Below are 144179 nucleotides of genomic sequence, written 5' to 3'. Positions count from 1 at the left end.
TTTGTAAGGTTCACTCCAATTGGGCAAGAATTTTCCTCTTGGATCATGAACAGGAGCCCGCTGCTCTCTAAGGACCAAATCTCCTTCCTTAATGTTTCGAGTGCGTACACCCTTATTGAGTGCCCTGGCCATTCTTTGTTGGTATTTCTTGAGATTGTCCATAGCTTTCATCCTTTTCTCATCCAGGAGATTGACCTCTTCATATCTGGCCTTTACCCATTCTCCTTCTGGTAATTGACTATCGAGTAAAACTCGAAGGGAAGGGACTTGAATTTCTATGGGTAATACTGCCTCTATTACGTACACCAGAGAGTATGGAGTTGCTCTGGTAGAGGTTCGGACAGATGTCCGACATGCCCACAAGGCCAGCGGAAGCTTCTGTGCCCAGTCATTGTGTGTATCTGTCATCTTTTGCAGTATGACCTTCATATTTTTTTTGGCTGCTTCTACTGCCCCATTAGTTTGTGGACGGTAAGTAGTAGACTTATACTTCTTAATGCCAAATTGGCTACAGAGTTCCTCCACTTTTCCTCTGAAATACAAGCCTTGATCTGAAATCAATTACTGAGGTACACCGTATCTACAGATGATGTTTTATTTTATGAACTTTGCCATCTTAGTGGAAGTCAAGACCACATAAGATTGAGCCTCCACCCATTTTGTGAAGTAGTCGATGGAAACTAGCACGAATTGATGGCCATTCGAAGCTTTTGGAGTTATTTTACCAACTACATCAATTCCCCAAGTAGAAAACGGCTAAGGGGCATTCAACGAGTGCAACTCTGTTGGAGGAATATGAATAATATTGGTAAATATCTGGCATTTATGGCATCTTTTCACAAAGGCAGCACACTCAGCCTCAATTGTTGCCCAATAATATCCCATCCTGAGGATCTTCTTGGCAAGCATCTTCGTATTCATGTGTGGCCCACATATTCCTTGATGGATTTCTTCCATAATAATTTGAGCTTGTACCTCATCTACACATAACAGCTGGATGCCATCATAAGTCCTCTTATACAACAAGCTTCCATGGAGGATGAATTGAGTAGTATGTTTTCGCAAATGCCTCTTTTCTCTTTTTGAAAAATGTTTAGGGTACCTTCTTTCCCTGATGTAATCCACCATCGGGGCGTACCAAGGCTTCCATCCTCGGTGAGCGTATTAACTAGCTCTCCATATGCTGGGCTGGTCCTTCTTTCTATTAAAAAAGGCCGGATCCTGTCCTATGCATCACATTCCACCATAGACACCAGAGTGGCCAAGGCATCAGCAAACTAGTTGCTATCTCTGGGCAGATATTCAAAGGAGACTTCTTTGAAGCATCGGGTCAATTGCTCCAAATAAACTTGGTAGGGCTTCAGCTTTTCATCCTTAGTCTTCCACTTTCCTTGTGTTTGACAAATCACAACGGAGGAGTCTCTGTAAACTTTAATCTTGTCCACCCCTACAGACAAAGCCATTTCCAACCCAATAGCACAAGCTTCATACTCTGCTATGTTATTGGTGCAACTGAATTCTAGCCAGAATGACATCGACAAGTAAAAATCCTCTGGGGTTATTAGTAATACCCCAGCGCCAAACCCCTTTTGATTTGCGGCTCCATCGAAATACAGCTACCACCCTTCATTTGGTTCTGCTTCTATGGAGTGTAAATCTTCATCTGGGAAAGAGTCATCTGTTGGTGGGGGATCAACTCCTGCAAGGAACGCTACCAAATGGTCAGAGATTGCTCGCCCTTTCACAGATTTTTGATTGACATAAGCTATGTCGAATTCTGATAATAGCAACAACCACCTGGCCATCTTCCCAGTCAATGACGGTTTCTCAAAAAGGTATTTGATTGTATCCATTCGTGAGATCAATTTGCCTGGATGTGAGACCATGTAATGTCTCAGACACTTAGTTACCCATACCAGGGACGTGCAGGTCTTCTCCACAGGAGTATATCGAGTTTCATACTCTAACAATTTCCTGCTCACGTAATATATTGCGTGCTCTTCTCCATCCGCCTTTCCAACTTAGGCCATCATTGATCCAATTGCCGTCTCTCCTACTGACAAATATAAGAGCAAAGGTTCACCAAACATTGGAGGGATGAGTATAGAAGGAGAAAGTAGATACTCCTTGATTTTCATAAAGGCATCTTGGCATTTTCCATTCCACTCTTTTGGCTCTTTCTTCCTTAGAAGTTTGAAGATAGGTTCACAAGTGGACGTTAGCCGAGATATGAACCTGCTGATGTATTGAATGTGGCCTAAGAAACCTTGTACCTCTTTTTCTGTATGGGGTGGTGGCATTTCTGTGATGGCCTTTATCTTGTTGGGGTCCACTTCTATCCCTCTTTCGCTGACAAGGAACCCCGAGAGTTTTCCTGCTTTAGCCCCAAATACACACTTATAAGGCTTCAGCCTTAGCTTGTATTCTTTGATTTTTTCAAAGAACTTTCTGATAGTTGTAAAATGGCCCTGTCGGTCAATAGATTTGACTATCATATCATCGACATACACCTTTACTTCTTTGTGTATCATGTCATGTAGGATAGCCGTGGCCGCTCTTTGATATGTTGCCCCAGCGTTCTTCAACCTAAAAGGTATCACTTTGTAACAAAATGTTCCCCATGGTGTGGTGAAGGCAGTCTTCTCTTGTCCTTCGGGCACATACTGATTTGGTTATATCCCAAGAAACCATCCATGAAGGATAGTAGAGCATGGCCTACAGTATTGTCCACCAAAATGTCAATGTGGGGTAACGGAAAATCGTCCGTAGGGCTGACCCTATTTAGGTCACGAAAATCCACACACATTCTGACCTTCCCATCTTTCTTAGGGACTGGAACAATATTGGATAACCATTGAGGGTACTGGGTTACTTGGAGAAATCCTGCATTCTACTGCTTGATGACCTCTTCTCTGATCTTCTCACTCCATTTCGGCCGCATCCTCCTTAACTTCTGCTTGACTGGGTGGGCATCCGGATATGTTGGCAATTTAAGTTGCACAATCTTTGGATCGATGCCGGGCATATCCTTGTAGGACCAGGTGAAGACTTCCTCAAATTCCTTGAGGAGAGAGACCATTTGGGATGTTTCATCATTATTAAGAGAGGAACCAATTTTGATCATTCGAGGGCATTGGTCGATCCCTATATTTATGAGATGGGTGTCCTCTCGGACGGGTTGGGCTCTTCTTTGCTCCAATTGTTCTAACAGGTTATGATGTTCTAGGACATTATCATCATCAGAAGATAGGAAGAAGAAGAAGACGAAACATACTTAGAATCAGCAATTTCATTCATGATAAGGGGAAGAGTACAAACAGACCCGACAGACTGGGCATTTCCACTTTCTTTAAGGGACTCAGATACAGGCTCAGGGACAGACTTAGACAGGACTATGCTAGAGTTGGTTATAACTTCAGACTCATTAACATGGAATTATTCCATCATTCTTGCCCACTTTGCTATTGATCCTTGGAGAGGTTGTATGAGAAGATGTGGTGTTGGTCCTTCTTCTTCCTCGATGATTACTGCAACTTTGAACAGTTCTCCGATCCCTTGATCTCCTATGACTTCCTTCTTACTTACTTGATCCAATTCTATAGCCACCCAATCTACTACATTTCTGAAGAATATTTCAAGCCCCGGTAGATGTTTGCCTTGCTCTTGATTGAACCATGGCTCCTGATTTCCACAGTAAGGAAAGTCTTCTCCCTCTTGCACAAAGTACCCATTCAGAGTCTTGAAGTACGGAGTACTATTTGCTGCATTGTTTCTTCGTCCTGAGGCTTTCTTCTTCAAGTCCCTTGGATTAAACCCTAAACCATGATGGTTGGTATTGGATTGTATTTTCGGGAATGTTGGTATTCCTGGTTGGTTCTTTCCCAACCCCAGTCCTGGGAAGTATTTCATCTTCCTCATGATCTTTATGGAGGCCCTGCTCCACATCACCGGGAATTTCCCTAGACCCAAATCTTCTTCATTTGTAGAGGTAGTGCGAATGTGGCCAATTTCAAATCCTCCCAGCTGTACTTCCTGTGAGAGTGAACCACCCACTTCTATGTTGGCCAGAGTATGCACCATTTATGGATCTCCGAAGATGGTAATCACTTTTTGGTCATGCAGGAACTTCAGCTTTTGATGGAGACTTGATGCTATGGCTCCTATTAAATGCAGCCATGGCCTCCCGAGCAACATATTCAAGGATGCTTAAATGTCGATGACTTAGAAGTCTATGGTGAAACAGGCTGGCCCGATTTTAACACTGGTGGTAAGAATCCCGATTACCTCCCTCCTGGAATTGTCGTATGCTCTGATGGTTTGACTGGATGACTTCATTTTGTCCAGAGATAAACCCATGCATCTTGCAGCTTTGAGAGGCATTACATTGAGGGCAAACCCATTGTCTATCGGAACCTGGGGAACCTGATTCTTGTTACATTCCACAGTAATGTAGAGTACCCTATTGTGATTCTTTCCCCCCTGGGGGTAAGCCCTCTTCGGAGAAGAAGAGTGATTGAATGGCATAAGTGACCCCCACTATGTGAGATAATTCTTCAGGTCCCATTTTTATGGGCACTTGTACTTTGGTGAGAGCTTTCAAAACAGCTTCTCGGTGGGTCGATGATGCCATTAACAATCCCCAAATTGAGATATTGGCTTGGGCCTTCTTCAATTGGTCCAATACTCAATTTTCTGGCTCAACAACTGCCGTTGACTGGCTAGATTGATATTTTTCCACTGTCAAATCCTTATTCTTGAAGTTTCTACCACTCCTGGTTTCCGTGACTTCTGACTCCCTTCCTTTGATGACCAACTGAATTGGACAAAGGTTGTCATCCTCTTCGTCACTATCAGTGATGATAAATGGACCCTTGGGACAAGTTTGGATTTCAGCTCCTTCATCGGACAAGGCCACAATAGACTTCTGAGCTTGATCTAGGATTTCTGCCAGAGTTTCTTGCTTCTTAGCAACTTGTTGGACCGTGTGAGAATTTTCTGGTATCAATTGGCTAATGGCCTAAAAGGCTTCCAGTGCTGCTTGGTACATCTTTTTTGCTTCTACCAATGACTTGTAGAAGTTGCGATCCTTCCCTTCCTCTTGAGAACTTGAACTTTCGTAATTCTCTCTAGGGCTTGAAATGACTGGGTGAATGTTCCCTGTTGGATCATTAACTGCTCCCTCTGCATTGACATGACATATATGGAACTCGTCATGTGCTCTCGCCCATGCACGGTATTCTCTGTTACCTTGATCTAGGGATGAAGGAGGAGTCCCACACAGGTCTTGTGCCAAAGCCAAAGTTAGCTTTACAGAATTCTCCAAGTGGCGAATTGTTTGAGGGAGTGACCACTGTTCTTTGACGGGTTCCAGTTGTTGAAGCTCTTCTTGGTACTTATCATCTATAACCACCATTCTCATAAGCATTTCATAGATTTTATCCACATCCCGATGGATTTTTTTCACCTAAAATGAAAAGGCCCATGGTGCTGGCCCACAGATGTTCTCATACTTTTCCAGACGCGTCCTTGGTTGCCAAGGGTCTTCTTCCTCTGTTTCCTCTTCTTGTTCTGATTCTTCGTCTTTCGACCCTTCTGATACAACTTCTTGCTCACTCTCATCTTCTTCAGAGGATTGTCCTCGCTCTAAATCTTCCTCCCCTTCATCATCGATGTCCATAGGAAAGATACCTCTGGTGGGGTCATTATGAAATTCTCCGAGACTAATGTCATTAATCCATGCATCCCATGTTTCACTTCTTCAGGGCGGATCCGGATAAGGGAATGAATCTAAATCTAGGGCAAGATCTTCAGGAGGGGTTCCAAACAGATCCCGAGCCAAGGCATTGGCTAACCAAGTCATGTTTTGTAACTCATGGAGAGTCTGAGCGAGCACATCACTCTCATTTGGCATCTCTAACTTCTCGCAATGTGCTGCAAAGTTGTTACATACTAGATTTGGAAACAAAGAAGTGGCCTTGCAAAGGATCTCTTGAGTATTGTTGGAAACATCCAGTATATCTGCCACCTGGTAGAACATGCTCATGCTCCATCGCTCAAAATCTTCCCTAGACATCGTCCAATCACTTCTTGGGAGTTCTGGTGAGGATATCTCCTCATCATCCCTACTTTTATCCTTATCTGACGATATGGGTTAGATAAGATTGGTTGGATTGCTGTTATCATCGCTCTCGATGTTGTTTACCCAATCCATCACATCATCCATCGTCGGACTCTGCTCGACATACTCCATTCATTCTTCATAGACTTCTCGATTGTCCACTTCATCTGAGCTGTCATCAGTGTCTCCCCCTATATGGATAAGAGAGACTTCTTCTAATAGAACCTGACTAATAGCTAGTGATGAGACTATTTTGAGGAGCTGGGGTGTGACTCTGGTGATTTCATCCCCTTCTATTTCTTCTTCTTCCGGGACCAGGTGACATACTTTGGATGGCGAGAAGCCATATTTGCACATGGTGTCATTGACTCGAGACCATCTAATCCAAACTCCAAGAAATCCAACTTTCAGAGCCGATTGATGGATGCTATGCCCCTGCCACAATCACATGGTTGTCTACCTGTTCAGACATTCCCATCACAGTTAATTCTAGCGCAGTAGACGCAGACCTGCATCTTCTTTGCCCGTACTTGTCGTGACTGCTCATCTTTCCCTAAATACCATGGAATGGGCTGGATCAAGGTAGTAGGGTCTTGGACTGGTGTTTCCCCTTGCAACATGTTTACCGACCCTGTAGATGACTCCGGAGAATAAGTTCCCTTCACAAGTGGTTGTGAGGCTTTCCATGCGGGTATCAGGTATTCCACCTAATTGGCACCTTCTGACTTTGGATGATAGAAAGGGGAATTGGGTCGATCCACTTCCTGAGACATTTCTTGTTGAGTCTATCGTCTCTTTTCCTCTTTAAGTCTCTTGGTCAATATTGCTATATAGACATGCGCCTTCATGAGCTTTCTCTTCCCGATTGGATAAATCAAATCAGTATGATCTATATGCTTGGCATCTTCTTGAAGCATGTTTACCCCATGGTTGGGTAGAGGATTTGTGGTGACATTTGGCAGCTGCTTCTTCTGAAGTTCAATTTTTCCTTCATCAATCAAATCTTGGATTGCATGCTTAGGGAATATGCACCTATCAGTGTGGTGACCTTGTTGGTCGTGATAATGGTAGTACTGATTGGGCTTATACCATGCAGGGGGATTGCTCAAATCCATAAGCCTAGGGGGAACTAAATTGATCATTCCCTACTTCTTGAGCTTGGTGAATAACAACGAGTGTGTCATTCCTCCAAAGTCAAAAGTCCTTCTAGGTGGTTCAGGTTCAGTTTGGATCACAAGAAGGGTGGATCCTGTGGTTACCACTTAGACTTCTGCCACTTGATTGTTTGTCCCTGCCACATTTTCTCCCTTTGCTCTTGGGCTTTTCCTTGTCGAGTAGTTTCCTGAGGCATCACGGGTCATACTCTGGTTCTGCCTTTCTTTGAAGATCTTCTCTTCAATCTTTTTCCCAATTGTCATAAGGGCATCAAACGTCTTGATATGCTAGTAATATATCTTCTCACGGTACTCCCCATACAGGTTTTCTAACAATATCTCAACCTATTCCTCTTCAGTGGGGCGGTTCCACATCTTCGCAGCCTTCTTTCTGAATCTCATGATGTAGTTTGAAAATTCTTCACTTGGTTCTTGCCTCAAGGTCTCCAACTCTCTTCGAGTAATATCCATCTCGGTATTGTACGAATACGGCTTCGTGAATGCTTTAACCACAGAGGCCCATGATTGGGTTTGAGTGTGATCAAGCTGTGTTAACCACCTTAAAGCAAATCCAACCAAAGAATACAGGAATGCCTACCCCATTTGGTTCTCAGAGAGTCCCCATGATCTGGCAATGGTAGCGAAAATCTTGAGATAAGCTCTAGGATCTCCTGACCCATTGAACTTGTCCAACTTCCACTTGAAATCTTCAGGAATTTTTCCTTCGGGAAAGAACACTAAGTCTTCTTCATCTTTCTCCTTGACTTTGCCTTTGACAACTACTTCCAGTTCGGCTACCTTTTCTCTCATCTTCTTCTCTCTTTCTGTTTCAGGAGGGTCTGTAGGACGACTATCATCCCCTTCCTCCACCAGTATGGTGATTGGAGTCTTGGGGGCTGCAGAGTTGGTTTTTCGGACCTCCTGCTCTATTGGCTTGGATATGGATCCGCCCTTAGAGAGTTCGTTGACTGACTGCACTAGTTGTTCCATGAGTTGTCGCATTTCAGCCATATCCGCCTGTAGCTTATCCACTTGATGTTCGACGTGACTTTCAGACAAGTGGTCCTCCGTGGGATCCATGCTGCTTACAAGTGATATCTCAACCGATGAACTAGAGGAATGAGAAGAGAATGGAGACCATGGGGAGAATGATGGACTGGCTCGAGTCAACCTTCCATTGCATCAAATCCAGATGGGCGAGGACGGAATTGTGCTTCTACGAAAAAGAGAAGAAGATCTGGTTCAGATCCTAAGAAGGAACAAACCTTATTCAACAAATTTTTTTATTATTATTATTATTTTTTTTTTTCATCATTATTATTTTCTTTTTTTTGTTTTGTATTTTATCATATTTTTTTTCTTTTGTTATTATCATTTTCTTATTAACAACATTTCCCTTTTTTTTTTTTTTTTTGGTTGTTTTGTCTGGCTCAAGCAATCGAAGCTATCATCAGAACTTCAGTTGGACCTTTCTGAATGCAGGCTTTGAATTCGGTCATTGCCAAAGCATTTTTTTTTTGGAAACACAAAATAAACAAACAAAAGAAAGCCTCTAGTTATTGGGTTACTAATGATTATGCCTGGAGTCAACATGAGACGCCCTTATTTCGAGGGACATGTAAGGTTCCATCATATGGAAGCAAACTTCCATTGTTCTTCGAGGGACCATCGCGGGACTATGGAATTCCTTACTTTGGGTGGCATCTCGTTTGAAGCCAGATTAATCATCAGGTGACCCTAGACTCGGTCTTCTGTACAGCTACCAAGGGTTAGTTTGTGGCGTACCCTAATTATATATGGTCTATTTTCCTACATGATGCATGCAATGGGTGGGCTCTTAATAAGACAGATTAAGGCCACCCTTGACAAAACCGATATACCTATCGCTCGTGGTCGTGAATTGTCGGTACGTGGCTCTTTTGAGATACCTGGAGAGTAGGTCACACAATTTTAGAGTAATCAAACTAGTGCCTTTTTTGAGTGGCGAAAGCACCCCACAACACACTAGTGATTACCCTCGCTGGTGATTCTAAACTCGTATAGTAAATATCAAGGGCTGTAGCTTCACCGCGAATTACCCATGACTACTCATGGGGTCCAACGAACTAACTACGGGGGTACTGGGATTCCAATGCAAAAAAAATGTACAGGAAGCGACTATCATCCGATCTTAGAGTACTTAGTATGACGTGCCTCACCTCCCCGGGGGTAAAGGCACGACAGGGAGTACCCTTGCCTTCTGATTTCACTTCGAGCACTATGCATGATGCGATTAGTACACACAAGAGTTAACCACACTATAATACCCTGATTTTGGACTAAAGGTAATTTGGTCTTTTTACCTAATGCAGGATTAGGGCAAGCCAAAGTGTAGGAACTTGGACTAGCGGGAGGTGCACACATGCATGCATGGTAAGTAGTGTGCCCTAGTGTAACACCCTCATTTTGAGTTTATTCCTTGCCTAAGTGTAGAATTAGGGTTTTATTTATAACATATATATTTTGATTTGGAAAATAATTCATAGTTAGTAACCTAACCTAGTGCTTAGACATTTAATTCTATTTGGTAGAGGTCTAAGGTTTTATTCTTTAGAGGAGCAGTTAAATATTTTATTTTTTATAATTTTATAGGGCTTAGAATGGGCTTCCACGATTCTAAGTTGGAAACTCAAACTTGGAAAAAGACAGTCTTCATAAAATAAAATCCCAATAAAAAAAAAATTTTAGCTAAAATAAAATTACCTATTCTAAAGTTTTAATTTAAAAATCTTAAGTCAAGATTCCTTTTAAAATATTTTCATTGGAGGACAAGTAAATAGATGTAGTTAGAGACAAAATTGGATTCTTCCCACCTTCTTTTGTGTTAGGATTAAATCTTCATAACTAAATCCCAATCCTTATTCCTTTTATCATAAATTTGAGAGAGAGAGAAAGAGAGAGAGAGAGAAGAAGAAGAAGAAGAAGCAAGGAGAAGAAAGAGATTTGGACTGTGCAAAACCATCAAATTGATGTCTAATTTTAACCTTTTTTTAAGCCAAATTGGAAAAATATTATTTCATAATAAAACGTACCCTCATCTCTTATCTTTGCAACTTAACTTGAATCAGCCCAAACGGAATTCTGAGCAGAGAGATATCACTGATTTACTAAAGGTAGGTCATTCTGTCAAAAATCTGTGTTTCCCAAATCCGAGTTTATGCAATATATTGATGTTAATTTCATCATTACCTTAATCATAGGACTCCATTAAAGTGGTTCTAAATTAGGAAGATATATATCAATATTATTGAAGCATTGATTTGAGGTCACTTATAGAAACCCTAATTACTTCACACAAGGTGAGTAGATCTTCAACCATTATACTTGATATTTTTCATACATATAAAATTTATTTTGAAACATTATTTTTAAATCTGGAATTTAGTTTTAGACTGAGATTTATCATGCCAAAAACATATTTCATTCATGCTGTTACTCCATTAAATTGTTCACACATGATTGCTTGCAAGGAATGGTGATTCCCTTATGATTTAATTCACATATGTGTGTGTAGAATTTTGAATAATGTCATGTTTATAGAATAATGAATCCAATGCTTATTTGTTGATAGTATGATGAAGGTCAATGAATGATTCTTCATGATTATAACTTAATGCATGATGTTTTTGGATGATGCATAAAAATCTAATTTTGTCTAGGGTTTACTTTTAATTTTCATTGATATTATTGTTGGATTAGTGATTGCAAAGATTTTGCCCAATCTTCCCTATTATTGTTCTTCACTTTATGTATTGATATATTGATGAAAGTTACTATTTTCACACGTTATTTTATTCTTTTCAATAGCATGTGTTAGGGTGGAATTGGGGAGTTGCTAACCCTAAGTTCCGAACTTCGATGTATAGCTTTAAATTATAAGCAAACCCTTGATTGTTATTTTGTTGTTTACTTTACCGACATTGGTGAATATGTTGGGGTAAGGATAAGTTGACGAGTTTTTGAGCTACGGTCTTACCTTTATTGGAGCTATATGGACTACTAGAAAGAGGGGTGATGATCAAAAACTCTCCAGCACGGCATTGCTGGTAAACCTTCGGGGGCTTTGACTCGGTCTGGGGCAAGTTTGGTCACTAGTTTCTCCATTAGTCTCTTGATGTTGAGAGGGGACAGTGGTGTTGTAACTGATCATAGCTGGAGTCATACACCGCTATCATGAGGGCCTTGATCAGTGTATGGTAACTAGTTCACACTAGTCCATTAGGGAGTGATGTGTTTGTTATTTTACATTCTTTCGATATATCTTTCATTGATTGTTGTCATATATACTTTTTATTGTAATAGTGGTGATACGCAAATATGGTTATGATCATTTTGTTTTATTTTTTTATTTTATTTATATATACATATTATTGTATGTCTTTATATTTTGTATTACTTGTGCATGTTTTCACACCTGTATATTTGTTGTGGATTTATTTGCTAAGCTTTCTGAAGTTTACCCTCACCACTTTTCAGATGAACAACTTTATGAATTCGAACCTGGATGTGAGGATGTATTAGAGGAGGAGGTCTAAGAGGACGAAGCATTTGGAGTAGAAGATGACAACTACTATTAAAACTTTATACTTTCTTTCAATTTTAGAAGAACTTATAATTTATTTGAGTTTAATTAATTTTGAAGATTGTAACCTTTATTTCAGAATTTTAAGTTTAATTTGGAAGTTGTAATAATTTAGTTTGTCTACCATACTTTATTTGAAGTCTTAATCTATACATTTTAGACATGTGTTTGTGTTTTGATTCTACTCCGGTTCATATCTCATTGACATAAATGATCTTGTGGACCGTCAATGTCCCTAAACCACTAGGGTGGTTTTGGGGGAGTTACAGAGTGATATCAGAGCCAAGTTTCGATCCTGGGACCTATAGGTTATGGGCCCACCACACACATATATTATTGGTATTTTATTTATTTTTATTACTTTTATATTATTTTTTTTTCGTTTTACACAAAAGGACTTGGAGAGAATATTTTATCTTTTATCGGTAGCATCTATTTTAGAAAGTTTGACCTCAAGTGGATGTTAGTCCACTTATGGTCTCCAGTGAAGTCGCCACTGTAAGTACTGTGGTCCTTGCTTCTTTGATGAGGGTTCCTCATCCTTAGTGGGGTACAGGCATATTAATGCTGGGTAATATTATCAAATGTTTAAGAATAATATCAGAGGTCTGGGATCATGCATAATATACTAAAATAATGTGAAGTCGCCACCTAGGGTTAGGGCCTAGGGCCCATTAGGTGTAGCCCTATCTGTTGAGAATAGTATCGGGCTACGTGACTCCATATGGTCCAACCAGAGGTCCAGGTAAGGGGTCAGGTTACGAGTGTGGGAAGGTGTTAGGCACCTACCTCACCCGATCAAAACCGGCCTCTCTGTAATAGATGCTATAAAACAACGAACATTCTCTCCTAATAATACATTCCATATTAACATGCAAGAATAAATCATGATAAAGAAAGAAAAATCATTTATTATGTACACTAAAACGAACTACTTTAATTGTCTACATTATGCCAAAAAATAATGAGAAAGAAAGAGACAAATAACTGTTGAGAAATACAAGAAAAGAGTAAAAATGCACCAAGATATGCAATATATGATGTCCCACGGCTCAGGTGGAGACGGACAATCGGCTTGCCTCTCTCTTGTTGGACAAAGTAAGGACTAAATGAGATAGGTTTTGCTACTCAGACTTCGGGCAGAGTAACAGCTATATAAAAGACTCTCGTCACCTATATGCAGACAGAGTAATGGCTGCAAAAGGGGTTTTTATGTTATCCGTACACTGATGGGATAACAAATCAAAGAGCAGAATCGCTCTAAACTTGGGAGAGGGTAATCAAAGGATCTACCCACCCCGAGGATACCTCACTCACTCACACACCCACTAGGGAGAGAAGGGTGAAAGAAAGGTAAAAAGAAGGAGAGGAAGGGGAAGAATCCACCCAGAGAGGACCCCTAACCAAAAAAACAGCCTTGTGGAGGGTCCCTCCACCCCAAAAATTCATTCTTTTGGAGGGAGGGGGACCCTCCTATTTATAGGGGAAAATCTGCCCTTCACGACGCCGTGCAGAAGTCCACGGCGCCGTAGGTGACGTCAGCAAGTTGATGTCACACCCCCTCGCGGCACCGTGGAAAAAGTACAGCGGTGTCGTGGTGGGCCTCCATGGTGCTGTGGAGATGTCCACGGCACCGTGGGAGTGCAGTGCCACTTTTCTTAATTTTGGACCATTTTGGACCGCCGTGGTGGGGGAGGGTGAGCAGTACCTCCTTCAGTGTTCAGTAAAGGGTCTTATGAGTCATTTTATGGATGTTAGGGTGACAAGAGTCCTTCTTGAGAGAGATACCGATGTCTGTCTGTGTCCTATTATCATCATCGTCGGGGGGTGACAAAATTCAGTGTCTACAGCACCGTATGAAGCCTTGTATGGAAAGAAATGCAGATCGCCAATTTTTTGGAGTGATGTTGATGAAAGACAATAGTAGGGACTTGAATTGCTAAAACAAACTTCAGAGAAAGTACAACTGATTCATAAGAGAATAAAGACTGCCCACAACCGGTAGAAAAGCTATGCAGATGTGAGAAGGAGGCCTTTAGAATTTGAGGAAGGGGATAAGGTGTTTCTAAAAGTTGCACCAATGAAGGGAGTTATGAGGTTTGGCAAGAAGCGAAAATTGAGCCCTAGATATGTGGGAACATTTGAGGTACTAGAAAGGATTGGGACAGTAGCTTACAAAGTTGCTTTACCACCAGAATAGGCCAAGATCCACAATGTATTTCACGTGTCCATGTTGAAGAGATATATAGTCGACCCATCTCATATCTTACATTATGAGCCTTTACAATTGAAGAAAAACCTTACTTACAAGAAGAACCTGTGCTAATCCTGGATAGAAAAGAAAAAGTGTTACGAAACTGATCTGTGACACTAGTTAAAGTCCAATGGAAGAATCATTCAACCCAGGAAGCATCATGGGAACTAGAAGCCGATTTGCGAGATCGATATCCTCAATTATTTGAATCTTGAGGTACGTACAATTTCGAGGACGAAATTTTTTGTAAGGGGGAAGGATGTAATACCCCATTTTTCTACGCATTTATGTTATTTTAATTTCAGTTTGCAGCTTGCTATGTTATGGTGTTATATATTTATTTGGGCCTACAATTATAGATTCAATTAGTAGCATAGTGGTCATTAGTTAATTCCTATTGGTCATAGGTCCCAGGTTCAAATCACCTTATAAACAATAAGGAGACTTTGTTTTTTGTTTTGTTGCAAGGCTAGGTCCTTTGAGGGTTTAATGGGAAAGTTACGAAGGGAAAAGAAGAATTTAAGTGAGGGTTTAATGGGAAAGTCAATTTTACCCGGCATTCGGAAGGTGAGGGAGATGGTAGGTGAGAACGAAAGATGGATAATTGGAAATGGTATGAAAATAAATTTCTGGTTTGATCGGTGGGTGGATGGTCAGCGTCTATATGATGCCATAGCTCCATATGTAACAAATCCGCGCTCTCTGAAGGACAAGGTTGCGGATTATATTGAAGAGGGGGAGTGGAGATTACCGGTTCTCAGATCGACGGAACTACATGGGGTGGGCAATCAGATCAGGCAGATAATGTTGCCAACCACGGAGCATGATGACAAAAGGATTTGGGCTTTGATAGAGTCTGGTGTGTTCTCGGTCAAATCAGCATGGGAGGGTTTGCGATCCCATGAGCCCCAACAGGGATGGTCAAAGCTGGTGAGGCAAAAAGGCCTAACGACAAGGGCTTCAGTTTTTGGCTGGAGATTGATGCACCAAAGCCTACCAACGGATGAAAAAGTAACAAAGCGTGCAGTGCAAGGGGTGTCACAGTGTGATCTTTGTTATAGGAGCATGGAGTCAAGCCACCATATTTTTATTGAATGTGACTTTGTTGTAGGGGTTTGGGCTGCAATTCTCTCTATGTTTAAGTTGAGATGGGCTGGTTTCCCATCCATTGAAGAGCTGTTTTCATGGTGGAGGAGGAAAAAGGCATGTGGTACTCTCAAAAATATGGCCAGCCTTGGTCATACTAGTGCCATATCACATTTGGTTGGAACGAAATAGGAGGAGGTTCGAGAACTTGAAACGCAGTCAAGCTGCAGTGGTAAAAGGCATTTTGGGTTGATTTAATTAATGCTTCAGCCTTGGAACTAGTGCAAATTTCATCTGTGGTGGATCTGGTGCTATCAAGGAAACTTTCTCTCAAGGTCAGTCGGCAGCCTAGGATTCAGATTATGGAAATGGTTTGGAAACCCCCTGATCAGGGATGGTACAAACTCAATATAGATTGGTGTTCCCTTGGGAACCCAGGACGATCAAGGGTTAGGGAAATTCTAAGAGAATACAATGGGAGGGCTAGGTGCTGTTTTGCTAATTACTTGGGTGTTGGATCAAACTTCAAGGCAGAGCTTGAGGGACTCTTCTATGGAATACAGCTTGCGATGAGGCTGCAGGTGGATTACCTGTGGATTGAAAGTGACTCGGCTGCGTTGGTAAGTTGTGTGGAGAATTATGTAATTCCTTGGACCTTTCTGCAGAGATGGCGGTTTTTCAGTGAATACGTAGCAAGGATTGATTGGAGGATTAGCCATTGCTTCAGAGAAGTTAATGTGGTAGCAGATATGTTAGCAAAGCGGGCTGCTGCAACTAGGTCATCAAATAGCTGGGATGAGGCACCAAGCTTCATTGGTAATGCGATGAGGTGGGATGCAACATTAAGGCCGATATATAGGTTCTCTAGGTGAATGGGGGTGTTTTTTGTAATTGATTTGGTGGTCTTTTTCCCTGCTGATGGCCATGCCCAAGGTGGGGAAAGAAGTCCAGGAAGGTGGTTGAGTTCTCTATTTGTATATTATCTTCTCAATAGTTAATACAACATCTGCTGACCTTTAGCAAAAATATGGGAAAGTTACAAAGGAAAGAAGAAGATAATGGAGGGGCATAATGGAGATTTCAAGATTTGAAATAAGTTAATGAGGAGATAAGATAGGAAAGAAGAAGATAATGGAGGGGCATAAGGAATATTTCAAGTGAGATAAAATAAAAAAAAAAGAGAGTCATTCTAGGAAAGAGAGAAGAGAAAGAAAAGAGAGGGAAGGGAAATCGTGGAAGGGGGAGTTGAGTCCTTTTGGGGTTTGGATTTTTTTTAAAGAAGAAAGGAGTGCAAACCATGGCTGTTAGAATGTTCTTGAAAGGGTTTCTACCTTTGGGGAAAAGAGGAAACTTGGGGGTTTGAGTGTTCAAATTCGAGGGTTTTGTGAGAAGATTTCCAAGGTTGAGTTAAAGATTGGAGTTTGGAGTAGGATGGAGTGAAGGGCCAAATCTAGGATCAAGACTTGGTATTCTTCAACAAGGTGGGTTTCTTATTCTTGAATTCTGATTTTTAGTTTCTTGAGAGAAAATTTCTTAAATGGAGATGGAAGAATTAGGCTTTGATGCTTGACGATACAGTATGAATTTTATATGGGTTGAGGTATACATTATTCATGTTATATTTATGTTTTTCTAATTTAAATCATGGTAGAAAAGCTTGGAAAATTTGGATACAAGAGGTGATGAGAGAGAAAGTAACTGATTTTTTTGTTTCTGAAATTTCTGGGTTGAACAGAACAGTAGCCCAAGATTGTTCATATTGTTTACCATAGTTAGGGATTGATTCATGATCTTAAATAATTATTAGGATTATATCTATGTGTTAATATGATCAGCTGAAAATTTTATTAAGAATTAAGTTCATTTGATATGTTTATAAATTTGTGCACACAGACAAGTCACTATTAGGGTAGTTTTCTATACCCGAGAATAAGAGATGTGTCAGAGGGACTTATACTTTGAATTTTGATCTGATATTTGGAATGAATGAACTTTAATGAGTCTTATAAATTCTTGAAAAAGATTGAAGTCATTTGAATTCGGGAGAATGGATTTATGATTTTTGTAAGTTGATGACTTCAATTCTGTCTTAGTCAGAATGGTGTTTTTGAAACGTTTGGAACTCTATGTTAGGAGAGGTTTCAAGATGTTGGTCTTATTATGAAATAAATACATGGATGTTAGCTTTCAGTATCCACTGGCTTTGAATATTAGGCAAAGTAAGTATTTGCTTGGTATTTTTATATCACTTAAGGTAAAACAGTAACATAACAGAATTTTACAATTGATGTTTTTCAACTAGAACCTATCTTGGATTGAAGAGATTTTGAGCTTGTTTGAGGATCCAAGATAAGAACCCTAAGTTTTGAGGTCTTCTTTGAAGAAAAATGACATTCGGAAGGCCAACTTTAATTGGACGATTGGAACGCGAAAGTGTTAGTAAGGAAGCATTGTTAATCAATGGTTAATATTGTAGAATGAATACATATATGTTTATGCAATGTTGATGGTGATATTTAGTAAATATTTCTTGATATGACTATGTTAGGTTTCTATATGCTTGAATGCTGAATGATCTTATGGTTATTAATGGAAATGTAAATGGTACATGATTCTATGAATGATGATTGAAAATGATTAATAAAGAATGAAAATGAAAAGAAAGTTAAGTGTCGATGGGCACAGCCAACATACGACCGGTGCTCATGAAGTACCTATGAAGAAGGGTGTTGAGGCCATCACTGAACCCATTCCAGTGGTTTGTAACTGGAGCAATTTCGATGGTATGACTGAACCCATTCTAATGGTTTGTAATTAGAGCTACTTCGGTAGTACGACGGAGATATGCTGGATGGAGATTTAAGACTGAAATGAAATGAAAAATGATAAAATGAATGAAATGTTACCAATAAAATGAATAAAATGTTACCGATAGATAAACGATAAAAAGATTTATGGAAATTGACTGATTGAATGATTATTATTCAAATGATGTCATGCTTATGAATAGAAAATAAAATTTTATTTGCATGTTATATAGTGACCATGACTGGCAATGTCATTTCTTACTGGGCGTTAGCTCATTCCTCGAATTATTTTTTTACAGATGAGATAGGCAGGATTAAGGGCAAGGGCATTGCTTGAGCAAGATGAAGACTAATGATCTGAGAATCATTTTTGGAGTCTATTACTTTGAAATAGATAGAACTCTTTTGACTTAAATAATATGAAATTTAAATTTATTTTGAAGGTTAGAGCCATCAGTACCATGTTTTAAAGTTTAAAAATAGTTGTCTTCCGCTTATTGTTGTTTTACTTTTATGCACCTTGATTATATTGAATGCATGATCAAATTTTTTCCTGTGCGGTCTCGACTGGACTCTGGTGTCATGGGCCCCACCTGGTCCTTTGATCGGGGTCATTACATTACTTTCACAGTACCACAACAACCCACTGATCACAGAATTATTCTAGAATCAAACACTAAGCCTGTCAATATTAAATCTTATCGGTATCCACATTATCAGAAAAATGAAATTGAAAAGTTAGTCATTTAAATGCTAACTCAGGGTATCATACAGCCTAGCACCAGTCCTTATAGTTCTCTTGTTCTGTTAGTTAAATAAAGGATGGTAGTTGGGGGTTCTGCATTGATTATATGTGGTTAAATGCAGTAACTATTAAAGATCAGTTTCCCATCCAATCAATAGATGAACTATTGGATGAGTTGTATGGAGCTCAAGTATTCTCCAAGTTGGATTTGAGAGCTGGATATCATCAGGTGAGAATGCACAAGAAAAATGTGCATAAGATAGCTTTGTGAACTCACCATGGCCATTTTGAGTTCCTTGTAATGCCTTTTGTCTTGACAAATACCCCTGCCACGTTTCAAACCACCATGAATCTAACACTACAAGCTTTTCTCAAAAAATTTATCGTCGTTTTTTTTATGACATTTTGATTTATAACAAGAGCTTCAAGGAACATGTACTACATTTGACAGAAGTTCTAGCATGTTTACAAACATACTATTTATATGCTAAATTCAACAAGTGTCATTTTGCTGTATCAAGTGTGGACTATTTGGGCCATGTTATTTCCATAAAGAGAGTTGAGCTTGATCAGTCATAGGTGGCTGCTATGCTTACTTGGCCTGACCCTACAATTCAAAAGCAAGTGAGGGGGTTCCTAGGCCTCACTAGCTATTATAGAAGATTCATTAAAGGGTATGCTCTGATTACTTCTCTGTTGACTGATCTATTAAAGAAAGAGGAAGGATTTCAGTGGAGTGAGAATGCTAAGCAGGCTTTTGAGTGTCTTAAAACAACTATGACTCAAGCTCCAGCGTTGGCTTTGCCGGATTTCTCTCAACCTTTTGTATTAGAGACTGATGCTTCAGGGTGTGGTATAGGAGCAATTTGACTACAATAAGGCCACCATATTGCTTTCTTTAGTAAGAAGATGTGTCCCAGAATGCAAGCAGCCTCTGCTTACATTAGGGAATTGTATGCCATCACGGCTACTGTGGCGAAATGAAGACAATATTTGCTAGGCTCTACTTTTGTTATTTCTACCGATCATAAGAGTCTCAAGGCTCTAATGACTCAGATCCTCCAAACCCCAGAGCAACATCATTACTTGACCAAGTTATTGGGATTTAAATATGAAATAGTGTACAAACCGGGAAGGGAAAATGGATCAAAAGATAGCCTATCCAGACTTCATTTGACAGACATGCACCAATCCAGTTTTATGGCTTTGTCCCTCCCTCGGTTTGAGCTCCTTGATCAGTTGAAGGAAGTGCATTCCATCGATCCTTTTATCATAGAAATGAGGGCTCCTGTGGAGACTAATCCTCAAGCACATATTTTATGGCACTCCAGGAATGGACTTCTTTATTACAAGGGGAAGTTGTTTTTGGGGAGTCAATCACAACTCAAGCCTAGGTCACTCACAAAATTTCATGCTTCTCCAGTGGGGAGCCTTGCTGGCATTCTTAGAACCTTTCTAAGATTGAGTGCCAATTTTACTTTGGAAGCACATGAAAGCAGAGGTTCAACAGTTTGTCAGCTAGTGTGCAGTATGTCAGCAAGTTAAGGCGAGGAACACAGCTCCTTATGGTCTCTTACAACCATTACCAATTCCAGAGCTCATTTGGGAAGATTTGAGTATGGGTTTTATCACACACTTGCCTTCTTCTCACGGTTTCATAGTAATTTTAGTGGTTGTTGATAGATTGTCCAAGGCTTAACATGTTGGAGGTTTGCCTACTCAATGTACTACAGCCAAGGTTGCATCCCTTTTCCTCAACATGGTTTGCAAACACCGCAGATTTCCCAGGCCTATTGTCAGTGATAGAGATATGGTGTTTCTTAGTAAATTCTGGAAGGAACTTTTCTGGTTACATAAAACTGCACTCAAAATTAGTTCTTCATCTCACCCTCAGACAGATGGCCAGACTGAGGTGATCAATAGAAGTTTAGAACAGTATTTGAGGGCATTTACTTTTGATAATCCTCATTCTTGGTATAAAGTTTTTGGCATTGGCTGAGTTCCATTATAATACTGTAGCACATTCCTCCATTGGGATGTCTCCTTATCAAGCTGTATTTTGTAGAGTTCCCCCTTCAATTCTGGTTTATACTCGAGGCAGCACTAATTTGGAGATCCTTGATCTGGATTTGGGCACCTAGTCTGACATATTACAACAGTTGCAACAACACTTATCTAGCAGTCAAGCTTCTACGAAGAGGATGGCTGATAAGCACAGAGAAGATTTGAGTTTTGCAAAAGGGGATTTGGTGTTGGTCAGATTGCAGCCTTATTGACAAACTGTTAGATTAAATCAATCCGAATAGGGACAAAATCCCAAAAGCCAGGATCTCCATAGGGCATTCAAGAACACAACCAAATAAATAATAGAAACAGGGATAGAACCACTAACCTTATTTCGCATCCATAGTGATGATGATAGCAGCGGAAAACAAAGAACAAGATCTAGGTGCTTCCCCTCTATTCCCAAAGTAACTGGCCTAATGAGAATGCCGAATGCTCAAGGACGATGAATACTGAATATCTCCCTTTTTGAATGCACTCCTCAAGAACAATTGAGAACTAATAATTGTGATGGGTAGAGAGGGAACCTAGCTCTTTTATATAGTAATTCCTAAAAGGTCTCTCTCATCATAGTCCCAATAGGAATCTATCTGGCCCACACTAAGCCAGTCCACATTAGACTTCTAATACAACTTAATGACCTCCCTAATTAAACCAAAACTCTAATTAGCCTGGTTTTAGATATTTAATATTAATCCATTTAATATTAGAATATTAATCCTAATGGAATTAAAATTCTAACATTCTCCCACTTGGACTTATATTAAATTCCTTATTTTTAAAGAGATTTAAAAATAGTTTTGACCAAAACAAATCATAGGCTAACAACATTTTAGGAAAACTTTATGTGCACTATTTAAAAACAAATTTGTCTAGATGTCATATTAGAAAATCAATCCTATCCCATAAAGTTTTAGACACCGAATCATGGCGGTAACTGCATCTATGATCAAGCGACACAGAGCCTTCCATGGTCACGAGAGCCCTAAACTCTACTAGCATGGATGCAATGTGGCAGTGTGACAATGAGATAATACTCACGTAGTGATTCCTTATGTATTATCCATTTATCAGTCTAAAATTTCTCTTCTTTAAGTGGCACAGGCTCACTAGAGAAATAAATTTTGTGATTCTAACGAATCTGTATGTCTCATCAGAAATAACTCGAGTTACACTTTATGTGTTACAAGACATACCTTTAGGCTAACAACTTAATGCCCCAGCCTTGCTTAAGGTTAACACATTCCTTAAGACTTTAAAATCAAAAATATATTCATCATGTCAATTAATAAAACACTCATGTGTTTAAAAGAAACTGCATGCAATGACACCTGATATATATATAAATCAAAGTTTACCATAAGGTAAAAATACAGATGAAAAGAAACTTTAAATTACAATGAAGCAAAATAAAACAAACTCCCACTAACTAATCACATCCCATGATGCAACTAAGCCCATGCTCATAACATGTCTCTCAAAAACACAAGGGTGAAGACCTTTGGTTAGGGGATCTGCAACCATGTCATCTGTACTAATATGCTCCACTGCAATATCACCTTCCTTTACTCTCTCCTTTAAGGTCAAATACTTGACCTCCATGTGTTTAGACCCTCTAAGTCCTTTATTGTTGTTTATAACTAATACAGCAGAACTGTTATCACAGTATATCTGGATGGGTCTATCCACTAAATCTACAATAGTCAACACCTTTATGAGATTTCTGAGCCAAATAGCCTGAGTAGCAGCCCCATAGCATACTACAAACTTTGTCTGCATAGTCGAAGTGGTCACCAATGTCTGGTTTTTACTCTTCCATGATACTACCCCTCCTGCCATCAAGAAAACATAACCTGATGTGGATTTCCTATCATCCTCATAGCCAGCAAAATCAGAGTTTATATACCCCACTAGCTTGAGTTCAGGAACGTGTCTGTAAGTCAGCATATAATCTCTTATCCCCTTCAAGTACCTCAATACTTTCTTGGCAGCAACCCAGTGGCTAAGACTAGGATCTGACTGATACCTGCCAAGAAATCCCATCACAAAAGCAATATCCGGTCTGGTATAGACCTGAGCATACATGACACTACCAAGTGCGTTAGCATAAGGCACCTTCTTCATTTCATCCCTCTCAGCTTCATTTTTTGGGCACTGTGTCGAACTCAGTTTGTCACCCTTGAGAACAGGAACATTCTTAGGTTTGCAATCCAGTATACTGAACCTCTCCAGAACACAATCAACATAAGCCCTCTGAGAAAGACTTAATAAACGGCGAGAACGATCCCTATGGATCTCAATCCCAAGAAGAAAAGAGGCTTCACCAAGGTCTTTCATGGCAAATTCCCTAGATAAAAGTTGCTTAGTATTATGCAACATCCCTAGGTCACTGCTTGCAAGCAGGATGTCATCCACATACAGAATGAGAAAATAGAATTTGCTCCCACTGACCTTGTAATATATACAATGATCCACTTTGTTTTTCACAAAACCAAATGAAGTCACAACACTGTCGAACTTCAGATACCACTACCTAGAAGCTTGTTTGAGATCGTAGATAGACTTCTTGAGTCTACACACAAGATGATCTGAATCATCCATTGCAAAACCTTCAGGCTAAACCATATAGACTTTCTCATCAAGATTGCCATTGAGAAAGGCGATTTTAACATCCATCTGATGCAGCTCCATATCAAAATGAGCTACCAATGCCATGATCACCCTGAAAGAATCCTTTGAAGAGACTGGAGAAAAAGTCCCATTATAGTCTACTCCCTCTCTCTGAGTGAATCCCTTGACTACCAGTCTGGCTTTAAACCTTTCAACTTTTCCCTTGGAATCCCTTTTAGTTTTATACACCCATTTGCAACCAATGGGCTTACAACCTTTAGGTAAAACAACAAGCTCCCAAACATCATTATGTTTCATCGATTGTATTTCATCTCTCATTGCATCTAACCACAAATTTGACTGAGAACTAGAAACAGCGCCTGAATAAGTAACCGGATCAACCACACAACCAATGTCATAGTCATGTTCTCCTAAATAGATCTCATAGATAGATGATATAGCTGACTTTCTCTCCCTGGTGGATTTCCGTAATGTTGTCACTACTGCCTCAACCTAAATCTGAGGAATCTCAGCTGGAACTGCATCAATGATAGGATCCTCAACAGCATCCTGAATAAGAGAAATCTCATCAGGTGCTACATGAATGTTGGGGACGGTATCAATATCAGGTTCCTAAACTCCAGCAGGTGTAACCAATGGCATAGTATGCCCCACATCCGTCTAAATAAGTAGAAGATTAGGTACTGATGTACCAACCATATGACTATCTTAAACAGTCTGAGAACAGTCATTCTTTTCGGCCACATCAAATTCCAGAAACTTCGCTGTCTGTGACTCCACAATCCTAGTATCTCCGCAGGGATTATAAAATTTATATCTCTTTGAATGATCTGGGTAGCTGACAAAGTAGCAACGAGCAGTCTTAGGATCCAACTTATTTAAAGTCGGATTATACAACCTTACTTCTGCAGGGCACCCCCAAACTCTAAGATGGTTTAAACTGGGTTTACGGCCTGTCCACAACTCAAAAGGTGTAAGAGGAGCGACTTTAGTAGGTACACGGTTAAGGATATAAAGAGCAGTTTTTAAGGCTTCACCCCATAAGAACTTAGGTAAATTTGTCCTAGTAACCATACTCCTCACCATGTCCATAAGGGTACGGTTACGCCTTTCGACGACCCCATTTTGTTCAGGACTTCCTGGCATAGTAAACTGACTAACTATTCTAGAATCCTCAAGGTATTAGGTAAACGAGCCCTTAAGCTGTCCAGCATCGCCATGTCTGCGATAATACTCACCCCCACGATCAGATCTAACAATTTTAATAACTTTCCCTAACTATTTCTCAACTTCAGTCCTAAAAATCTTGAACTTGTCAAGAGATTCAGACTTTTCTTTAATTAAGTACAGGTATCCATATCGGGAATAGTCATCTGTAAAAGTGATGAAATAAAAATTTTTACACAATGTGGCTGAATTGGGACCACTGATGTCAGTGTGAATGACCTCTAACAGGTCAGAACTACGGACTGCAGTTTTTTTCTTTATTTTGGTCATCTTTCCCTTATAATAGTCTACACAAGTTTCTAGATCACTTTCGAGAGTAGGTAGGATGTCAGACTTTATCAGCCTTTCCACTCTTACCTTAGAAATATGACCTAGCCTCTTATGCCACAATGTGAAAGACCATTCTTTAGGTAAGGGTCTTTTAGAAACAATGCTTTTAACATTACAGGAGACGTAGATATCAGTGGGAGACAAACACAATCTGTACAATCCATTGGACATAAAGCAGGAACCAACTTTAGTTGAATTAAATAATAAATTAACCATAGTATTCTTTATTTCAAAATAGAAACCATTAATGTCCAAAACTGAAATCGAAATTAAATTTCGCCTAAAGGACGGTACATAAAAAGTGTTCTTTAAAGTCAATTTAAAACTAGAATCTAATAATAAAATGACATCTCCCACGAACTCTACGTCAGAATGTCCATTTCCTACGACCAGCCTTGATTCATCCTTGTTTGGCCTCCTTCGGTTTATGAACCCCTGTATGGTAAAAGCAACATGGTTAGTTGCACCGCTATCTAGCCACCAAGAACTGAATGGGGCTTCTGATAGATTGGATTCACAAGCAAAAGCCAAAGAATCATTACCTGATGGTTGCTTGGGCTTGAGTAACCAAGCCCTGTATTTGTCGCAGTCCTTCTTCATGTGACCCTTCTTCTTGCAAAAGAAACAGTGATCACTCTCTTTCTTCAAAGAGTCTTTCTTGGGTCCCAAATTGTTAGTCTGATCGGACTGTTTATTGACAGACTTATGAGTATGGTTTTTAGACTTTTTACTCTTACGGGCTTTGGAAGTAAACAGGGCAGCAAGCTTTTTCTCTTTCTTCAGTTTCTCCTCCTCAGACACAACCCTAGAAATTAGGTCATTAATGCTCCAGACTCCATCTTGAGAAATGTAGTTGGTTTTTATGATGCCAAATTCAAAAGGTAGGGTATTTAAGGCTTGATGGACAATTAGGGCATCTGGAAGAGAAATGTCTAAGGCCTTGAGTTTAGTTTGATAATCAACCATCCTAATAATGTAATCCCTAACACCCCCAGAACCATTATATTCCATATTAAATAACCCTTACAGAAGTGTCACAATCTCAGCATTCGATGAAACTTTGTATCTCTTGGAGATTGCATCTAGCAATTTCCTGGTAGAACATTTCTCCAGCAGACCACTTTTTAGGTGTTCTGGTATCGACCTCTTTATGGACAGTATACTGAGTCGATTACTCTTTTGCCATGCAGCATGCACAGACTTTTCATCCTCAGTACTATCAGCAGTTAGATCCATTGGTGTATCCATAACAAGGGAAGTGTGCACATCTGCCATTTTCATAGCAAACATAATGTCCTCTTTCTACTTCTTAAAGTTTGACCCAGTGAGGAGCTCAATAGTAACCATGTTATTATTGATAGAGAAGGTGACTGAAAATTTAAACAATGAACAGTACAATAATTAAAATGATGCAAGTACAGCTTGAAAACTTTATAAGCTAATGAGAATTTTACACACATCATTGTGAAAACACCTTTAGGCTGAATTCTCAACATACAATTGTAAAAATCCCTACATACCAGTGGCCATGAGAATACAGCTCAACTTTCAAAATCCACCACCTTTGGGTGTACAGAATTCTAGGGTCAGCCTATTCATATGCATACTGTATATGTACCCCTTCAAGTACCAATACATGATCACCACCTTTGGGTGTATGACCACACATCAGAGTTGAAGGACATCCCACAACTGTATGAGACCGGTGTTTCACAAATCTAATAAGGAAGGTCGCTTTGGCGGCTACATCCTGTCGAACCCATGAAACCGTCTTTCGGGATTTTCCAAAATTACTTACATCCTTAAACAATATGTTATTTTATAATTTATGACAAGAGACTTTAAATGTCTTAAAACTAACACAAAAAAATACTAATAATTCTGTTCATTAAGGTAGGTATTCCAGCAAGTCAGAAATTGGTTCGGTTCCCAATAGAACGAACCAATAAATTACATCAAAGAGCATACATCAAAAAACACCAAAAATATTTAAAATATGTATATCTGATCAAAACAGAGGGCACCACTGTATAGAGCACAGAAAAGCAGAGCCAACGCAAAAAAGGGACCCCAAACGGAGTCTTGTAGCCCCCAAAAAGCTCCGTCAAAGTTCAAGCCCAAATCCGATTGACTGTATTGGTCAAAACGGTCCAAAAAGTCAAACCAAATCAATTCGATTCAACCCCGGTTCAATCAAACTGGTTCAGGCCCGATCCAATCGGGTTCGGGTCAAGTTTGTTCGGGTCACAATTCGGGTCAATAGGTAGGGTCTTCGGGTCGAAAATCGGGTCAACCCGACCAGACGATGCACGTTAGCAATTCTATGTATCTGGCAGGGGTGCACGATAGCAAAACCCCAGATTCCTTTTTTTTTTAAAACCTGAACGGTGAGTGAGATCATCCACCGCTGTCGACGGTGCATGAGGGTGCATCCGGCTACGACCAGCAGCGATCCACCTGCCAAAATTCCTGAAATTTTGTGCTCTACGCACCCATGTGGTCAGATTCTGTTTTTGCCGGATAAAAAAATCGACAGTGTACCATGTCCGTACGGGTTTTTTGAAAATTTTAAAAAACCCCAAAAACCTTGATTCAAATCGAAAAATTTTCAATTCTCTTAGCATGTTCTATTATTTTGAATCCATATAGGTTCAAGAACGGATCTATGGAGGCTCTGATACCACATGTTAGATTAAATCAATCCGAATAGGGACAAAATCCCAAAAGCCAGGATCTCCATAGGCCGTTCAAGAGCACAACCAAATAAATAATAGAAACAGGGATAGAACCACTAACCTTGTTTCGCATCCATAGTGACGATGAATACTAAGTATCTCCCTTTCTGAATGCACTCCTCAAGAATAATTGAGAACTAATAATTGTGATGGGTAGAGGGGGGACCTAGTTCTCTTTATATAGTAATTCCTAAAGGGTCTCTCTCATCATAGTCCCAGTAGGAATCTATCTGGCCCACACTAAGCCAGTCCACATTAGACTTCTAATACAACTTAATGACCTCCCTAATTAGACCAAAACTCTAATTAGCCTGATTTTAGATATTTAATATTAATCCATATAATATTAGAATATTAATCCTAATGGAATTAAAATTCTAACACAAACCACTCTAGCCAATCGCCTATCCAACAAACTCAGTCCTAAGTTTTTTGGACCATTTAAAGTTCTGCAGAAGATAGGTGTAGTGGCTTCCAAACTCAACTTACATCCTTATTCTAAGATCCATCCAGTTTGTCACATATCCGTCCTCAAGCCAATCAACCTCTGGCCATTATTGGCAAGCGAGTACTTCCACACGCCGCTGGGGATGCAAAACAATGGCTGATTCAGTGGCAGCACTTACCACTTGAAGAGGCTTCCTGGGAAGATGCAATTGAACTTCAGTCCTTATATCTCCACCTACACCTTGAGGACAAGGTGTTTTCTGATGGGGTAAGCATTGATACATGCATAGCTAACGAGCTTGCTGATCAAGGCCAACAACTACATAATTCTTATGAGACACATGTGCAGCAGGAAGACTCTGGAAGTAGACCGATAAGACAGAAGAATAAGCCTAGCTGGCTAAGAGGGTTCAAGCTATAAAGATGTTGGAACAAGACTTTAAGGTCTATAAATAAACCTTGTAACCTCTTGGGAAAACAGAGTATTTTGATTCTAATCCATTTTCTTCATTCTTAGGAATTCTTGTCTCAGTAATTTTTTAGTTTTACTTCATTGTAATAGCAATAGTTGTATCTGTAACCTTACTTCGTTGGTGAACATTCGTGTTGGTTTTGCTTTGGAGTGAAGCTTCAAGAGTTGAAGAACAACAATCTCCATCATTATTGAAGTGTGGAAAAACTATTATCTGAAGGAGGAACTTCACTTGCAGTTCTAAAGTAACCTATATTTCCCATTTAGATTTTGTTATGGGAAGAATTCTCAAACTTGAATTTAAAGATCAATACCCGATCTGATTCCGCTGCGCATTTGGGTAACCCAGTTTTTTCCCAATACTATATTTAAAGAAAAACGGACCAGTGGTTTAATTGAGCTACAAGTTCGAAGAATAGTATCTTCTCTATTAAAAGACTAGAGAACTACGGCCTTTATATCAAGAATAAAATGGTTTAATTGGATCGATTTGTATCCCTTCCATGCGCTAGACCAATACGATGGCTAATTGATTTTACTTGGTACAGAAAGAGGAATCGATCATGTCCAAGAAATGTCCAATCTTCTTATAAATATAATATATTATTTTATTAAAAGCTTAACAAGCCACTTACATGTTAGGGAAAAAAGAGTAGGGGAAATTTAAAGAAAACTCAAAACACGAGCGAAATATAAAAACCATAACGATAAAACTGCCACACCATATCAGAAATAGAAGTAAAAAGGATGGACGGCCTTCAATCAATGGCTTAGTAGAATCCTTTGTGGTGGTATGATCTGTTACCGTTCCTCGTTAGTGCTTTGCTCCTGGTTTGCCACCTTTGGCCTAGAAAACCGATAAAACCACATCAATCAGATCAAAATATAAACCAATGTAGTGAACGGACACTTTATGTTGAAAAAGCATGTGAACATATTTTAGGTAATAACAACGAAGTACCTTCTTCTTTGGCTCCCGAGGCTTCTGCTCGGCTTTCTTGGGGGCCTGCTTGGAGGCCGGGGGTTTGGGTTCACCACTCTGCTCACCAGATTTAGAAGGCTCTTTCTTGGTCTGCCCAAACAGTTGAGAACCTACAGGTTTCTCAGCCTTAATTGATGCCATTTTCTCAAAACTTACTCTTGTCTTCTACAAAGAAGAAACCAAAAATGAGAAGAGGGTGTTAAGTTGGCCTCAAAATGTTGTGTTTCTACCGCCTGCCAGCTTGTATTTATATAGCTAGCGTTGCAACTGTGACATGGAATTAGAATCACAAGTTATGCTGAACAAAGGTGACAGTTGAGGGAATAAGAATAAACAAAATGGACAGCACTTGATAGGTATAGCATAGGATGCTTACTTAGCAAATTAGCAGTCCTTCCAGACAATTATTGAAACGTATCCTGAAGCATATGATGATCGTTAACAGATCTTTTTTTAAATAAATCTTTCCAGGGGTGTTTTTTTTTATTTTTTATCACAATTGGGAGATCTTAATGTGTCCAAGTGGAGATTTGGAGAGAGAGAGAGAGAGAGAGAGAGAGATGCATAGATGTTAGGTACTTGATTAATACGCCAAAAGCTCCAGAGCTGATGGAACCCGTTAAATCAAGCCCTTTAACCTCATATCTCATACTAGGCTGGTCCAATCTAGCGCCCATACACTAGAGTGTGCCCTATTAGACACATAACATTAGATGTGTATCTAAATATTCTTAGGGAAAGAGAATGCTACCTGGGCACGCGCGGTACGCTGCCCCTACACTGAGACACAGGGGCGCGCAAAATGACCGTTGAGTCCTCAAATATTTGGCCTTTCCATGGTGCACAACAGTCATTTCACGCATCTCTGTGTTTGGTGCAGGAACAGCACACCACACACGCCCAGGTAGCATTCTTTCTCCCATATTCTTCTTATCATGTAATGGATTGTGATTTATTTTAGTCAAGTAAAAGATGCATCTACCATGTAATGGATTGTGATTTAATTCTTATTATGTACGTCCTCCTACTCAAAAATCCAAATGATGCCAGTCAGTTTTGAGGAAATGGAAATGGGAAGTGTTTTGTTGCATCCCGTCTCATATTATTTCTTTGAAATCTCTGCTTGAACGTCTTCAAGGACAACCTCTAGCTGAATATTGTCAAGAGGCAGTCGATCATATCTCCAGTCAGCTTCAGGAGGAGTTGGTTAAAGAGGAGATCTTATGGTCCAAAGTTGATTGGATCCTATGGAGAGACAAGAACTCTGTTTTCTTCCATGTCTCCACTGTTTACTTTTCTCAAGCACAAAACTTCTACCGGAGAGAGTGTTGGATTTATTGCATTTGATGTATGTGTCTATCAAATCAATTTAATTGATTAAATTAATTAATTACTTTTCTTATATTATGTGCTTGTTGTAATTGTTATACTTTGTGCAACAGCCCAAAAGTATTGCTTATTGTTCACAACTACGGACAGACTTGGGCACTCTGTTCTAGGGTTATCATACTGTATGTTTCTTAATAGCGATTGAATGAAAATATAAATACATGTGTTGAACATTGATCCACTTGATAATCCTTATGGTTTCACCGTTGTTTATTTTTGGCAAGAGGATCTTCTGGTAGTTACTTTTTCCTATACCTGAGAGGCACTTACGGTTACGTTTATATTTTGTGTGCTTGTAGTGAGCCAATGGTTGATATCTACCAACAGGACTGACTACACACCGTTCGCTGAGTGTACATGGTATGAATGGTGATTATGACGCTCAACAAGGTTACCATTGTCAACAGGACTGACTACACACCGGGCGTTGAGCGGGCATGGTATGAAAGTGATTGGGATGACGCTCAACAAGGTTACCATTGTTCGTTTAAGGGAGAACATCTGAGTTATGAGTTGACGGAGTGTGATTGGTTGAAACCCTGAGCCTAGGTAATTATTTTGTAAAGAATTTGTAAAATTGATTTTATTTTATATTTTATTAAATTATATATATTTGAAAAGTGTTTTCAAATAGTTTTTTATCCAATAATTGGTCATGACACTCCTTTATTTTATTGCAGTGGATCCGTTTGGATGGCGGTGATTTTTATGCCATGGTTGCAAGTCCACTGTGGATGTTAGTTATGGTGGGGAGAAAGTATAATAAAAATATCTACAACAAGGGGGCTTTTAGGTTACGCTTTTTATAGAGATGTCCTTTTGTAAAATTAAGAATAACTTAAGAGGCGTACTTTAGGATCATACCACTTGTCGCGAACTTGTCCATTAGATTGTAATCTCCTAAGTAGGCTTTTTCTATTTAAGAGAAGCTTGCTACAAACCCTAAATTGCACTAGGATTACAATTGTTGTTTTCACAATATTATCTTAGAAAAGAGAAAGAGAGAACTTGAGAGACAAAAGAAAGTCTTTTTCTTCCTCAAGCTAGGGTTTCTACCATTTGAGTTGGTGTAATCAAACTGCGGCCGTGACCTTGTGTTGCATTCTTTTGGAGGAACGTTTCGTTTGTGCGTTCTAGGTAACCTATCAAACCAAACCTGGAATAAATTCGTTGCTACCACATGCATTCATCAAGATCCTATTACCGCTAAATTTTTGTTATGTATCTGGTATCATACTACTTCGCCGCCACCGCTTTTAATTGCTATCAAAGCGGCACTCTTCGATGAATACATGGTTTGGGTATTGTGTATGCCATTAGATTTTGTTAGGGTTTTTTTGTTTTCTCTTTTCTTCTCGTTGCTCTTTTCATTCTCACTTTTTATTTTTTGGAAATAGACATGAAAAATCCAAAATGTCACACCACAATCCCGGTATAAGGGAAAGAGTGCCCTCACAGGCAGAGACCATAAGGTCTTATCTTAAAAGCATCACATTGTATGTAAAGATGAAATAACAAGAACGATATCACATCAAGTAAAAAGTCTTAGAGTATAAACCAAAAGTATTCTCTCCTAAAATCCATTTCTCTCCCCTGATGACAACTGCAGAGTAAACACACCTCTCTCATACTCACAACATATTACATGATTCTGCAAAACTTCTTGCTTAAAACATATAATAACCAAAACCTATAAGTCTATGAAAATAACAAAAATAAAGTCCTCCTTAGTCCGCTCCTCGTCAAGCGAACTCTCCATCTTCTACTTCTGAAAACTCTATAAAAAAAGGTTCCACAAGGGGTGAGCTACAACAGCCCAATGAGTAAGAAATACTAGATTACAATATCGAACCCACATTTCCAAATGGTGTGTACTCAATTCTGCCTCATCGTCCTCTTCTCTTCGTTTTTCCATAACTACACGCGTAGGCGGCATGGCCTTAATGTTGAATCTCCACTTCCCCCCCCCCCTCTAAGTGAGATCAACCCTCTATATCCTCACTCCTCCTACCTCCACTAAGTGAGATACTTCGTAAACCATCACATTTTCATTCACTTTCCCTCTTACTCCTCCTTACTCCGCTAAGTGAGGTATCCCCAATCCATATCCCACACAATAGTAACATACGCACAAATCATGATATGCAATGATGCATTATGCAACATGAATCACTCCACATTATTTAATTATATTCATATTTACACCACAACACAATCATACGTCAATACAAAAACATATCACAAAACAAGGAAAGAAAGCTTTAAAGTAGTTCCCACTCACAGTCACGTAGTAGAATGTCAATTGTTCACTCTTGAACACCTGGGTTATCGAACCGTATGTCATCCTGCCACAAAAATTCACCAAACACATGTCAAAACATTGGTGGGAATCTTTGATTCTAATATCATTGGCTTCTCCCAGCCAAAACACACAAAATAAGTGAAACAAGGCCTAACCGGACTCGCCGGGATGCTTTCCGAATAACTGATTGGACTAGTCATATTACTATCTGGTTGTCTCGGTAATCAAAAATAAAAATAGATTTGCATTCTAGAGGCTATTGGAGACCTTCGGATGTTTATCCGAATCACTGTATAACTCAGCCGGCTCGCGTTTGTGTTTTTCCAGAATGTGAGATTCTTCACAGAATTTGGGGATTTTTGGGGTGTTTCACCCCCAAATTTCCTAAGCTCAAAAATCCTAACCTTCTATGCATCAAAACTCATTAAAATTTATCATTAAAACATTGAATCTAACTAGGGATTACTCATTCTCACTTGAATAAAAGGAAATCATTCAATAGAACTCATATTTAGCAATTCTTTGGGAAACTCAAGTCCAAAATCAAATCTCTTAAAGGTACTGTTACTCATAGGTTCAATACAATCTAACCAATATTGAATCATCAAAGAAACATTATCTAAGCTCTAGGCTGAAAACCAAATGGATTATAAGAAAGTATACCTCAAAACCTCCTTGAAAACTCAAAATGATTGATGGTCCTAAGATCTCCTGTCTTCCTAAGAAATTAGGCTTCTCATCTTTTGATAGATCTTCACCAAAACTCTAAGTTTGTCAATGGATTCCTAGCTAATTAAGTTGTTCTTCCTTTCTTTTTATTCTTCTCTCTTTTCCAAATTAGGTAAAGTGTTGAGATAATATTCTCCTTCAAATGGCTAACATATCCATTTTATACTTGGGTCGTTTCTAACCCTACCAAAACACTAGGGTTTACTTGGTCCAGCCCAAAGGTTCACCTTTAGCACTTTTGAGCTTAGCTCCTCATATGGTATATATCCAACATAAATACACATGTCCATAGAATAAAATAAACTTATGATGTAACTATGGCATACAATACTCATATAAAAATCATGGTAATAAGGCATAAATCACAAATTATAATAATAGTAAAGATTGAAATACCTAAAATCTAAGCATACTAAAGAGTCTATTAACACATCTTAAAATTACAAAACTGCCATTATCCTATCAAATAACGATTATCTTTAGTAATTAGATACACCCAAAATAACTATAATCAAAATAATGCTTACCATGACCTTGACTTTCATATTTCGACGGTCATTGCGAGGGAATGACTTCCAGTTGCTCTTGACTCCTATAAAGGCATCTGAATCCTATAATTAAATATTGGGGTATTACATCCCTCCCCTCTTATAACAATTTCATCCTTGAAATTCAGGATGTAAACTTACCTAATTATCAAACAAGTGAGGATGTTTAGATCACATATCAGATTCTTGTTCCCAAGTTGCTTCTTTAGTAGAATGGTTCTTCCACTGTACTTTCACATATGAAACTGTCTGGTTATGGAGTCTATGCTCCTTACCGATCGTCCTTTCCCCTTACCGGAGTCCAAACGAGAGCCTCCAAGACCTCCAAGAACCCCTGGAAAGGCTAGCCCTGACCCAGATCCCTTGGAACTAGCCTGGCCGAGCTCAAAAATGTGGCCCAAACCACCCAAGCCATGCCCATCGACACTGGAACCCACCTCGACACTCAAAGGCTCCAAGTTGACACCGAGCCCACTTGTCCTCGACATCGAGCCACACCCTCTCACTGTTGAACAATACCTTTTGACTGTCTATCTCACTTTGACATTTAGCTAATGGTAATCGACACTCAAATACCAACCTTCGATGTTGAGTTTTGTTCATCGACAGCCACTTGATGTCGACTGTACCCCATTTTGATGTCGAATCGGGCACTTTCATTGTCGAATAACAGCAAATTCGAGAAGCCCAAACCTTCCATATTTTGCTCCGATTGTGATACCTTCTATGTCCCAGCCTATTTTTAGCACTTTGGATCTCAGTCTTGGCTCCCTTAGATCCCATGAAATGTTCCCTAAGGAAATAAAACACTTGCCTCCCATCCATTGGTCCTTACCTTAACTTTACACCCACTGTCGATGCAAAGACACTTCCGTTGGACGATCCAGATGAACCCAGCCAACCCTACACGAATTTGAGAGTGCACACACCCCTCTACATCAATAAATACACCCCCTCTCACATTGAGGAGGGTTACACAATCCTCACATGCACCTTCTATGAACTTTGCCTAAGTCCTCAGCCCAAAGGCAGTGCTTCCTTACACCCATACTTAGCCTACATTCAAGAGCTTTAAAGCCTACCATCCCTTTCCTCTCTTGAGCATTACAACCCTCATAATCCTACTTGCAACATCAAGATTTTAGAACATGAATCCCGAAATCTCGGCTTGACTATGAAGTGCTTGAGTACATGAGACAAGAGAAACCACAACAAGCGGTGATACTTGCTCGATGTACGAATCTCTTAAGTTACACAAGGGAAACCTCCACACCTTTGTTTTGATATTCTTTCATTAGGTAGGCCTTTGATCTTTCATCTCATTCAATTTTCATTGTTCTTTATATATTATCGAGTTTTGCATCTTTAAGAGGAGTGTGATCCTGTCTCCCTAGACGGTGATCACACCCTACTGTTCTTTCTTCCCCTTTTATTTTTATAGACATTGTATCTCTCTTATGCATGCATTTCCATGATCCCAATCCCCCATGATTTAAGACTCCCTCATGTACTATCTGCAGGTTTCTTTTTCTTTTCACTTCATTCGTATGTTTTCCCATATATATGTATTAAGTTAACATCTACATTTACATACATTTATCATGTCATCATGCTTAGCCTAGAGTTAGTCATGTTTAGGTTATTTAGGTTTGTGGGCCCTTTGTTTTACTTTTCTGTATACTAGCCCTTACCTTGCAGCCGAACCTTCGGGTATGTATTCCCTTCACTCTACTTGTATTTTACTTTCTTGCACTTTTACATGCATTTCATCAAAGCATGTCATTCGCTCCATAATGCCTAGCAATAGAAAGACTGGCAAGTTCGGGCAAACTGGGGTGCCTAATACCTTCCTTGGAGCATAACTTGACCCGTACCCAAACCAACAGACCATTTGTCCCCAAAAGGACGTTTTATGAGAGTCATTACATTTACATCATGGGTCCTAGACCCTCCTCTAGGTGGCGACTCCAACATACATCTCACCTCTCTCTCTCTTCTCCCCCCAAGAGAGACGAGATGGAGGACACGTGGTGATCCCCGGCTATGTGGTCATTATCCTCACAGGTGCCTAACACCTTCCCACTCTCGTAACCTGACCACTTACCCCGAATCTCTGACCAAACCAACCGAAGTCTCGTAGCCCTTCTAGGGCTACACCAATGGGTCCTAGGCCCTAACCCCAGGTGGCGACTCCATTTCATTTCATTGTATGACCCCCATCCCCCAAAAATCATGACCCTTAAGAAGATGCATTCCTTCTCTCTCCAATTGAGGAGACAATAACCACATCCCCCGCGCTGTCGAAAGAGCGTCGGATGGGGGACCAGATCCTCATAGAATGTTGATGATGTTTATTAAATGCAAAATGATGATTGAGTTGAATATGAGAATGTGTGATGAATGTCATTGATGGGATCCAAATGTCGTGGGTGGGCGCCGAACTTGTGATTATCATGAGATAGAAATGTGAATGATATGCGAGAATGGTTGATTGAGATGGGTGTTTGTACTGTGGATTTTGATCGGGATGTAACCGGCCAACCGTGTTCTCGAAATCACACCTGTAGATGCTGAATTTTGTCAACCCCCAGTGATGACGACAAAAGGACGTAGATGACTGGCAATGTCCTTGAAAACCAACTTTTTAAACACCGTAAACATCTCCGTTCACCCTGTAAGGCGTACATCGTACATACGGCAGCCCTGTAGACAAGGCAGAGCCCAATGTGCCCTGCGTAGCCCCACAAGGCAGTACATCAACACCGCGGCCACGACCCCACAAAGCAGCCCAGTGTGTCATGCCCCCATCCCGGTGTCAGGAATGAAACACAGTCAAGAGGTGACTGGGATGACACGTATCATCCTCCTTCCTACCAGGATCAACGGCACGGTGTCCCAATCCATAGTCAAGAACCAAGGACATACATAAATAATCATAATTTATAGAAAGAAAGGAATATTCCATTCAAAACAGAGTAAATACAAGCGGAAGCGACGTAGATAGTAGTTATTCTATGTTCAGCTGGCTAGGTGATACAATAATAGTTTAATATTGTTTGCCGATTGACCATGACATAACTACTCAAAAGAACAATAAGTTATTATAGACAAATGTTTATAACGGGCACATTACCCCAAAAGAATCAAAAGAGGGGACTATCCCCAACCACATCACGGCCTGTAGGCACAATCATCACAGGGCAGTCGTCGTCATGTTCTTCTAACTTAGCCTCAGGTTCCTCCATGCCAATACTATCGTAGTCCACTAGCTGGGCCTCTAGATCAGCCAGATATCCACCATCTGCATCAAAATCTAAAAGAGTGTATACACAGGGGGTTAGCTCCATTGAGCCAGTGAGGGGAAGGGGAATGCACAAACACACAAACGCACATAGTCCATGATGAATGCAATGTTAAATAGATTTTCAACCTATCAAATAATCTAAGTTGGGTTATATGCTACTATGATAACTCGGGAGACACTGTGGGTCACTTAACTTATCGCCACAATGAAACCTTAGTTATCTCCAGGGAGCCTACATCAGTAGAAGCCATCCGCCCACCCAGTGGCAGTCCCCGATGATCAATAGTCATCCCTAACCTGGCCTCTCTCCCCCACAGGCAACAAGGAGCCCCGATCACCCAACACCTAAACCCCTGTTGGTAAGGGTCGTAGCATGAGAAAGTAAATCCTAGCCGCAGACGTACTACATGCAAGTCCTATCATCCCGAGAGGTACTCTAGGTACATCAACGTCCCATTCCATCTAGTACCTGGGTACCAGCACGGCACAGTACATACAGGGCAGGATGACAATCAATAATTCTCATAATCATTTTTAGGGTTCCGACACCGTAACCCGATACAATAATATAAAGCAAACATATCCACATTGCATCAATTTGTATCCAACATAGTTTATATGCAAGAATGCAACATGTTAAGAATGGATGCAAGCATAAGAGTAGTCATATGATCTATATAGATATATATAACAAGCCCAAACATCACCTAAAACCCACTAACAGTTTGCTTGCTTGTTGCTCGGGGTGGTTGCTAAGATTTACCTCGGTGCACGTACTCCCATACAAGTTACGAAGTCTGAGGATGCGTGAGGATTAAGTTAGAAGTGTATAGGTGGGTCCTATGAAGGGTCCCAACAGTTAGTTTGAAGTTTAAGTCAAGACAGCATGGATGGACGCAGAGACGGAGGCAACCAGGTGAGTCCGTTCCTGGCTCCGTCCAATCATTCAGTGAAAATATATCGGGCGGATTCACTGATGGAACTTCTAAGTGAGTCCGTTCGTGCATCCGTCCGGACCCTGAGACATTCCCGAGAGTGAACGAAACTATGGACGGAACCACTTGGGTGCATCCGTTCCTGGTTCTGTCCTAGCTAGTCAACCAGGTCATGCTGAACGGATCTACGGACAGAACCACGATGATGGATCCATTCGTGGATCCGTCAAATCTCTCTTTGAGATTAGGCAAGATTTCCATCTCTAGCCTTCCATCCATGAGACCACATGGTTCCTAGGGTTAGGGAGGTGAGTCCCAAGCTTCGTTAGGGTCCAAAGCACCTAGCCCTACATGGGACTTAGAGGATTTTAACGGATTGGAACCATCTCCAAGGTTTCCCAAACCTAGATTTAGGTTTCAAGGCATTGAGCAGCAGCTTAAGCCATTAAAGCCATGAAGGCATCAAGGGAGAGGAAAGGTGGGTCTCAAATTAGGGAACTAAAGAGGGGTATTGGGCTTCCAAGAGGAAACCCTAAGCTGGAATCGATCCCAAGGGGTTCCCAGGTTTGAAATGGAAAAGAGAGGGAGAAGGGGAGAGTACTCACCTCAAGGATGAGCCAATAAATGGCTTCCACCTCCACAGCTCCCTCCAATCACCTTCTTTAATGCCTTCAATGCTCCCCAAGCTTCCACGGTTTGGGTTGGTAGGACAAATGAAAAAAAACCATAAATGGTTGGGTTGTGCTTTTATAGCTAAGCTCCCACTTAGGGCCTATTTGGCTTAGGGCTTTAAGAGTTAAAACTCATTTAAATGCCATCATAGGCAAGTGGGTCCACCTATATAGCACACGCACAATTCAAGGAGACCAAGGGTGGGGTCCACCTTATCTAGGTGCTTAGGTAGGATGTACGGGGCACAGGGTGTGGGTCCCACATGAGGAAAACACCCAAAGGTTTAAAACAGCATGGACGGACTCACGGATGGAAGTAGTCTTGTGAGTCTGCCTGTGACTCCGTCGCTGCTGTAAAGGGCAAAACCCTAAGGAAATTTATTGGGCTTTAACCCACACTTCAAGGCCGCATAGGGGAGGGTATACTAACATTCATAAGGGCAGTATCTTACCCCTCGACTGTCACGACGTGTCCCTTGTGATCCCGAAGAGTTTTCCGACTGCAATGCTAAGCTCATCGCTGAAAGAGGTGTCTAAGTGTGGGGACACAGGAAACTCCTTCCGGTACTCTTCACTCCGGGGACTCGTGCTAGGAGGGTGGTCAACAAAATCACTGTCAACAAATCTCTCCCACTGGTGGTTAAGGAACCTCTCTTCTATAGGTAGACCTATGTATTGGTCAATGATCTTATGGCTAGGTTTGACCATAAGGGAAAATAGCTCACTAGCGTACACGATAGCAATATCTATACGTCACAAGAGAGAGGAACTATAATTAAATAGCAAATCTGGGTGCGGATGTAACATCCTCCCCACCTTACAAAAATTTCATCCCCAAAATTTGGCGTACCTTATAAGAATCCAAGGGAAGGGTACTTCGCTCGCATCTCCACCTCTGCTTCCTAGGATGCTTCTTCTTTTGGGTGGTGGCACCACTTCATTTTCACGTAGTGAATAGGTCTGTTGCGGAGAATCACCACTTTGCTGTCCAGAATCTTCTCGGGTTGTTCCTTGTAAGACATATCCGCTGCTAGCTCCGGTGGTTCTTGAGACAGAACATGGGTTGGGTCATGTACGTACTTCCGCAACATGGACAGGTGGAAAACATCGTGCACGCCATCCAAAGATGGTGGGAGTGCTAACCGATAAGCCACCAGTCTGACCTTCACAAGAATTTTGTAGGGCCCAATGTATCTCAGGCTTAGTTTACCCTTCTTACTGAACTGCATCACGCCCTTGGTGGGCGACACCTTGAGGAATACCTTGTCACCGAGAGAGAACTCTAGATCCTTCCTTCTTTAGTCCGCATAGCCTTTCTGCCTAGACTGAGCAGCCTTGATTCATTCACGGATCAAGTCCACTTTCTCACAAGTTACTTGGATCAATTCTGGCCCAAGGATACGTCGCTCACCTACTTTGTTCCAATACAATGGAGTCTGGCACTTATTCCCATATTGAGCTTCGAATGGTGCCATACCGATGGTAGCTTGATAACTATTATTATAGGCAAATTTGATAAGTGAGATGTGCTCATCCCAGTTACCCTGCATATCAATGGCACAGGCTCGGAGCATGTCTTCCAATGTCTGTATAGTTCTTTCCGACTGTCCATCGGTCTAAGGGTGGAAGACAGTGCTAAAACTCAATAAGGTGCCCATAGCTCTCTGGAATCAGCCCCAAAACTTGGATGTGAACCTGGGGTCCCGATCTGAGATGATGCTAACTGGAACTCCGTGCAAATGAACCATGTTGTCAATGTACAAGCGGGCTAGCTTATCCATAGAATAGGTGACCTTTATTGGGATGAAATGAGCTATCTTTGTTAACCTATCCACAATAACCCATAGAGCATCAACACCTTTGGGTGTACGAGGCAGTCCGGTGATAAAGTCCATGGTAACGTGTTCCCACTTCCATTCTGGCACTAGTAAGGACTGTAAGAGGCCATGGGGTTGCTGCCTATCTGCCTTCACCTACTGACAGGTAAGACACCTGGCCACAAATTCAGCTACATCCCACTTCATTCCACTCCACCAATAGTGTCCCTTAAGGTCCTTGTACATCTTAGTACTACCTAGGTGAATCATGTGCTTCTAACAATACTTCCTTCCTCAGCTGATCATCCTTAGGAACACATAGCCGATCGCTATACATGAAAACGCCACTCTCTGTCAATGTGAAATCTAGGTCTCGCTGTGTATCACCCTGAATAGCTTCAATGGTCTCTTGAAAGCGTTCATCTGAGGCCTGAGCAAACTAAATCCTTTCCACCAAGGTCGATTGTACAGAGGGCTACTAATGATAGAGTAACACCCTTTGCCAGTAACTCCAGATCCATCCTTCTAGCTTCTTCAACAAGTTCCTTACTGACAACCAAGGACACGATGGATAAGGTCTTAGACTTTTGACTAAGAGCATCCGCCACAATGTTTGCCTTACCAGGATGGTAATGGATGGTGCAATCATAGTCCTTCATGAGCTCCAACCATTGCCTTTGTCTCATGTTAAGTTCCTTCTAGGTAAAGAAGTACTTAAGACTTTTATGGTCACTGTAGATCTCACTCTTTTCTCTGTATAGGTAGTGTCTCCAGATCCTCAGAGCAAAGAGCACAATCACCAACTCCAAGTCATGAGTTGGGTAATTCTTCTCATAATCCTTCAGCTGACGAGAAGCGTAGGCTACAACTTTTCCATCCTGCATTAGAACACAGTCAAGGCCCATCTTTCAGACATCACAATAAACTACCAGCCCTCCAGTACCATTTGGAATGGTGAGTATTGGAGCCAAAATCAGTCGCTGTTTCAATTCCTGGAAGCTCCTCTCGCAGTGGTCTGACAACTCCGGGTCAGTCGAGTCATAGGATCTAAGATCTTTGAAAAATTATCAATAAATCTCCTACAATAGCCGGCTAGACTGAGGAAGCTGTGAATATCTGCTACATTCTTGGGTGTCTTCCAGCAACTATGGACTTCACCTTACCGGGGTCAACCTCAATGCCCTTGGCAGAAACTAGGTGACCTAAGAAAGCCACTTGTTGTAACCAGAACTCACACTTGCTGAACTTAGCATATAGTTGCTTTTCTCTCAAGCGCTGCAGCACGAAGCGAAGGTGGTCAGCGTGCTCTTCTTTACTATTGTAGTAGACCAAAATGTCATCGATAAACACGATAATATACTTATTCAGTACGTTATGAAACACCCTGTTCATTAACTCCAAAAAAGCTATCGGGGCGTGGGTCAGTCCGAGGGACATAACCAGAAACTCATAGTGTCCATATCGCGATCTGAACATCATCTTGTTGATGTCACTACCTCTGATCTTCAACTGATGATACCCAGAGCGGAGGTCGATCTTTGAGAATACTCTTGCACCTTGTAATTGGTCAAATAAATCATCGATCCTAGGCAGTGGATACCGGTTCTTGATCGTAAGCTTGTTGAGTTCACGATAATCAATGCACATATGCATACTACCGTCCTTCTTCTTTACAAACAACACAGGTGCACCCCACAAGGAAACACTTGGCCTAATGAAGCCCTTCTTCAACAAATCATTGAGTTGCTCCTAAAGTTCCTTCAATTCTGATGGGGCCATTCTGTATGGGGCCTTAGACACTAGGGTAGCACCAGGCACCAGATCAATCATAAACTCTATTTCCCGGTCCGATGGTAACCGTGTGAGGTCTTCCGAAAAGACGTTAGGGAAATCTCTTGCCACACTTATCTCTTCCATAGGTGTAATCCTGGCTTCAGTGTCCAGTACGGAGGCTAAGTAACACTGACAACCATCCACTAACAACTTCTGAACTAGGAGAGCCGAAATGATTGCTTTCTTAGGCTTCTTACTTTTATCGCCCTTGAATACAAATTCCTTGCCTTCCTTTGACTTGAAGAGTACTTTCCTCTCTGCGTAGATTAGGCTAGCTCTGTGAGTGGACAACCAATCCATTCCCAGAATTATATTGAAGTCTCTCATGTCTAGGACTATCAAACTAGCCTCCAGCCCATGGTCGCTTACTCAAACAGGGCAAGATTTGAAGACTTGGTCAAGCTTGACCTTACTTCTTGTCGGTGTACAAACTATCAACTTCTGCTCCATACTTGCCGGTCTAATAGGTAGTTCCTTAGCAAACGAAGGTGATATAAAGGAGTGCGACGCTCCCAAGTTAAATAGCACATAAGCGGGTATAGAAGACATAGAATTCATGCCTGACAAGCACCGAAAAGCCAAACGTGATAAACTCAACATAAGGAATTACATTCGAGTGGTTGAGTACAATACCTGTGATGAAACCAGGGTTAGACTGGGCTTCTTCATGTGTGACAGAATACGCTCGCCCCTAAATTCTGCTTGATGGAGGAGGAAGAAGTGGGAGAACAGCGGCCTTTGCTTGTGGGCCTTAGAAGTCACAGTTGGCCACGAACCCACCTATCGAGGATGTGGGCAATCCTTGACCATATGACCGGACTCCTTACAGTTGTAGCACATAAGAGTCTGGGTTCCATAGTAAAGTGCCGATGTAGCTTTGGGTCCCTGGGCCACATCAAGTCTACGGGACTGAATTGGAGTTGCAGTCGTGTAGGCCCCTCTCTTCTGGAACTTATTAGGTCCACTAGAGTCATAAGATGGCATTGGCCTTTTGCCAGCTTGTATGGCCTTGTAGTTCTCTCTTTGCTGATCTTCAATCATCTTAGCAGCCTGAACCACTTCCGCAAAGGTAGGGTACTTATGCAGCACCACAGATGTACTTAAGTTGGCTCTCAGCCCTCTTTCGAACCTTCTTGCTTTAACTCCCTCAGCCTTCATATGCTCCAGAGCAAAATAGAAATGCTCCTCAAAGGCCTGTTGGTATTCAAGGACCGACTTGGATCCCTGGCTGAGGCTCATAAACTCAACTTCTTTCTTCTCTTGAAAGTTCCTTGAGAAGTAATTCTCGAGAAAAGCTTCAGTGAACTGAGCCCAGGTTGCATTTGGGTACCTGGGCCAGAAATGCTCCTTTGAGGAATGCCACCATGCATCAGCGTCACCTCGGAGTTGGTAAGTGGCACATCAAATCTTGTCGATGTCATTACACTGTAGCACCTCAAAAATTCTCTCCAGATCTCTTATCTAGGGAGCTGGAAACATAGAGTCGTGAATCAGCTTATAGAAAGTAGGAGGACGATGCTTCTAGAATTTCTCCGAAAGCTTAGAGGATCAACCCACTCGGGCACCACATTTTGGACTGGTAGGGTAGCTGGAGTAGGAGGAGGTAGATTTGGCACTACTTGCACTGTGGGGACTTCAACTGTAGCTGGTGCCGGGGGAGGAATGATAGGCGTGGCAGCCGCTACGGGAATAGGGACTACGCGTACCGGGGGTGGTACTTGTTGTCCTTCCCGACCAACATTCTGGAGCTGAGTGGTCACAGTCTGCATAAAAGTCCGCTGCTCATTTTGTGACTCTCGATACTCCCATTGCATATCTCGTAAAATGTTCCCCAAGAGTGCGGCAACATCCGCATTAGTGTTAACTAGAGGCAGTATAGGCAAACCTTCTTCAGAAACGTTGTCGGCGTCATCCCTAGGAGGGGAATGATTCTGGTTGCGGGTGTTCACCATGTTTCAGCACCTGCCATAAATAAGATGCTTCACAGGTTAACACAAAGACGGGTAAAGCAAAGTAAGGGGCCTCAAGGGAATGATACAAAATTTTTACACAAAGTGTGTAAAGCAACACATAAGGGAAACTAAGGCCCTAAAAGTAAGGCTGAGCCAAAAATGTAGGCCAATAGCCCTTCAGAATGCGGACGGAACTAGTCTTCTGACTCCATTCGCCACTCAATCGCCAAAATAGGCTGGACGGATTTACGAACGGATTTAGAACGTGAATCCATTCGTGGATCCATTCTCAGGGTGTCTATTTTGGCCAAAAGATCGAGCCGTACGGAACTACAGACGGATCCTTGGTCGTGGTTCCGTTCAATGTTCTGTGCAGTTCAAAGAATGAAAACTCAAGTTTTAAAGCTTGATGGATTCACAGATGGAATCACGATAGTGGATCCGTTCGTGCGTCCGTTCGCAAAGTTTTCATAAGAATACCAACCGCGAGTTTTTCAAAACTCATTTGGCTTTTGAAGAGAGCAGAGGCACAGAGCAAAGGAGCCCTAGCCTTTGTCCGTTCAAAGTTTCTACACTCTAAATTGGTGGATTCAAGCCCTTCTCCTTTAAGATTCAAGTTTCCAACCTCAAGGTATGTGTTCTTTTCTCCAACTTTGGCTTCTCAAGGTTTGTTATTAGGCTTCTCTGGGGTTTTTGTTGGATTTTTCTTCTCTTTTCCATTGTGTTCTGTTAAGTTGCATGAAGGACATTGTAACATTGTTTTTCTTTGATTCATTGCTCTCAACTCAAGAATGAACACCCCTATTCATCCCTACATCCATCGATTAGGGCAAAGGTTGGTTAGCCCCCCCCAAAACCAAAAAAACTCCAACTGTTTTGGGGCTAAATGATTCTTACATTAGAAGATGCATTTCAATTTCTCCATACATTTTATGAATTTGTTAAAAATCTAATTGCACTCTTATTTATATAGTATAATTGCAAAATTTCCAAATGGGAGTTAGGAGAAAACTTCAATTTTCATATTCTTTTTTTTTTTTTGGGGGGGAGGAATATGGTTTCATGGCTTAAATGCGTTTGTCTCCCCTTTTTATTACTCCCATATGCGAGCTATTTGAATTATTTATCCTTGGTTAAAATTGTTGAATTTGATTTCATGGAAGGGTTTATTGGAGATTCTCTCCTTAAACCCAAGCTCAAGGGAGTTATATTTCCTAACAAATTTCAAATTTCCATATTAATGCGAAATATCTAGTTGCTGTAATTTACATGTATTCTTTATATCCTTGTTGAAATTTGAGTGATCACATACATGTATTGTATTCTTATTGTTTGTGTGCAGGTGTGTAGAGTGGAATGGCTCCTAAAACAAGGGGAAGTAGGTCTCCTACAGCAGCACCAGCACCCTTTGATACTAGTCTGTTTGTGTCTGCTGAAGCGGAGCAATGGTACAGGAAATTCCTTGACCGAAAAATTCTAGTGGGATGTAAGCCATCCCTGACGAGTTAATTGCCTTCAAGGTGGGGCAGAGGTTTGATAGGCTGGGATGGTTCAACATGTTGTTTCCTCCCCGGCTCTACTACCATAGGTTGATCAGACACTTTTACTCCAATCTGACAGTCATCCAGGAGGACGCAGTAAGGCGTCGGATTAATTCCTTTGTGAAGGGAGTTAATATCTCCTTCAATGAGGTGGAACTGGCAGTTATACTTGGGGTGAGCTCCAATGGAGATTGAGTTTATCACCCACCAGGTAGAGACCCACTCTCCTGTGTGTCCAAGGCAGAGTACAAGCTTCTGTATTCTACTCTAACCAGCAAGAAATTTGAGTACCGGGTGAACCTAACCGAGTTTGGTAGGTCGTAGAGAGCTTTGACTATGCTGTCCAAGACCAACCTTGTTCCTGTCAGGGGCCATAGCACCGAGCCCTCACTTATGGCTGCTACCCTAGGCTATTCCTTGTATGAGGGTGTCCAGGTGTGTCTGCCCTATGCCATTGCCAGACACATGGAGCAAGTTCTATCCAAGTCCAAGAAGAAGAAGACCCTGCCCTACGGGAGACTACTCACCCATATTTTCCAGCATTTCCAGGTCAACCTGGAGGATGAGGCAGCATCTGAGAGCTTTGAGGAGCCACTTGGGCACAATGCCCTAGCTCGGATGTAGATCTCATATGATACTTTCAGTGATGGTGAGCCAGTTGACTAAGGAGGAGATGAGGGTGAGGAAGAGAGTGATGATGAGGAGGGAGCACCAGTATAGTTTTCTGTTAGAGCTTTAAGCTCAGGAACCACAGACATGAGTGCAGTACTAGATGCCCTTGGTTAATTGAACACCAATATGGCCAAGCTAAACGCAGATATGGTGCAGGGACTAGAGGGCATTCAGGGACAGTTTGTTGAATATGATCGTCACTTTGAGAGAGTAGAGAAAGACATCCACGACATCAATAGCTACTTGTACTACGAAGGTAATGATGAAGAGGATGAGGATAGGGATGAGGAGATGGGGGACTAGGCCCCAGGACTGTTGGAGTTATTCTACATTTTCTTTCCTCGGTGTTATTTTGGGTGGTTGTTTCAGAAACATTATTTTAAGTTTAACTTTTCCTTTGTCTTTTCTCCCCTTTTTTTGTTTTTTTGTTCAAGTAAGAGATTATAGTTTCTAGTTGCGATTTTTGGAGTTCCTTTTGGGTTGTATGTAATTATACTCACCTCCAAGGGAGGTTGAGTAAGTAAAAACAGCTGGAAGTAGGTTGAACATGTACTTATATATATATATATATCAGCTCTTTAATACTAGTGTTGTCTCTATTATATTACAGTTGTTCTCGGATTCCACCCTAGCTAGTCTTCTCCCTATGTATTGCACACATTTCAATTATGTCCGTTGAAAGCTTTTAACTTAGACCCTATTGTGTAGAGTAAATAGAGTCCTTGGTAGACCATGTTTGGTGCAGAGCATCGTGCTCTGATACCACGCTGTCACGCTCCCATCCCGATGTCAGGAATAAAACACAGTCAAGGGATGACTAGGATGACACACATCATCCTCCTTCCTACCAGGATCAATGACACAGTGTCCCAATCCATAGTCAACAACCAAGGACATACATAAATAATCACAATTTATAGAAAGGAAGGAATATTCCATTCAAAAAAGAGCAAATACAAGCGGAAGCGACGTAGATAGTAGTTACTATATGTTCAACTGGCTAGGTGATATAATAATAGTTTAACACTGTTTGCCGACTGATCATGACGTAACTACTCAAAATAACAATAAGTTATTACAGAAAAATATTTATAACGGGCACATTGCCCCAAAAGAATCAAAAGAGGGGACTATCCCCAACCACATCACGGACCGTAGGCACAATCATCACAGGGGCAGCCGTCGCCATGTTTTTCTGACACAGCCTCAGGTTCCTCCGCGCCAATATTATCGTAGTCCACTGGCTGGGCCTCTAGACCAGCCAGATATCCACCATTTGCATCAAAATCTAAAAGAGTGTGTACACAAGGGGTTAGCTCCACTGAGCCAGTGAGGGGAAGGGGAATGCACAAACACACAAACGCACATAGTCCATGATGAATGCAATGTTAAATAGATTTTTCACCTAACAAACAATCTAAGTCGGGGTATATGCTACTATGATAACTCGGGAGACACTGTGGATCACTTAATTTATTACTACAATGAAATCTCAGTTATCACCAGGGAGCCTACGCCGATAGAAGCCATCTGACCACCCAGTTGTGAATTCACCTAGAGGGGGGTGAATAAGTGAAGGTAGTGGAATAGAAAAAATATTGCAGAAATAAATAAGTTATCAATGAAAGACAATTAAAATTGCAAAGATAACATAAAAATTTATAGTGGTTCGGTCAAAACTTGCCTACGTCCACTCCTCGCACATTAGAGAGAATTCTACTAAAAAGAATCTTGAGTATGAGCAAGAGAACTCATACAAATCTTGATTGAGAGCAAGAAAACTCAACTACTCTTGATTTCGAGCAAGAGGACTCAACCAATCTTGATTCCGAGCAAGAGGACTCTACTTAACACATATAATAAGAAATTACTAGGAAAAGGATTACCTCAGCCTTAGTAAATGTATAAACTACCTTCCACCCTTGAAGCTTGAAGCTAATTGAGGTAAAGGAGCTTGAGTGTGGGAGCTTTGTGATGATTTGATGCTTACAATCAATGAATGGCTCACTTTGATGCTATTGCAATGAATCTTGTAGTGAAGGCTCTTAATTGTGATTAGTAGTAGTGATTAAGGCCTTAAACAAGTGCGTATTTATAGGCTAGGTAGCTCTAATTATTATGAAAACTGTCTTAAGATCGGATTAGATTAGACAGTAATAATTCGGTACACCAATTCCCAATCCGGTATGCCGGTTCACCAAATTTCCTTATATGAATTAAGGAGTAACGATCAAATTCCAACAGTCAAAACTTAATCCAATATGCTGGATAATAATCCAGTATACCATTTCAGGGTAAAACATAGCCAATAGTGATCCGGTATGCCAGATTAGCTATTTTCTGGTGAAATAAGCTAATTCCTTTATGGGGCTACATTGGGAGTTACCAAACTAAATTGGTCACATGTATAGGGGTTGGTTTAACCTCCTAAGGTCATTCTGCATGAATGTATGCGTGTATGTGCATTACATTACTTGTGACTTTAACAAAAGATTTTACAACCAAATACAACTTAAAATCTTTAAGCATGAAGGTCTTCAAAATAGAATCTTCTATTTGACTTGGTCTTTGTGTTTAGGACTTCATTCCTTCATTTTATTAACTTGAGCTGAACTTTAAGCATTAGTCACTTGACTTGAGTGCTCTTGAATTGTATGCTCTTGTATGCTCTTGAATATGCTCCCCCTCACCTGGTGCTACGCTCTTATCTAAACAACTTAAACAAGAGTTAGTCCAAGAGTGGTTTTATTTGTTATCATCAAAACTTCTATGTCATTATGGTGGATGACTTGGAGTGTATGAGGTCTTTTCCTCAACACCAATGGTAGACCCCGATGATCAGTAGTCATCCCTGATCTGGCCTCTCTCCTCCACAGGCAACAAGGAGCCCTGATCACCCAACACCTAAACCCCTATTGGTAGGGTCGTAGCATAGGAAAGTAAATCCTAGTTGCAGATAACTACATGCAAGTCTTATCGTCTGGTGAGGTACTCCGGGTGCATCAACGTCCCATTCCATCTAGTACTCGGGTACCAACACGGCACAGCGCATACAGGGCAGGATGACAATCAATAATTCTCATAATCATTTATAAGGTTCCGGCATCGACATATCCGATACCGTAACCCAATACATTAATGTAAAGTAAACATATCCATATTGCATCAATTCGTATCCAACATAGTTTATATGTAAGAATGCAACATGTTAATAATGGATGCAAGCATAAGAGTAGTCATATGATCTATATAGATATATATAACAAGCCCAAACATCACCTAAAACCCACTCATAATTTGCTTGCTTGTTGCTCGGGGTGGTTGCTAAGATTTACCTCGGTGCACGCACTCCCGTTCAAGTTATGAAGTCTGAGGATGCGTGAGGATAAAGTTATAAGTGTATAGGTGGGTCCCATGAAGGATCCCAATAGTTAGTTTGAAGTTTAAGTCAAGACAGCACGGACGGATGCAGGGATGGAGGCAACCAGGTGAGTCCGTTCCTGGCTCCGTCCAAGCATTCAATGAAAATAGATCGGGTGGTTTCACGAACGAAACTTCCAAGTGAGTCCGTTTGTGCATCCGTCCAGACCCTGAGACATTCCTGAAAGCGAACGGAACTATGGATGAAACTTCCAAGTGAGTCCGTTTGTGCATCCGTTCGGACCCTGAGACATTCCCGAGAGCGAACGAAACTACGGACGAAACCATTTGGGTGAATCCATTCTTGGTTCCATCCCAGCCAGTCAACCAGGTCATGCTGAACGGATCTACGGACGGAACCACGATGATGGATCCATTCGTGGATCCGTCGAAACTCTCTTTGAGATTGGGCAAGATTTCCATCTCCAACCTTCCATCTGTGAGACCACAGGGTTCCTAAGGTTAGGGAGGTGAGTCCCAAGCTTCATTAGGGTCCAAAGCACCTAGCCCTACTGGAACCATCTCTAGGGTTTCCCAAACCTAGATTTAGGTCTCAAGGCATTAAGCAGCAGCTCAAGCCATTGAAGCCATGAAGGCATTAAGGGAGAGGAAAGGTAGGTCTCAAATTAAGGAACTAAAGAGGGGTATTGGGCTTCCAAGAGGAAACCCTATGCTGGAATCGATCCCAAGGGGTTCCCAGGTTTGAAATGGAAAAGAGAGGGAGAAGGGGAGAGTACTCACCTCAAGGATGAGCCAATAAATGGCTTCCACCTCCACAGCTCCCTCTAATCACCTTCTTCAATGCCTTCAATGCTCCCCAAGCTTCCACGGTTTGGGTTGGTAGGAGAAATGAAAAAAAACCATAAATGGCTGGGCTGTGCTTTTATAGCTAAGCTCCTACTTAGGGCCTATTTGGCTTGGGGCTTTAAGAGTTAAAACTTATTTAAATGCCATCATAGGCAAGTGGGTCCACCTATATAGCACACGCACAATTTAAGGAGACCAAGGGTGGGGTCCACCTTGTCTAGGTGCTTAGGTAGGATGCCCGGGGTGTGGGTCCCACCCGAGGAAAACACCCAAAGGTTTAAAATAGGACGGACGGACTCACGAATGGAAGCAGTCTTGTGAGTCTGTTCGTGACTCCGTCGCTGCTGTAAAGGGTAGAACCCTAAGGAAATTTATCGGGCTTTGGCCCACATTTCAAGGCCACATAGGGGAGGGTATACTAACATTCATAAGGGCAGTATCTTACCCCTTGACAGTCACGACGTATCCCTTATGATCCCGAAGAGTTTCCCGACTGCAATGCTAAGCTCATCGTTGAGGGAGGTGTCTTAGTGTGGGGACACAGGAAACACCTTCTGGTACTCTTCACTCCGGGGACTCATGCTAGGAGGGTGGTTGACGAAATCACTGTCAACAAATCTCCCCACTGCCGGTTGAGGAACCGCTCTTCTACAGGTAGACCTGTGTATTGGTTAATGATCTTGTGGCTAGGTTTGACCATAAGGGAAAACAGCTCACCAGCGTACATGACAGCAGTATCTACACGTCACAAGAGAGAGGAACTATAATGAAATAGCAAATCCGGGTGTAGATGTAACACCGCGTGCCCTGGAAGGCAGTGTCGCATGCTACACGGCCCCACCAGCAGCCCTACCATGCGGCGTCGCGGCCCTCGCATACACTTGTCTGCGTGCGTGATTCTGCTGCAGTGCGGCCCACAGCCCCCAAATTCCATTCTTTTCCTTTTTCCCACTTTTCGCGGCACCGCCGTGCTGCCCCGCATAATTTCCACGGCCCTGTGGGGACCAATTTTGCCTATAAATAGCCCCCTCACCCCTTCATTTGCATATTCGAAGTTTGTGGGAGAGGGGGCACCCCCAGAGCTCCAGTTTTTCAGTTTTTCCTTGTTTTCCTTGTTTCGGGGCCCTGCCCCAGTCCAATTTTGAGCCTTCAAGCCTCATCCCCCTGCCCGAAGTTCGAGCTATCTGAGTTTGGCTTCCCCTACCACTTTTTCGCCCAAATCTAGGAAACCTACCATGGTGTAACCACTCTGTCGGGCATTTGAGCCCCTTGTTTCCAAAACTTAATTTGGAACGCAGTTATTCTGTCTGAGATCCTAAGATCAGACACTCGCAAATCGTTACTTTGTTTGACGAAGGGACAAAACCAATCTTTTACCTCCACCTGAGTTGGGGGACGCTGTCCATCTTGCATAATTGCATTTGTTTAAAGTGTATAGATATACATTTCCTCCGTTAACTTTTAATTCCAGCACAACGTAGTCTTTTCAAATATTCTAATGTAGTGTATGGTAGTTAGTATAACATAGTTTAATTTAATTAAGGAAAAAATTTTCATACACGTCCGTGTAAGCAAGCTCGGTTGTGTCCCCTTTCACAAAGAGTTGAAAAAGTCATAAACCCCCATGCAAAATCATCATAAACGACACCACGAATGCAATCTACAAATGATTCTGATCTGACCATCTTCGCGTCTCTTCCAAGGAAGTGCCAAGGACGCAAGCTGTGTGCGACCGACCGGCTGGGATTTTATGATACTTGTGGGTCCCGTCTTAACATTAAAACTCGGCTGTTATTGCCGTCGTATCGCACACGATTGATGGCAATTCTGGATTCTCCTTGTTGGACTTGGCTCTGAGAGTGTGGACCGACTGTGGACGTGGACGTGGACGTGGGCGTGTGGCTACGTTTAAACCAACGACCCCATTGAGTGGACGTGTTGGAGATTTTAGCTTTAGCTGTGGAAACATGGCAGAAGAGGCAGAACCGTCGTTTTCAGAATAGCCCCTACACAGGTAAGAGAGCTTGATACATTGTGATACCGTGCAATGACTCGTGCCCCCGTACTTGGATCGTTTTTCCCCTAGGAGAAGAAACAGAGGTAGGAGAAGGAGAGGGAGGAGAAAGGCAGCCGAAACGTTCACAGAGACCAGCTGAAACGTTTTCTCCTCGGCTTTCTAGGTCTTACCACGCAATTGATCCAGTTTGCAGAATTGTAGGTGAACTTTCTACTTTCGAGCAGTTTACTCATTCTCTTTGTTAAATAAAGTTACTGTTATGTTCGCGGGTTGTTCTTTCATTTTCTGCATATTAATGATTTCTCTAGATTTGCAGTTACATTTCATTATTTCTACTAGAACTATAGTTTTCAGTGTTATTGTTTCTGCTGAAACCAACGTCTGGATTTGAGCCAGTTACTGTCAAAATCGATATTTTCGAAATTTACTTGGAAACCAGAAAATGTTTTTGAGAATATTCCCAAGTTGCTCAAGAAACAATCTTGATTAGAGGCTCGGATTTATTTCTTCCAATCTGGAGTGAATGCGAATGTGTTAAGAATTTCAACTGTGAAAACAGAGGAAGTTGAAGAAGCTCTGAATTCGAGTTTCAGAGGACTCCAAAAGAAAAAGAATTTCATTGAATTATCTTCGATACCCTCTCTACAAATGGGAAACCTTTTTATAAGCACTCTAACTAATCTCTAACTCTTAACAGCTTCCCTTCCACTTGCCACGTATTCATAACAAACTAACAATTAAGGCATATGGTAATCTTTAGTCCACGTGGGACTCTTCCTGATTCTTGCTGTCCTCCTCTCGAGTGGCGTCTCCTCCCTTGTTGACTCATCAGCATCAATCTCAACAGCAGATATGGCTTTCTTGGAGTTGTTTAAAACTGTCTCTTGATCCAGCAGTATAGGAGTTGCATAATTCGTATCATTACCATCTGCATCGAAATGAACCTTGTCCTCAAGGTTCAAAGTAGGAAATTGATAGTGAAACTCCTCCAAATTTTCCCAAGAGGCTTCTTCAGGTGGAAGTTGGTCCCATTGTACCAAAATCTGATTTTGCAAGGTGCCTTTAAGCAACATTGATCGAGTAGCTAATACTGCTAAAGGAGAATGAACAGGGTGATTCAAATGGCTTAATGGAGGAAGAAGATGTTGTGTATGTTGTGGATATCTCTCCACGTGTTGGAGAAGCCAGCTCAACATCGATTACGTAGACCACTTGTCTTAGGTTGTCCTATTCCTGTAATCGTATGCCTCAGTGTATATATACCAATGTACTCTCTTATTAATTAATGAATGTAATCACTTTACTCATCTTCACATGGTATCATGAGCCTGCAGTCTAACGAGCCAGTTTTTTTCCTGTTTCTTGATTTCCTTTCCTGGTTTGTGGATATCTCTCCACGTGATGGAGAAGCCAGCTCAGCATCGACTACGTAGACCACTTGTCTTAGGTTGTCCTATTCTTGTAATCGTATGCCTCAGTGTATATATACCAATGTACTCTCTTATTAATTAATGAATGAAATCACTTTACTCATCTTCACATGGTATCACGAGCCTGTCACTCTAACAAATCATTTTTTTTCCTGTTTCTTGATTTCCTTTCCTGGTTTCTTGACTTCCTTTCCTGGTTTTATCTTCTCTGCAATTTCTTACGAAGCCTGGACCATGCTTGCGCGAATCTTTGCATTGTCTTCTTGCACGCGGATCATGGATCTGAAAGATCGTTTGTTTCGCCTTCAGTGCGGCAGTGACTCTATCACTGACTATCTTCTTGCTGTTCGTTCGATTGTTGATACTTTGGCCGCCGTTGATAAAACGATTGGTGATGAGGATCTCGTTCTTGTGGTCCTTCGTGGTCTTGGCCCAGACTACCGTGACTTCGCAACCTCCGTTCGCCTTCGCGTTACTCCGGTGACTTTTGTGGAGTTATCTGGCTTGTTGCTTAGCCATGAGAATTTCCTGCGATTTGCTGCTGATGTTGTTTCTGGTTCGATTACTATGACCAATGTGGCCTCTGGATCTTCAGGACATTCTGCTGTGCCTGATTCAGGTCGTTTGTCCTCTGTTCGTGGCTATCGCTCTGCTTCTTGTGGTTCTTGTTCTCGTGGTCGATGGACTGACTGTCAGTCCGAATATCAATCTGGCCGGTCCGGATCTGGTCGCCGTGACAATCAATCAGGTTCTGGTTCTCAAACTGGTTATCGGAAGCCTGATTATCAGTCTGGTTCTCCACCGGGACTTCATCAAGATGTTTCTTCTCGCCCGGCTTCGTCTACTTTACTATGCCAAATCTACTCTCATTCTGGTCATCAGGCTTCTCACTGCTCACAGAGGTTCAATCACGCTTTTGTTGGTAATTGCATCACTCTTTCCTCTTTGTTTTCTTTTGTGTCCTCTTCTTGGCTTTTGGATACAGGGTCTAATAATCATATCACTGCAGACACAACCAATCTTGCCGTTAGTTCACCATGCTCTGGTTCTGATGAGATCATCATAGGTATTGGTCAGCCCCTTTTTATTTCTCATTCTGGTTCGACTGAAATTTCTTGTGCTGGTCATCTTTTTCATCTTCGTCATGTTTTGGTTGTCCCTACTATCAACCGCAATCCACTATCTGTTAGTCGTTTCTGTTCTGATAATAATGTTTCTTTTGATTTTCATTCTTCTTTTTTCTTGATCAAGGACAATCAGACGAGTCAGATACTCTTTCAAGGCTAGAGTAGCAATGGTCTTTTTGAGCTGCCTACTGCTGTTGCTTCTCTTCTTTCGTTGTCTGCCGTTCGCGCTCCATTGGTTGATTGGCATAATTGCCTAAGGTCCCCTCGTACAAGATTGTTAGGTATGTTGTAAATCATTTTGACTTGCCACTGTCCTCTGTAATTCATTGCACTTGTGGTGCTTGTGCTTGTGCAAAGAGTCACCATTTACCTTTTTCTTTGTCTGGTTCCATTTGTTCTGCTCCTTTAGCACTCATTCACTGTGATGTGTGGGGACCTGCCCCAGTGATTTCTGTTGATGGTTTTTCCTATTATGTTGCTTTCGTGGATGATTTTAGTAAATATATGTGGTTGTATCCTATGTCTCTCGTAAGTCCGATGCGCTTCCAATTTTTCAACGCTTTAAGGTTTTGGTTGAAAATTTCTTTTCCTGCACTATTAAGAACCTCCAAACGGATGGTGGTGGTGAGTTTCAATCTCTTGATTCCTTTCTCCATCTTCATGGTATATCCTGTCAGATTTCATATCCTCACACCCAGGAGTAGAATGGCGCTGCTGAGAGCAAGCACCGCCACATTGTGGAATCTGGGCTGGCTCTTTTACTACATGCTAATCTTCCTCCTAGTTATTGGAGTTATACTTTTTTAGCCTCTGTTTTTCTTTACAATCGACTTCCTTCCTCTGTACTTGGCCAGCAATGTCCTCTGCAGAAATTGTTTAATACAGCTCCAGATTATCCATTTCTTAATACTTTCGATTGTCTGTGTTTTCCATGGCTTCGGCCTTATGCCAAGCACAAGCTTGATGCTCGCTCTAAACCCTGCGTTTTTCTTGGGTATTCTTTGTCTCATAAGGAGTACAAGTGTCTTGATTTGTCCACCAATCGTTTGTATGTCTAACGACATGTTCTCTTTGATGAGGGTCAATTTCCCTTTTCCACTGCCCACTCTTGGTCTCCATCCTCTGATTTGTTGACATCCTGGCTCTCCACACCTCCGCCAGTTATATTCCCATGTTCCCAGCCCCCTGTGCCTGCTGCTTCCCCTTCCAGGCCCATACTTTCTTCACCTGCTTGTAGCCCATTATCAGATCCAGCACAGCCCATCAGTGACCCTTTGGTCTGTTCTGGCCCAGATTTGCCACCCTATGTGCCTTTGGCTAATACCCATCAAATGCAGACCCAGTCTTGTACTGGTTCCCCTAAAACCAGTTCAACAGTTGAATTTGGTGGCGGCTTGAGTTTGATGCCTTATTACGAAATGGAACTTGGGATTTGGTCCCATATGAGGCTGGTCAGAATATAGTAGGCTGTAAATGGGTCTTTAAGATAAAGTGCAAGGCTGACGGTTCTGCTGAGCGCTACAAAGCGCGTTTGGTTGCTAAGGGCTTTCACCAACGCCTTAGTCTTGACTATACGGATACATTTAGTCCGATCATTCGTGCCACTACAATTCGTTTGATTTTATCCCTAGCGGTCACTTACAACTGACCCCTTAAACAATTTGATATCCAAAATGCATTTTTCTATGGACACTTGATTGAAACGGTTCTCATGCATCAACCCCATGGGTTTGAGGACCCTGCCAAACAAGATCATGTATGTCGTTTGCACAAATCTTTGTATGGCCTTAAGCAGGCTCCGCGTGCCTGGTTCGCCCGGTTGAGTGGTGCTCTACTTTCCTTTGGGTTTGTTGCCTCAAAGACAGACACTTCCCTTTTTATATATCGCCACGGGTCTGCTATGGTTTACTTATTAGTCTATGTTGAAGACTTGCTCCTTATTGGCAACGATGACACAATCATGGGGTCCTTGGTCCGGCATCTCTCTATTGAGTTTGCTTTAAAAGAACTTGGGGATCTTTATTACTTTTTGGGTATGGAGGTTGTGCGCACCTCTGCTGGTCTTTTTCTCAATCAGCGCAAATATGTTAGTGATCTTCTCACTTCTACTGATATGGCTAACACCAAATCGGTTAGTTCTCTAGTTGCACCTGGAGCCGTGTTCTCGGTTTATATAGGCACTCTCTTCCCTGATGGGTCTGACTATTGGCGGGTTGTGGGTGCCCTACAGTATCTGACCATTACTTGGCCGGAACTTAGTTTTGCGGTCAATCGTGTTGCACAGTTTATGCATTCTCCGACTGATGTACACTGGACCACCGTTAAGCGTATCATACGCTATATCAAGCACACCTTAACTGATGGTCTCTTTTTTTCGCGCACAAGCTTCCATTTCTCTTGAGGCCTATTCGGATGCTGATTGGGCCGGTTGCCCACTGGATCGCTATTGAACCTAACACGATGCAGAGAAGAATGGAAATCGCAAACACAATCACACAATGCACACAAAGATTTACGTGATTCTGCAAGGTTGCCTACGTCCACGGTGAGATGAGATCTGTTTCACTGTCAATGGAGAATAGGGTTACAGTCGCTCGTTCCTCACACCTCTCTCAGATTTACAATACAGAGAAAGAACTCTTGCTACAGATTTATAGCGAAACCCTATACAGGAAATTTACCGAGGCTCCACACAGTAGTCCATCATTAGAAATCAAGACACCAAAACCTCAACAATCGCGAGTCCACTACGAGCTATTGTGTATTTTTTGGTTCTCACTTGCTGTCTTGGTCTTCTCACAAGCAAAATAAAGTGTCTCGCTCCTCTACCAAAGCGGAATACCGGCTGTTGCCGCGGTCGCCACTGAAATAGTATGGTTGCGTTCTCTTCTTTGCAAGCTTGGAGTTTTTCTCCCATTTGCCCCAGTGGTTTGGTGTGACAATATTAGGATTTAGGGCAACATATCTTATTGCCAATCCTCTATTTCATACACGGACTAAACACATTGAAATAGATTTTCACTTTGTTTGCGACATGGTGGCTTCCAAACATCATGTGGTTTGCTATGTATCCACTGTTGATCAGCTCGTGGATATTCTTACTAAAGGTCTGTCTCGGCAACGGTTTTCTTTTCTACGGTCCAAGCTCAGCATTGGTTCCCCACCGGTCAGCTTGAGGGGGCGTGTTGTGGATATCTCTCCACGTTTTGGAGAAGCCAGCTCAGCATCGATTACGTAGACCACTTGTCTTAGGTTGTCCTATTCTTGTAGTCGTATGCCTCAGTGTATATATACCAATGTACTCTCTTATTAATTAATGAATGAAATCACTTTACTCATCTTCACAGTGTACTCTCTAAAAGATCTCCTTTGAAAGGTTTGAGCAAAGCTACATGAAAGACAGGATGAATCCGTTTTGCTGGAGGCAGTTGGAGCTTATAAGCAACATGGCCAATTTTCTGTAAAATTTTATAAGGACTATAGAATCTGCTACTTAGCTTGTGATGTAATCTCTTGGAGACTGATAATTGGCGATAAGGTTGGAGCTTGAGCCATACCCAATCACCTTCAGCAAAATGGAGTTCCTTTCGATGAGTATCAGCTTGTTCTTTCATCCGACGCTGAGCTTGTAGAAGATTATCCTTTAATTCATGATCCATGGCTTCCACATTGGAAAAACCAGAAACATAAGCTGGCATTGTGGGTGGTGCTCTGCCGTATAAAGCCTGAAATGGAGTCATATTAATAGCACTGTGGTGGGAGGTATTATACCAAAATTCTGCCCATGGAAGGAAATGAGTCCATTGTGTAGGCTTGGTGTGGACAAAACTCCGAAGATACTGTTCTAAACATCTGTTAAGTACCTCTGTCTGGCCATCATACTGGGGATGATAAGCTGAAGACATATTTAAAGTGGTCCCACTTAACTTGAAGAGCTGTTGCCAAAACTGGCTAATGAATATAGGATCTCTATCTGTGACAATGGACTTGAAAAAACCATGTAACTTAACCACTAGGGACACAAACAGGTCAGCAGTGTTCATAGCAGTAAAATGATTAGATAATACACCAAAATGTGCAAATTTAGTAAGGCGATCCACCACAACCAAAATGACAGAGTAGCCTTGTGATGTGGGTAACCCCGTAATGACAGAGTAGCCTTGTGGTGGGGTTGGGGATTCACTTGAATATATTACGGTGTTTCAGGTGAGGCTGTCAATTAGCTGACTGCATTTCCAGACGGTCTTTCTGAATCCTTTTCATTGTGTGTTTCATGTTTCATTTAGTTTCTTGAGTTGCATTAGGTAGTGCAAACATTGGAAAACTGAGTTCATGATTAAAATTTTGTAACCCTTATAATTTGAAGTTTGATCATATCCAAGTTGATCACTCATTTATTGGGCCGGCTTATGACTTCAGAGTTCTGTACTACTGTTAAGTTCCTTAGAATTAACTTCTACCTTTCAAAGCTAATTCCACTACAGCTATTAGGTTAGGGGTTCATTGGACCTATATTTGCATCTTTGGAGTTCGTATTGGAAGATGGCTCAAGACCTGCACTACTTTCTATGTGATGGAGTGCCTTTATTTATTTATTTTTTTTGGGGGGGGGGGGGGGAGTAGGCCCCAAGGAGAGTTGAACTCATGACCTCTTATTCGTGAGGTGTTGATCCTTGCCAACTGAGCTATCCCCTTGGGGTTATGCGACAGAATATCAGCAACAGAAACAACACATTCATACAATGTGTGGCTGAGATCAGGTTGTGGAAATTTGGAATGAATGATGGGCAGAGTAGAAATAATATGATCAGAAACTGAATGCACCTGGCTGATGTTAGCGGCAGCACCAATAGGAGACTACATAAGTCAACTGGGATGGTTTCTTCCTTTGCAGGAAGAACCAATGTCTCTATTCCCATGATAATAAGTGATTTGATGCAAGAAGTTAAAGCACAACGAGGTAGTGTGAGAAGACATGATGCTTATGGTTTAAGAGAAGATATGCATATGAGGGACTAGTGTTAAAGTGGTTAAACATAGGTTAATTACCAAAAGAAAGATGTTGATGGGCTACTGTTGGAACCGCTTCCTCTAAAAGGCCCCGACCTTTTAGGAAAGGGAGGAAACAATATGTATATCAAATAGGAGCTCTAACACGGTGGACTATCCAAAGGTGGACACGAGTGGATAAATGCGTTTTTTAACACCTGCCCGCTCCCAGGGGGACTCGATACCGTGACCCCTGCTTGCACTGATACTATGTTGGAACCGCTTCCTCTAAAAGGCCAATCTTTTAGGAAAGGGAGGAAACAATATGTATATCAAATAGGAGCTCTAACACGGCAGACTATCCAAAGGTGGACACGGGTGGATAAATGCATTTTTTAACAGCTACCTTTACCAGTCATGCTATTTGGCCCGTAAATAATTGAACATGTGACCGATAAGTTTTGCCTTTTGAGGTGTGTTTCCCTTTGTTTCCAAATAAATTTTCAAATCAGTTCTGACAAAATCAAATAGAAGTTTATTTATTTATTCCAGATTTCTTGTCTTAATTTAAAATAATGGCAAATTATTATTGTTACAAAGGTCAATTTTTCCTTGCAAATGTCACAAGGCATCTATTCTGCTATGCGTACAGATGATATGTCAATTCCGACTGTTGGATAGAGGGGACATTAATGTAGTCCTAGATAGGTAGGAGACCTACTAGGAGCCAGATTAAAATCAGGTTCTGGTCGAGTTTGCTGTTTGGGGCAGATTTGGGGTTTAGGCTAGGGTTAGGGGTGAATGTGATACATGGTAATGATCAGCAGGTCTAGGGGATTATTTTGATATAAAAATATTGGGATTTGGATGAGTTTAAAATTCCTGCAGAATTAGGGTTAGGGTTTCGGGTGTTAGAAATTAGGAAAAATTACCAAAACTAGGGTTCCAAGTGGGCTGTGAGGACTGGGATTGGGATCGAGTTTACTAAACAGGGAGGGGAAGGTTAGATCCAAATATGGGCTGGTTCTGATGGTGACATTAGGTTGTGGGGATTTTAGACTATTTTAGGGTTTTGTGGGGAATGGAGGGAGTTAGGGTTTAGATGATTAAAACAGAAATTAAAGGGGGATTGAATGGGGAAGGAGAAGGAATGAAAAACAGAATTTAAATTCAAACCTACTACAGGATTCCACCGGCAGCAGCTTGACCAATGAAGGATAGGGCCACCTTCAAAGAGAGAACCTCCCAGCCGTCACGGCGTAAGGAGTCACAGGAGATCCACCTGTCCTTCTTCCTTGATAGATCCACAAGGCAACACTCCAAGGGGCTGGATCAGCAGCAGCAGCAGCAAACAGTCTTTTTTTTTTAAAAAATTCAATTGTGGGAGCCCTCCACAATTTTGTTTATTTATAATAAAACTACTGATTTAAAAGAAGATTCCTTACTAGCCAATAGGATTTAAGAACCTATTAGCCAATAAGAGCACTTCACTTAAATCAGACCAACTGAACCAATTGGATGCAACCAATTTAAACCGGTTCGATTTAAAAAACAGAAAATAAACTATGGAAAATGCAAGCAAAATAAACCTAACCTATGGCTCCCTACTTAAGCCCTAAGTTCAGGACTTCTTCTTCTTCTTCTTCCTACTTGGAGCTGCATCAGACATGGTCTAGACTAGCAACATGTCGAATTTCTAAGTCTAATTCAATCAAATACCCTCTTTTTGTGTTGGCACACATCCCGTGTATGTCAATGCATGTGTACCTGTACTCTAGACATTATTGTGCACTCTTCCAACTTTGAGTGGGAACATATGGTTTAGATTAAAAAAACTGTGAAAAAGAATGGCTCAGATTTATCATGTGATTTTCGGAAAGATCACCTTCCATTATTACATGGATAACTACCCAAAAATAATATAAATTTGAATTCCTCCAAGACAAAGAGAAAAACTCCATTCTCTTTTGAAGGTTCAGTGATCTGGTATTTTTAAATGGTTATAGTTCATGTCCTAATTGAGGGAAACCAATACTCAAAATGGACCTGTTATGGTTATCTTATTGTTTTTGTTGTTATATAGGCTGTTAAAATATCAAATTATTAGAATGTAAATGAATTTGGTGTATTTTCACAATTACAGAAGATTGACGTCAGACAGTACATTGACATGAGTTGTCATTGCTTCGGCTCCTGTGTAGTAGAAAGAAGAAAGAAGGACAATGCTCATACTCATCAAGATGAAAATGGTAAGAACTTTGTGATGTGTTTGTTGTTCACAATTTTGTTGATAATGCATCCAATAGAAGCTATTAATGTATATACAAGCTCTATCAATTAACATGGTAGGACAGCCCTATAGGTTTTTTGTCTGTACACCCCCCACATATAGCTGCCTAGAAACTTATGTATGTTGCTCAGTGCATCTCTTAGCTACTTGTCATGCAGGTGCCACACCTGCACTTGCATATCTGTTTATTGTTTTCCAGTGCATACCATAAAACTAGACTACTTCTCCCCTAGCCTATGTAAATTCTTTGCACTTACAGGCTAGTAATTTCAATGATCGCTTTTATACCTAATTCTGAGTTTCTCCATCTGTTTGCCAATGCTTCTTGTTTTATGGCTGCTGGACGCTGGACAAGATCATGTGTATTGTTTTTGGACTTTGGACACTGCAACTTTTTGGGTGACCCACCTCTTTTCTTTTTTCGTTTATTTCTAGGAAGATGCATGTAAATGATGTAACAAATAGCGAATTGTATCAAAAGCAGTCAGTGAACAGGAGAATCTTATGTTTTAAAATTTTTTTTTTTTTTATGAGTGGTCTTCTCTGTTTCGGAAAGTAGTGCATTTGTCACAACCTCCTTAATGGCTCCCTTTAGAAAATGAAAAATGAGAGAGCAAGAGAAATTGACCAGCAAAATATGTTTCTTCTGTCCCATCTTTACAGTTTAATCACTTATATAACAGAACCATTGGGAATTTGACTGACCCATCTTCTCATTGTTCACAGCCTCCTAATGTAGTCCTACTGTCCTAGATTGGTAGGAGACCAACTAGGAGCCAATCATCCACGATCTGTTATGAACAGGTGAATCAGCTAGGTCAAAGTAGGGTTTTTGGTGAAATTAGGGTTAGATTAGGTAAGTGTAGGAGAGTTTAACAGTGAAAGTCCTGAGTTGTTTTAATGGAGGGAAGTATGCTGATTTGAATTAACAGCAATATAGGGTTAGAGTTTTGGGTTTTTGAAAAGAGTAAAATAGGGGAATCTAGGGTTTATAATTGGAATTTGTGGAAGGACTTTGGATCTGAGTTTCCCTAGGAGTGAGAGGGACACTCGGCCAGCTTATGGTGAGGTTTTGATTGTGGGTTTAGTCTAGGCAGAAGTTGAAGGTTTTTGGGGAATTAAAGGAGATCAGGGGAATTAGGGTGTTAGTGGGTGGATGGGGCTGAAGTTAGGATCAGGAGTACTTGATCCAAATTTGAGGTGATTGTGATGACTGGTTAGGTCTATGGGTAATTTAGGGTTGTGGGAAATTGAAAATAAAAAGGGGGATGCTAGGGTTGGGGATGTAGAGGATCAGGAGAAGAAGTGTGGGGATGGGAATGCTTCCAACTCACTTGTAATGACAGAAAGTTATTGGCAGCAGCTTGTTGATGGAAGAACTTGAATAAAAATTAAGTCTTGGACAGAAACTTAAAAGTAGAACTTGAGAGGAACCACTCGAGCTTCACACCGCAGAGTGTCGATTGGATCAAACACTAATCTCACCAGCTTTGATCAGACACAAAGCAAATCTTCAAAGAAGAAACTAAGTTGCAGAGTAGCAATAACATTTAAAAAAAAAAAATAAAAATTAAGAGGTGAGAATAACTGCCCCCCCACAGAATCCTTTATTTATAGGGGCCATAGGCCCAATTCCTAATCCTAGGAGTGTAAATACTCCTAGCTGACTCATTACACATCACAACCTCTCTCAAATTTGTGGAGAGGTGTGGACCCAACTTATAATGAAAACAAATAAAATAAAGGTGACTCATGTCACTTAAATTGAACCACTGGTTCAAACTAGTTTTGGACTGGTTCAATTTAAAACACTAAAACATGAAAATAAACTAAGTATAGAAGCTAATCCCGTATGCAACCTATTTACTCCTACTTTAGGTCCATAAAAGTGACCTATTACATTGAAAACCCATGGGATCAAAGGCCCAACATGTATATAAGCTAACCCTAGACTTATTCCCATCAAAATAAGCCTCTTTTGGTGATGTATCTGCATCAACTCTCCCCAACGGCTCCTTTTAGAAAATGAAAAAAAACGAGTATTTTTGTTTTGAAATGAGATAAATTAAATCATTTGATCTATATTCATTGGAACAAAAAATGAAAGAGGACCCGGCTGGGTATTGACCAGGCCAGGCTGAGGGAATTATAAAAAAAGGAGAAATTGACCAGCGAAATACGTTTCTTCTGTCCCATCTTGACAGTGTAATCACTTATATAACAGAACCATTGGGAATCTGGCTGACCCATTTGTTCTCATTGTTTGACTTGTTGGGTATTTTTGCAGTGTCTATGCGAGGGGATATTAAACTCTTCTCTTACGACGAATTGAAATCTGCAACAAACGGTTTTAATGCACGCAGTAAGCTTGGTCGAGGAGGGTTTGGAATAGTTTACAAGGTATTTTCATGCTTGTTTAAATTTCACAGTGACAAAAGGAAACTATATAAACTTGCTTTCAAAATCACCTTTTGTTAATCTTCCTTCACTGGTCAACATTCTTGAAAATTTTGAAAGGTAATGATTAGAATTTGATATTAGTAAAATGTCCTTGTACTTTTTGATTATTTGTTCTAGAAAAATTTTACAAGGTTTTTATATTCTTGTTTAAAGTCCATAAAGTCCATTGTGATGAAAAGAAACTACATGAACATGCTTTCAGATTCTATATATGTCCATCTTCTTCCATTTCTCAACAGTCTTGAAAATTTTGAAAGCTAACAATGTTGAGAGTATTATATATTTTTGAGGGTATTTTTGTCTTCCCTTGACTTTGGGATGCATTTGTCGTAGACACAGTTTACAAGGTTTTTATAACCTTGTTTAAATTTCATCGTGGTATTTTATAAAAGAAAACATTCAGGTAAAAAGAAATTAATTAAACATGCTTGCAAACTCATTATATGTCCTCTTTCATTTCTAAACATTCTTGAAATTTGTCAAGATTTTGTAAGATAATGAAGTTCAGAGCCTAGAATTAATAGTCTTGACAAGATTTGTCAAGATTTTGGCAATGATACTTGTGACCGTATGTATTCTTGCTAGTTGTACGAGAGGGCTTGATGCAGATCAGTTTCAGGAGCATCGAGTTAGGTACTCTAAAAGTAGCAAAGGATGAAGAAGAAGAACTTGAAGCATTCTTGAAACACTTGACTCAGTTGTTAGCTCAGTTCTGTAATTGAGTTTTAAATTTTTACTTTTTTATCTATTTAGTTGGATAAGGGTAGGAGTTTTAATTTGTTAGAGTTCTATTTTATCTTCCTTCCTTGAAATAGTTTAGATAGGGTAGTGTTTTATGTAGCTAAAACACTACAATTCCTTCCCCATGGTTTGGAGAGTTTCTTTTTTCTTTCTTTCTTTATTTCTTCTACCTAGACTAGCTTCCTACATAGACTAATAGAGTATGAGATACACTCAACTCTATATATAGTTAAAAGAGATTGCTTGTTGCTGTTCATGGTCTGTGTGATTAACTGCCCTATTGGTGAGATTTAATTTAGCGGGTGAAATTTCCAGAAAGGCCGGGTGAGAGGTCTGGTCATATCCTCTTCTTCTAAACCCCTTCTTCACTTTTTAAACTCCATCATTCATGTCAATATTTATTTTCTGTTCAACTTTGTTCTAATTCCAGATCTGAGATTCTATGAACCTGAGCATATATGTCCTTCATTTTCTGGTTTGATCTCTTGGATCTGATACTGATTGTTTGCTGATCATTGCTACTGTTATTTCCTATTCTGATTCTTGTTTGAGAAAGCAGTGCTCTATTGCCATCGAAATTTGTGATATTTAAGTTCCTTGTTTAAGTAGGATTCTTACTTATCTATTAATATGTCCTGCAGAATTGACTGAAACTTCTCTGAGATGTTCTCCTGTTCATAAACGACATTCGACTTGCTTTTGATCATTTTCTGTCCAGTATTTTGTGAGTTACTTAAGTTCCTAGTTTCTAGGATCTTAAGTTGTTAATTCTGAAACAGAACTTGTTCTTGAGATCCAACCATTGGATCGAGTCCATCTTTTGAGGAGTTCTTAGTCATAAGACTGACCTCCGACCAGAATTTGAACAACCTCTGTTTATTTAATCTCAAGTTATTAAATCCTCTTTAAATTGAGTTATTTCATATTCACAGAGATTCTGGAAATTATTTAAGTTTCAGAATCTCACTTCTTAAGCTTCTAGAAACCCATCAAGTGGATCAGAGCCATGGCCAATAGTGAGCCAAGGCTCTCTGATATGGCCAACCTAATGGAATTCCTCAGTTGAATGGCTGAAAATATACAAAAGTTATCTGATGACAATAAATAGATAACTGAAAAGCCTGCTGCCATAGAACAACATCGTGATGGTTCTAATCCATTTCATTCAATGGAGAATTTTGAAAATCATAAAACTGATGCAGAGCTTCCTGACCACTCAGCTGCTAATGATACCATGAGAGCTCAGTGAGAACTCTAGAGAGTTCCTACAAACCAGCCTTCCCTTGAGGATACCTTACTTAATATTTTTGAAAATGGTTTGCTTGTCTGGATGATTATTTTGATTGGTTTACTCCATAGTTGTGAAGGCGTTGCGTAGGCGTCCAGGCGCCTTGGTTGACTTGGGCTCCTAGGCGTGCGCCTTGGATGCCTTGGTCGCCTTGATTTTGGACCCTCTCCAATGCCATGGGTCGCCTAGATGCCGTGACAACTATGGTTTACTCCAACAAAAGATAGGAAGATGAGGCTTGCACGGATTAAACTAATTGGGCCAGCTAGAGAGTGGTAGAAAAATCAAGAAAAGAGGTGACGATCTCATGGCACCATATTCATCACATGGGGTGAGATGAAAGAAGAGTTGAAGAAGAAATATCGTCCCCAGATTTACAAAGCTTGCCTACACGATAAGCTTAACACCCTCCCGTCAAGGAAGTTTATCCTTTGAATCGTATATGGGAACAGTTTGATGCTCTTATCTCACATGTAGGAATTGAGGAAGATGACGCACACCTTGTCTCCCGATTCAAATCAGGGCTGAATCTTGATATTCGGAAGGAGTTAAATGTTCATGATGTCTACGATGTTCAAGACTGCTTCCAACAGGCCTTGAAAGCCCAGGAGAATCTGAAGATTCTCGCTAGCAGATTTAGTTCTCAAACCGGGGAGAATTGGAGGCCATTAACAACTAATTGTGTTAGAGTTTATATGTTGCAAGGGTACTTTAGGAACTAGTTAGTTTACTAGTTGCCTTATATTGTATTTTTCTGTTTTTAACCTTTTACCTCCCTAGGGAGGTGTATGTACTTTGTTCTATCTTATTAATGAATTAATTTAGTTGTGGTGGAGAGAATCTCTCTAACACACAACATTGCACTATCTTCTCTTCTTCTCTTCTTCTCTCCTTCTCTCCTTCTTCTTCTCCTTCTTCAATCTCCTACCTTCATCCTTCCCTTGTTCTCTTATTGTCCTTAACTTCCAACTTGGTATCAGAGCGTAATTTGTTGGTTTGAGAGCCGATTCACCTTCTTGTTCTATTTCTATCCTCTCTTTGGAACCCTAGGTTACAAAGGGGTTCCAAGGAAGGAACTATTATGTGAAATGCTTGAAGATATCTTACAAGAGGAATGAATGAAGACCCTGGAGCCACAAAAGGTGGAGTTTATTTGAAGAAATAAGGGTTTGGAGCTCAATCTAGCTGAACAGCAAATTACCGCCAGCTTCTTGGTACTCTCTCTTTATCTCCTTCATCCGGTTGTCATTGGAGCTGAGGTATAGTTCATTTGAATCGCCCTAGGGTCTACTCGGACCCCCCATGGTCTCGGTTCATATCCTTAAGAGTTGTTACTTCAAAACTCATCTTCTTCTTGGATTTTAAGGTACCGCCAGGCTCTGTTTTTTGTCTGTGCTTCTTGTATTGATGGCCCATACTGCTTCTTGCTATTTGGTTTGGCTGATTTATGTTGTTTGGGCTCTTCATGTTGCTGGATGAGATCATTGTGCCTTGAGACATATCTTTGGAGCTTTTTTATGGAAGTATTACCTGATTTGCGCGCTGGACTGTGGTTACCTGTGATTGATATATTTTTTTTGGATTGAGCAGTGACTCTCTATTTCCTTTGACATGGTCTTTGGATGTGTTTGTTATGTTCATGTTAACAAATACGCTCGAACTAAACTTGACCCCAAGGCTCTTAAATGCCTTTTTCTTGGATATTCTTCTAATACCAAAGGTTACAAGTGTTATCATCCTTCCTCCCGTCGGCGCCTCATCTCCAAGGATGTCACCTTCCTTGAATTTGTTCCCTTTGCTCCTCATCAGCACCCTCTTCAGGGGGAGAATTGTGGGAATGAAAAGGCTGCTGATGATATTCCTTTTCCTTCTCCCCTACCTATTTCTCCTTTTATGCTTGATATTGGGAAACACAAAGATGTGGATGTTGTTGACATTGATACTGATTCTGATGTCGATGCTAGCAATGAAAATGAGGTTGTTGTGGAAAGTGGTTCTGGTAATGAGAAGGATTACCACATTAAGTACAAAAAGGTAAATGCTTGAAGAGTAAAGGACAAAAGACCTGCCAAGAGTCCTCTTTGGATCTACATCCTGAGATACATCCTCCCCAGTCAGGTAACATTCCTTCTCTTCCTTCTGATTTAGACCTTCCAATTGCTGTTAGAAAGGGAAAAAGAGCTTGCACTAATCCAATTTCCCAGTTTGTTTCTGTAAGCAGCTTTGAATATGAATGCTTGAGTGTCCTAGATCGATCACCCAACCCCTTATTTATAATAATATCAAGTTACAATCAAAGTATGACTCCCCAATCCTATTCCTATTAGGAATTCCTAGTACAACTAGGACTCCCAAATAGAGATCGGATAGAAGGGATAAAAAACAGAAAAAAGGAAGAATTAAAGCATAAAATAACTAAACTAATAAGGACTAAATTACCCCTATCGGGTAAAGTAGTCAATCTCAACACTCCCCCTCAAGTTGGAGCAAAGATGTCGATCATGCCCAACTTGATTAGATTGGGATGAAACAATTTCCCAGACAATCCCTTAGTGAAGATATCAGCAAGTTGATCAGTAGATGTCACAAAGGGAATACAAATCAGCCCATCTTCTAACTTCTCTTTGATGAAATGCCTATCCACCTCAACATGCTTGGTACGATCATGCTGTGCTGGGTTGTTTGCTATGCTGATTGCAGCCTTGTTATCGCAGTACAACATCATAAGAAGACGAATAGGAACACCAAGATCTTGTAGCAAACCTTTAAGCCAGAGTAACTCACAAATACCTTGTGCCATAGCTCGAAACTCAGCTTCGGCACTAGAACGAGCAACTACATTTTGCTTCTTGCTACGCCATGTGACAAGATTTCCACCTATAAAGGAGCAATACCCAGAAATAGATTTGCGATCTGCAGAACCAGCCCAATCAGCATCAGTGTATGCTTCTTTCCGTAGATGACCATGCATAGACAGAAGAATTCCTTTTCCAGGAGCTGACTTCAAATAGTGCAAGATACGAAGAACAACCTCCATATGAGAAGAGTAGGGATCATGCATAAACTGGCTCACAGTACTCACGGCGACAGCAATGTCAGGACGAGTGTGTGAGAGATAAATCAGCTTCCCTACAAGTCTTTGGTACCGGCCTTTATCAACAGGCTCATCCTCTTTCTCCTTGAGTCGAACAGTAGGATCCATAGGAGTATCTAAAGGATGGCAGTCTAGCAACCCGGTTTCAGCCAACAAGTCTAGGACATACTTCCTTTGGGAGAGAAAAATGCCTTTAGAAGATCTGGCCACTTCAATCCCAAGAAAGTATCGTAGTTTCCCTAGATCTTTAATCTCAAATTCTTATCCAAGGAAGGTCTTCAATCATCTGATCTCGTCACCATCGTTGCCAGTAACCACTATATCATCAACGTAGACTATAAGAACAGTGAGATTTTTTCACCAGCCCTTTTTATAAAGACTGTGTGATCAACATTACTCTGCTTATAGCCCACAGAAATCATGGCCTTGTGGAACCGGCCAAACCATGCTCGAGGTGATTGCTTCGGCCCAGAAAGTGCACGCTTCAGCCTACACACTTTTCCTTGATTTCTATCACAAGAGAACCCTGGTGGAATGTCCATATACACCTCCTCATCCAGTGCTCCATTGAGGAAGGCATTTTTTACATTTAGCTGCTGTAAGTCCCATCCAAGGTTGACTGCACAAGATAATAACACACGAACAGTATTCAACTTTGCAACAAGTGCAAAAGTTTCCTGGTAATCAATGCCGTATGTATGAGTGAACCCCTTGGCAACGAGTCGTGCCTTATACCTATCCACAGTGCCATCCACCTTCTGTTTCACCACAAACACCCATTTACATCCAACGGTTTTCTTCCCAGGTGGAAGAACCACAAGCTCCTATGCGGTATTTTTCTTCAAGGCTTCCATTTCTTCCATCATAGCTGCCTTCCACTTTCCATCTGATAAAGCTTCCTGCCAAGTGTTAGGAATACGAACGGAAGAAAGAGAGGAAACAAAAGCACGAAAGGATGGGGAAAGGGAATCATAAGAAACAACATGAGATATGGGATGCTGAGTGCAGGTTCTGACACCTTTGCGAAGAGCAATAGGTAATTCAGGAGAAGGAACATTACTAGGTGGAGAGGCAGGTTCTGGATCCGAGGTCGATAGTTGGATGGGTACTGGAGCAACAGTTGATTGAACCTATTTATGTTTCCTTGCATAGGTCTTTATAGTACTGTCATCAATCCTCCTCTGAAATTCACTAATAGTCCTCTGGATAGGAGTCTGAACAGGGATAGATTGCTCCCCCTGAATAGAAATAGTCTCCCCCTGTATAGGAACCTCTCTCCCTGACTCAGGGGGAGTACTAGGGGCAGGCCGAATTGGTTCAGACTCGTGGTAAACAGACTGAAGTGGAGGTGGAGAGTCAAGAGTCAGCACATCTTCACTAACACTCTCCCCCTGAAGAGGTGGGGTTATATAATATGGAACACTTTCATGAAAGACAACATCCATGCTGACAAAAGTCCTGCGGAATGGAGGGTAATAACATTTGTACCCCTTCTGTGTAGCAGAGTAACCCAAGAAAATGCAGCGGAGACTATGTGGGCCAAGTTTACCAGGGGACCGTGTATCCCTAGCAAAACAAACACAGCCAAACACCTTAGGTGGGACTATAAAGGAAGAAGAGCCAAGTAATAGCTCAATAGGGGCTTTGGAAAGAAGAACCCAACTGGGCAGCCTATTAATTAAATAGGCCGCAGTAAGGACAGCATCCCCCCAATAAAGGGAAGGGACATTGCGAGCAAACATAAGAGCCCTAGCCACCTTCAAGAGGTGGCGGTTTTTCCTCTCAGCCACACCATTTTGGGCTGGAGTGTCGACACAGCTGGTCTGATGGAGGATTCCATGGGCAGCAAGGTATTTTTGGAACTGACCTTCCATATACTCTTTCCCATTGTCATTCCTCAAAATTTGAAGAGTGGCATTAAATTGGGTCTTAACCAACTGATGAAAGTGCTGAAAACATGTAAAAACTTCATTTTTTGTGTGCATAAGGTATACCCAAGTGAACATAGAATAATAATCAATAAAAGTGACATACCACCGATGGCCAGACAGGGAAGCTTTCCTACTAGGACCCTACACATCAGTATGAACAACATGAAATAAGGAAGAGGATCTTTTATTAGAAATAGGATAAGTTGAACGTGTCTGTTTAGCTAAGACACAAGGCTCACAAAAAAAAAGTCTTCTTTATTACAGTCTTTAACTAATGCTGGAAATAAATTTGATAAAGTACCTAAAGGAGAATGGCCTAGCCTAGAGTACCATTTATGTAATTCAGAAGAGAAAGATGCCGAAGGTAAAGCCTGGGTAGTTGTAGGATCGCCATCAAACAGGTACAATCCGCCATGCACTTTACCCGATCCAATCGTCTTCCCCGAGTCCAGTTCCTGAAAAACACAGTAAGTGGGAGAAAATGTCACTTTACAATTCAGGGATTTAGTGATACTGCTAATGGAAAGAAGGTTAGTTGTAAATTTGGGAATATACAACACAGATGATAGGGTAAGGGAAGGAGAACAACCAATGGATCCTTTCCCTGAGATGGAGGAGAGGGACCCATCAGCAATTTTGACTTTATCCATACCAGAAGCAGGAGAATATGTATTAAAAAGGCTGGAAGAACCTGTCATGTGATCAGTAGCACCGGAGTCTATGATCCATGGAGTGGAAACTACTGATGCACAATGTCCAGCAAAGGAAATACCTGTACGGGCAAAGAAGGAACCTGAATTGGCAGCAGATGTAGTAGAGGCAGCGGATGTGTTCAACATTCGACGTAGAGCCTGGAGTTCTTCCTGGGAGAAACCGATATCAGCAGTGGGAGTTGGAGCTACACTTTCAGTGTGATTGGCTTTGTTTTTAGATTTAGCACGACCACGTTTGGCCTCAAAATCCGCAGGCTTCCCATGTAATTTCCAACATTGAGCCTTAGTGTGATATGGTTTGTGACAATGCTCTCACTTCACAGGCTCTTTAGTGGTAGTAATAGTAGCAACACTGTCAGAAGAAGTAACAGGGGTGAAGCCAGCAGTCTGTAAGGCTGATCTCTCAACTTTGGGAGTAAGCATCATGGCAGCCCTTCGTGTCTCTTCACTGTGAACATAAGAATAGGTCTCCTCTAAAGTGGGGAAAGGAACCCGACCAAGGACTTGTATCCGGATAGGGTCATAATCATCATTGAGTCCAACCAGGAAATCATAGACCCGAAACTGATCAACATAAGAATGATAGGCAGTAATGCCAGTAGTAGTAGTAGGTTGAAACCTAGCATAATGATCCAATTGCTACCATAAACACTTGAGGGCAGCATAGAATTTAGTGACAGACATCTCCTTCTGAGTAGTGTTTTGGAGTGTCTTCCTGATTTCATAAACTTGAGCACCACTTCCTGATCGACCATAAGTTCCCTTGACAGCAGTCCATATTTGAGTAGCAGTGTCAAGGAGGAGATATTGACTGGAAGATCAGTGATCATAGAATTTAGAACAAATGACATCACCATAGCATCGTTGGCAGCCCATTTAGTACGGGCAGCACTTTCTTCAGCAGGCCGTTTGGTGGTGCTGGTAAGATGGCCAGTGAGTCCCCTACCAGCCACAGTCAAGGATAATGATCTGGCCCAAATTAAGTAATTCGTACCATCAAGCTTAATGGCAGCAGCATAGGGAAGGAAGTCATTCCTAGTCTGACCATCCCCTCCAGAAGTAGCAGTAGTTGTCTTTGAATCACTCATAGTTCAGGTAGAAACCGATCCACAAATTTGAAAAAAACAAATCTTCAAAAACTGAATCAGATCTGAAGTATGGGTTTTGAAGTTGCAGCAATTTCAGCCGTCAGAATAGGCTGAAACTGGGATCGAATTCCCTGCAGGTGGTGGGGAATAAGCCTTCAAAAAATCAGAAAATTCTGATGATGGAACAAGAAACCCTAATAGGGCTGGTTACACAATCGAGTAGAACCCTGGGTTTTGAAACTGTATGAGTTTCAGCCGTCAGAACAGGCTGCAACAGTGATCGAATAGTTCCCTTGTAGTGGAGAAGGTACCCTCCAAAAATTGACCCCTTCTGATGAGCCAATAAGAAGCCCTAAATTTGAAGAAATTTAGAAATAGTTGAATGCAAAGGAATTGCAGGTTTGAATCTGATGTAGTTTGGATTCAAATCTGCAGTCTTGAATGTGAGTAAGGTGTAGATCAATAAGGGCAGGGATCAATCTCCAAAAAAAACACAGAAATCCAGCTTGTAACCAAGGTTTGGAAGAAACCTGCGGCAGATTCTGATCACACCAATTTGTAGAAGCTTCATTGAGGTGTCATTGAGGGCAGCAGCTAAATCTTCATTGGATCACCCCAAAGTTGCTGCCCTGAATGAGATAGAGAGTCCGAGAGAGTTGGAGAAGAAGAAAATCAGTAGCCGAGAGAGTTGAGAAGAAAACCAAAAAAAATCGTGGGGGGGGGGGGGGGGGCTGCTCTTCAGATCAGATGAGTCTCTGATACCGTGTAAGCAGCTTTGAATATGAATGCTTGAGTGTCCTAGATCGATCACCCAGCCCCTTATTTATAATAATATCAAGTTACAATCAAAGTATGAATCCCCAATCCTATTCCTATTAGGAATTCCTAGTACAACTAGGACTCCCAAACAGAGATCGGATAAAAGGGATAAAAAACAGAAAAAAGGAAGAATTAAAGCATAAAATAACTAAACTAATAAGGACTAAATTACCCGTATCGGGTAAAGTAGCCAATCTCAACAGTTTCCTATGATGCTCTTTCTCTTACAGGGCTTGCTTTCATTGTTGCTCTCTCTTCTGTTTCCATCCCCAAGAATCTCACTGAAGCTATGTCGGATCCAAAGTGGCAGCAAGCCATGTCCGAGAAAATGATGGCCCTTGAGAAGAATTGTACTTGGAAATTGGTAGATCTTCCCAGGGGGAGAGTTCCAGTCGGATGTAGGTGGGTTTACACAATCAAGTATAGGTCTGATGGTGCAGTTGAGAGGTACAAGGTAAGGTTGGTGGCCAAAGGGTATAGTCAAGTGTATGGGATTGACTATCAGGAGACATTTGCTCCTGTAGCTAAGCATAATTCTATTCAGCTTCTCTTGTCGTTGGCAGCCAATAGAGATTGGCCACTGTTCCAGTTGGATGTGAAGAATGCTTTCCTCCACGGTGACTTAGAGGAGGAAGTATATATGCAGCCCCTCCTGGCTTCAAGTCTCCTGTAGCTGAAGGCAAGGTGCGTCTCCTCAAGAAGGATTTATATGTTCACAAACAGTCTCCAAAAGCATGGTTTGAGAGGTTTAGGCAGGCTATTATGAAGAATGGGTACTCCCAGAGTCAAGCTGACCACACCATATTTACCCGGAGTGGTAATGGTACCATTACAGCCCTTATTGTCTATGTTGATGACATTATTGTGACTGAAAATGACAGTGGTGAGATAGCTAGGCTGAAGTCCTACTTGGCTCAACAGTTTGAAATTAAAGATTAGGTCCCTTGAAGTATTTTTTGGGAATTGAAGTGTCAAGGTCCAAGAAAGGCATCAACATATGTCAAAGGAAGTTTGTTCTTGATTTGTTGAAAGAGATAGGGATGTTGGGCTGCAAACTAGCAAGTTCTCCTATTGAGCAGAATCACAAATTAGGAGAAGATTGTGGTCCTCCTCTTGTTGATGCAGGGAAGTACCAGAGACTAGTGGGGAAATTCATCTACCTGTCTATGACTTGCCTAGATATTTCTGATGCAATGGGAGTTGTGAGTCAATTTATGCATGCCCCAAGAGTGGGCACTTGGATGCTGTATACCGCATTCTTAGATTCTTGAATTCCTCCCCAGGGAAAGGACTATTGTATGCCTGACATGACCACCTGAGGATAGAGGGCTTTACAGATGCTGATTGGGCTGGATCCATCTCAGACAGAAGATCTACTTCTGGATATTGCACATTTGTAGGTGGTAATTTGGTCACATGGAGGAGCAAGAAACAACCTGTTGTGGCTAGATCCAGTGCAGAGGCCGAATTTAGGGCAATGGCATAGGGAGTTTGTGAACTTATTTGGTTGGGTTTTGCTACTAATGACCCTATGCGGCTCGATTGTGATAACAAGGCAGCTATAAGCATTGCTCACAATCTGGTACAACACGACAGAACAAAGCACATCAAGGTGGACCGGCATTTCATCAAGGAGAAAATAGACTCTGACTGCATTTGAACCCCATTTGTGAAGACCGGTGATCAATTGGCGGACATCTTTACCAAAGGGCTTTCTTCTCTTCAGTTTGGTGCCTTGTTATGCAAGCTGGGAATGCATGATGTTTATTCTCCAGCTTGAGGGGGAGTGTTAGAGTTTATGTGTTAGAGTTTATATGTTGTAATGGTACTGTAGGAACTAGTTAGTTTACTAGTTACCTTATATTGTATTTTTCTGTTTTTTACCTTTTACCTCCCTAGGGAGGTGTATGTAATTTGTTCTATCTTATTAGTGAATTAATATAGGTATGGTGGAGAGAATCTCTCTAACACACAACATTGCACTATCTTCTCTTCTTCTCTCCTTCTTCTTCTCCTTCAATCTCCTACCTTCATCCTTCCTTTGTTACCTTGCTGTCCTTAACTTCCAACTATTTGACCTATGGATCAACCACAAGGTAACCTTGGAGATAAGGGTAGGGCAACTATGAACGGAAACAATGATACAAAGTGCCACAACAACAACAACTCAGTCTTATCCCAATTAAATGGGGTCGGCTATATGGATCCTTACCCTCTAATCAGCTCTACTCAGGGTCATACTTGATATAAGGCCTAAGCTATGCATGTCTTTCCTTACTTCTCTTAAGAGTCATTTTAGGTCTGCCAGCTCTTTTAGCTCCTTCATTTTAAATCAAATCACTCCTCTGTAGTGGAGCATCTAAAGGCTTCCGTTGAACATGACCATGCCACCTCAAATGACTTTCTCGTAGCGTATCATGTGTTGGAGTTACTCCCAAATCAGCCCCAATTTGATCATTTCTTCTTAGTTTTGTTACACATCCATCTCAACATCCTCATTTCAGCTACACTGAGTTTATCTATATGATACTTCTGAAGTGCCCAACATTCTGCACCATACATCATAGCCAGTCGTATGACTATCCTATAAATAGGGATCCTTGGGTGTAAACCTATTGACTCTCCCATTGAAGTCAGTCACCAACTGGGCAGCCCAGGTGGTGACTCTGTTGACAAAGAGAGGTACCAACGCCTCATTGGAAGACTTATATATCTCTCCCAGACCAGGCCAAACATTGCCTATGCTGTAGGGGTCGTTAACAGATTTCTTCATAATCCGAAGACCACTCACCTTGAAGCAGTATATAGGATTCTTCAATACTTAAAGTCAGCCCCAAGGAAAGGAATCCTGTTCTCAAACTGTTGTAATATGGGTTCAGGGGTAGAATAGTCATAAGGGTATTTCTGTCCTTGTACTCATTCCAGAATGTTCTTCTCTTTATTATAAATAAAAATGGCTGTAGTCACTCTGACTCAAGCCAGTATTCACGGAGTTCAACATGGTATCAAAGCCAAAAATATTCTGGGGATATGGGAATTAAAATTTTTTCCTCTCTCGGTTCGTGATTATGCCCTAAGGAAGCCTACCGCCAGCCCCTCCACCACCTAGCGCTACCCCCGCCAGGTCCTCCACCATCTCCTGCCGCCTCCGCCAGCTCTCGCCAGGCCCTCCACAGCCTTCTGCCTCCTCCGCCAAGCTCCGCCAGCCCTCCACCACCTCCCGCCACCTCCGCTAGGCCTCGACAGCTTACCCACCACCTCTGCCAAGCCCTGCAGGCCTCTTCCCTCCCTTCTGCCACACCCCTAAGGAAGCCTACCGCCAGCCCCTCCACCACCTAGCGCCACCTCCGACAGGTCCTCCACCACCTCCCGCCATCTCCGCTAGGCCCGACAGCCTACCCACCACCTTCGCCAGGCCTCGCAGGCCTCTTCTCCATGTAGGAATGCATTCTTCACATCAAGTTGTTGGAGTTCCCATCCTTAATTTACAACACAAGAGATGATAACCAGCACAGTATTCATCTTTGCTACAGGAGCAAATGCCTCTTGATAGTCAATTCCTTGGGTTTGGGTAAACCCTGTGCCATGTGTACTATGTGGTAGCAGTTGGACTTTCTGGGCACATTCACCGCCACCTGCAATGTTGATGCCACGGCCTTCCGTAAGTGGGAGGATGGCTTACGTGTTTTTGAGTTTTTGGCCGGCCTCAATATTGAGTTTGATCAGATCCGTGCCAAAATTTTGAATCGCGACCCACTTCCATCTCTAGAGCAGGCCTATGCGATTCTCTTGGCTGAGGACAATAGGCGTACAGCCATGGTTCATCTTGTTACTCAGGAACGATCGGCTCTTATCTTTGGTTCACAGGTTTCCCGAGGAAATTCATCCCGGTCTGCTAGTACTGATCGGATATCTTGTGATCGCCCTGCCATTAAATGCGATCAGTGTGGGAAGGAGTGGCATACCAAAGACCGCTGTTGGAAGCTTCATGGTCGCCCTGTAGAGACTCGTGGGCATGGGAAGGGTGGTTCCAATCGGCCTAGTAACACCCGTGCTCATCAGGCAACTTCTGACGACCAGTCTGATCAATCTCTTTCCCAAGTTGTGGCTGAATTGCAAAATCTTCGGGATATGGTGAATCGATTGGACACATCTTCTTCGGCATCAGTATCTCCTTCCATGGCTGCCTCGACTTTGTCGCTGCCTACCAACCCAAATTCTTCTTCTTCCACAGGTATTTCATTTGGTGGGAACTGCACCTCGGTCATGCCCGATTCTTGGGTAATTGACTCAGGGGCAACCGACCATATGACAGGTTCTTCATCTATTTTTTCCAAATATTTTCCTCTTTCTGGTCATAACGAGGTTCGTGTTGCTGATGGGTCTCTTTCTTCTATCTCGGGGAAGGGATCTGTCCAGTGCACTTCCTCTCTTAGCCTTTCCTCTGTCTTACATCTTCCAAAGTTTACTTCTAATTTGCTTTCCATTAGTAGCCTAACTAAGGATTTAAACTGCAAAGTAACTTTTTTTTTTCAACCTATTGTTTGTTTCAGGACTTGGCAACAGACAGTACGATTGCATATGGTAAAGTGGTTGGTGGTCTGTACGTGCTTGACAGTTCCCGGGCAGCTTTTACATCTCAGCCCACATCTTCTAATTTTGATTCTGCACTTTTTGAGTTGAATAATTGGCATCGTCGTTTGGGCCATCCTCCTATAGGGGTTTTATCTACTTTATTTCCTAGTCTAGTGAAACGGTGTAACAAACATAATTTTTCTTGTGATGATTGCACTTTGGCAAAGCAAACTAGAAGTATTTTTCCTATTTCTGATAATCGAAGCAATGTGCCTTTTGGTTTGATACATTCTGATGTGTGGGGCCCTACTCGATGTATTTCTACTTCTGGATTTAGATGGTTTGTCACTTTCATTGACTGTTTTAGCCGGACAACTTGGGTGTATTTGATGCATAGTAAAAGTGACGTCTTAACTTGTTTCACTCTATTCCATAAAATGGTCTAGACCTAGTTCGATGCCAAGGTGAAGATTCTCCACTCAGATAATGGAAAAGAGTATATGGATGGTGCCCTCCGCTTCTATTTGGACAGCCATGGAATCATACTCCAGACCTCTTGTGTTGACCTCCTGCTCAAAATGGAGTGGTTGAACACAAGAACAAACATTTCTTGGAGGTTGCTTGTTCTCTTATGTTTACTATTGCTATTCCTCTCCGCTTCTGGGGTGATGCTGTTCTTACAGCCACCTATCTTATCAATCGGCTTCCCTCTCGAGTCTTAGGTAGCCGCTGTCCCTTGGACATATTGGTTGGAAAATCGACTTTTGTTGTGCCTCCAAAAGTCTTTGGCTGTGTCGTGTTTGCTAGGAATCACCATGTACACAGCAAGTTTGATCCCAAAGGACTGCGGTGCATTTTTTTGGGTTACTCAGCTACCAAAAAAGGGTAGAGATGCTATCATCCTCCTACACGAAAGGTGTTTGTCACTATGGATGTCGTCTTCTGAGAGTTTGAGGCTTAGTTTAAACAGCCGGTACCTCTGCAGGGGAAGATTCTAAGTGGTGAAGAGGTCCTGCTGATTGCTCCTCTGGATATTGATATACCTACTATAGCGGATGTCTTTGTTGAACTAGAAGATGGAGTTACAAGTCAGGAACAAGAAGTGGGATAGATTGAGCAACAACAACAGGTGCAGGGGAGAATAAAGTGCAGACTTACACTCGGGGAACTGATTTTCCTTTGGATGGCCCTCGGTACAAAGAGACCACCACCACCGACCCTACATAATCGGCATCTGTTCTTGCTCCAAGTCTTACTCCTAGTCATGTTTCTGGTAAGCCACCTCCTGATCCTAGTCTTGATTTACCCATTGCTATTCGGAAACCAAAAAGGAGTTGTACACAACATCCTATTTCCAATTTTGTGTCATATAACTCTCTAACGCCTGCTTTCCAAGCTTTCGTATCTTCTTTATCCTCTGTTTCCATCTCTAACAATTGGCAGGAAGCAATAGCCGAACAGAAATGGAAGGATGCGATGAATGAAGAAATGCTTGCCCTTGAGAAGAATCAGACTTGGGATTTGATAAATCCTCCACTAGGAAAGAAACAGGTTGGTTGTAAATGGGTATTTGTTGTCAAGCATAGGGCTGATAGCTTAGTAGAAAGATACAAAGCAAGGCTTGTAGCCAAAGGGTTTACCCAAACCCAAGGAATTGACTATCAAGAGACATTTGCTCTTGTAGCAAAGATGAATACTGTGCGGGTTATCATCTCTTGTGATGTAAATCAAGGATGGGAACTCCAACAGCTTGATGTGAAGAATGCATTCTTACATGGAGATTTGGAAGAAGATGTCTACATGGAGATACCTCCTGGCTTTACCTCTTTAGAGACTCAGGGAAAGGTGTGTAAGTTGAAGAAGGCTCTTTATGATCTAAAGCAGTCACCAAGGGCTTGGTTTGGCCGATTCCATAAGGCTATGGTTGCTTATGGGTATAAACAGAGCAATGCTAACCACACATTGTTTGTTAATAAGATGGGACAACAAGTGACCATTTTGATTGTCTATGTTGATGACATAATGATCACGGGTAGTGATGCACATGAAATCCAGAAGTTGAAGACATATTTGGGCATCGAATTTGAAGTCAAAGATTTGGGGAGATTGAGATATTTTCTAGGGATTGAGGTTGCCTATTCAGCTAAGGGCATATCTCTTTCCTAAAGAAAATATACACTGGACCTATTGAGTGAAACAAGGATGCTTGGGTGTAAACTAGCAGACACCCTTCTTGAGCCCAATACACATTTGAAGAGTAAGGAAGGTAACCCAGTGGACAAGGGTAGCTATCAGAGGCTAGTTGGCCGATTGATATACCTCTCACATACTCGACCAGACATCACATTTGTTGCAAGTGTTGTTAGTCAATACATGCATAATCCTCACTCTTCTCATTTGGAAGTAGTATACAAAATACTCCGTTATCTAAAGTCTTCTCTTGGAAAGGGAGTTTTGTATTCTTCACATAATCATCTCCGAATAGAAGCATACACTGATGCAGATTTGGATGGCAGTCCTGATGATAGGAAGTCCACATCCGGATATTGCACATTTTTTGGAGGGAACCTAACTACTTGGAGAAGCAAAAAACAAGTTGTTGTAGCTCGATCTAGTGCTGAAGCTGAATTTTGAGCAATGGCACAGGGTATTTGTGAACTCCTCTGGCTCAAGGGGCTTCTTCAAGACTTGGGGATGAATGCTGATCTTCCAATACGGCTCTACCGTGACAGCAAGTCAGCAATCAACATTGCTCGCAACCCGGTCCAAAATGATCGTACCAAACATGTTGAGATTGACCGGCATTTCATCAAAGAGAAATTGGAACAGGGAACAGTTTGTATTCCGTTTATCAAGTCTAGTGAATAGCTGGCTGATATCCTTACCAAAGGGATCGGCAATAAGTTATTTTTTCCCATTGTCAGCAAGTTGGGCATGTTTGATATGTATGCACCAACTTGAGGGGGAGTGTTGTAATATGGGTTCAGGGGTAGAATGGTCATAAGGGTATTTTTGTCCTTGTATTCATTCCAGAATGTTCTTCTCTCTATTATAAATAAAGATGTCTGTAGTCACTCTGACTCGAGCCAGTATTCACGGAATTCAACACAAACAATGGAAGTCTAAAGTTGGATTCCTTTACTGATGTTGATTAGGCTGGCTCTGTTGATGATCGACGATCTACTACATGTTACTGTACATTCCTTGGAGGATGACACAGGGGGTTTGTGAACTCATGTGGTTAAAGAAACTCCTCCAAGACTTAAAATAGCTCCTGAAGGACCTTTAAGACTCTACTGTGACAACAAGGCTACAATCAGTATAGCTCATAACTCTGTTCAGGATGATAGAACAAAACATGTTGAAATTGATTGTCACTTCATCAAGGAGAAGATTGAAGATAGTCTGATTTGTACTCTATTTGTCACTACTGAGAACCAATTCACTAAAGGCCTAACAATTAAAACCTTCCATCCTATTGTTTCCAAGTTGGGCATGCGTGATATCTATGCACCAACTTGAGGGGGAGTGTTGAAGTGTTGAAGATTGGTTCGGTTTGGTTCTCTTGGTAAAGTGTGTAATGTAACTAGGTACATTAGAGTGTCTAGATTCATTATGCACGTGTTTAATGTGTTAATTGTGTGATTGTGTAATCATACTATATTTGTAATATTCTCAAAATTATAAATAAAGTGGTGGCCTCTGTCTCATTGACAAGACAGACCATTCTCTCTTTTCTCTCTTTCCTCTCTTGACAAGACAAACCAATCTCTCTTTTCTCTCTTTCCTCTCTTTCCTCTCTTTCTCTCAACTATACGTCTATCACAACACTCTGGACCCACCTCTCCATTTCATCCATCCTATTTTAATCTGTGAAACATCATCCTCAATATCATCGTCTTTATTTATGATTGAGTCCAGATACCTTAAATAATCACTTTACGGAATCACCCTCATCAATATTCACCATCTCATTATTCATCCTAGTATAACTAAAGTAACACACCATATATTCCGTTTTCGTTCTACTTATCTTGAAACCTTTTGATTCCAAGGTTGATGATCTCCATAACTCCAACTTGGCGTTAATCCCTAATTTTATCTCATTCGCCAAAACAATATCATCAGTAAGAAGCATACACCATGGGAATCGATATTGAATATCTCTAGTTAAATCATCTATGATAAGCACAAACAAATATGGGCTTAAAGGTGACCCTTGATGTAACCTAATTGTAATTGGGAATTTCACTACCTTGACACCCCACAGTACTTACACTAGTCACCAAACCATTGTACATATCTTTAACTATGTCCACATATTTACTTGAAACACTTCTCCTCTTTAGTATTTGCCAGATTAACTCTCTAAGGACACTGTCATAAGCTTTTTCTAGGTCAATAGAGATCATGTGGGGATCCTTCTTGCAATCTCTAAATCTTTCCGTGAGTGTAACACCCCGCATGTATGTCTTGATTATTTTATTATTATTTTGATGTCCTTGAATATTTTAATGTCTTTGTGAATATTTTAATAATATTTGCATTGTAATGGGTGTGTGTAATTGTTAAATATTATTGTTTTAATGTAGTTGTATTATTCTATTAATATAAGTGAGCAGTGGCATAGTTGTAATTTTCGAGTATGACCAATGGCATGAGATTGTAAATTATTTAATGCTCAATATTCTGTTTTAATATCTTTTTATATTATTTTAATAAGATGCATTATTAATACTCATGTATGCCTATGTTATTAAGGATATATGATGTATGGTATAAGCTTTTATTTTTTGTAATTTATACACTGTGAATAGTGAAGCATGAAGTGGCATGCTTATTGTTAACCATGATCAATTAAGGTTAATCCATATTAGTTAGGATTAATTAGTTTTAATGGGGTTTATGGGTGGCATTACCCTTTTGGACCATATGGTTACAAGAGAGGCTGCCATCATGTGCATGTTTAAGGAGGTGGCTCTTGAGTGCCAGCCACATGACTGAGGAAGGAGGTGGAGGCCTATGAGGTAGCTACCATGTGCATGGGAAAGGAGGTGGTGGCTGTTCAAAGCCAGCTACATGTTTAGGTAAGTAGGAGGTGGACCACGTAAGGAGGATGTGGCAATGGGAGGCCAGCCATATGGCATGACAAGGTAGTGGTGGCAATGAAGAGCTAGTCACATGGCTCTAAGGTGGAGGTGGTTATGACTTGGTCTAGTAAACAAGGAAGAGGTGGCTAGATATGAGATTTGACTAAGTAAATTGAGGTTAATTAATCTAATTAAATTATATTGGCTCTAAGATCAACTAGAATGTTGATTAGTTCACTGGTTAGTTAAACTAAAATAAGTCCTAAATTAGATTAGTTAGAAGCTCTTAAGCTAGGCTAAAGAGAAAGGAATCGGTTAGCACACTGCTGAGTTTCAGACTGGGAAGAAAAAGAAGAGGAAAAAGAAGAAAGGAAGAGGATGAGAAGCTGAAGATCGGAGGTGTTGCTGGAGTTGCTGAAATTCTGGAACTTACAGAAGAAAGAAGAAAAGAAAGGAAGAAGGAGAAGAAGAGGTGCAGGAAATTGAAGGAACTAGTGCATGTGTATGTAATCACCTGAGATGGGGAAATTAGGGTGCTGAATCATGGGAATTTAAGAAAGAAATTGAAGAACAACAGAATTTTACTTGAAGAACATGGTTTATTAAAGTAATAGTTAAAGAAAATCGAGGCTGAGCTTGGAAAACCAGTATGATTAATGAACTGTTTAGCTGCTGAACCAACAAATCTTCAAGAGGTTATTGTGATTAGATAAGAATACAACTGGGTTCAGCAAGGGAGTTAAAAAGGCTAATTGAAAGAAGGAACTGGAGATCTGAAGTCAATTTGAGATTCTATTTCTGAGGGTTTGCCTTAACCATTGAGGACGGGAGTTGAGCAATAGAGTACCTGGAGTTCTAATTTGAAGGACAGCAAGGGAAATAGAAGAAGGTAGGATTAATGGAAGCTGCTGTGACTTTGTGAATCAATTAAAATCTGGGCATTTGAGGTGCTGGTTCATTAATAGTTGAACAGAGTTTGCACTAGAAGAGAGATGCATTTGAGTTCAAGAAATTGAAAGAAGAAGAGGTAGAGCTGGTGCTCTGCTTTGGCTGAATAGAGGATTCAAGCTATGGTAAGAGATGAACTGTGTACTGGAACAATGAGAAATTCATGATTTTAAGTTGCTGAACAAACACATTTAAAGAAGAATTGTGAGTTGAAAAAGAGTACTATAGAGGTTATCAAGAGTTGAATCAATGTACAAGGGATTATCATAATTGAAGAGTGATTTTGTCCTAGAAGTGTCTGGAATATCAAATTGAAATAGTCAAAAGAATTTAGAGGAAAATTAAGAGAAGGAATTAAGATCAGAGGCTGCTGAACAGAGAAGGGTATAAAATGGTACTGTCTTGATGAATTGGGAAAGGAATTATGTAAAAGTTTATGGAAATCAGGGGCTGGAATGGTAGGAGATTGAGTAATTAAAAATAATGTAATTTGAACCAATTGTTTCTGACACTCATCCCATAGTGATTTCTGAATTAGAGTCTAGACGAGTTTCTACTAGAGATCGAGTACCCAAGGATTTTGGTGAGGATTTTGTGATCTACCATTTAGAGGCTGATCCATCCACCTTTAAAGAAGCGATGAGATCGAGGGACTTACTATTATGGAAAGAAGCCATTGATGAAGAAATGAGCTCTTTAATGCAGAATAAGACCTGGCAGCTCGTTGATTTCCCTAAAGGGGCTAAAACGATAGATTGTAAATGGGTTTTGAAGAAGAAACTTAACCTTGACGGATCTATAGCCAGATATAAAACACGTTTAGTAGCTAAGAGATATACTCAAGTTAGTGGGATAGATTATTTCGATATCTATTCACTGGTCTATCATTTGGCTACGATAAAGATTCTTCTTGCTTTGGCATCTATTGAGCACTATGTTGTGCATCAAATGGATGTGAAAATGGCCTTCATTAATGGAGACCTAATGGAAGAAATCTACATGGACCAACCTGAAGGGTTTGTCATGGAAGGTTTTGAACAGAGAGTTTGTAAGTTGAACAAATCTCTATATGGTCTTAAACAAGTACCTAAATTGTGGCACAAAAAGTTTGACAGAATAGTAAAGAGCTTTGATTTTCATACCAGTAACTCGGATAAATGCCTTTACTTTCGGTTTGAGTCAAATAAGGATGCGATTATTTGTTTGTATGTAGACGACATGTTGATTCTTGGTTCTGATCATTCTGTAGTGAGTGACATTAAAGCAACCTTGTCCAAAGAATTCGACATGAAAGATCTTGGTGTAGTAGACACCATTCTTGGTATGAAAGTAGGTTTTGATAGGCAAGGGATCACTCTTAGCCAAACTCATTACTTTGAGAAATTACTTTTTAAATGGGGATATAGTGATTGCAAACCGATTGAGACAGCTTATGACTATAACAAATGGTTGAAACCTAATGCAGGTGACACCGTTAATCAGTTGGGTTACTCTAAACTGATTGGTAGTCTCATGTATGTAATGAGTTGTACTAGACCAGACATAGCCTTTACGGTAGGCATGCTGAGTCGATTCACTAGTATCCCTGGCAAAGAGAATTGGGATGTTCTAATGAGGCTCATGAGATACCTTAAAGGTACTCTAAGGTATGCCTTATACTATACTTGACATCCTCAAATTTTGGAAGGATATTCTGATGCATCGTGGTGCTCCGATTTGGGAGACAGTATATCTACCAGTGGATTTGTCTTTACCATGGTACTAAATCTCGTTTCGTTTCGGTGTTTCGGTCTGACCGAAATTTCCGAGATACCGAAATTTCGTCGAAATCTTGGTCGAAATATGGTATTTTTCTGTGGGTGTAAAATGCAAAAAATGTCCGAGATTTCCGAAATTTTCGAAACGAGATGACCGAAATTACCGAGATTTCCGAAATTTCCGAAACGAGATGACCGAAATTTCCGAAATTTCGACGTTTCATCGAAATTTCCAAAATTTCCGAAATATTCGAAATATTGCATTTTTTCATATCGAACTTGCGTTTCGTTTCGGACAGGTTGAGATACTCGAAACATTCGATATCTCGACCGAAATTTCGCGAGTTTTAGTACTATGGTCTTTACATTGGGTGGAACAGCTGTTGCATGGAAATCCAAGAGACAGACTTGTATTGCTCTGTCATCTATGGAATTAGAACTTGTTGCTCTAGCTTCTGCAGGAGTTAAAGCCGAGTGGATAAAAGATCTGATTATAGATATTCCATTGAGAAGTTTGAAGTTAAACTCTGTATCTATATTCTGTGATAATCAAGCTACGAAAACGATAGTTAATAACTCACTCTTTAATGGAAAGAGGAGGCATATCAGGCTAAAACAGGCTATGCTGAATTATCTGACAGAACACGCAGTCATTACTTTGATCGATGTGCGATCGAAGGATAATATGACAGATGCTCTTACAAAGGCACTGAACAAAGATCGAACATTCAAAATTGCGGGGGAAATGGGATTAAAGACCCTTTAGACAGGTCTTAATTTAATCCTATGTTATTTTGAATTATTCGAATCTCATCTAACCATAATAGGCATTTGTGACAATTTACTTATTTCAGATAATTTGGTGAGATTACTGAGTATGGAGGTTTGTGAAACCATTCCAAATTTGATGGTGTAGCAAATTTTTGTATGTCGTTTTCTTACTTTGTTATTCCACAAAGTAATATGAAAATTGTTTTGATATGTTTCATTGATATTATGATAAGTCAGTGTGATGTGTCATTCTAAACTTGATGATACAGCATAAATCTATGATTGATATGACAATTATAATATTCCAAATGGAAACATGATATGGTCCTTGTGGAAGAGACTATATAGGGTCTTGTTCTTGTATTGACACTTGACGATATTGCTCATGGATTTTGATTCATTTTCAGCCGTTATATGAATTGTACTAAGTTCTTCTTGTTGAACTAGATACTCTTATATCTTTATGCAAATGACTGAATTTATTTTTCTTATGAAATTCATATTTGATAAATTTCAGAGGATGCCGAAGATGGAGGAGAACGCTTAAATCTGGATTCGATGATGATGACTTACTTGATGAGTAAAGTCATTAAGGATTGCAAGGATCTTTTCTTCTTTAATTAGTTCACTTGCATATGGAACTTCTAGTTGTTTGGGTTTAGATTTGATCTAAAACTCAAAGGTTTTATTTCTTGAAGTTTACTTTATGATCCATTAAAGTTTTAAACATTCTATTTATTTGATTCAATATTTCGTTTAAACAATGTTTATCTATTTTTGGGTGTTGACTATATGTAGAACATAGGAGGAGATTGTTGGGTATATTCATTACCGTAAAATATGTTTTAATATAAGTCTACTTGAATAAGGAATTAGGCCATGGTGGGCCCCACTGGATAGAGCCCATTTAACCTAAATTCTTAGTCTTTCCTATAAATACTAGCTGGAGGCAGCAACCTGTTTATTCCAAACTGATATGCAGGGTGTATTGCTTTAAGCAACCTTGTGCTTAAACCCAAAACCCTAACATACTATGTGCTCAATGCTCATTGCATTGGCTGAGAATGTGTGGAGTCGACACTTTTATGCTCAATGCATCTTCTATAGTGTTCTCCTTCTGCAACTTTACACTTGAGTGTAAAAGTAAACTCTTAAAAGTCGATCAACTTGGCATGTCGGTTGCTTACTATCTTCTGAGAGTGAAGGTGCTTAAGAGATTTGTGATCAGTGTAGAGAATGAAATCTTCTGAGAGTGGGTATGGGTGTACAACCATACCCACAAACAGTTTGATAATGTCAGCTCTTCAGGTGGATCAAAATGGTTAGCCATCAAGATAAGCTTATCTTGACTGGACCATCAACTGGAGATTTTCCCTCGAGTCAAAGCATCACATATACAAGTTCAACAAAACATAGTAGAATATAGAAAATATAGGGAAATGGGGACAGAGTATTTTATTATAATTTCCCTCAGGTCAAAGCATTAAACAGATATTTTGTATAATCCTTTTACTGAATGCAAAAGCATCTAATTAAACATGTTCATTAAGATTTTCTTTGAAGTTGAATTGACTATGAATTTTTGGTAATAGTTAATAATTCTAACCCGTGGTTCTGTAATCCTCTCTGCATTTTTGTTGGATAATTTGCTCTGTACCCTTCTTGGGAGCCTTATGGAAAACTTTGATTTCTTATTATATGCCTTCTATTACTTCACGTAATTTAATATATACGGAAAACACTGCTGGCAGATTAATTAACTTCTTAATCTCACTATTTTAATTTGCACTTGATTATCATCACTTACGAGCCTTACAATGTTCATTTTTTAAAGGGAAGAGATTTTGCTAATGGTCACTAACTTCGGGATTTACCTTCTAAACTGGAGGTAGTGAGGCATGGAAAAATGTTTCGCTATCCTCATTGTAAAATGTCTTCATTAAGTACTTTTCGTTGGTGTTTTTTGGTAGGGAATCCTTGAAGATGGTACACAAGTTGCTGTGAAGGCACTTTCAGCTGAATCAAGACAAGGGGCGAATGAATTTTTGACTGAGATTCAAACTGTCAAAAATATTAGGCATCCTAACCTAGTTGAGTTACTTGGCTGCTGCATTCAAGGGAATAATCGGATTTTAGTCTACGAATATGTCGAAAATAATAGCCTTGATTGTGCATTATTAGGTAATTTCAATGATCAATGCAGGTGAATAACTTGTTTGATTTCTTAAAGGGAACTTTATGAAAGTTTGTTTTTCTTGTTCTTTTAGGGCCTAAAAGTAAAACCATTAAGTTGGACTGGAGTAGAAGATCTGTCATTTGTATTGGTACTGCCAGAGGTCTGGCTTTCCTCCACGAAGAGCTGGAGCCACATATTGTACATAGAGACATCAAAGCTAGTAATATACTTCTTGACAAGGACTTTGCCCCTAAAATTGGAGACTTTGGGTTGGCTAAACTCTTCCCAGAAAATATTACTCATATTAGCACACGAATAGCAGGAACAAAGTAAGTAATCTTTCATATTATAAATTTTTTTGCAGTTAATTTATTTTATATATTAGCATAATGTCAATAATGCCTATGCTGGCATAATATTGCATCTTTCTACTTTCATTCAACACCGAGAAAAATAAAGATGACCACTTCCATAATTTTGTTTTGGAAATTAGATTACCCTTAGTGCTCTATCTTGTCCATGTATTGGTTAGGCATAAATACCCTGTAGATCATTTTCTGTCTTTCTTCTTCTTCTTGTGTTTTTTTATAAATTTCTTTTAATGGTCCATTGGCATTGTACATCTAAAATTTCTCAATCAACTAGGGCATGTTCCATGGATCTTCAATGTAGTACTCTGGAACTTTTTGTACTGGGAACTAGTAAATAGAATTGAGTAATTAAGATATAACCATGATTCTTCCAAATCAAATGTTCAAAGTTCTATTGTGGTTCATTAACCTTTCGTGAATGAGGAAACCCATAAAATATATTACATGTGCTTTTCTTATTGTTATATCTTCCATGCATTTTTTTGATAGTTAAATAAAATTCATTGATCAAAAAAGATATTACATCGGTAATATCTTTCATGCATTTGCTCCATGTATGTGAGCCTGTTTTGTGGATGCTTGTACCTTAGATTATTAGCATGAGTGAATTGTTTGTGAAATGTGAGTTTAATAGAGAAGTTTCATTCTCCTCCCCTTTTTCTTTCTCTGTTGAAAGATATTATGATATACAATAATATAGAACTAATCTTGAACCAGGAGACTACCAGCAGGAGATTAGTTTGTGACAAGATCGCAGGGAAAAGGAACAAGAACCAGAATTAAAGAAAATTTAATAACTGTTGTTGAACCAGGAGAGTACTATTCTGGTTGACCTAAAACTGTGGTCGAATAGTCAATTTATCTAGTAGAATAATTCTGCGAAGTTTGGTGCGAATTTGATCACTAGATTTCAAATTATAGGGAAATCCGACCGTGAGTAGGAAACTAGAAAACAGCTAAACAGTAGAATTGATGAAATATTTTAAAGAGCTTTAAACATAATTCACTTTAAGGATGTAATCAGTTACGAAACAGCAATCTGGAAACCAGAATCAATAAATAAATCAGAATTTGAAGTATACCAGAATTTGATGCTAATGAGGAAACCAGATTTCGATTAGAACTTGGAATTCTTAAAACAGAAACTGAACTAGAAACTAGAATACTAAACTGAAATCAGAATAGGGCAGATTAACAAGATTCAATTCAGCAATTGATGATGTTCTAGCTAATCCCAACCTGAAACTTGGAACAACATAAGGGAATTGCAGATTAGAAGAAATAATAATTAGAACTTAGAAGTAGGAAGAAGAGGAATGGAAGAAGAGAAAGGGAAGAAAGATCACAGCTGAGAACAAATATGATCAGAATTAGGAGGGAAATCAGATCTGGAATGCCAATCCCATATGCACAGCTCAATAGGCTCCAAAACTCTTGAAAAAACTAAATTTTTGTTCAAAACATGCTTTAATTGATGGGGGTGTATTACATATATAAAGATCTTCTGAAATTTCTAAATTAGCTCATAGAACGACTCCTAATCATTTTTGACACACTGAATAAAGTAAACAGACTTAAAACAAAACTCTTAAACACTATTAAGTATCCTAATCTAACTCAAATATTGAACTTAGTTACTAATCTCGTGTACTAATTTCATCCGCATTTTATGGGCTTATAAATTAGGTCTGTTACAATGGAACCCAAGAAATTAAAAAGCCCAACCTATAACATAACTACCCAAAGCTTACTTTCAGCCCATTAGCCTGTTACCTTCCTCTTGTGGGCTTCCCAAGCATGTACCTAGCCCTCCATACCGGACGATATTTTTTCAATCAGTTCATTGCAACTGCATCACATAATTGTTTTGAAAAGAAGTGAGGAAAAGGAGTTGAGAAAATCCCAAATGGGATGAACAAAATTTGCAAAGCTTTAGAAAGCTGTCCCCTCTGGTGTCTTTCGAAATGATGTTGTTCTAGTCACTTTCCAACCTACACATTTCAAAGGTTTCCTCCCATCTTTCTGGTTGGAGATTGAACCTGTTTAGGGGGAGATTTCAGAGGGTTGAGGTGTGGAAAAATTGTCCTAAAACCTTGGGTCGATTGGTCCCTTATTTAAAGAGTTCTCCCACCATGGTTTAAAGTATCGACCGGTACGATACGGACTGATATGTATCAGTATTGGTAGGTACTGATACGATACATACTGATACATATCTTTTTTTTTTTTTTTTATGGAAAATGGTGTCTCGGTTGGTATCATATTGTATCGGTCGATACGTACTGATACTTACAATACGTATGTTAAAGTGTTTAGTGAGACTATCGATATGTATTGGCATGTATCGATTGATACGGCTCGATACATTCTGATATATACCGATACCGTCGATACCAACCGATACATGTTGATACGGCCATTAAAAGTCCATGTGACTATCAGACTATGATTTTGTTTTTGAGATAAGAGATTGAAGGAGTTTTCATGGAAAAAGGAGATTATACAAAAAGAGGTATGTTTTAGAAAAACATGATCTTTGTGTTTAAATTTTAAATCATGGTTTTTTAATCCTATTTTGTGCTATAAATCGATAGATTTAGGGAAAACAAAGTTAGTTGATGCATCAAACTTGATCTTTTGCAAGGATTTGTACTTAAATCAATGAAAGTTTCTTGTCTCGTTATACGTTGTTCTTCATTTTAATGTTTATGCATGATACATGTTATATATTACTTATTTTTATTGTTTTTATTGTTTTTTTGCTCCAAAATTGTATTTCCATGTGTATATTGACCATTTCCATGCGTATCTGTAGCGTACGATACGATACAATACATCTCCTAAAATCACCCTTCCGATACGATACTTGATACCGATACTTTAAACCTTGCTCCCATTTGCAAGAGAACTAGGTCTTTCGAATTAACAAAATCTCATGTCTATATTTACGATTTTGCCCTTTAGTCCTTTATTTTCATTTATTGCCTTACTCATTGTGTTCTAAAATTCTCCTCTATAACTAATTCATGGCTTGGTCCCAAATTCTGTTGACGTAATTGTAGGGTTTGATTTGTTCTTATAATTAGGAATTGTCGCTGGCATTCTTATATAATTTATTTATTGCCTTGGTGGGCCAATAGCGACCCATAATTGTGGTTATTGAACCCGAGGTTGCATCAAGTTCGTATCAGAGTCCAATTTCCTCCTCCATACCCTAAATTATGGTGCCCAACAGTGAAGTTATTCAGCAGCTCAACTCTCACAAGGAGGAAACCCAAGCCGACATCACCCGCTTCATACACCGGGTTGATAAACTCGCCATTAGTATCGATGGCCTCAACTCTTTAGTTACTTCCCTCCAGTCCATGATGGTGTCTCTGTAAGCTTATATTGACAAATTGACAGCTTTGGGGAAAGGAAAGAATCTCATTCAATCTGGGGATTCTTCCAATTCAGCCACACAGGCTCTCCACCTCACACTGCACCACTATTGCCACCACATCGTACACCGTCACATTTCACACCACCACCATATGTTGTTGGTCGACATGATTCTCTGCATGGAGCTGACAGAGGAGCTAAGTTGGACGTCCTTGATTTTTACCGAGATAACAACCTGGAACAGTACCTAAACTGGATCCATAGCTTAAATATATTTTTCTGATGGTACATGATATGCAATGATGAAGGTTGTGCTTGGCGCGTTGGTCAAGTGCTCACTTGCTGAACGCTTGGTCAAGGGTTCAAGTCCTGGAAACAGCCTCTCTGGAAACAGGGGTAAGGTTGCGTACATTTGACCCTCCCCTGACCCTGCTAAACGTGGGAGCCTTGTACACTGGGTACGGCCTTTTTGTACATGATATGCAATGATGCATTATGTAACATGAATTTCTCATCATTCTACAGTTATTCAAAATCACACCACAACATAATTACACAATAGATAATAGTACATCTCACACAACAAGGAAAGAAAGCTTCAAAGTAAATCCCACTCCCAGTCAAGAAGTCGAATAATAATTGTTCACGCTTGAACACTTGGGGTCATCCAACCACACGTCACCTATCACAAAATATCGCCAAACACGTGTTAAAACATCATTGGGAACCTCCGATTCCATTCCATCGGCTTCTCCTAGACAAATCATACAAAACAAGCGGAACAAGGCTTAATCGGACTCACCTGATGCCAACTGGATTCCTCTCCGGATTGCCGGATGACTAACCGGATTCGTCGGATTCCGATCCAGTTGTCTCAGTAATCGAAACTAAAAACATGTCTGCATTCCAGAGGCTACCGGAGGCCTCCAGATGTCTATCCATATTGCTGAATAAATCAGCCGGCTGGTCGGCTCACGACTGTGTTCTCTCGATAACGTGAGATTCTTCACAAGAATTTGGGGAGTTTCGGGGTTTTTACCCCCAAACCTCATGAACTCGAAATCCTAACCTCCCATACATCAAAACTCACTTAATAAAAGATTATGTTGTAATATGGGTTCAAGAGTATTTTTATCATATGGGTATTTCAATCCTTGTACCTATTCTTGAATATTCCTAAACTCATTATAAATAAAGGTGCGCTGTGATCATAATGTCATAAGCCATTTTTCCATTCTCAACATGGTATTAGAGCTAGGATCTACATTGGGATCCTAAACCCTAATGCCAACCATCCCGAAACCCTAGGACCCTTTCTCATCTCTTTTTTTTCGTTTGCTTCACCTACCGCTCTACCACCAAGCATTGCCGCTACTCTTGCTCTGTCTCTCTCTCTCTCTTTCTTTATCTCTCTCGGTTTCACCAAGCATTGCGACCACCAACTGACCCCGTCGGAGAGTTAGAAATTAGGTATGTATTGATTCAACCAAAGGAACAAGGAATAACAGTTGCGAAGAGAGAAGAAGAGAGAAAGAAGAGAGAGAGTTGAGAGAGAAATCGTGAGGAGAGTGAAAACTATTCCTCTCCCCTATATTGTTTCATTAAGCACTTCATGAAAATTACATATGCCTCCCTAGGGAGGTAAAAGGTAAAAATGTAAAAAAGATAAAAATACAACTTAACATAACTTTCCAGTAAACAAGGGACTAAAGTTCCCCTATCTCTAATACTCCCCCTCAAACTAGAGAAGAAATGAAATGCATTCCCAGCTTGCATAATAGAGTGCCAAACTGAAGAGAAGTAAGCCCTTTGGTGATTATGTCCACCAATTGATCACCAGTCTTCACAAAAGGAGTGTAAAGGCAGCCAGTCTATCTTCTCCTTGATGAAGTGTCGATCCACTTTGATGTGCTTTGTTCTGTCATGTTGCACAGGATTGTGGGCTATATTATGGCAGCTTTGTTATCACAATAAAGCCTCATAGGTGTTTCAATATCGAACCCCAACTCTTGGACTAACCTCTTCAATCAGCATCAGCGTAGCCTCATAGATGTAGATCGTCTATCTGAAACTAAACCAGCCCAATCAGCATCAGTGTAGCCTTCTATCTTCAAATGGTTATGCCTGGTATAGAGAAGGCCTTTGCCTGGAGAAGACTTCAAATATCTGATGATGCGATATACAACATCCAAGTGCCCACTCTTGGGGGCACACATAAATTGGCTCACCACTCCAACTGCATAAGTGATATCTGGGCGAGTCAAGAGAGATAAATCAGCTTCCCTACAAGCCTTTGGTATTTCCCTGCATCAACAAGGGAAGGTCTCCTAGCTTATGAATCTGATCAATAGGAGAGTTTGTTGGTTTGCAACCCAACATCCTTATCTCTTTCAACAAGTCTAGGACAAACTTTCTTTGATATATATGTATTTACTTCCTAGACCTTGACACTTCAATCCCCAAGAAGTACTTTAAGGGACCCAAATCTTTAATCTCAAACTGTTGAGCCAAGTAGGTTTCCAGCCTATCTATCTCAGCCCTGTCAACTCTAGTCACTATAATATCATTAACATAGACAATAAGGGCTGTGATGGTGCCATTACCTTGCCGCCTAAATAAAGTGTAGTCAGCTTGGTTCTGGGAATACCCATTCTTCAAAATGGCCTATCTAAACCTCTCAAACCAAGCTTTCGGGGACTGCTTGAGACTATATAATGCCTTCTTGAGCAGGCACACCTTCCCTTCAGCTGAGGGACACTTAAAGCCAGGTGGAGGCTGCATGTACACTTCCTCTTCTAGATCACCATCGAGGAAAGCGTTTTTCACATCCAGTTGATATAATGGCCAATCTTTATTAGCCGCCAAAGATAAAAGAACTCTTATTGAGTTTTGCTTCGCCACAGGAGCAAATGTCTCCTGATGATCAATCCTATACACTTGATTGTAGCCTTTAGCTACCAACCGGGCCTTGTATCTCTGAACTATACCATCTGATCAGTACTTGACTGTGTAGACCCATCTGCATCCAACTGGAAGTGTGGAACCCTCCCCCTGAGAAGATCAACCAGTTTGCAAGTATAGTTCTTCTCAAGGTCCATCATTTCCTTAGACATGGCTTGCTTCCACTTTGGGTCAGACATGGCCTCAGTGACATTTTTTGGAATAGAAATAGAAGAGAGATCAACAATGAAGGCAACACCTATAGGAGAGAGAGCATCATAGGAAACAAACTGGGCTACAGGATTAGTGCAAGCTCTCTTTCCTTTTCTAGCAGCAATAGGAAGGTCTAAATCAGAAGGAAGAGAAGGAATGTTACTTGACTGGGGAGGATGTATCTCAGGATATGGATCCAAAGAGGACTCATGATGGGTCTTCTTTCCCTTTCCCTTCAAGCATTCACCTCTTTTGTACACAACAACCTCATTTTCATTGCTAGCAGTAACACCTCTTTTGTCCACAACAACCTCATTTTCATTGCTAGCATCAACACCTGAATGAGTATCAGTATCAACAATAGCCCCTTCTTTGTGTTTCCCAATATCAAACAGAAATGGAGAAGTAGGCTAAGGTGGGAGGAAAGGGATAGAAACAACCTCTTCATTTCCACTATTCTCCCCCTGAAGAGGATGTTGAGAAGGAGTGAAGAAAGATATAGATTCGAAGAAGTAACATCTTTGGAGAGAAGTTGCCTTGGGCAAGAGGGATAATAGCACTTATACCTCTTGGTAGAGGAGGGATATCCTAAGAAAATACATTTGAGTGCCTTGGGGTCAAACTTAGTCTGAGCACATTTATTGACATGGTCATAGTAGACACTTCCAAACATCTTGGGAGGAAGAGAGCAAACAGAAGTCTGAGGAGACAACAAGTCTAAAGAGGATTTGGAGCCAAGAAGTTTTTTGGGCATGCGATTGATTAAAAAGGCAGCGATAAGAAGGGCTTCAGATCAAAAGGTCATAGGAACATGCGTGCTAAATAGGAGACTCCTAGTGACTTCCAACAAATGGCGATTTTTTCCTTTAGCCACCCCATTCTGTTGAGGGGTGTCAACACAAGCAACTTGATGGATAATGCCATGATCAGTAAAAAACTGTTGAAGCCCCTCATAAATATACTCCCCCTCTTTATCAAAACGAATAATTTGAATGCGAGTACAAAACTGGGTATAAATGAGCTGATAAATTTTTTAAAGGCATCATAAACCTCACTTTTTTGTTTCATCAAAAAGGTCCAAGTTGACCGGGAATAGTCATCAACAAAGGAAACAAAAATAACGATAACTAAACAAAGAAGTAGTGGGGGAAGGCCCTTAAACATTAGAGTATACAATATGGAAAGGAACAGTGGATCTATTACCCTGATAAGGGTAAGGAGAACGACAATGTTTGGCAAACAAACAGGGTTCACACTGAAACACATGAGAAGAAGGAATAGAAGAAAACAAGTCGGGCAATTTTTTCCTCCTAACACCAAAAGAAGGGTGGCCCAAACGTTGATGCCATAACATCACAGAGTCGACGTTACTGTTGTCATTACACCCAAATACGTAGGACTGAGCAGTAGGTAGATGGGATGTTCCTTGATCGAGAAGGTAAAGTCCTTTTTCCTCACGTCCTCTACCAATTACCCTCTTTGTCACCAAATCCTGAAAAACACAATGAGATGGAAAAAATAGTAACAGAACAATTCAAGGATTTGGTTAGGTGGCTTATAGATAAAAGGTTAGTATGAAACTAAAGAACATGAAGAACAGAGTCAAGGGAGATAGAAGAAGTGACATGAACACTACCTTTACCAGAAATAGAGGATAGGGAACCATCAACAACTCTAACTTTCTCCTTACCAAAATAGATTAAGTAGGAGTTATAACATTGAGATATGCCGGTCATATGGTTAGTGGCTCCAGAGTCAATTACCCACGTAGAGGTAGTGGAAGGGCCAGATGTAGAGGCCTGTAAGTGGAAACTGAAGAATCTGGCACTGCAGGTATAGAAGTAGGGCTATCTAGATATGACAAAACCCTGCGAAATGCTACAATATCATCTTGAGTGAGGGATGTGGTGTCTGTCTGTATTCCATTTGGAGATCCCATAGGTGCAACCTCAGTCATCAAGGAGCATGCTGTTAGAGTTATTAGAATTTATGTCCTAGGGGTACTTTAAGAACTGGACCTTATCTAGTTCCTTTATTATATAATTTCTTCTTCTCTTTTTTTTACCTTTTACCTCCCTAGGGAGGTTGGATGTAATTTGTTAGGAGTTGTTATTTGAGTAATATAGGTGTGGAGAGAATAATCTCCAACACAACAATTACAACCGAAATAGTTTCTCTTCTTTCTCCTTGTCTCCTTCTTCCTCTCCTCCCTTCCTATTCCTCCTCCAACTTCTTCTCCTCTTCTTACCTACTTTCTTAACCTAAAATCTAATTTGGTATCAGAGCTTTAGGTTTGAGAGTCACATTAATCCTCTTGCTTCTATTCTTTTCCTTCTCTTTGGAACCCTAGCAAACAAGGGATTCCAAGGAAGAGGCTCTCATGTAAACAGCTTGCTGGAATAGTATGAGATAGGTTACATACAACCTATTTAAGAGATGGAAGATGTTCTTTGAGCTTTCTTGAAGCTCTCATGGAGTTTTGAAGCTCATCTAGCTGCCGCCAGTTGCAGGTTGCAGTCCTTGTTTCATCTCCATTTCGGCATGGGTTTGTTGTTGGAGCAGCTCACTAGGATCGTACAAGGGTCCTACTTCTGCCTCAAGTGTTCTCTATTGATGGATGAGGCTCTTCTTTGAGCATAACTCAATTTTGTGGTGTCTCTTTTCTGCCCAGGTAAACCCGATAATGCTGTCCTTCTCTTGTTCTTGCATTTAGGGTACATTGGGCTTCTTTTTTGGTTGAGGGATGATTATGAATACCTGTATTTGAAGTCTTGGAGCTTGTGTAAGCTGGTTTTACTCCTTGAGTCCTTGGAGAGTGTTAGGGTGAAGCTTTGTCTAGCTGGTACTTGTTTTCTTCCTTGCTGGAATTTCTGTTTTGTATTGGAATCCTCTATTTGGGTTAAGTGTATACTCCCCACTTGCTGTTGGAAATCTGGTTTATGGTTAAGTGCTATTTCTCATACAATATGGTTGGTTCGGGTACATCTGGACTTGGTTCGGTTGATTCACAGACCACTCTAGCTGCCCCTCAATTGGTTTATGAGAGTACACATACACAGATTTCCTTTGTGAAGCTTGATGGCACTAACTACTTGGACTGGTCACACTCTGTGAAGCTTTCCCTTAGGAGCAAAGGGAAACTTGGGTACATTACTGGTACTATTAAAGCTCTAGAGCCTGGTTCACCTACCTATGACAAATGGGAGACTGAAAACTCTACAGTCATGACATGGTTAATTTTCTCCATGACACCCGAGATTGGGAGAAGGTTTATAAGAAAAGAAACTGCCAAGGCAATCTGGGGCAGTGTCTCCTAGACTTTTGATAGAGTGGGTGACTCTGCCAAGGTCTATCAGCTTGACTAAAAAATTAACTCAATGAGGCAGGGTGACAAGACCATTTCTGCGTACTACTATGCTTTTCTTGTTCTTTTAGAGGAGTATGACCACTACAGGGATCTTTACTTGACCAACCCAGAGGATGAAGCAAAGGTGCATCGGACTCTTGAAAAGGAGCGTGTCTTCACTTAACTTGGTGCTCTAAACCCTGACTATGAGCCAATCAGGCTCCGGATTTTAGGTTGGTCTCCTCTTCCATCTCTTAGTGAGGTCTGTAGTTACTTACAGAGTGAGGAGACTCGGCGTGTTGCCATGGAACCAACACCAACATCATCTCTTGAGAGGTCAGCTCTCAATTCTAGTTCTTTCCAAGACACCCGTGGAGGTGGTAAAGGCCAAGGGCCTAATCGTGAGGAAGATAGAGCAGTGGAGACAGTTGGTGCCAGTGGAGTTGGGAGAGAATTTTAAATGTGATCATTGTGGGAGAACTGGACACACCAAGGATAGGTGTTGGTCTCTTCATGGTCGTCCTCCTGGCACACGAGGTCGTGGTGGCCATAGAGGGGGAGCTAGGGCACACTCTATGATGACTGAGGCAGATGCTACACTGGATGACTCCACTTTGGCAGATGCAGTGTTTCGCAGGGTCATGTCACAGCTGAGCATATCTCCTGCACCCACAGTGGCCAGCTCTTCTTCATCCTCAGCTTTGCAGGTCTCCACCTCCGCTTCTACTGCAGCTCAGTCTTGGGTCATTGATTCTGGTGCCACTGACCACATGACTGGTACGTCCCATTACTATGATTCCTATACCATTTGCTCTGGTAAGGATAAGGTTAGGGTAGCTGATGGCTCCCTTTCCTCCATATCTGGTAAGGGTAGTATTTCTGTTACATCATTTATTTCCCTTACTTCCATTCTTCATGTCCCTAAGCTTACACATAATCTTTTATCTGTGAGTCACTTGACTAAATCTCTGAACTGTTGTGTCACATTTTTTCCTTCTCACTGTCTTTTTCAGGATTTGGTGACGAAGAAAATTATTGGTAGTGGACGTGAGGAGCAAGGCCTTTACCTTTTTGACCCTTTTTTGCCCATAGCTCAGCCCTATGTGTGTGGACATAATGATAGTAGTTCTGTGGAGTATGTTATGTTATGGCATCGTCGTCTTGGCCATCCATCTTTTGTTGTAATGAGGAAACAGTTGCCTCACTTATTTTCTTCTATTGCTTCTTCTCATGTTTTTCAATGTGAACTATGTATGTTTGCAAAATATTGTCATTTTTCTTATCCATATCATGGTAATAGAACTACTGCTCCTTTCCATATTGTGCATACTGATGTTTGGGGACCTTTCCCTACTACCTCTTTATTTGGCTATCGTTACTTTGTGTCATTTGTTGATGATTTTTCTCGTGCTACTTAGACTGTTCTTATGAAACATAAAAGTGATGTTTGTGATGCATTTCAGAATTTTTATCAGATGATTCTTACTCAGTTTGATACTCGTATCAAAATTGTTCGGTCTGATAAAGGAGGAGAATACATGTTTGGTGGCCTCCAAGCCTTCTTCACTATTAATGGCATTATCCATCAGCTCGCGTGTGTTGACACACCCCAACAAAATGGGGTTGCTGAGAGGAAAAATCGCCATTTATTGGAGGTCACCTATAGTCTCTTGTTTGGCATGCATGTTCCCATGACCTTTTGGTCTGTAGCTCTTCTCACTGCTTCCTTTCTCATTAATCACATGCCTACCAAACTTCTTGATTTCAAATCTCCCTTAGAAATCTTATTTGCATTTGTTTCTACTTTCTCTCTTCCTCCTAAAGTCTTTGGTTGTCTTTGTTATGTGCATGTTAACAAATCACATTGTACTAAACTTGATCCCAAAGCTCTCAAGTGTCTCTTTCTTGGGTACTCTTCTACTACCAAAGGTTACAAATGCTATTACCCATCCTCTCGCAGGTGCCTTACCTCCAAAGATGTGACTTTCCTTGAGTCTGTCCCTTTCTTTGCACCATTTTAGCATCCTCTTCAGGGGGAGAATTGTGGAAGTAAACAGGCTACTAATTTCCTTCATTATCCTCTAGCTATCTCTCCCTTTATGATTGACATTGGAAGGCACAAGGCTGTGGATGTGGATATGAATACAAGAGAGGTGAAGGCTTGCATAATGAAGTAAAGAAGACCTACCAAGAGTCCTCTTTGGATCCAAATCCACATCCTGAGATTCATTCTCCTCAATCAGGTGATATCCCTTCTCCTCCATCTGATTTAGACCTTCCTATTGCTGTTAGAAAGGGGAAAAGAACTTGTACTAATCCTATAGCCCAATTTGTTTCCTATGATGCTCTTTCTCTTACAGGTCTTGCCTTTATTGCTGCTCTCTCTACAGCTTCTATTCCCAGGAATATTACTGATGCTATGTTTGACCCAAAGTGAAGACAAGCTATGTCTGAGGAGATGATGGCTCTTGAAAAGAATGGTACTTAGCAATTGGTGGATCTTCCCAAGGGACGTGTCCCAGTTGGATGTAGATGGGTCTATACAATCAAGTATAAATCTGATGGTATTGTTGAGATATAATGCAAGGTTGGTAGTGAAGGGGTATAGTCAAGTCAATGGGATTGACTATTAGGAGACATTTGCTCACGTGGCTAAGCACAACTCTATAAGAGTTCTTTTATCATTGGTTGCCAATAAAGATTGGCCATTATATCAGTTAGATGTGAAGAATGTCTTTCTTCATGGCGGCTTGGAAGAGGAAGTGTACATGCAACCCCCACTAGGCATCAAAATACCTTTAGCTGAAGGGAAGGTGTGTCTCCTCAAGAAGGCACTAAATGGACTCAAACAGTTACCAAAGGCATGGTTTGAGCGCTTCCCACAGGGTATTCTGAAAAATGGATATTGTTAGAGTCGAGCTGACCACACTCTCTTTACCAAGCGGGGCAATGGTACCATCACAACCCTCATTATCTATGTTGATGATATTGTAGTCACTGGAGATGATATGGCTGAGATAAATAAACTGAAAATCTACTTGGCTAAACAGTTTGAAATCAAAGATCTGGGTCCCTTGAAGTATTTCTTAGGCATTGAAGTATGAAGGACCAAGAGAGGAATCAACATATGTCAACTAAAGTTTGTGCTTAATTTGCTGACAGAGAAAGGGATGTTTGGCTGCAAACCAGTAGGTTCTCCTATTGAGCAGAATCACAAACTTGGAGAAGATTGTGGTCCTTCTATTGTTGATGTGGGAAAGTATCAGAGGCTAGTTGGGAAGCTTATTTACCTTTCTATGACACGCCCAGATTTTCCTATACAGTGGGAGTAGTGGGTCAATTTATGCATGCCCCCAGGAGTGGTCATTTAGATGTTGTGTATTGTATTCTTAGATATTTGAAGTCGTGCCTAGGGAAAGGACTGTTGTATGCCAGGCACAACCACCTGAGAGTGGAAGGTTTTATTGATGCTGATTGGGCTGGATCCATCACAGACAGGAGGTCTACCTCAGGCTATTATACCTTTGTGGGAGGTAACTTGGTTACATGGAGAAGCAAAAAGTAACCGGTTTTAGCTAGATGCAGTGCCGAGGCAGAATTTAGAGCTATGGCTCATGGAGTGTGTGAACTTATATGGTTAAAAAGACTAGTTCAGGAACTGGGGTTTGACACTAAAGGCCCTATGAGACTCTACTGTGACAACAAGGCTGCCATTAGTATTGCCTACAATCCTGTACAACATGACAGAATCAAGTATATTGAAGTTGATAGACTAGTCATCAAGGAGAAGATAGACTTTGGCTGCATTTGTACTCCTTTTGTAAAGACTGGTGATCAACTAGCAGGCATCTTCACCAAGGCACTTGCCACTCTTTAGTTTGGTACTCTCCTATGCAAGCTGGGAATGCATGACATTTATTCTCTAGCTTGAGGGGGAGTGTTAGAGTTAGTAGAATTTATGTCCTAGGGGTACTTTAGGAACTGGACCTTGTCTAGTTCCCTTATTATGTAATTTCTTCTTTCTCTTCTTTTTACCTTTTACCTCCCTAGGGTAATATGTTAAGAGTTGTTATTTGAGTAATATAGGTGTGGAGAGAATAATCTCCAACACAACAATTGCAACCGATATAGTTTCTCTTCTTTCTCCTTGTCTCCTTCTTCCTCTCCTCTCTTCCTTTTCCTCATCCAACTTCTTCTCCTCTTCTTACCTTCTTTCCTAATCTAAAATCTAACTCATGCTTTGGCTCCCCCTCTCCTGCTGCCGTGCATACCCGGGGGACAGCCATAAAGTATCCAACATCTCTTTCTCATGTGTCTAGACTTCCCACAATGCTCAACACATACATGTGTCCATATCTAGATTTCCATTCCAATCCCTATAACAACAAACAACAACATAGCCTTCTCCCAATTAAACGGGGCAGCTACATGGATCCTTGCACTCCAATCAGCTCTATTCGAAGTCTTATATGATAAAAGTCCTATGTATTAATGTCTTTCCTGACTACTTCTCCTATGGTTAATATTGGTCTGCCCCTAGCTCTTTTAGTTACTACAATCTGAATCAAATCGCTTCTCCGTATAAGAGCATCTTGAGATCTCCATTGCACATGACCATACCACCTCAAATGACTCTCTCATAACTTATCCTGTATCGGAGCTACTCCCAAATCAGCTCTAACATGGTCATTCCTTACCTTATCCTTACTAGTTTTGCCATACATCCATCTCCATTACACTTAGTTTATCTATTTGACGCTTCTTAAGTGCCCAACATTCCGCACCATACGTCATATTGGTCATATGAAAGTCCTATAAAATTTTCCTTTAAGCTTTAATGGAATACGGTAATCACATAATACCCCGAATGTACCTCTCCACTTCATCCATCTTATTTTAATTCTGTTAGAAGATGAGAGAAGAGAATGAGAGCTGAAATGCTTGAGTGAGTTGTGTCTCTCCTCAGCCCTCTATATATAGATTTCATTAATAGGAACAGAATTACAAGTATACCCTCAATAGCCACTATGATAGCTAAGGAGAGAAATAAGAAACAAAATAACAAAGAGAAATGCCCAAAGTACCCTTATCGGATTACATAACTTAACACTCCCCCTCAAGTTGGTGCATATATATCATGCATGCCCAACTTGACTAAACTAGGATGAAACAGCTTTCCACTTAGCCCTTTGGTGAAGACATCTGCAAGTTAATCTCCTGACTTCATAAAGGGTATATAGATCTGCCCACTTTTTAACTTTTCCTTGATGAAGTGTCTGTCGATCTCTACATGCTTAGTACGATCATGTTGCACTGGGTTGTGAGCAATGCTGATTGCCGCTTTGTTGTCATAGTACAACATCATTGGATGATGAATAGAACCACCAATATCCTGCAGCAAACTTTGAAGCCATAATAGTTCACATATGTCTTGGCCATGATACGAAATTCTGCTTCAGCACTAGACCTAGCCACGACATTTTGCTTTTTACTTCGCCATGTGACAAGGTTACCTTCGACAAAGGTACAACAACCTGAAGTGGATTTTCTGTCAGGGTTACCACCCCAGTCAACATCTGTGTAAGCCTCAATGCGGAGATGATCATGTGGAGATAAGAGAGTCCCTTTCCCTAGAGCTGACTTCAAGTAGTGGAGAATACGAAGAACAACAGCCATATGGGTGGAGTAGGGATCATGCATGAACTGACTGACCAAACTAGCAGCAAACGTAATGTCTGATCTCATGTGGGAGAGATAGATCAGTTTTCCCACCAACCTTTGATAGCACCCCTTGTCAACTGGATCACCATCCTTCTCTAGTAGACGAGTAGTAGCCTCCAGTGGAGTGTCACATGGGTGACACCCTGACAAACCAGTCTCTGAAAGTAAATCTAAAACATATTTCCTTTGGGAGAGGAAGATGCCTTTGGGAGAACGGGCAACTTCAATCCCAAGAAAGTACTTGAGCTGTCCTAGGTCATTGATCTCAAATTCTTGGCCCAAGAATGTCTTTAGGTGAGAGACTTCCTCTGCATCATTGCCAGTCACCACTATGTCATCGATATAGACTATGAGAAGAGTAATCTTACTCCATTTCACTTAATGAACAAGGTGTGATCAGCATTGCTCTGTTTGTATCCTACAGAGATCATTGCTTTATGGAACCTGCCAAACCAAGCCCGAGGAGATTGTTTCAGCCCATATAATGCCCTCTTCAGTCTGCAAACCTTCCCATGAATCTTGTCACAAGCAAAACTTGGAGGAACCTCCATATAGATTTCCTCTTCCAGTTCTCCATGAAGGAATGCATTTTTCACATCTAATTGCTGCAAATCCCAGCCAAGATTGACAGCATATGATAGTGGAACCCGAACTATGTTCAACTTTGCTACTGGGGCAAATGTCTCCTGATAATCAATGCCATAGGTCTGGGTAAAGCCCTTGGCCACCAGCCTGGCCTTATATCTATCCACTGTTCCATCAGGCTTCTGCTTGACAACGAACAGCCATTTGCAACCCATTATTTTCTTGCCCGAAGGAAGAGCCACCAGTTCCCATGTTTCATTTTTCGATAAGGTCGTCATCTCTTCCATCATTGCTGTCTTCCACTTTGGATCTGATATTGCCTCCTGCCATTTTTGAGGAATAGAAACAGAGGAAAGAGGACACAAATGCATAATAGGAAGGGGACAAAGCATCATATGAAACAAAATTGGTGATGGGATGTTGGGTGCAAGATCTAATACCTTTATGGGTAGCAATAGGTAAATCAAGGGAGGGATCCTTACTAGGTAACGCAGCGGAATTTGGATCTGGATCAGGTTCTAACGGTTGGAGAAGTGGTACAGTAGTGGTGATCTCAACTTACTCTTTGTGTTTTCGGCTGAAGACTTGATCCACAGGAATTTGACTCATATGTCTTCATTTCCCTTGAACAGGAGGCATCCTAGAGACTGAAGAAGGAGGTTCCCCTTGAATAGGAGCCGGAAGGGTAGAAGAAGACTCCCCTGGATAGGAGCTGGTAGAAGAAGAAGATCAAGCACATCTTTAAATTCTGGATCATCATGCTCCCCCTAAAGAGGTGGCTGAGAATAGTATGCCAAGGATTCATGAGAGACAATGTCCATGGTAACAAATGTACACTGAGAAGGGGGATGATAACATTTGTATCCCTTCTGGGTGGCGGAGTAGCCCAAAAAAATACAACGGATGCTTCGAGGATCAAGCTTACCATGAAGATGGTGATTGCGAGGATAGCAAACACAACCAAAGATTTTTGGGGGGACCACAAAGGAGGAAGAACCTTGAAGGAGGCCAACAGGAGTACGCCCATCAAGGACAAGGATAGGCATACGATTAATGAGGTAGGTAGCAGTAAGTATGGCATCACTCCAATATTGAGGAGGAACCTGCCATGCAAACATAATGACCTGAGCCACTTCCAAAAGGTGGCGATTTTTCTTTTCGGAGACTCCATTCTGGGCAGGGGTGTCTACACAGCTAGTCTGATGGATGATGCCATTCTTAGCCAAATAGGCTTGGAATTGACCTTCCATGTATTCTCTGCCATTGTCACTCCGCTGAATTTTTAATTTGGCATTGAATTGGGTCTTAATCATACAATGGAATAAGCTAGAAACATCGAAAACCTCACTTTTGTGCTGCATCATATACATCCAAGTGGTCCGAGTAAAGCTGTCAATGAAGGAAACAAACCATCTATAGCCAGAAATGGAAACACAACGGGCAGGGCCCCACACATCAGTATGAACTAAAGCAATAGGAGAAGTACTTCTTTCATTGATTGGAGAGTAAGTAGAACGAGTCTGCTTAGCCAAGGCACAGGCTTCACATAAAAACTCATCCTTGTTACAATCTTTAACTAACTGAGGAAACACAAAAGCTAAAGTTCTCAGAGGGTGACCAAGCCGATAATGCCATAGATGGGATCCGAAGAAGTTGCTGAATGTAACTGATGAGCCGAAGAGGAAACTGTTGGTGGACAAGTCGAACCTGTGTCGAGTAGGTAGAAACCACCATGTACCTTACTAACCCCAATCGCGTGGCCTTTCTCCAGATCCTATATGATGCAATGAGAAGGAAAGAAGGTTATTTTGCAGTTCAAATCTTTGGTTAGACTACTAATGGAAAGAAGATTAGTAGGAAAGAAAGGAACATGCAAAACAGAATTTAGGGTAATGGTAGGGGAGCAGTGAATGGAACCCTTTCCATGAATGGGAGAAAGGGAACCATTCGCTGCCAGAACAAGGAGAATAATGATGAAATACATGAGAGGAGCCAGTCATGTGGTCAGTGGCGCCGGAGTCTATGATCCAAGGACTGGAGACTGCCGATGCACATTGACTACCGACAGGAATACCGGAGGCAAAGTAAGAACCAGATGAGGCAGCAGATGCCGTGTAAGGTGCAGCAGAAGATGGCTGGAGCATACGACGGAGGGCTAGCATCTCATCTTGAGAAAAACCAGTGTCAGCAAAAAGAACTGTAGCAGTAGGAGCAGCAGCCTTAGTCAGATTTGCCCTCGGTTTGGGCTTCCCCTTGCCTCATTTCGCCTCAAAATCAGCGGGTTTCCCATATAATTTCCAACATTGGGCCTTGGTGTGATAGAGCATGTGACAGTGCTCACACTTGACAGGCTCTCTGGAGGCATAAGTACTACTTTCAGTAGTGGCAATAGGAGCAGGGCTGGCAGTAGTCTATAGGGCGGACCTAGCAACAGTAAGAGCTTGTAACATCGCAGCCCGATGAGTCTTCTCTGTGTGAATCATGGAAAAAGACTGCTCTAGTGTAGGAAAGGGAGACTGGTTCAGCACTTGCATTCGAATAGGGTCATATTCCACATTTAGACCAGCCAAGAAGTCGTACACACGGATACTGTCAACGTGTTTACGGTAGGTAGCAACATCAGAAGGTGTAGATGGTTGATAAGTGGAGTAGTGAACCAATTGTTGCCACAAGCTCTTGAGTGTAGCATAGTATATGGAGACAAACAACTCCTTTTGAGTGAGCTCATGAGCCTTCTTCCGAATCTCATACACTAGGGCAGCATTCCAAATGCGCCCATAAGTCTCCTTGGCGGCACTCCAGATCTGATGGGCTGTCTCTAGAAGCATGAAGTTGGCGGACAGATTTGGTTGTATGGATGCCAACAAGTAAGACATGACCATGGCATCATTGGACAGACACTTCTCTTGCGGAGACCCAGCTGTAGGTGGCATGGGAATAGTCCTAAGTATGTGACCAGCCAGTCCGAGACCACTTAAGGTAATTTGTCCCATCAAGTTTGATAGGAGCAGAAAGTGGAAGGAGTTTTGTCTGGGGTTGTCCATCTTGCCCAGAGGTTGCAAAAGAGGCATCAGTGCCAGGCATGATGATTCAAGAAAGAAGCTTCAACAAACAAGGCAGCAACACAAGGATAGCAATATCCCCAAGAAATCTCTGAGGAAATAAGCTGAAATATGGACCAAGTACTCTCGAATGATGATGGAAGAAACCCTTAAAATTTCAGACCAATCGGAGAAGGAGAACTATAAGAGGTAATTCATCGAACAACTGTCGAGCATACTTGTATGCTGAAATCGGTGCCTGAAAGGGGAAATAGAGAGAACTTGCACAAAAACTTGGAGGATGGGCCTCAAACTTGGATCGAAGATTCCTCTAGTATGTGATAACCACCCCTCAAAAGATTAGCAGCAACAGAGAAGTAGGACCTTATATCGATTGAGTGTCAGGGTTTTGAAAAACCTTGACAGTTGAGATCGACTTTTGTCTTGGAGAGCTGTAGCTGCTGTTGTAGTGTGAAATAATGGATGATAGGAGCTGTCCAAGGTATGCTAATATGGATCTTCAAGAAGGGGAGACTCGATCTTCACTCTTTGATAAGACTCGATCTCCAAGGTAAGAAGACTCCAAAATCGCAGGAAGAGGGCAGCAGCTATCAGTCCAAAGGTATGCTTCTAGAACATTGAATGAATGGGGTAGATGAAGGACAGCACAAGATCAATAGATCACCTCATATGTGCTGCCCTTAGTGCAGATGTAGGACCAAGAAGAAGAAGAGAGAAATAAGTAGAAGAAGGGGCTGTTAAAGATGGAGAGAAACGATGAAGATGGTGGGTGTTCTAACCCTAGATCAATTTATGCTCTGAAAATACCATGTTATAAGATGAGAGAAGTGAATGAGAGCTGAAATGCTTAAGTGAGTTGTGTCTCTCCTCAGCCCTCTATATATAGATTTCATTAATAGGAACAGAATTACAAGTATACCCTCCATAGCCAACTATGATAGCTAAGGAGAGAAATAAGGAACAACATAATAAAGAGAAATGCCCAAAGTACCCTTGTCGGGTTACATAACTTAACAAATTCTATGAGCAATATTCAGCACCTCATTAACCGTCCAGGTGCAACTAAAGTTACACACCATATACTTTGTTTTTGTTCTACTTTTCTTAAGACCTTTTGATTTCAAGATTGATCTCCATAACTCCAACTTGGCATTAATCCCTGCTCTTCTCTCATCCACCAAGACAATATCATCAGCAAAAAACATATACCAAGGAACCTCATTATGTATGTCTCTAGTTAAATCATCCAAGATAAGCGCAAACAAATAAAGACTTAATCTGATCCTTGATGTAACCCAATTGTAATTGGGAATTCACTACCTTGACCCCCCACAATTCTTATGTTAGTTACCACACCATCATACATATCTTTAATTATGTCCATGTAATTTTACTTAAAGCCCTTCTCTTCTTCAGTATATGTCAGATTAACTATTTAGGGACTCTGTCATATACTTTTTCTAGGTCAATAAATACCATATGGAGATCCTTCTTGCCCTCTCTAAGTCTTTCATGAGCCTCCTAAGCAAGAAAATAGCTTCCATCGTGGATCTTCCTAGCATAAAATTGGTTCTCAAAATAGTAGTTTCTTTTCGCATGTGGGTTTCAATAACCCTCTCCCATAACTTCATAGCATGACTCATTAGTCGGGACCACAATGCTTCTCCATTCATCAAGCATTTTCCTTTTGCTCATAATCTTATTAAATAGCTTTGTAAGCCAAGATAACCACAGATACCTAAGCTCTTCCACACTTCTATTTGGACCCCGTTTAGGCTTGATGTCTTGCCTACTTTCATCATTCTTAAAGTTTCTTTTAATTCAGGCGTCCTAATTTTGCATATATATATATATATATATATATGGTGTCTGTATGAGTAATGCAGCCTTCTGGGGCACTATCACTCGGAATGTCATCATTTTGTAATTTGTGGAAATACTTTTTCCATCTCTCCGTTATGTCTTCATCTCTTGTTACTTGTTAGTACTCTACCATCTTCACTTTAATACATCTAACATGGTCAAAATCTCTACTCTTGCTTTCTCTCATTCTGGTTATCTTATAGATAGTTTTTTCCCCTTTCTTTATATTCCGATTGTTGAACAAAATTCATATTTCTTCGCCCTTGCTTTCCCCACAATCTTTTTTAGCTTCATTTCTGACAGTTTTATACCTTTTTAAATCCTCTACTTCCTTAGTCCTTCATCATGTCTTAAAACTAGCTTTCTTAGTCTTAATGGCTGATATGATACCCACTTTTTAGGTCAATAGATGCTCCTCGCTCTTTTCAAAGTAAGTGTTCACATTGGATAAATCATAACAACAACAACAAACTCAGCCTTATCCCAATTGAATGGGGTTGGCTGCATGGATCCTTTCAAAACAGAGTAGTTAAAAAAAAAAGCGAAATGAGAAAAGAAAAGAAAAGAAAGTAAGAGGAAAGAGAAACAGCCCAAGAAGTCAGGAAAATCTCAGCTAGATCGGGTTGGCAACATGGATCCTTGCCCTCCAATAGGCTCTATCCGAGTCCATACTTGGTGTAAGATCCAAACTACTCTTGTCATTCCTCACAACCTCTCCTATGGTCATTTTAGGTGTGCCCCTAGCTCTTCTAGCTCCTTCAATCGGGATCAGATCACTCCTCCGCACTGAGGCATCCTCAGGCCGCAATGGATAAATCATAAGCCACTGCAAAATCTAAAACTGAGATCCCTTCCTATTCCTTTCTCTAATATACCATAACCTCCATGTACGCCTTCATAGCCTCTACGATCTCTTCCCACATGTTCGTTCAGATTACCTCCTATAATAATATTCTCCTTGACTAAAACCTTGTACTAATCCATCCATGTGTTCCCAAAATTGTAACTTACTACTTTCATCCAATCCTACTTGGCGTGCGTAAGTGTTAATTATATTGACAACCTCTTTCTCCAACACAAGCTTGATTGTATAATCCTATTTCCAACTCTTTTAACATCTACCATTCTATTCTTTAGATCTTTATCCACTATTATGCCCACTCCATTTTTCTTACTTATCTCCTGTATACCAAAGCTTAAAATCATCCAACTCCTTATCGTTTTTACCCTTCCACCTCGTCTCTTGTAGACAGGAAATATTAATCCTTCTTCTCATAACAACTATCAACTCTAGACTCTTACTCATTAAGGATCCAATGTTCCAAGATGCTAATCTAATCCTACGCTTTTGGAGTAGCTTTTGTACTCGCACTTGTCCATGGTATTAGAACCCTTGCCTAGTTGTCACCGCATCTAGGCATTGACATGGCGCGTCGCTTATGGGGGACGCCCTTGTATAAGGTCGATAGGACATCAAACCTAATTAATAGTTTAATATACTCATAAAATAGGATCCATGCAAAAGGAGATTGGCTGAATATAGTATGGTGCCGGCTGCCTACCTGACGCACCCAATATATATATATATATATATATATATATATATATATATATATATATATATATATATATACAATATAAATAGAAAGAACTAACCCCTAACCCTTATAATAGACAACCTCAATACTTAAAGTGGAAAACATGACAGGATACATAAACGCTAGGAAACCAACAAATAGAGAAAACGAATAGATAAATGAACATGAAATAGATGAACATTAAATTAATAAGAATGAAAGGGTCTTACGATTATATCTAAACCAACTCACAAACTTGCCAGCAAAGAATAATAATCTGTAACCGAAAGAAATAAGATCTACCAAAACAAAGAATTAGATTAAGCATGTGATCATATCAATCGACCTTAAGTTCAGATTAAAATAAACCAAAAAATAGAATGATAGGAAAGATCCCACCTGAAATACACAAATGAGATGGATTCAGAACCACGAATCCCTTATGCCGGAGAAGAACGAGGAGTTCTTCCGAGTGAGGAATTCTTCACTGTCTACTCAGGAGCGTTCAAATTCTTGCAAAACAGATTCTTGGTGAGAAGAACAGGTTTGTGCAAGGCATTCAATTTTCTAATTAAGAATTTCAGAGCTCAAATGAGGGGGAAAAAAACCTCAAAGCAGGTCTGTAACTTCACAGCTTAAACAACGCTCAAAACAAGATCCAATTGCAGTTTTGTAATTTCACAGATCAAATCAAGGCTCTTTTGGAAGGGGAAGAGGGCGTAGGTTATATGGATACTTAAGATTTAAAGAAAAGGGCAAATCTGTAATATAAGACAGTTGGAATAAAAAGAAAACAAACTATAAGGATAAGGACTTGAATGTAATTTTAGAGATCAGCCCTCTAAGTGTAACTAGCAAAGGCTGCTTTCTTGTTCCTAGAACAGCCGGAACTGAACCTGGTGGGGCTTCCCATAAGACCGCGCGAATAACGGATGGATAGAGGAAGGCAGACAACAGAGGTCCGAAAATGAACTCACACCTACAGCGATCAAACTGAGAAATCATGGGTAGATTATTAATCGACTGGTCTCTAATACCCACCTGTATTACACAGCAAATCAGCAATCTAAAAGTTGGAACAAAATCTCTTAAACTGTACCAGGTGGTAGTGTAGCAGTCAGATCTGAACTCAGAATAACAACCTACAAAAGAAAGGGCTTAATGGAACAAGGTTCAAGGGACTGAAACGCCCTTAGAGGTTCAACTTGAATCCCAAAATATCAGGTTGAAAGAAGGGTTATCAAGAGAGATGGAACTCTCTCTTTGGGGTTCCTTATAGTCGCAGAAAGAGAGCAACAATGTGGGAGACAAAGAAAAACAGCAAGAACAGATATACCTGAGTGGAAGAAGAACAAAATCGATTAAAGAGAGGAGAGAGAGGAACTCAGGTACATAGCAGCACAAGGTAGCTCTTCAGCATTTAAAACTCTAATACGGTAGCCCTTGAGCAAAGCCAAATAAGCACGAGGTGATGAGAGATTAAACAAACCTACCAGAAACACAATAACTACAGGGTCACAAGCACAATTCAGAGCAAGTAGATGTTCCACTAGATCGCACCAATAAATTACCCCAGATGTTCCACCTGATAGAACGGAGACTAACAAAGCAGATTGGAACAACTCAGAGCAGTCCGGAGCAGAAACCAAGCAGATTGTAGGTGATCGGAGCCGATTATACCAGAAGTTCCACTGGAGCACCAGGAAATCAGAGCCACTCAGAAACTGAACTGAGATCTATAATGCATTAGTCAAAAGATCTTGAACAAGTTCCTGAGTCATATTACTTCGATGTTGCAGTGGGCTTGAGTTTCTACGAATACAAGTCTGGCTTTGGAAGTGGCTCACACTCAAACTTCCTGTTGCTCTGCCAATGCTGGAAGCAAAAATCTGTCGCAAACCTTGGTCCATTGCACAGGGTTGAGATGATCAATATGTCTCAATAATAACAGGAAGCGCATCGCGTCCACTGGATCGCCGAACAACAATAGGCAAGTCAAGATAAACTACGCAGCTTTTTACAGGTTCTAAAAGCTTGATTTGATCCCTATTTCCATTCCAATTCCTAATGGGAAAATATACAATACGGCAGTCCTAGAACTGAGTGCCCAAGTTTGTCCATAGTTGTGAACAAGTAAGCGGTATATAGGGCAGTTGCACATGAAAGAACAATTAATATAACAAGCACATAATATTAAATTGTGCTTAATTTATTCAGTCTCATTAAATACGGTTTGATGGACACATCTAATGTCACTAAATCCAACAACGCTCTTTGGATATGTTCTGGTAGGTACTTGTTCTCCAACTCGTGCTTCATCTCTTCTCAAGTCCTAGGCTCATGTCTTCTAAATCAAGCTTTTCTTCATGGTTTTATCCATCATTCTTCAGCATGACCAGTCAATTGCAAGTACACAAATCTAAACTTCCTTGCTTCAGTCGTTTTGTACCAGTCAAAATATTCCTCTACAGAATCTAACCAATCAAGGAATAGACGTGGGTTCGTTTGATCAGCAAAGTAAGGAACCTCTGGCTTCATCATCTTTGTAGTACAAAGCCAGTCAGAACTAGTTTAGTAGCACCCACTATAAGGAGCAGCAATTCCTAATTTAGCTGCACCCACTGCAAGGAGCACCAACCCCTCTTCAAGCACCCACTTGAAATTTACAAGATTGAGACTAATTGACATACAAATATTTTCAATAATAGAGCATTGATTGAGGTATTTTACCTAACAAATAATCTACAACCACTTGAATCAATTGAGAAGCTTTGTCGAGCACTTTACCTTTACTATCTCTCCTCACTCTTAGATTTCAGAAGAGCTTTGTTTGACTATCCCATCTTCTCTTTATTAGCTTCCACACTTCACCCCTCACCCTTTTCTTCTTTGCACTAAGCTCACTTGTCTTTTTTTCTCTCCAGTCTCCATTATCTCCACTTCCTCTTCTTTTCTTTTTCTCTAGGGTTTCTGTTAAGATTATTGTGTTTAGTTATTTGGGGTTATGGGTTATTTCTGTCTTTTATGGTCTCTCTAGTTAGTTCTATTTAATTTTATGTCTCAAGGGTATTTTGGGTGTTTCTTATTGTAATTCACTTAAGTTTGATTATAAATAAAACCTGCCTCTCACAATTTAGTAATTAACTAAATCGTGAGAAGTCTTCTCTCTTTCTCTCGGTTTTTACTTCTCTTCTCAGATCTTTTTCTTTCTTCTTTGCTTTCTTCTTCTAGTTCTATTGCTACAGGTTAGGTTTTATCTTCAGTTCTGTTACATGGTATCAGAGCATTGAATTCTGATCCACGAGATTCTCCTTGCTGCTGCTACTTTGAAGGTTCTTCATCCCTTTATTTCTATCGTGGTCTACAGCAACCATATGCTGCTTCTATGATCTGAACTCTAGTCATATATTCATGAAGGACTAGAGTTCCCTGCTATGCTGCAACTGATTGTGTATGTTCCTGGTGTTGTTCGAAGTCCTTGAAGATTGGTTCCTTGCTTGCCTAAAATCCTGACAATCGATATTCCAAAACCCTGTGGAAATCGATTTGTTTTTCTTCTGGGATCTGTTCTTCATTATTGCTGCTGGATTTACAGTGATTATACATCATTATTGCTGGTTATCTTCATCAAAGATTATACCTCTGTATTGGGCTGTTCTGCCCTATTCTTCAAGGCTATCGATTTTACCCTGATCAGGGTTTACTTTTGGGCTGTTATCGACATTGGTGTTTACATCTATTATTTTCCCTAATGGCTGATTCTAAGTCTTCTACCGACAACTTTAACATTCAGATTACCAGTGTGAAGGCGAATGGTGCTTCTAATTATCTTCTTTGGTCTCAAGCCTTTGAGGTCTATATCACTGCTCGTCGGAAGATGAAATACCTTACCATGGCACCTCTGGAATCTACTGATGACAAATATGATGATTGGAAGGCTGAGAATGCAACCCTTCTTTGCTGGCTTTGGAATAGCATGGAACCCTCCATTGCTTCTAATGTTATGTTTTATAAAACTGCCAAGGGTGTTTGGGAAGAACTCAAGGAAAGCAACTCTCAAGATACAAATCTGTCTCGAATTTATGACCTCTATGAGAAATTCTTCTCTTTTAAACAAAATGACAGTCAACTTCAATGTGCTTGGTTCGTTCATGAAACACAGGGTTGTTGGCAATATAGATAGCAGCCTGGTTATCACAGTACATCTCCATGGGTTGATCACTGAAATAACCAAGTTCATGAGTAAAGGAACGAACCCACATCAATTCAGCAGCTGTGTGAGCCATAGCTCTGTACTCAGCCTCTGCACTGGAACGAGCAAACAGTAGTCTGTTTCTTGCTCTTCCAAGTAACCAAGTTACCACCACCACCACGGCTATGCCCTCCAGCAGAAGTGAAAAGGGCAGAATTATCTTTGTTGGGAGAAGCTGAATCAGACTTCACCACTGAAGGGGATACAACTCTCTGGAGCTGACAATATGCTTCATTCATAGAGGGGATCTTCTCTCCAGTCAACAATTGACTTTCGATGGATTGAAGATCAGAGTCTAACCCAGAGAGAAATTTGGCAACCAAAAATTCAGATCGTTGGGACTTAATTACAGCAGCATCAGTAGAGATAGGTTGGTAAACATTAAGTTCTTCCCACATCCCCTTCAATGAACTGTAATACTCACCAAGGGATTTTCCATCTTGTTAAGTGTCGTTGGGTGTACACAGTGAAGTACAATCCCGATGGTTCTGTGGAGCGGCACAAGGCTCGTTTGGTTGCCAAGGGGTTTACCCAAACCTATGGTGTCGATTATTTTGAGACTTTCTCTCTTGTTGCAAGGCTGAATTCAATTCGTATTTTGCTTTCTTTGGCTGTTAACCTTGACTGGCCCCTTTTCCAGATGGATGTGAAGAATGCTTTCTTATATGGTGACGTACAGGAGGAGGTGTATATGGAGCAACCTCCTGGTTATGTTGCTCAGGGGGAGGATAGTGTCCGAGTTTGTCGCCTTCACAAGGCAATTTACGGACTAAAACAGTCTCCCCGTGCCTGGTTTGATAAATTTAGCAGTGTTGTTGCTGGTTGTGGATTCTCTCAGTGCTACTCTGATCACTCTATCTTTGTTAGACGATAGGGGTCTAATGTGGTCATCTTAGCAGTATGTGTTGATGATATTATTATTACTGGTAATGATGCTTCTGGGATTGCACAGGTGAAGACATATCTACTTGACAATTTTCAAATTAAGGATTTGGGTAACCTCAGGTATTTTCTTGGCATTGAGGTTGTTCGCAGTTCTCGCGGTCTAAGCTTGTCCCAAAGAAAGTATGTTCTTGATTTACTTGATGAGACAGGTATGATGGGTTGTAAACCTATTGATACTCCTATGGACCGTCATGTCAAGTTTGGTGCTTCTGATGACACAGACTTTAGTGATCCACACCAGTATCGACGCCTGGTCGGTAGACTTATCTATCTTACAGTTACTCGTCCTGACATTTCCTTTGCTGTGGGTGTTGTCAGTCAGTTCATGCAGATGCCTAAGCAAGTTCATTAGGAGGCTGCTTGTCGTATTTTACGTTACCTTAAGGGTGCTCCTGGCAAGGGGCTTGTCTATCACCGTCATAGACACACTAGCATTATTGGATTTTCTGATGCCGATAGGGCTGGATCTGATGGTGATCGTAGATTTACTACAGGTTATTGTACTTTCTTTAGTGGTAACTTGGTTACTTGGAAGAGCAAGAAACAGACTACTGTTGCTCGTTCCAATGCAGAGGCTGAGTACAGAGCTATGGCTCACACAACTGCTGAATGGATGTGGGTTCGTTCCTTTACTCATGAACTTGGTTATTTCAGTGATCAACCCATGGAGATGTACTGTGATAACCAGGCTGCTATCTATATTGCCAACAACCCTGTGTTTCATGAACGAACCAAGCACATTGAAATTGACTGTCATTTTGTTCGCGATGCTGTCCTAAAGAAGTTGATTACTACTCCCTTTGTTCGATCCCAGTTTCAACTTGGAGATATGTTTACCAAAGCTTTGTTTCGACCACAGTTTGCAAGTGGCTGTTCCAAGCTGGATCTTGGTGATGTCTACGCTCCAGCTTGAGGGGGAGTGTTAAGATTATCGTGTTTAGTTATTTGGAGTTATGGGTTATTTCTGTCTTTTATGGTCTCTCTAGTTAGTTCTATTTAATTTTATGTCTCAAGGGTATTTTGGGTGTTTCTTATTGTAATTCACTTAAGTTTGATTATAAATAAAACCTGCCTCTCACGATTTAGTAATTAACTAAATCGTGAGAAGTCTTCTCTCTTTCTCTCGGTTTTTACTTCTTCTCTTCTCAGATCTTCTTCTTTCTTCTTTGCTTTCTTCTTCTAGTTCTATTGCTACAGGTTAGGTTTTATCTTCAGTTCTGTTACAGTTTCAATACATCTCAAGCTTATATTCAAGACACTCCACATTGCCTTTTTATGGCACAAAATGCTTCAAAAATAAGGATTTCATGAAGCCATTATGTAGGACCTACAGTGTGACCCACACTTAAAAGTACAAAATGAAGATTTCAAGCCGCATTTGGTCAACCCCCCGACATCCAGTCAACCGCGTTGCTTAAGGTCCAATTTCATTGCATTCGGAAAACTTCTTCCAGCTTCATCTGTTCAGCGGGGCTTGTCTGGTCAAGTGCTTGGTCTTCGGAACAATGCTCACTAAAATGGCCATATCTTTCTCTCTGAAAGTCGATTGGCCTGATTCTTGAGTCAAATGACAGCTTATTTAGAGGGGTTCAAACTTCATGTTTTGTGTTCCAAGCTAGAATAAGAGGTTGGAAATTAGGCTTGAATTTGTTGGATGTGGAACTGTAGAGTATTGAAGCTCACATACTATATCTGTTGTCCAAACCATTACTTCAACTCAGATATCCGATGAACCTGATTCAAATTCCAGATGAAAGCTAACTTGATTGCAACAAATCTCATGATTACTACTCTAGGAGACTAGGACCCAATAATCATATGTGAAGATATAAGGCAAACAAGTTACTGTCTTGACATGAAACTTATAATCTTTCTTCGGACGTTGCATCCTTACACTACCAAGACCAAGTGAGTGTGAGAATGAACTCAGTGTGTTGACAAAAATGACGACACTTCTCAATAACAGCACCTTGATCAACAGTTCCATTGTCTGTCATAGTCGAGGATACTTCACCTCATAGAGTGAGTGTTTGATGCTTCATAGATTGGTCGTATAGAGTGTCACTTGGAGATAAATGAAGAGGAATTTTTCCTTTTCGTGTTTGTCAAAAACCTAGGTTTTAGACTTCAGAGGAAGCAATGAAAAGGTTGTCAAAAAACAAATGTGATGAGATTGACATGCCTTGCATCAATAGATGTCAATGTCCTATATGAATTGGCAATCATTTTACAAGCCCACTGGTCAAAATTGTAACTGTGTGGTACACTGGTACCTTCATTACCATGCAATACATAGTATATCAAGTTAGGAGACTTTCGGTTCTATTTTCTTTTGTGGGAACTAGTTGCTGCTTTCTTGATCTTTTGGTATCTCCTGATGTCATGAAGCAGGGAAAAACTGTGTGTTGTGTTCCACAAAGTAACATTCATTTTAAACCATCTAAGTGATTAGGTAATGCCAAACTGTTCTCAACCAGGTGTGTTGTCTGAATCTATTGTAGTATTTTGGATAGACCACTTGCTGAAGAGGGAGAGTCATGGTTCGAAACTTCGTTCGAAAAATTTTGTGAATATTTTGATTTCAAGAAGCCTCGAAACGAAATGGGAGTTGACCCTATAGGCATACCAGATTTCAGCAGAAATTTCAGTATCGTTTTGGCAAATTGATAGAAAAAAATGTTATACATATAACATGTTGATCAAATTTTGGCACATTTCTTGGGTGTTGAAAGGAAGAGAGAAAAAACCCAGAAATCCCAAATTTCGCAATTTTTGACCAAATCACCTACATTTCTTGGTGAACATGTTGGGGACTAATGCAATCCATGTACATTGACAATTTGCCAGATTTTTCCGGTTGCGTCGGCACCAACAATCAGCTAGTGGTCTTGCTGCCATTTCTTGGGTTTCAAAAGGAAGAGAAAAAACCCAGAAATCACAGATTTCGCGATTTTTTGCCAAATCACCTACATTTCTTGGTGGAACAAGGTGTTGGGGACTAATACAATGCATTTACATTGAAGATTTTCCAGATTATTCCGTGTGATGGTTCCCTGGGATCAAATATTCCCATTGCGTTGCCACCAACAATCAGCTGGTGGTCTTGCTCCTACCCGAAACTGTGGTACTAGCATGGTTTAAAGTATTAGTCCGTATCATATCGTATCGGCCGATATAGGCCAATATGATTATCAGACTATGATTCTGTTTTTGAGTTCAGAGATTGAAGGAGATTTCACAGAAAAATGATATTTCATAGAAAAAGATAGGTTTCAAAAAAACTTGATCTTTGTGTTTAAGTCATGGTTTTTAATCCTATTTTTTGTTATAAATCAATAAATTTTGGTAAAACTAAGTTAGTTGATGCATCAAACTTGATCATTTGCAAGAGTTTGTACTCAAATCAATGAAAGTCTCTTGTCTCATTACATATTGTTCTCCATTTTAGTATTTATGCATGATACATGTTATATATCGCTTATTTATATTGTTTTTGTATTTCTATGCGTACTTGTAGCGTATGATTCGTATCTCCAATACAATACGATACGATACATCTCTTAAAATCACCCTTACAATACGATACCCGATACCGATACTTTAAACCTTCGGTACTAGGATGGGTAGATGGGTCCAATATGTAATATGTAGTCATGTACTATGTAACCTGTACTTAAGAAAGTGTTTATGTAATATGTAACATGTATCATGTCAGTATATCACTTCTACCTTGTAATGTTATTGATAATTATAAAATGCTTAGCAATTTTATTTATTTTTCATTCCTAATGCATATTTAGTTGTTTTAATTGAATTTTGTGTGTTGTAGTATTAAATTATATGTAGAATAGGCTCTGTTAGAGAATTATGCAGCAGGGTATGACGTACAATAGCAACGTAGGGTCTGTGCGTTTACTTACAATCTAAATGTTTAAATATGTTTAGAGATGCTTAATTAGAGTTTCTTTTGAAGTTTCAGGTCAAAATATGACCATTGACTACCAAAATGGCCAAGCGAAATTTGTAAATGAAATATACTAAATTTTGGTAGAATTTCAAATGAAATCCGATTATTCTGAAATTCTGAACCTTGCTCTCAGCTGAGATGGTTGATTTGTTGAGTTCTACTTTGGACATCCAATATACAATGTTGTGTGGTCTAGTTCTGAATTTTTTTTTTTAAAAAATCCTATGGTTCTGATACATGGTATGATATTATTTCATGCAGTGGTTATTTGGCACCAGAGTATGCGATGCGTGGTCGGTTAACGAAGAAGGCTGATGTATATAGCTTTGGGGTCCTCATGCTTGAAATAATAAGTGGTAGAAGCAGTACAAAGGTGACCTGGGGAGGGACACACAAGCTTCTTCTTGAATGGGTGGGCCAATTTCCCTTTGTAAATTTTTGCAATCATCTCAGCAGTAGCCTCAAAAGTCTGAAGCCGTTTCTCTCATTATTTTTATGGACAATCATTTTTTGAGTTAAATTTTTTAGTTTTAGAGTTTCTGGTTTTTCATTTGTGATTAATTGATGAGTGTCTAGTTTCCAACCTTTCTGTTTTCACCAAATGGCTCATATATTTCCATTCAAAATTATCCTTGTGCGTGCATGTATATTTACTAAACCACTGATTGGATTTCGCAGACTACTACAACCTTTTTACCTGCTCAGGGTATTATTCTGTTCAGTTTTCTTCCCCTTAAAACCCTCTTTTGGACTGAGCTATTGAGTTTTGTTTTTGCCCTCCCCAATTTTCAGTGTTAGTTAAAAAAAAAAGAAGTTAATAAAGAAGCAATTATCCACTCAGTCTACTTTGCTGTCATTAAAAGACATTTTTCTTCCTACCGGCCTCCTGTTTGATGGGCTCTGTTGTGAACTGCTCAGTTGGAATTTGAAGTCCGTTTTCTGTGATGGAAAAAGAAACACTCATTCCTTGTTCTTTTTTTTGTTAATACTCATACCTTGTTCATGTTCTAAATGATTCATCCTAACTGTTTAGTTCTTTAGTCCCCATCTTGTATTTCCTCTAATCTCTAATTTATGCATCGACAGACCTGGCAACTCTATGAAGAAGGAAAATTATTAGAGCTGGTTGATCCAGAGCTAGGAGAATACTCAGGGGAAGAGGTCCTTAGGTACATTAAGGTAGCCCTCTTTTGCACCCAAGCAGCAGCTGGCAGAAGGCCTACAATGACACAAGTTGTTGACATGCTCTCTAGACACATCCGACTCAACGAAAAGGAACTGACCCCCCCAGGTTTATTTCAAGAATCAGGAGGCCTCAGTGGAACCCTGCCTTCATCGAGTAAAGCATCAATTGATTCTACCACTCAACTGCAAAGCTCTGTTTTCACCATCACTGAGGTGACTCCAAGATGATCGAATTATCTAGGTGCAAAATAAATAAATTAATTAATTAATAAATTAGAGCGTGATTGTAAATTTTTTTTTTTTTTGGGGGGGGGGGTTGGGGGAGTCCGCAAAGGATTAGCATTTACATCTTATATGGGTGCTGGGAAAATTATTTGAAGTTGTATGGGGTGTAGTAAATTGATACCAGGTTGCAAATAGTTTTTATTTTTATTGGTTTATTTCTTTTTTTTCTTTTTCTTTTAATCCGGGGAGGGGGATGGGTTTTATATGAACCTAATGTTGTTTTATAGGGTCAGCGTTCTCTGTGGTGGAGCGTGGCCCCTGCGCAAGTATGGGCCTGAAGAGACCACACACTTTAGCATAATGGGGGTGGGGCGATTATTTTGCCCCCTTCTGTGTCTGGGTGTGGGCGGTATGCTCCCCCACCAAGAACTTTTCTCTTATTTTATAGTACATAAAATAATGAAAATAACTCATAATGGAAAACTCTTCCTTATTTTCTCCTATTTTATATTACCTAAAAATAATGAAAATAACAAACAATGGAAAACTCTGTCACATGCACATTCTTATCAAGTGTAGTTAATTGTAGAAGGTATGCGGTTAGTAGTTATTGAGTTGATATGGTCAGTCTTGGAGAGTTACGGATCTGTGTTGAGTAGTTTTTTTTTTTTTATGGTAAAGAAGGAAAATTTATTTAAATGTAAAGATTTATATCATCCGTTACATTTCCGTTATAACAGAACCTACGCGCTACTTGTGCTAACTGATGAGCAATATATATCGCGTGTCGATCTTTTTTAATTATTACAACATTCTGAAAATTAAGTAGATCTGCCTTGATGTCAAAGAGCAGAGAAAAAAGTGTCCATGGCCATGGGTAGTCCTGTTGATTTGCCATCATCCACCGCACCAGTTCGAGACAGTCAGTCCAGATTTCTATGCTTCTGCTTCCCAGTGATAATGCACTTTTGATCCCTTGTTGGAGTCCCTTGGTTTCTGCTTCTGATGCTGTACCTGTGCAACCAAAATCTATAATTGTAGTTATAAGAGTATGGTTATGAAAAACTGCTACTCCCCATCCACCAATTACAGTGGTTGGGTCAAAACTGCCATCAGTGATGATAATGTATTTGTCAGTGGTTGGTAGCTGCAGATAGTAGGCAAGTGTGGGTGGTGTGTATTGGACTTCAGTGATGATGTCCTCCGAGTATGAGTCATTAAAAATTTTCAAATCCTTTTCCCATCTTCGGAAAAGGATTTGCAATGTAGGTTGCTAATACCTGTAAGTGTTAGTGATGAGTTATAACCATGGAAGAAAAACTCGATCGAAACCTATCGATGGCAATGTAGATTGCTAATACCTATAAGTGTTAGTGGTGAGTTATAACCATGGAAGAAAAACTCGATCGAAACCTATCGAAACCATCGAGTTGACTCGATTTCCCAGATCTTCAAAACAAGTTGAAGGGGGATTTTATAAAATCCCTGGATTCGACCGAGTTTCGATGGTTTCAATCAGTTTTGACTAGTTTCGACCATATTTCGGTGTTTTCGACATATATAATCCATCGAAAATAGGGAAAACATGGCTTGAAACAAGGACAGACAGGTATTTATGCCATAAACTGTCAAAAATCAGGACAAACACTTAGTTATGTCTAATATCAAATGTTTTTGTATTTGTATTTCATTTACTTAGGATATTATTCATAAATAAGCAAAAACCCACCTATTTGAATCCAATAAAAATAGTTAAAAAATTAAATTTCAAAAGGAAAAAATATCAACCCCCAATTCAAGAACAAAAATTGGATTTTCAACGGTAGGTGCAATTTTCAACTTTCTAATGCTGGGGTTTTTCTCAAATCTAAAAATTCAATAAATCTTAATATGGTAAAACATTACTAAAAACCAAAAGTGATGTAAAATATTCATTTATTTTTATGTCCAAAAAAATATTTTCATTTAGAACGATTTTGCCCGCATTTGCGCACATCAAATTAAATTTGATCGGTACATAACTCCTTCAATATAAATCAAATTTAAGCAATCTTGGACTTGTTGGAAAGCTATCAAAACAAAGCTTTCTAACAAATCCAAGATTGCTTAAATCTCATTTATATTGAAGGAGTTATGTTCCAGTCACCTTATTCGATATCATGTCCAAGAACAATGTATAGTATCAAACTTGGATCAAAACCACAAGTAATATTTTTAGTGTTCTCTATGTGAAACTAATGCATGGATTGAGTTTAAAATGTCAAAAATAGGCAACACAATAAGAATCAGGGCAAAAAAACAACTTCTGGGCCTTGAAACAAAGGTTCGAGTTAATCTGGAGAAAGTCCCAGGTTTTGATCGAGACGAACTCATTTTCTGGCTGGTCGAAACCCGAGTTTTAGAATCTTGGTTATAACTAAAAGAGTGGAATAGTGGGTTAGGAAGTTCCTAACAATTCTGGAGTAGTCCTTGACCTTGTCAAATGTCTTATTCCCCTGTGATGTGATAATAGAGGGGCAATTGCACAAGCCAAGGAGCTTAGGGCTCATTAGAGGAACAAGCACGTGCAGCGGAAGTATCACCTTGTCAGGGAGACTATCCAGTAGGGCGACGTGAGTATCTCCAAATTGGTCACTACTGAAAATGTGTCGGATGCCATAACAAAGGGTTTTGTCTCTTGGAGTGTTTAAGAAACACATTGAGGGCATAGGATTAAAATGTATGAGGAGTTGGCTTTAATATACAAATGGGAGATTGTTTGATATGTGTGTCCATCAAACCCGGTTCAATCCAATTCGACCCGGTTTATTATGTATTAAACATTTCATACTTTTTTGTTCAATATGATCACATGCGATATAAACTTTTGAGCAATGTATGTCCATGAGTATTAGTTTAAATTGGTAATCACGACTAGGGTTTGTGAATTCACCTAGAGGGGGGGTGAGTAGGTGAAAGTAGGGAATAAAAACTTAATGCGAAAATAAAACAAGTTATCAATAAAATTAAACAAATAACAAAGATAACATAAGAGATTTATAGTGGTTTGGTCAATACTTGCCTACGTCCACTCCTCTCACCTTAGAGAGAATTTCACTAAAACGAATTTTGAGTGTGAGCAAGAGAACTCGTACAAATCTTGATTAATGAGAAAGAGAACTTAATCAACAGCTAATCTTGATTATTGAGCAAGAGGACTCAAGTTACTCTTGATTCCGAGCAAGAGGACTCAACAACACATATAAAATGAAAAGTATGCTAAGATTAGGATTACCTCAACCTTAGATGTGTAAAACTATCTTCCACCTTTGAAGCTTGAAGCTAATTGAGGTAGAGTAGTCTTGAGTGTGTGAGTTTGTGATGATTTGATGCTTGAATGCTCACTTAGGCTATTACAATTAGAGCTTATGATGAAGTCTCTTAATGATGATTATTAGTAGTCATTAGAGCCTGAAACAAGTGGGTATTTATAGGCTGGGTAGCTCTAATTAATATGGAAACTGTCTTAAGATCGGAATGATTTAGACAGTCATAATCCGGTATACCGTTTTCCAATCCGGTATGCCGGTTCACCAAATTACCTTATATGAATAAGGAGCAATGGTTAAATTATAACAGTCATATTCTGATCCGGTATGCTGGATTATGATCCGATATGCCGGTTCAGGGTAAAACACAGCAAGCCTATGATCCGGTATGCTGGATTACAATCCGGCGTGGGCTGGAAGGCTACTATAGGTAATTTCCTGAGATTGCAACATTGATCTGGTATGCCGTTTCATGATCCAGTATACCGGTTCATCAAATTTCTACTGAAATTTGTTAAGTCCTTTATTGGACTTACTTGGATGATTCCAAATGGGTTTGGTCACATGAATTGGGTTTAATTTAAACCTCCTAAAGTCCATCTAAATGAATGTATGCATGTGTGTGCATTACATCAATTGTGACTTTAATTATGATACAACTTGATACAAAATTAAGCAAGTTCTTTGAGGTCTTATATCCCATTTGTTGAAGATAAGTCTTGAGTTGAGTTCTTCTCTTCAAATATCTTGAAAACTTTGACTTGGTGCATCAATCTTTTAAGTGCTCCCCCTTACTTGATGCTTCGCTCTTATCTATGCATCTTTTAGACAAGAGTTAGTACAATTCGATTTATTTATTATCATCAAAACATTTATATCATCATGATAGATGATTGGAGTTTATGTATGAGGCCTTTTCCTCAACAATCTCTTCCTTTTTAATGATGACAAATATAAACCGAGAATAATGCAATATTCAAGAAATGTATCACATTAATTGCATAATAAGTTCAAAGAGCGGGGATAGAAAGGAAAAACTTAATAAAATTTTGGTCTCCATTGTGTGTTGGGTCCGTCAATGTTAGTATCATACATTTCTCTTGGTTTCCAAACCATTTGATTACCATACCAATTTGGATATGATTGGGGGTTCCAAGGTCTTTGGTTTTGGGGTACCTTATGTGGTCTTTACATTTTGGGAGGGTCTCTCCTATATTGACCATAATAAGGTCTTCTAGATTTGTAATACGCTTGATTCATATTCTTTGATCTCATGTATTGATTTCTCCATCGAGTATCATGACAATCCCACATTGAATGTCCCTTTTTGTTGCAATTATTACATACAATAATTTGAGGGGTATTTGGACTTTAAGTCTTTCCTTTGGGATTGGAATTCTTAACTTGAGGACTTTTCTTCTTGAAATAGCATTTCTCAAGAAAATGTCCATTCTTTCTGCAGTAGTTACAATATTTATTTTTCTTTGCTCCCTTGCTTGCTATTTTACTTGAATTTCGCTTTTAGGTTTGTTTTCAACTCATGTTCACATCATAGCCTAGCCCTTCCTTGTTGAAAGGCGCTTTGGATGAAAATCAAAGTAAAATATCAAGATTCTTTTTACCATTAGTAAAAGATTCTAAGTTTTTACACAACTTTTCTTTTTCTTCTTCCAAGTCGTTAACTTGAGAAGTTAAAGTCGTGTTTTGGTCTTTGAGGGTATTTATCTCTTTTAAAAGATTTTTTTTTGTAGTAGCTAATTCCATGCTACTTTGGTAGAGGTCTTCAAAAGCTTCTTCTAATTCTAGAAAGTCTTTATCCTTATGAGATGGAGAAGTGGGGGTTATCTCATTTTGACTTTCTTCATCTTCAATAGCCACAAATGCAAGGTTGGTTTGCTCTTCTTCTTGAGATTCTTCGTCTTCCTCTTCTTCATCGCTTGAATCAAATGAGTATTCGGCTTTGTATATTTTTTTGTATTTCTTTATCTTCGGACAATCTCCCCTATAGTGTCTTGGTTTCCTACATTCATAACACACAATGTCTTTTGAAGAAGAATCATTATTTTCTTTAGGAGTATTTTTACCTTTTGATCTCTTGAGAATCTCTTCTTGTTGAATGTGGCTTTTTCTTTATTCTTCAAGAATCTAGAGAATTTCTTGGATAGATAAGCAATCTCATCATTAGATAGTTCTTCTTCATCATCACTGATTTTATATGATTTGAATGCTACAACTTTCTTCTTTGGTTATTTGGTTCATCCTCCTTGGTGTCCAGTTTGAATTTCATCTAGTGGGTTTGAAGTGATCCCAACAGCTCATCTAGACTCAGTTTGTCGATGTCCTTAGATTCTTTGATTACTGTAGTCTTGGGTCTCCATTCCTTTGAGATAGATCTCAATATCTTTCAAACATTTGCACCATTGGAGTAGATCTTCCCTAAATCTTTCAGCTTGTTTACAATGTTAATAAAACGTGTAAACATTGCATATATATCCTCATCATTTTTCATTTTAAATAATTCATACTCAGTTATAAGCATATCAATCTTAGATTGTTTGACCTCTGAAGTACCTTCATAGGTAACAATGAGCTTGTCAAACATCTCCTTAGCGGAGTGACACATACATGTCCTATTATATTCCTTTTCTCCTAGAGCACACTGAATGTAACTTATAGCTACGAAGTTGAATTAAATCTTAGCTTTTTCAGCTGGGGTCCACTCTTCTTTGGGTTTATCTATAGTATTTAGTCCATTTTCAATGACTTCTCATGTACCAATGTTATTGGCACAAACGAAGTTCTTGAAGCGATTCTTCCAATAGAAAAATCCTTCACCTTCAAAGATGGGTGATCGGATAATATTGTATCATTCAATCTTACGATTGGCAGAGTATCCCATGGTCTTTAACTCTTAAAGATTGAAAAACAATAAAAGTCTTGAGCTCCCGTTCTGATACCAAATGTGAATTCACCTAAGGGGGGTGAATAGGTGAAAGTAGGGAATAAAAATTTAATGAGGAAACAAAACAAGTTATCAATGAAATTAAACAAATAACAAAGATAACACAAGAGATTTATAGTGGTTCGGCTAATACTTGCCTACGTCCACTCCTCTCACTTTAGAGAGAATTTCACTAAAATGAATCTTGAGTGTGAGCAAGAGAACTCGTACAAATCTTGATTAATGAGCAAGAGAACTTAATCAACAACTAATCTTGATTATTGAGCAAGAGGACTCAAGCTACTCTTGATTCCGAGCAAGAGAACTCAACAACACATATAAAATGAAAAGTATGCTAAGATTAGGATTACCTCAACCTTAGATGTGTAAAACTATTTTTCACCTTTGTAGCTTAAAGCTAATTGAGGTAGAGTAGTCTTGAGTGTGTGAGCTTGTGATGATTTAATGCTTGAATGCTCACTTAGGCTATTGCAATTAGAGTTTGTGATGAAGTCTCTTAATGATGATTATTAGTAGTCATTAGAGCCTGAAACAAGTGGGTATTTATAGGCTAGGTTGCTCTAATTAATATGGAAACTGTCTTAAAATCGGATTGATTTAGATAGCCATAATCCGGTATACCATTTTCCAATCCAGTATGCCGGTTCCCCAAATTTTTTTATATAAATAAGGAGCAACGGTCAAATTATAACAGTCATATTCTGATCCAGTATGCTGGATTATGATCCGGTATGCCAGTTCAGGGTAAAACACAGTAAGCCTATGATCCGGTATGCTGGATTACAATCCGACGTGGGCTGGAAGGCTACTATAGGCAATTTCCTGAGATTGTAACATTGATCTGGTATGCCGTTTCATGATCCGGAATACCGGTTCATCAAATTTCTGCTGAAATTTGTTAAGTCCTTTATTGGATTTACTTGGATGATTCCAAATGGGTTTGGTCACATGAATTGGGTTTAATTTAAACCTCCTAAAGTCCATCTAAATGAATGTATGCATGTGTGTGCATTACATCAATTGTGACTTTAATTATGATACAACTTGATACAAAATTAAACAAGTTCTTTGAGGTCTTTTATCCCATTTGTTGAAGATAAGTCTTGAGTTGAGTTCTTCTCTTCAAATATCTTGAAAACTTTGACTTGGTGCATCAATCTTTTAAGTGCTCCCCCTTACTTGATGCTCCGCTTTTATCTATGCATCTTTTAGACAAGAGTTAGTACAATTTGGTTTATTTATTATCATCAAAACATTTATATCATCATGATAGATGATTGGAGTTTATGTATGAGGACTTTTCCTCAACAGGGTTTGGGTTAGGCAGCCCTTATCATATGGTCGTCGCATTGGGTATGCCTAGATATGTTTGATATTGGGGTACAAATGCGAGTACGTATATGTTGATGTGTGTATTGGCGAAGAATCTTATTTTTTGATTCCCTAATGTATTACTACCAGATGTAGGTTTGGGATAGACGTGTCACCGAGACCCAGTACCTGAGAGGGCCCTATTGCTTCATGATATGAGTGTATTCTTTGGTTTACCAATGACTGTGGTTCAAGAGAACTGAAGTCAGTATTCTGGGAATGCGTGAATACTATTTGAGTGAAAGAGTCACTGAACATGATCTCCACTGCTCGATTGAGAAACATCAAGGGGAGTTAGTTTGTGGATGGTCGGATTTGAATCAGGATTCTGTACCATTTTATATTGTTTTGCAAAACTTGTTTTCACATAAAATGATGAATTATATTTATGTATTTGATTAAATTATTTAATCGTGTTTTGCGGATTCCGATCACGTACACAGACGCTCCGATATGGACATGTACCATGGAATAGTGTTTTGTAGTACGATTATACATGCCCTAGATTCTATGACGATGATGTTATTTAGTGGAGGGTTAGTGCATATTTGTTATGCAGGGGTATTTTTAGGATTTGCTATTAGTAATTAATTTATGGGGAAATACCATCCCTCTCCCCTCTAAGTATCCATAATATCAAACCCCACCCGCAAGTTTTGAATAATGATAATGCCCTCCCCTAGTTTTGAAAGATTCTATCAACCATACCCTAATCGTTAAAAAAGGCCATTAAGTGATGACGTGGGCATTTCCAATTTTTCTAAAACCCCAGATTACCCGTAATATAATTTTATTTCAATTTTGCCCTCTTCCCCCAAAACCCCCGTTTGCTTTTCTTCATCTTCTATTTCTTCTTCTTCCTCACACGCCCCACCCCTGTAACATCGCCCTTCACCTTTTTCTCTTTTGCAAAAGCGACGAACACCACCGACCCATTTCCTCTTCTTCTTCTCTGCGTTTCTTCTTCTTCTTCTTCTTCCACCAGCACCACCATCATAGCCACCACTGCTGCCACCAGCACCACCGTTGAAACCCCTGTGCTAGACGTTCTTCTTCTTCTCTTTTGCAAAACCCCTTTGCTACTTTCAATCAATATGAAACTAAGATTCTTAAAAAAAAACACACACACATACATAAAATTATGACCTAATGTGAAGAACATGTGATCTGGAAAATGATGTAGACAGACAAGAAAATCCAAAATAAATAGCAATAGTCGTTAGAAAAATCTGAAAAAATTAAGAATGAAAATATATGAACTATCTATGTAAAAATCCCCATCAACATCATGCATTAGACCAGTTGAATGTTTACGGAAATGGTCCCAGAACTGAAATCAAGGTGGGCATGCAAGTTGAAGCAATGAAAACAGTTGAACAATTACCAGTGCAACAGGCCTACAATAGTGAGCACTCCTCTCACTTTTCCCCCCGTGATCCCAACCCCTCTCTCTCTCTCTCTCTCTCTCTCTCAAATCAAACATCCAACATCCAATCTCATAATTCTCATTATTTTTGTCTCTCCAAGAAAATGAAGCTATTTAGCTTATTTGTTACAGCATATTTCCCCATTCAGGTTGAAAGGATAAGAGATATATATAAAATGGTTAGAACAGATTCAGGTAGAGTACATCCGTACCAGATTAGCTCCAGGAACTAAGAGATGGGTCTCATGAGATCTCTTAGCTCTCCAAAAATTAGATAAAGAGTTAGTGAGTAGATTATGTAGAGGTAGTTCGTTATTTTCCTTTCTCTATTTAACACTTGCATTTCATCCAATTTCTTCTTGTAAATCGGTAATGGGCCTGAGGCCCAGCTGGTCCGCCCACATGGGGTAGGCCAGCTGAGCCAAAAATGAGAGAGAGAGAGGGACGGTCACTTAAGTAACCGATCCCTCCTCTGATTGGCTTATCCCAGGGTTTAGCTTATATATAAATATAAGCTAAACCCTAAGTGTGCATTAATTGATTAGATCTCTCCCTCTTTCAAGTTCCGTGTTTTTCTAGGGTTTCCATTCAGTTGCCTAGAGTTTTGTGGTGTGGGTTTCTCTACCAGGAGAGAAGCTTGTGGAGATCACGGAGTGCTCGTAACTACAAGCCGCATTCGATCGTCCCTTCCACTGCGATTCCATTTGGTTCAGGTAATCCCTAAACCTCTTTGTATATGGAATAGGAAGCATGTTTCCCTAATAGTGGTATCAGAGCCATTAGGGTTTGCGGTTCACACATGGTGCATATTTTTTTTTAGAGATTAAAAAATTTTTTTTTTTTAAAGATGCACAAGCGAATCTCTTTCTTTCTTCTTTCTTTTTTCCTTTTTTTTTCCCTTCCTTTGCTATTCTTTCCCTTCGATGTATCACATGGAGGCCGCGGCCTTTGGCGCATAGCGAGGCAGCAGCATGCGGCTGCTACCGTGGCTATGTGTGAGTGCGCGTAGGAGAGAAAGAAGCCAAAGGGAAGAAGGGGAGGGGCAAGCCACGTGCGGCAGTGGCAGCAGTAGGCCTCGGCCCGCGGCTGCCGCGATCGCGTGCACGCAGCAGACTGGGGCAGCAGCCATGCTCGGCAACGCCAAGCATGACCTGCCACAGTCCACAATTTATAAAAAAAAAACCAAAAAAAAAAAAAGAAGAAGCTGCTGCCTAGGCAGCAGCACGTTTGAACCAGAAATAGAAAAGGAGAAGAAGAAGAGAAAAAGAAAGAAATAAAATAAAAAAAAACCTTTTTTTTTTGTTTGTTTTATTTTAGTTATAAAACAATTGCATATATGATTGTATTTTGGTTATAACTAAATGCATATAATATGGTTTTAACTATATGCATGTGATATGGTTTTTGTTATATGCATATGCTTTATTTTGTTATGCATACATTGGGGTTTGTCCATGATATGTTATTCATGTGGTTTCTTTATTGAAGCATATCTTGTATTTGTGATTTGTTTTTGTGGCCCCTAATAAATTTTGGGGATCTCCCCTGTAGAGTTTCTCGTTTTAGGGGGGTATTTTATTTATGTCATATGCACCCCTCATTATTGAGAAATCATTTTGTGAGATCCATGGGAGAAAAATGGGAGATAGGGTGTTGCCCCAAATCATCCCATATTTTTTCCATGTGTATTGGAGATCGCCCAAGGCCACTTTGTTAATAAAGAAACATGTGATTCTCCCGATTACGGTACAGACCTGTTTGACGCTGCCATTAGGGTATCGTTGTCAAACACCCCATCCCATGCACACATTATGTTTTATTATTTATTTTTCCATGGGATGGATTTGGTACTTGTCAAGTGATATTTTTATTTGGATAGATGTGCGTTAGAGTTAGTACCTGGAAGTGATACAAAGTGCAGTGCTCGCTGGTAGTTTGTAGTAGGGATCTTAAATGTAAAGAGTCGGTTGTACTTTTAATATTTTTTGAGAAGCCATGTAATGGGAGCTACTGCACTGCATATCACAACCACGTATCAACTTGGCATATAACTTCGAGTACCAAATTTGGGTCTCTTGTGTGAGTCCCTTGCGCACCCGATGTATGACGCATTAAACTGTGATTAGGAGATTCTTATTTTTTCTCTTATATTTGTTCAAAATCAGTTAAAGTTATACGTCCCTAGACCCACACATTTTGAGATTTGATTACCAGCTTAGCGAAGTTTTTGGTCTCACCGTGTGGAAAAAGGGACCATTAATTTTAATTAGGGTTTCTTGAACATTTTTTTTTGGGTTTATGGATGTATACTAAATGTCCTCCCTTGCACATTGTAGTGATGGCCTCTAAGAGTATTGTTGCCGGCCTTAACCAAGGCAACAAGTTGGATGGCACCAACTATGACATGTGGCACAGAAAGGCCAAGGTCTTGTTGAATGAGCAAGATTACCTTGAACACCTAACCACTGAAATGGCCCCACCCGAACTGGGTACTACCGCCCATCACCGTCAAGAAAAAGAGACTTACTAAAATTGGCTTAAGAGAGATGGTAGTGCGCACTTTCTTATGTTAAGCATGATGCACGATGATCTCATCGACCAGTATGAGAAGTACGAGACTGCCAAGTCCATGTAGGACCAGGTAAGACTCGACTGTGGCGGTACATCCACGACCAGACTTAGGTCCATGACCTTGAAGTTTGAGATATACCGCAAGGACCCCAAGCACACTATGGTTGAACACCTCAGGTTCGTGAAAGACATGATCCAAAAATTGGATGATGCTGGGATACACCTTGCCGATGAGCAGCAAGTACATGCCATCATCAGGACGTTGCCTGATTCCTGGGGGCAAATGAAGATAGTTCTGACACATAACGACACTGTCAAGACATTTAATGACATTGCCACTCATGTGGAACTAGAGGTAGAGCGCCTAGAGGAGACCCAATCACATGCCCTTGTCGCCCAAGCGGGGCAGCGCAAGAATGGGTCTAAGCGCAAGAGATAGAGAAACACTGGGAATCAGGATCCAGCTCAGAAAGCTGCGCCAACTGGGCGTAAGACCACCAAGCGTCGACGTGGCAAGCGAGGTAGAAAGAAAGATATCACCAAGGTCAAGTGCTATAACTGCCCGAAGATGGGGACCTTCACTCGTGGCTGCACTGAAGCGAAGCAGGTACCATTTTTGCCTCTCTCTCCTTATACTTTTGTATGTACACATGTTTTGGTTACCCAAACCCAATCTGATTTGATTGTGGATACAAGTGCAACATGACACATAGCGCGAGATCGAGGAGGGTTTCTAGATTATAGAAAGATTTCGGATGGCGCCCAAAATATCTATATGGGGAATGACAGAAGTGAAGCAGTTCGAGGAGTTGGTACCTACCAGCTCACATTGCGCACTGGGCGCATCTTGCTACTTCATGATGTGCTATACGCACAAAAAATTCAGTATAATCTACTTTTCGTTACTGCATTATTGACTTTAGGATATTCCATTATTTTTTATGGTGACTCTTTTGAGATACGATTGGATGGTGGTAGTTTTGGATATTGTAGACTTGAGAACAGTTTTGTTAAATTATATTTAATAATTTCTGTTGTTTCCTCTTCATCTTTTGTAGTTGATTCTAATACTAGTCCTGATTCAATTACATGGCATACTAGCTGAAGAAGGCCTTCTTGGCTCATTCGCTAAAGTCAACCTACCGATATGTGAGGCCTATTTAGCGGGTAAGGCCCACCGAAAGCCTTTTGGAAAGGCTAAACGGGCAATCCAGACCCTAGAGCTTGTCCATTCAGACATCTGCGGACCAATGAACGTGAAGGCACGTCATGGTGTTTCCTATTTTTATACCTTTATCGATGATTATTTGCGGATCGCTCACCGCTACGAAGCGCTAGATTGCTTCAAACACTTTGTAGCAGTGGTTGAGAATCAGCAAGGCAAGATGTTAAAAACTCTACAAACTGATCGAGGATGCGAGTATCTATCTAATCAATTTAAAGAGATGTGTGAGGAAAAAGGAATCACTAGACAACTGGCTATTCCCCACACTCCACAGTAAAATGGGGTAGCAGAGCGGAGGAATAGCACGCTTTTAGATATGGTTAGATCGATGATGGTGCAGGCCAACCTCCCAATATCTTTTTGGGGGGATGCTATGCTGACCGCTACCTACATCCTTAATCGTGTGCCGTCACAGTCAGTTCCCTCCACTCCCTATGAATTGTGGAAAGGCGTAATGCCCACTTTGGGGCATATGTGACCATGGGGATGTGCAGGATATGTTCATAATACCTCCCAGAAGTTTAGGAAACTTGGCCCTAGAGCTAAAAAGGGTATCTTTATAAGATATTCCGATACCTCAAAAGGCTATGTAGTGTATGGTGAACATCAAGATGGAGGAATGACAGAGAGTGAGTCCTGCGATGTGGATTTTTTAGAGACCGATTTCCCTAGCATTAGTGACGCTAGCAGAGACCTTGATCTTTTTTAGATAGAGACTGATGAAAGCGTATCACCTACTCTTGGCGAGGGTGAGAAATAAACACTCATCAAGAGATCGCCAGAGAGGGTGAGAGTGATCATCAGCCTAGTGGGAGTGCGCTACCTAATGAAAGCGCACAACCCACGGGTCAAGAACCCTCTGTGCGTAAAAGCGCACGTGGACACATTCCCTGATGTCATTTTGAGATTGAAGGGAACGTTGCCCTCGTTTGTTCCCCGAGGGATGAGGATGAGCCAGCCTCAGTAAGTGAGGCGCTCTCTTCTCCAGCTAAAGAAATGTGGCAAGCTGCTATGGAAGATGAGTTGAGTTCTATGAGTAAGAATCAATTCTGGGAGTTAGTTGATCTTCCAACTGGGCGTAAAGCCATCGGGAACAAGTGGGTCCTGAAGGTCAAGTGAAAGGTAGATGGATCAATTGACAAGTATAAGGCACGTCTTGTGGTGAAGGGATATACCCAAAAGGAGGGTATATACTATGATGAGACGTTCTCCCCTGTGGTGAGAATGGCCTCAATATGCCTCATTCTAGCCATTGTCGCAAAGTTGGATTTGGAACTCTACCGAATGGACATTAAAACTGCTTTTCTCAATGGAGAACTGGACGAGGAGATCTTTATGGTTCAACCTGTGGGTTTTGAGAAGAAGGGACATGAGCGCAAAGTATGCCGTCTTAAACGTTCCATCTATGGCCTTAAGTAATTGTCCAGGCAATGGTACATTAGATTTCACCATGCCATTACCACCGCGGGTTTTGACATGATTGAAGAGGACCACTGTGTGTATGTTAAACGGTCCAAGGCGGGGTTTCTTATCCTATCATTGTATGTTGACGATATCTTGCTGGCTGGGAATGACATTGAAATGATTGTCGCCACTAAAGAGTGGTTGTCCTATACTTTTGAGATGAAGGACATAGGTGAGGCCAACTTTGTGTTGGGCGTGAAGATTGTGAGGGATCGCACTAGGAGACTTCTTAGTTTGTCTCAAGAGACTTACATAAAGAAAGTCCTGGAGCGGTTCCGTATGAGCAAGTCGAAACCCATTGACACTCCAATGGATAAGGCATGCACTTTGAGCCTAGACCAATGCCCCAAGAGTGATGAAGAGAGAAACCAAATGTCCAAAATCCCGTATACAGCGGCAGTAAGCAGTTTGATGTATGCGATGATGTGCACGCGTCCAGATATTTACTTTGCCGTTGGCATGGTGAGCCGTTACCAGAGTAACCCAGGGCCAGTTCATTGGCAGGCAATTAAGAGGATACTTCGATACCTACGTGGCACTGCAGACCTCTTGCTCACCTTTAGTGGTTCAAACTTGAGACTGAGAGACTATAGTGATGCTGATTGGGCTAGTGATAGAGACAAGCGCAAGTCCACTTTGGGGTATGTGTTTGTCCTGGGAGGCGGGGCTGTCACTTGGAGTAGCAAGAAACAGACCTGCATCACCCTGTCCACAATGGAGTCAGAGTACATCGCATGTTCGGTAGCTGTACAGGAGGTCGTTTGGCTCAGGAGGTTCTTACAGAGACTTAGCATTTTTGCTCACTCAGACGATGTTGTGCTTATACACTGTGACAGCACGGCAGCGCTTGCATTTGCGAAGGACCCCAAGTTCTATGGTAGAGCTAAGCACATTGACATACGGTATCACTACATTCGAGACATGGTAACGCGAGGTGAAGTGGTTCTACAGCATATCTCCACAGGCAATATGTTGGCTGATCCATTAACTAAGCCCATTGCCAGAGATGTTTTCCTAGTTCACGTTAAAAACTTGGGACTCAGGCGGATCTGATATGTATTTGAGAACAGTTTGTTTGTGATGAACATTTATCTGTATTTCTCTTACATTAATTGATGAGCATATATTTTTTTGAGTAATCTTGTGTGTATACATTCATTGTTTGTAAATATGTCACCAGGCATAGAATCGACCCACTCACACGGGTGATTCGCCTCGACGTTGGGGTGTAGAGAGCGAGATGAGCCCATGAGCATGTGTGCTCCATGGTGCCTTAGTTAGAGCTAAGATGAGACCTTTACTTGGTCCAACTTAGAAGATACCACACTTCTAAGTAGCTTGTTGGAAGCTAGATGTGAGGTTCTAGGCAGAAACCATAAGGGTGACTGTGCTAGAAACTCAGGTCAGGCGCTTAGAAAAGCGACTAGACTATGATCTGTATGGCGTTTATTTATTGCGAGTGACATACCCACCCTAGTAGGAGTTACGCCATAGCATGCACATCATACTGCATGTGCTCATGATGACCAATAGTGAGAGTGACCGAATGGATCCCTGCTTCGTCCTGTGTGAGCCATGTGGATTATATTAATCCCACAGTACCCTTATTACCTGAAACATAGTACATCACTCTCAAAAGTCTCGAAATACCCCTATTTAGACTCTCACGGGGAATCAATTAAAGAGGGAGAAAGAGACCCATGTGCAGTGGATCGGGTCGGGTCCGGCCTGCCCCTTGTGGGTGGCTTGGACCAGGCCTGGCCCGTGTTCAATTTACATCTCCCACTCGCCCACATGGGGCGCATTAGTTTAACTATGCATCCAAGTCTCTCTCAATTGTGTAACTCTTCATACAAGAAATGGGGCATGCGGCTCGAGATAATACAGGGCAGGAGTACTATATCAAGCTTCCATCTAACCAACATAGTACATCACTCACAAACAATCTCGAAATGCCCCAAACGATTTAATTACACCAGATCTAGCACTCTCGATCCCTCATGATGAGCAGTGCTAACCCTTTATATGCAATGTACTCATGACTACGTCGATTACAAATATGACAAGTCGTCCGGACGAGTCACAAAACAAAGGTGTAATGTCGGATGGTTTTCCTTGAGCCCCTCATATCAATCCGATTGTTCTCAATAGCTTTCCTAATCGTGTCCCACTGGACCGCATCATCCATGATCCTAAGGGGTACATCAAAGTAGCGTCATTGGGCGTCCTCCTCATGACATTGTCTCGTAATAAGGGTACTGAGGGATTAATATAATCCAAATGGCTCACACAGTGACGAAGCAGGGAACCATTTAGTCACTCTCACTATTGGTCGGTATAAGCACATAAAGTATGATATGTATGCTATGGCGTAACTCCCACTGAGGTGGGCATGTCACTTACAAAAATATAAATGCCATACGGATCTTAGTCTAGTCGCTCTACCAAGCGCCTAACCTAAGTTTCTAGCGCAGTCACCCTCATGGTTTCTGCTTGAAACCTCACATCCAGCTTTCCACAGGCTACATAGAACTGTGGTATCTTCTAAGTTGGACCAGATAAGGTCTCATCTTTAGCTCTAACTAAGGCGCCTTGAAGCACAAATGCTTATAGGCTCATCTTGCTCACTATCTACAAGCGCCAAAGCGAGTCACTTATGTGAGTGGGTCGACAATGCTTGGTGACATCTTTACAATAATGAATGTATACACACAACTTTGCTCAAACAAATATTCTCATTAATAAATGTAAGAGGAATACAAATAAATGTTCATCCATAAAAGTGTCCTAAAAATACACATCAAATCCGCCTGAGTCTCAAGTTCCTACCATGAACTAGGAAAACATCTCTGGCAATGGGCTTTGTCAAAGAACTAGCCAACATATTGCCAATGGAGATATGCTACAAAATGACTTCACCTTTCGTGATCATATCTCGAATGTAGTGATACCATATATCAATGTCGTTGGCTCTACTATGAAACTTGGGGTCCTTCGTAAATGCAAGCACTGCCGTGCTATCACAATGTATAAACACAGCACCGTCTGAGTGAGTAGAAACACGAAGAGTCTCTACAAGAACCTTCTGAGCCAAACGGCCTCCTGAATTGTTGCCGAACATGCGACGTACTCTGACTCTATCGTGGATAGGGCGATGTAGGTCTGTTTCTTGCTACTCCAAGTAACAACTCCACCTCCTAGGACAAATGCATATCCTAAAGTGGATTTGCGCTCGTCTCTATCACTAGCCCAATCAGCATCACTATAGCCTCTCAGTCTCAAGTCTGAACCGCTAAAGGTGAGCGAGAGGTCTGTAGTTCCACGTAGGTATCAAAGGATTCTCTTTACTGCCTACCAATGAACTGGTCCTGGGTTGCTCTGGTAATGGCTAACCATGTCAACAGCAAAGCATATATCTAGACGCGTGCACATCATCGTTACATCAGACTACCTACTGCTGCCGCATAGGGTATTTTGAACATTTGGTTTCTCTCTTCATCAGTCTTAGGGCACTGGTCTAGGCTCAAAGTGCATGCCTTGTCCATTGGAGTGTCTATGGGTTTTGAGTTGTTCATATGGAACCGCACTAGGACTTTCTTTATGTAAGTCTCTTGAGATAAACTAAGAAGTCTCCTAGTGTGGTCCCCCATAATCTTCACGCCCAACACAAAGTCGGCCTCACCCATGTCCTTCATCTTAGAAGTAGAGGATAGCCACTCTTTAGTGGCAACAATCAACTCAATGTCATTCCCAGCCAACAGGATGTCATCAACATAAGGATAGGATAAGAAAACCTTCCTTGGACCGTTTAAGATACACACAGTGGTCTTCTTCAATCATTCCAAAACCTCTAGAGGTAATGACATGATGAAATCTAATGTATCGCTGCCGGGACGATTGCTTAAGGCCATAGATGGAACGTTTGAAATGGCATACTTTACGCTCTTGTCCCTCCTTCTCAAAACCCACGGGTTAAGTCATAAAGATCTCCTTGTCCAGTTCTCCAATGAGAAAAGCAGTTTTAACGTCCATTGATAGAGTTTCAAATCCAACTTTGCGACAATGGCTAGAATGAGGTGTATAGAGGCCATTCTCACCACAGGGGAGAACGTCTCATCGTAGTCTACACCCTCTCTTTGGGTATATCCCTTCGCCACAAGGCGTGCTTTATACTTGTCAATTGAACTGTCTACCTTGCACTTGACCTTCAGGACCCTTTTGTTCCCGATGGCTTTGCGTCTAGGCGGTAGGTCAACTAAATCCCAAATATGGTTCTTACTCATAGAACTCAACTCATCTTCCATAGTAGCTTGCCACACTTCATTAGTTGGAGAGGAGAGTGTCTCACTTATTGAGGCCGGCTCATCCTCATCCCTTGGAACGTAAACGAGGGCATCCCCTTCAATCTCAAAACAACAGCGGGGAACATGTCCACGTGCGCTCCTACGTACAAAGGGATTTTGGCCCAAGGGTAGTGCGCTTTCACTAAGTGGCACACTCCCACTGGACTGATGATCACTCTCACCCTCTCTGGCGATCTCATGATGAGTTATTAATTCCCCACCTTCGCCAAGAATAGGAGAAACGTTTTCATCACTCTCTATCTCAAAGAGATCAAGATCTCTGCTAGCATCACTAATACTAGGGAATTTGGTATCAAGAAAATCAACATCGTGGGACTCAATCTTGGTCATTCCTCTATCTTGATGTCCACCGTACATTACATAGCCTTTTGAGCTATCAGAATATCTTGTAAAGATACTCTTGTTAGCTCTAAGGCCAAGTTTCCCAAATTATGGGAGGTACTATAAACATATCCCGCACATCCCCATGGTTACATATGCCACAAAGTGGGTTTTATGCCTTTCCACAATTCATAGGGAGTGGAAAGAACTGACTGTGAGGGCACATGGTTAAGGATGTAGGTAGCGGTCAATAGAGCATCCCCTTAAAAAGATATTGGGAGGTTGGCCTGTGCCATCATCGATCTAACCATATCTAGAAGTGTCATATTCCTTCGCTCCATTACACCATTTTACTGCGGAGTGTAAGGAATAGTTAATTGTTGGGCGATTCCTTTTTCCTCACACAGTTCTTTAAATTGATCTGACAGATGTTTGCGTCCTCGGTCAGTGCATAGAGTTTTTAAGCTCTTGCCTTATTGATTCTTAACCTCTGCTACAAAGCGTTTAAATCAATCTAATGTTTCGTAGCGGTGAGCGATCAAAAAGACATAACCATATCGCGAATACTCATCTATGAAGGTAAGGAAATAAGAAGCACCATGACGTGCCTTCACATTCATTGGTCTGCAGATATCCG

The 144179-nt window shown here is 40.6% G+C and overlaps 2 protein-coding genes and 1 long non-coding RNA gene across 5 annotated transcripts; 1 reads left to right on the top strand and 2 right to left on the bottom strand.

The window, feature by feature from the left end:
- Positions 1-29468: 29468 nt before the first annotated feature.
- Positions 29469-29896, bottom strand: LOC122640405. The gene is made up of 2 exons (XR_006329657.1): positions 29646-29896; positions 29469-29538 (listed from the first exon to the last, which is right to left on the bottom strand). It is a non-coding gene; the product is annotated as an uncharacterized LOC122640405 (long non-coding RNA).
- Positions 29897-37784: 7888 nt separating this feature from the next.
- LOC122651485 lies at positions 37785-42760 on the bottom strand. Its single transcript, XM_043844880.1, has 4 exons — positions 42527-42760; positions 42169-42246; positions 41838-42066; positions 37785-37954 (listed from the first exon to the last, which is right to left on the bottom strand). Exons 1-4 carry the CDS (start codon positions 42758-42760, stop codon positions 37785-37787), a joined length of 711 nt encoding a protein of 236 aa, XP_043700815.1.
- Positions 42761-53565: 10805 nt separating this feature from the next.
- LOC122648865 (cold-responsive protein kinase 1-like) lies at positions 53566-124550 on the top strand. 3 transcript variants are annotated; one of them, XM_043842147.1, is made up of 7 exons: positions 53566-53807; positions 63300-63405; positions 65734-65846; positions 90692-90902; positions 90989-91226; positions 123382-123532; positions 124207-124550. In XM_043842147.1, the coding sequence occupies exons 2-7, from the start codon at positions 63327-63329 to the stop codon at positions 124531-124533; spliced, it is 1119 nt and encodes a 372-aa protein (XP_043698082.1). In that variant the 5' UTR covers positions 53566-53807; positions 63300-63326; the 3' UTR covers positions 124534-124550. The 3 variants fall into 3 exon arrangements, with proteins under 3 accessions (XP_043698082.1, XP_043698083.1, XP_043698084.1); XM_043842148.1 differs by lacking the exon at positions 53566-53807 and adding an exon at positions 60826-61127; XM_043842149.1 differs by lacking the exons at positions 53566-53807; positions 65734-65846.
- The last annotated feature ends 19629 nt before the right edge of the window (positions 124551-144179 follow it).

Source organism: Telopea speciosissima, chromosome 1 (genome assembly GCF_018873765.1).
Source record: "Telopea speciosissima isolate NSW1024214 ecotype Mountain lineage chromosome 1, Tspe_v1, whole genome shotgun sequence".
Taxonomy (NCBI): Eukaryota; Viridiplantae; Streptophyta; class Magnoliopsida; order Proteales; family Proteaceae; genus Telopea; species Telopea speciosissima.
The sequence above is the reverse complement of the archived record's forward strand: the minus strand, read 5'-3'. Positions and strand labels throughout refer to the sequence as shown.

Excerpts from the sequence above, each read along its gene's own strand:
- LOC122651485 (XM_043844880.1), bottom strand. The coding sequence starts at position 42,760 with ATGAACAGGGTGTTTCATAACGTACTGAATAAGTATATTATCGTGTTT. Across the intron at positions 42,067-42,168 it reads CAACTCATGACTTGGAGTTG|AAGGAACTTAACATGAGACA; the intron begins GTGATTGTGCTC and ends TTCTTTACCTAG. Across the intron at positions 37,955-41,837 it reads TCTATCATTAGTAGCCCTCT|ATTTTGATGCAGATGGTGGA; the intron begins GTACAATCGACC and ends ACACTCTTTTAG.
- LOC122648865 (XM_043842147.1), top strand. The coding sequence starts at position 63,327 with ATGAGTTGTCATTGCTTCGGCTCCTGTGTAGTAGAAAGAAGAAAGAAG. Across the intron at positions 65,847-90,691 it reads GGTTTGGAATAGTTTACAAG|GGAATCCTTGAAGATGGTAC; the intron begins GTATTTTCATGC and ends GTTTTTTGGTAG. Across the intron at positions 123,533-124,206 it reads ACAAGCTTCTTCTTGAATGG|ACCTGGCAACTCTATGAAGA; the intron begins GTGGGCCAATTT and ends ATGCATCGACAG.